The sequence below is a fragment of the Carassius carassius genome, chromosome 25, assembly GCF_963082965.1.
Source record: "Carassius carassius chromosome 25, fCarCar2.1, whole genome shotgun sequence".
In the NCBI taxonomy this organism is placed as follows: domain Eukaryota; kingdom Metazoa; phylum Chordata; class Actinopteri; order Cypriniformes; family Cyprinidae; genus Carassius; species Carassius carassius.
Genome location: NC_081779.1, coordinates 3,099,396 through 3,243,574, shown reverse-complemented (window position 1 = coordinate 3,243,574; position 144,179 = coordinate 3,099,396). Strand labels below are relative to the sequence as shown.

Here is a 144,179-nt window from a genome sequence, read left to right as displayed (position 1 = left end):
GTAAAGTCTATTTTGTCTCAAATTCAACCAAACGACTGGTTTGTCACGATCGATCTGAAGGATGCATACTTTCATATTCAGATCATCAAGAGACACAGGAAGTTCCTCAGATTCGCTTTAGAGGGCAAAGCGTATTAGTACCACGTTCTTCCCTTTGGCTTAGCTCTGGCTCCCTGCACTTTCTCAAAATGCATGGACGCAGCTCTGGCCACGTTGCGGCTCCAGGGCGTTCGTGTTTTAAACTACCTGGACGATTGGCTGGTGTTAGCGCAATCGCAGACTCAAGCACACTCTCATCGGGATCTTGTGCTGAATCATTTAAGCAGCCTGGGCTTACGCACAAATTTCCAGAAAAGTGTTTTAATCCCCTCTCAACGGATAACCTTTCTGGGAATAGACTTGGATTTTCGCGCGATGACAGCAAAGCTTTCTCTCCTGCGCGCTCAGTTGATTGCGTCATGCGTGCGGCACTTCAAAGCGGGTCGCACAGTGAGATTGTGCCTCAGACTTTTAGGTCTAATTGAAGCGGCATTTCCCGTAATTTGTCTGGGATTACTTCACATGCGCCCTTTTCAGTGGTGGATGAAAAAATGAAATATTTCACCCCGTTGTCTTCCGCATCGGACGATTTCGGTGACACGGAGGTGTGTGATGTCGTTAAAACTATGGATGTCAACCGAGTTTCTCCTGACCGGAGTTCGGCTGGGGATTTGTGCTTCCCGAGAGACTGTCACGACGGATGCGTCTTTGACCGGCTGGGGAGCTGTTTGTCAAGCGCGCCCAGCCCACGGAGTGTGGACAGCAGCGCAACGCAGTTGGCACATAAACAGGTTGGAATTACTGGCGGTTTTTCTGGCTCTCCAGTATTTCTCGAACCTGCTGATCGGTCGTCGTGTGCTGCTCAGGTCAGAGAACACGGCGGTTGTGTCATACCTGAATCATCAAGGAGGATTGCGCTCTCGCCCCCTGAGCAGGCTGGCGAGACATGTTATTCTTTGGTCTCAGAACAAATTTCTGTCGATCTGAGCTGTTCATGTCCCCGGACGATTGAACTTCGGAGCGGATTTGCTATCCAGACAGACTCTGGAGCAAGGGGAATGGAGATTGCACCCCCAAACGGTGAATCTCTTATGGCAGATTGTCGGAGAAGCGAGAGTGGATTTATTCGCGTCGAACATGACTACGCATTGCCTGCTATGGTTCTCCCTATGCCCTCCATCGCCCCTGGGCTTGGATGCGTTAGCTCACAGCTGGCCCAGGACCAGCTTGTATGCTTTCGTTTGATCCCAGCAGTATTATGCAGAGTACGGCTGGACAAAGTGAAACAGCTGCTGCTGGTGGCTCCGCGGTGGCACACACAGCCGTGGTTTGCGGAGCTGATCAATCTGTTAGCGGGCTCTCCATGGGAGATTCCCCTCAGACAGGATTTATTATCGCAAGCACAGGGACTGATTTGGCACCCGAGGCCAGATCTGTGGAAACTGTGGGCATGGCCTCTGAGCGGAGTGAGTTAGTATGTCCCGGTCTTTCTGTTGATACTACCGAGACTATACTGAATTCTCGAGCAGCTTCTACGAGACGCTTATATGCTTTCAAGTGGAGACTGTTTACTACCTGGTGTGAAACTCATAATGTGGATCCAGTTTACTGCCCAGTGGCTTCAGTACTGGAGTTCCTTCAGGACCGTTTTTCGAATTGAGTGACACCAGCCACTCTAATGGTTTACGTGGCAGCCATTTCAGCTTACCACGAGTATATAGATGGTGCCTCGGTGGGCCGTCATCCACTGGTTTCTCGTTTCATACAGGGTCCGCGACGGCTGAGGTCTTTCCGCCCCGTGTGAGTCTTCTTTCCTGGGATTTATCCATTGTGTTGCACGGTTTATCAGGGCATCCGTTTGAGCCCTTGGAAACTGTACCGGATAAAATTCTGACTCTGAAGACGATTCTTCTTATGGCTTTATCCTCCCTCAAGAGATTTGGGGATTTACAGGCTCTCTCTGTTTCACCTTCATGCATGGAATTTGCACCGGGCTCTGTGAAGGTGTTGTTGCGACCGAGGCCTAATTGTGTCCCTAAGGTCGCGTCTAATCCCTTTCGCTTTCAGCAGGTGGTCCTGGAGGCTTTATCCCCTGCTGAGGCGGGGTCTGGAGATCTAAGTCTTTGCCCTGTGAGAGCTTTAAAGACTTATGTGGATCATACTGCCCCATGGCGTGAGTCTGACCAGCTGTTTGTCTGTTTTGGACATAAGAATAAAGGCCATGCGGTTACAAAACAGCGCATTTCACATTGGCTGATGGAGGCAATATCTTTAGCCTATGAGGCGCGCGGGCTCGCTTCGCCCTTAGGAGTTAAAGCTCATTCCACGAGAGCAGTGGCTTCTTCTCGAGTTTTTCTCAGTGGATCTTCCTTGGATGATATCTGTACTGCCGCAGGTTGGTCCTCACCGAGCACTTTTATCAAGTCTTACAGTCTGGATGTGAGGATCGCTCCTGGCTCCCGGGTTCTCTTCGCTTGAGCAGATGCTTCCTTGGATCCCAGCTATCTGGTAAGTCAGGCGTTATGGTATAGCGTTCCCATAGTGGTGACGTCACCGCAGCATCGAAGTGACCTATGAAAGGGAACATCTCGCTTACGTATGTAACCATGGTTCCCTGAATAGGGAACGAGATGCTGCGGTCCTGGCCGTGCCGTACCTTGATAGCATTCTTCTTCTTCAGTCATGAAATCTGAGCGAAATGGCGCGCGGCACCCAGGTATACGATGCGTACGCATGCGTGGGGCGGTGCCAAGCACTAGTTGGCCAATAGGATTGGCGGGATGGTATAGGGCTTCAGACATCCGTCACACCGAAGGTGTTCCCATAGTGGTGACGTCACCGCAGCATCTCGTTCCCTATTCAGGGAACCATGGTTACATACGTAACTGAGATGTTTTCTGCGTTACACATGCCGTGTTTGCCTGTGTGTAAAGTTCTGGGCCGGGTTTCCCAATAACAATTGATTTTAGCGCTTAACCCTCAAAGACCAAGACAGCCGCGGCAAAAAATAACTGTTATTCTTTAATGTTTAATAACTTTTGAACCACTAATCCAATCTGAATGCTTTAAAAGGTGATGTAAAGCAGAGATTCTCCACGTCTCGGAGGTATCCTATTTATCTCAGTATGGATATTAAGAGGCACCATAATGACGTGATTACGTCATCGCATTTTGACAACATTGATTCGTCAGAAGAAACCAATACTTTCGTTCTTCTGAGCCAAACAGAAATGATTGTTGGCGCTTAGTTCCACCCCGTGCCCAGATTGGTTCAAACTGTCCCGTATTAAACCAATAAGTAGTATTTTGAACTTCTACTTAACATAGCCTATTGCTTTGGAAAATGAACGAAAACAAAGTGAAAGTAAAGTCTGTCGTGAGTGCATGAATACAAACACACAATAACACATTTGCTTGAGAAAACTCTCAGAAAAAGCACAAAAAACACTCGACAGAGTACTTTGACAAAACAAATCAAAAACAAGGATGAAACAGTGGTACATATCTGATAAAGCACTGGGATTTATGTCTTGGGTCGTTAGGCGATGTCCCGGTAAAATCGATTCTGACACAGATTACAGCCAACGGATCGATCATTTATATTATGTATATTATGTATACTAAGTAAATCATTATATAATTATACAGTTCATAAAGATAGTTGCACTATTTTTTTTCTGTTGCACTCTGAATATTTCTCACTCATTTTGTGTTTAGTTTGTGAATCATTTGCACTGTTTTTGCACTGTATTGTTAAAGACAATTTGTGCAATTGTTTTTATTATATGCTGCATAGTTTGTGTTTATTGTTCATACTCCGATTGAAAGTATATTTCTCAGAAGAAGAAAAAAGAAATGCAATTTACCTTTAAAAGAAAATATAAATGAATGTTTTTTGCCTTGATTTGATAACCAGAAAAATGTAAATACACAACATCTGAGGGGAAAAAAAACATTTCATAAGGCTAATTTAAGAAAAATGTAATAAATGAAGTTTATTTTTATGCATTTAAATAATTACACATGCTAAAAAAATAAAACATATGGTGAAGAAAAAATAAAACATTTCATAGGGCCCTAAACATGTAATTTTTGTTAAACTTTTAATAAATTGCTGTGAAAATGTATAAATTTTATGAATTAAATTAATTAGACATGCTTTTTGATGAATACAATTAAATTTAACCATTAAAAAGGAGTTGAGAAAAAATAAAACAGATTTTATAGGGCCCTAAAAAAAGTAAAGTAAAGTAATAAGTAGTGAAGTTACTTTTCAAATGCAGTAACTAGTAAAGTAATCTCATTACAATTTACAGAAGTAACTAGTAACTAGTAACTAATTACAGTTTTTGAGTAACTACCCCAACACTGAGTCCGGACTGCTGAGCGACTCATCGGTACAACCCTCCCTTCTATTCAAGAACTGTACTTATCCAGAGTGAGCAAAAGGGCTGGCAAAATCACTCTGGACCCCTCACATCCAGCATATTCCCTCTTTGAACTGTTGCCATCTGGTCGATGCTACAGAGCTCTGAACACCAGAACGACCAGACACAGGAACAGTTTCTTCCCTCAGGCAATCCATCTTATGAACAGCTGATAATAACTGTGGAACACACCACACTATTTATATTTATATACACTACACTTATTTATCTAACATACATACTTAGCGTACACCTAAATTTTGTACATACATAAATGCTCATTGTAATATACCTGCCATACATTCTCAATTTGTATATTGTCATTCCTTACCCACCTATTTGTATTTTTTTGTATTTTTTATTCCTATTGTGTTTTTTGTTCTGTCGCTGTTATGTTGCACTGCGGAGCTTCTGTCACAAAAATAAATTCCTCGTATGTGTGAACATACCTGGCAATAAAGCTCATTCTGATTCTGATTCTGAAAACATTAATTTCATAATATTTCTACAATATTATTTCCTGTGTACTGTACAATAAATGCATTTTTCACTTCCATACATTGCACATACAAGTGCACTTTTTTATTCTGTTTATGAAACTTCTTACACCTTTGCAGTGTAAAGTATATTTAAGATGTATTCTCTCAAAATAAGTCTTGATATCACAAGGTAATTTAGCTTTTACTGAAACAAAAGCCACAATGTACATTAGTGATTGTGAATCATCAGTGCATGATTTATTATTGTGTGTGTGTGTGTGTGTGTGTGTGTGTGTGTGTTCAGTCAGGTTACACTCCTCTGCACCTGGCGGCTCAGTCCGGTCATGAAAACATGGTTCGCTTGTTGCTGAATTCTCCTGGTGTTCAGGCCGATGCTGAGACAAACATTCAGGCAAGAGATCAGAAGGACTGCTGCAGTCTGAAGAATGACGTTTGAGTGCGGTTCTGACCGTCCATCGTGTGTTTCAGGGCGCCAGTCCTCTGCACCTGGCGGCTCAGAGCGGACACACGGCTTTGGTTGGGCTGCTGCTCAGCCGCTCTGGATCTCTGCTGCACCTGACCGACAAACGCGGATGTACCTGTCTGCATCTGGCCTCTGCACATGGACACGTGGCCATGGTGAGAGTCCTGTTGGGACAGGGAGCGGAGATCAACCACAAGGACACGGTGAGAAGAAACCTGCCATGCAAAGAAAAATCACACAGAAATATCTCCATTATTTCTCATAGACAGCTGTTACGTTCCTCGTATGTTTTGTATTTTTGTTTGCTCCTTGCTTTTTCCCCGTCTTTAGTGACTGCTAATCTGCACCTCTTAAAATAAATTTATTTCATATTGAATGTCATTGTCTGTTGCCGGATCTTTAAATATCAAGCATGTAACATTTATTGGAGGCAGCAGTGGGATACTCCTTTTTGAGTATTTAATAATTTAGGGGATGCAAATGGTCAGATACACTGTTGCTGGAGTAACCAGTGATCGTGGAGCAGGTGATTTGTTGAAAGAGAGAGAAAAAAATAAATAAATTTAATGGTGATTGACTTTGAGCTTGCTTATTGTTTAATGTATCAATTAGAATGGCTGATTTTGATTTGAATAGCAATTGAATAAGTGTAGAAAGGATGATTTGATTCATGTTGCTGAACATTTTAAAACTAAGGTTAATAGGCAGCAGCTGAAGAAGGAGATTAAGCATGTCATGGTGAATGGACTAGAGGAGCTAGAATTGTGTAGAGCAATAATTGCTCAGTGCTGATGCCCATCCTTTTGTGCTTTTGTAAGGAAGAAGCGAGCAACGCGGCTGAGGTTAAAGAGTGGAAAACCATGGCTATATGGCACTTAAGAGGATTTTTTATCTGAACTCTTCATATTTAGAATAACCTAAATAACTGCATCAAACAGAGGGGCGTGTTTTACTAATAATTTGTTTATTTTTGCACAAGGCACTACATCGTTTTAATTATTTTGGTGTTATCAGAATACATAACACTTTAAAATTAAACCTACCAAAATAATTGAGTAAAAATTCAATAAAAGCCAATGTCATGTATGTATTTGTGGTGGTATGGAATACTATTTTATAAAGGTTTCGAGGAAATAAAAAAAGTTAAATTACTAAAAAAGTTAAATAGTTAATTTATAAATATTGTTATTTTTAAAGTTTAATGTTAACTTATTTCTACTCAGTTTTATTTATTAATGTACCTGATGCAGTTACTCAGATTTACTAAATTTTTTAGAGTGTATCCTCCATCTGTTTGCATCTGTAGATTTCTTCTAAATTCACCAATTTAGATTTCTACATTTCAGGGGGAAAGACTCTTGATGTAAGTCAATAACTGGGGACGTTCTGTATGCAAATTAGGCGTCAACTAGTTAAAATGCGTACATTTGCATCTAATTGACAGGGAAATGCCGGTAAATAGGATAAACAAAATAACTAAAGCATATCACCTGGTGGTGATATATGCTTATTTTATTAACTTATTTTATTACATGGCTTGGTTGAATTCCAATGTAGAATGCGGTCTGTTATAACCAACAGACCGCTATGCGGAGTATAACAGACTGTTGCCATCAGTGTTGCCAGATTGTAAATGTCCAAGTATCGTACCAGAAGTTCAAAATTATCGTATTTGGAAGAAAATTATCGTACACGAGTCAAAAGAGTTATTTATCTATTCTAAACCAACTAGATTTTAACACGACCTGCAAATTACCACAATAGATAAGCTGTATGGTTGGATGGAAGCAGTACAACAAAATACTATCCCATTATTTTCAGTGACTGTCTGCGTCGTGGCGCATATTAAAACATATTAAAATTATTTTAACACTTGCTTTGTCGCGTCCAGTGTAGGCGGAATTTAGCTGTTGCGGTGTGGCGCAGTTAACTCATAACTACACATCTGAGCCGCTTTCATTTGAAGACTGCGTGTTGCCAAATGTTGAAGGATTTCTTGCTGTCATGGACCGCAACATAGTGCTCGTTGGCTTTAAAGCAGGGCACCCACCCTCCCTGAGGTGCACACGAATGCATTTAGAGTGTCTGTAATGAGCCGATTAAGTGTATGAGTAAAGAAGCCCTATGACTGCAACTGTCATCATTTAACTTTTCATAAAATTCTGAAATTATCGTACATTACGGGATTTTTTTCATTTTTGATCGTACATCGTACAGAGGTAAAGATTATCGTACAAATACGATAATTATCGTACGTCTGGCAACACTGGTTGCCATGAAAAACAGAGCGTTGCTATGGACTCACAGGATTCTAACCGTAGAGACGGAGCGGACTATTTTCTTTAGAGGAAGCAATACAATCGGGTTTAACAATCGGGGGAGAGGGAGAGGGAGCGCTTCAGAACTCCTGACCTGATATTTAGATACTATATTTCAATAAATATATTTGCTTGACAGGGAAGCTGTGTGCAAACAGAAATATATATTATTTTTCAAAAAAAAGCATCCCAGAAAAAAGGGCACTTTCTCTCCAGGAATAAAAAGGGCAGGTGCTCAAGCCCCCTTTCATGTCTATGTGTGCACGTGCCTGGTCCAGATGGAGGAGTGCGTGAGGATAGCTGAGAGCGTCAGGTTGAGCTGGAGTTTCAGCTTGAAATCCACCATCTGGAAATTAACGCGGATACACAGATCAAGTTGCGGTAGCTCGAATTGGGAGTTGCCAGAGATGCAACAGGTCTTCCTGTTCCAGTAGCCCCCACCTCATTACAAATTTCTCCTCCCGTGCCATTGGTTCCTCCAGTGTCATCGGGTCTGTCTGTTCAGCCTGCACCTGCAGTAGGTGCTGATGATGCGATAAGAGTAGGATTATCAGGTAGTGCATTAGATGTGAGTAAACATTGCTCTTGTGCCCTCTCACCCCTCACAGTTTAGAGAGATTGAGGTGGACTGGTATTTTAATGTTTTTGAGTGAATTACTTCAGCTTTGAATTGGTCATGAGATGTCATGGATGTCATGGTCATGTCTTTGTTACTACAGTGTAAGCTAATGGGAAAAACCCAGGACAGGTGTGCTGTCTTGTCTTTGAAGGACAGTTTGAACTATGATGTTGTTAAAGCGACAATTTTGAGAGCTTGTGAACCTGTATCTGAAGCTTATAGGCAGCGATTCCGATATTATATAAAAACATTTTGACATACGATCATTGAATTTGCTAGGGAAAAGTCTATGCTGTTTGACAAATGGTGCATAGCAAGTAAAGTTACAGATTTCCAGGCACTTCGTGAATTAATTTTGCTCGAAGAATTTAAGGGTTGTATTCCTGATCGTACTGCAGTTTACTTAAATGAATAAAGTAAAATCATTGTCAAATGTGTCTGTTCTTGCTGATGAGTTTGCTCTGACTCACAAAACTATTTTTATTGCCTGTACTGAAAAAGTTTCTACCATTTCTCCCATTTCGAAGGACCAGTCACATTATAAGTCTACTGATACAAAAGTTAGGGAAGAGACAGAATGTTTTTATTGTCACAAAACTGGCCATGTGATTGCTGATTGCCTTGCTTCAAAACGCAAACAGCAACCTTATCCTTATCAAGTGTTGGTATTGTAAAGCCTGTTGACGTGATTGACAATAAAAATCATGAGAAAATAGATGTGGGCTATCAACCTTTTTTGGATGGAAGGATTAGTTTCTGCTGATGTTCAGTCTACAAATCAGGTTAAGGTGACAATATTGTGTGATACAGGTGCAATGCAGTTGATTGCAGCTAAGGATGTATGGCATCTGCTTTTGAGCATGGTATTCTGGTAGCTGATGAAGGTGAGGCAGATGGAAAACCGGATTCCATTTTGAATTATGTAAAATTACCAGTGACTCGTGATAATATTGTTGCAGCCGAAGGAGCCGATGTTACCCTGCATAAATGTTGTACCTTTTGGAGTTAGCATGTGAGAGGAAAGCTGCTTACTACGTGGATAATGGATTGCTAATGCGTAGATGGGGAACAAATGTCTCTGATTGTTTAATGGTCTACTGTTCATCAGATTGTTGTACCGGTATGTTACAGACAAGTTATACTTTTTTTGGCCCATGATCATGCTTTGTCTTGACACCTGGGAATTAAGATGTATAAACGAATTTTGAAGCACTTTGTTTGGACCACATTAAAGTCTGATGTAGTGAAATATTGCAGGACTTGTGGTACGTGCCAATTTTCAGGGAAGCCAAAACCCAGTAATTCCCCGTGCACCACTTGTTCCTACACCTGTGATGGGGTAACCTTTCGAGCATGTCATTGTCGGTTGCGTTGGTCCTTTGCCTAAGACCAGAGCTGGTAACCAGCACTAGTTAATGGTAATGCTTGCGGCTACACATTTTCCGAAGGCGATCCCGCTGCGGAAAATAACTGCTCCTGTAATCGCTCGTGAAATTCTTTTCAACATTTGGGTTACTGAGAAATATACAAACTGATCGGGGTACAAATTTTGCCAAAATTTGTCTCAAGTGTTAAAGACTTTCAGAATTTCCCATAGAGTCGCAAGTACGTACCATCCATAAAGTCAAGGGGCATTAGAATGACTTCACCAGACGCTGAAATCTATGCTTCTAAATACTGTATATTATTTTTTAATTGTTTCGATGACTGACTTATTCGTTAGTTTTTGAGGGTTTTCTAGTCCTGTGGGTAGGTTTACTAAACTTGGGTCATTGATCGTTAGAACTTGGAAACACCTGTTTCTGAATGATTGAAGCTTTAAATGCTGGTTTGACACTACCCTAGAAAATTAGTTAACATGAACCAATGTGGTTTTTGTCATGTGAGTCCTGTTAGAATAATTTCAGGAAAAGGAGGTTGGCAAGTTTTTGTATTTAATGGGGGGGGGGGCAGGGAGCAAACAAAAATAAAAAACTATACGAGGAACGTAACATAGCAATGAAATTAAATGGTCGAATGGATGCTTGTGTTGGTCTCATGTTTCTCAGATGTTTCTTGAGAAAAAGACCCTTGTAATCTCATGCGTCTCCTCTAGAGTATAAAAAGAGATCTAAATAGTGTCTCAAACTGTGCGCAGATTTCCGGAGATACCAAAGAAAAAACAAAACCCAATTAAACTCCGCAGCTCGTGACGATACATTGTGTAAAGAGACAAAACAATCAGTCTGTGCAAGAAACAGTATTTATGTTACTTTTTTACCTCTAATTCATACAATGTCCAAACTGCTCTGACTGTCCTGAGCATTTTCTCAACAGTTGGCACGTGACGTGTCATCGTGGTCTTTTTTCTTTACGATGGATCACAGAATAATAAGTGCATTATCACCACCTATTTCTCAAATGGACCATTGACACTCCAAATTGAGATTGTAGATTGTGTCAATGGTCAATTTCAGGGATAGGTGGCGGTAGTGCACTTATAAGTCTGCGATCCGCCGAAAAGCAAGAAGACATGTCAGGTGCCAGCTGTTTGGAACTCAGGACATTATGGACATTGTGGTGAATCAGAGGTAAAAAACAATATACATACTGTTCAGTTCCTTGCACAGACCGATATTTGTGTTCTACTGAAGAAACAAAGTCACTTACATCTTGGTTGCCCTGGGGGTAAGCAGATAAAGTTCATAATAATAAAGAACTATCCCTTTAACTTAACCTCAATTTATCAATGTATTTAAATAAAGCTGAAATAAAATATTAAATGGAAAAAAAAAACTTTAGAGATGTTGTATTAAGTAAAAGAGAAATAAAATATTAAATAAAACTAATAAAAATTACGAAAGCTCATAAATTACTAAACTAAAAAACTGAATATATAAAAATAAAAGCTAAATAAATAAATAAATTAATTAATTAATTTTAATACATATTATACTTGCATATATACAAAAAAATACATTTTCTACAATAGTAATAGTACTATGTACAGCAAATTAATTGAATTTTCCCAGTCATCTCTCAAACTGTGCTCCGATATGCCGAAATACCAAAGCAGTGTGTTACTGTTATATAAAGTGAAATGTATTAAAATATAGACTAAATTAAATATAAATATTAGACGAAACGTAAAAAAAAAAAAAAAAGTAAGAAAAAAAATGTTGCCTTGGTAACTAACTGAAACCATAAGTAAATTCTTAAAATTAAACTGAAATAAATATAAAGATAAATATACATTTTTAACTTTTATTTTATTTTATTTTTTTTCAAATTACAATAAAAAAACACATAAGAAAATACCATTTATAATACTAAAAACTATTAAATAATTTGAATATGAATAAGTCATAGTGTATTAATAAATACACTTCTGTTCAGGACTCCTATGTTCAGTAAGGCTGCTTAAAATTTAGGTGTGAATCATATTTTTTTAAAACAGTCACATAGAAAACATAATATTTCACATTATTACTGTTCTTACTATATTATAGATTAAAAAAAATGCAGCCTTGGTGAGCAGAAGAGAGACTTCTTTCAAAACAATTGAACTGAATTATTCCAAACCTATGACTGGAAATGTAAAACTAAAATATCAGCATTCAGAGCAGTAAAGCTGCATTCTTGTGAGCAGTAAAGCTGCTGTGTCTTTCAGAGTGGCTTGACACCGCTGCATTACGCGGCTAAAGCCGGCTTTCTGGAGGTGGTGTCAATCCTGGTTGAGAGTGGAGCGTCAGTGTGTGTCGAATGTCATGTCGGATGGACGCCGCTGCAGTATGCTGCTCAGGAGAACCATGAGAAAACGGTCATCTTCCTGCTCAGACAAGAGAAGAACATACTCCAATTGCTGGACGACAAGAAGGTCATACTCACTGATACCCTGTTCGTTCTCTGTGTGTGTGTGTGTGTGTGTGTGTGTTTATTTGTTTGTTTTTTTCCAAATGTTATAACTACCAGTTGTTTATTTGTTGTGAAAATGAATGCAATTAAAAACTTGAACAAAATGAACTGATGGCTCTCATTCAGACAGAGAGCTGGTACTGACGGAGACTGAAACGTCACTACATTACTATTCATCATACACAACACACTGTATTAAAAGCACATTTATTAAAATTTATTTATGTGAAGATTGTTTTAAGTTCACCTAAATTAAAAGTTATAATATTTTTAAAGTTCTGTAACCATTTAGCCGAAGATGATGGCCCAAATTTAACTGTAATAATGAATGGCTTCAATTTTATCCTCCAAAATTTATTTTAAAAAATCCATAATACTGGCCTTCATTCATATTACTTAGTTGAAAGAGTAAATACACTTTTTATAAGTAAAAATAAATGATAACTCTTTTTCGCTTTTATTTAGATTAATACTAATATTAGATAAATTATGTAACTGATATCAAATAAATTATAAATAAAATTGTGTGTTATTGTTGTTGCTGATTTAATTGTATGAATCTTTATTGAAGAATTCTAAATGTGTTTTTTTCACAATGGTTAATTAGATGATTTTATATCACTGATTTTTTCTGTAAAATGGCACGATTGATTCTTTCATTTCATTCTTAATGAGCAGAAAGGAACATCTTCACAGGTTTAAATGGATAAAAATTATTGAAACAATGAAAATTAAAATTACACCATGATTTTCTCACCCTCAAGCCATCCTAGGTGTATACGACTTTCTTCTTTCAGACAAATAAAATCTGGGTTATATAAAAAAAATGTCCTGGCTTTTCCAAGCATTATAATGGTCATAAATGGGTGTTGAGATTTTGAAGCCAAAAAATAGAATGACGTCCAGCAGATGATGTAGGACATACAGTCATGGTAAATATAATCAAAAAAGGCTGTAAAAATTAATCTGCATTGTTAATCCTTTTGATCTTTTATTTTAAAACAATCACAAAAATCTAACCTTTCATTGGATAATAATAATTTTAAATGGGGAGAAATATCAATAAATGTTTTTCTCTAATACACATTGGCCACAATTAACGGCACCCTTTTATTCAATACTTTTTGAAACCTTCCTTTGACAGTTTAACAGCTCTAAATGTTCATTTTGAGTGTTTGCTGCTAAAAAGCTCATTTTCTGTTTTCTGTCATGATGACATGCCAATCAGCTAATCAACTCAAAACACCTGAAAAAGGTTTCCTTAGCCTTCAAAATGGTCTCTGACACTCGTTGACACCATTCACAGGGAGTGTAAGTCAGAAAAATTAATTGCCAATAAGCTGTCTGTTCACAGAGTGCTGTATCCTAGCATGTTAACAGAAAACTGAGTGGAACAAAAAAGTGGGGAAGAAAAAGATGCACAACCCGAGAGAACCTCAGCCTTATGAGGATCGTCAAGCAAACTGGATACAAGAATTTTAGAGAACTTCACAAGGAATGCACTGAGGCTGGGGTCAAGGCATCAAGAGCCGCCACACACAGAAGTGTCAAGGAATTTGGCTACAGTTGTCATATTCCCTTTCGTTAAGCCACTCCTGTACCACAGACAGCGTCAGAGGCGTCTTACCTGGGCGAAGGAGAAGAAGAAATGGATTGTTGCCATTGGTCCAAAGTCCTTTTTTCAGATGATAGCAAGTTTTGTATTTCCTTTGGAAACCAAGGTCCTAGAGTCTGGAGGAAGGGTGGAGAAGCTCATAGCCCAAGTTGCTTGAAGTCCAGTGTTAAGTTTCCACAGTCTGTGATGACTTGGGGTGCAATGTCATCTGCTGGTGTTGGTCCATTGTGTTTTTTTGAAAACCAAATTCACTGTACCCCTTTACCAAGAAATCTTGGAGCACTTCATGCTTCCTTCTGCTGACCAGCATTTTGAAGATGCTGATTTAATTTTCCAGTAGGATTTGGCACCTACCCACACTTCCAAAAGCACCAAAAGTTGGTTAAATGACCATGGTGTTGGTGTGCTTGACTGGCCCGCAAACTCACCAGACCTGAACCCCAGACAGAATCTATGGGGTATTGTCAAGAGGAAGCTGAGAAACAAGAGACCAAAAAATGCAGATGAGCTGAAGGTCACTGTCAAAGAAACCTGGGCTTCCAGACCACCTCAGCAGTGCCACAAACTGATCACCTCCATGCCACGCCGAATTGAGGCAGTAATTAAAGCAAAAGGAGCCCCTACCAAATATTGAGTACATGTATAGTAAATGAGCATACCTTCCAGAAGGCCAACAATTCACTAAATGTTTTTATTTGTATTATTATTATTGGTTTTATGAAGTATTGTAATTTGAGTTTTTGTTAAATGTGAGGTAAAATCATAACAATTAAAAGTACCAAAGACTTAAACTATTTCAGTCTGTGTGCACTGGATTTAACTTTTCATCGACATTCTAATTTATTGAGAAGCACCTGTATATACCTTGGTTTTTCTCATTGTGATGGATGATTAAGGGAATTTGGGCTTTGTTATCCCTCCTATTTATATTTCTGTGAAACAGGAAGCCATGGCTGTATAATTTCATGTTCATAATCACCCTGGAGTGCTCAAAATTGTGAATATGAATGGGAATATACTTCAGAAATATTTTACTATGAATAATTTCTAGGGGTGCCAATAATTGTGTCCAACGTGTATTTCAGAAAAACATTCATTTCATAATGATATTTCCCCCCATTTTAAATTCTTAATATCCAATGGAAGTTTATATTTTTGTGATTTTTTTTTTTAAATAAAAGATCAAAAGAATTAACAATGCAGATTAATTTTCACAGCCTCCTTTGATCATATTTACCAATGGTGCTAATATTTTTGGCCATGACTGTAGGTGTAAGCGCCGGTAAGGAAGCTCAGAGGAGAAAGCAATACAAAATACCAGTCACAAACTAGAAGTAAAATGAGGATTTGTAATGGAAAATGTCAGGATTTTGATATAAGCCAAGAGTAGACTGGTTTTCCTTTGCTGTAAACAAAACTTGGTTCTATGTCCTACTTCTGCTAACTGGTATGTGTGTTCATGAGAAAGTGGCATCAAGTGGATAACTTTATCATGAATGCAGTTACTGTAGCAGAAGCTAGAGATTACGGTTTATACAATTTTAAATATGGATATTTGTCTTTCACAAAAGCATCGATTCACTTCAGAAGGCATTTATTAACCCATAGAGCTGTGTGGAGGTTAAAGGTTAAAAAACACATTATTTTCTATATAATGTACATAATTTTTGCATTTAGTGGGGACATAATTACTGAATATAATGACTTATACTGTCTTTTTATGTGTTGCGTATTGCGCTGTGTAAAGATAAAACCATGTGTGCATTTACTATAACTAAGATTGTATTCATCTGCAAGAAGAAAGTCATATACAATACATTGAGGGTGAGTAAATAATAGGATAATTTTCCATTTTTGGGTAAACTATCCCTTCAAGTGCATTGTTCTGCAAAAAAAATAAACCAATTCAAATGGCATCATTTAGCATGTTCTGTTTTGTGTGTTGACTGTAGTTTGTGTTCAATCTGATGGTGTGCGGCCGGATGAATGATAATCTGGCTCTGGAGGAGTTGGTTCTTCATTCCCCTGCTCCTCTGGACACGTGCGTTCGTCTGTCGCGAGCTCTGACTCTAGCCGCGCTCAGAGAGAAAGTGCGCTCCATCGACCTGCACGCCGCTGCGCTCCACTGTGAGCTCATGGCCTCTGACCTCCTGACACTTGCTGCCTCAACCGGGGGTCATGGCGCGGGTCTCATCCTCAGGGCTGTGGATCACCGGGGTGCCAGCATGCTGGACTGCTTGATCGAGGGCCAGCAGAAGGCCGTGGTGTCCCATCCGGCGGTGCAGATGTACCTGACAGACGTGTGGTGCGGAGGCCTGCAGTGGAATTCATGGAAGATCCTGCTGCTGTTCTTCTGTTTGCTGCTCTTCCCTCCGCTGTGGCTGGCGCTCTCACTGCCACTCAGACACAGGTACAGTCTTTCACAGTAAACTTCACCAAGGCAGCATTTATTTGATCAAAAATACAGGAAAGACAGTAATATTGTGAAAGATCAGTACAGTTTTCAGCAATGATTACTCTAGTCTTCAGTGTCATATGATCCTTCAGAAATCATTGTAATGTTCTGAGTTGCTGCTCAAGAAACATATAATTGATTAATAGAAAGTTCAAAAGAAAGGCATTTAGTTAAAAATATAACTATTTTGTAACATTATAAATGTCTTCACTGTCACTTTTGATCAATTTAATGTGTCCTTTTTATTAAAAGTATTTATTTATTTAAAAAAACTAAATCATACCGCAAAACCTTGAAAAGGGTTATTTTAGTATTATTTGTGTACTTTTATATTATATACTACATTTTCATTTTACATTGTATACATTTTCATTTCATATGTTTTCATTTAAATTTTAGTATAAATAATTTCTTAACGCGCTTTCGTCTTTTGTGTTACTTTTGTTTTTTTTAATATTTCCATTTAGCTTAAAATTATTTTTTTTTTTCAGATTTAGTTTTAGTAATTTTAGTGGCAGAGGCGACATTTATAATTTAGTATATATATTTAATTTTATCCTTATTTCAATCAATGAAAACCATTTCAAAAGTTGTAGTTAACAATAACAGCACTGGCTTTTAGATAAATTTTTCTAATTTATAAACAATTCAATTTATGCATTTAGCAGACACTTTTATCCAAAGCAACATTTTTTTTTTACCAAATATGTTCCCCAGGGAATTGAACCTACAACCTTTTGCATCGCTAACGCAATGCGCTACCACTGAGCCATAGGAACAGTATTATAGTATTTATTAATATTTTATTAAATTAGCTTTTGTTTTATGATATATTTTTATGTTTAATAAAAAAAATTGTTTTATTTCAATTTTAGTTTTTTTTTTGTTAGTTTCCAAGGCGACATTTATAATTTTAGTTTAAGTTTGTTTTTAATCTAATATTTGCATTTTATTGTATTATATCTTTATTTGAATTAACAAAAATCATTGTAATAGGCCTTTAGATCAAAAGGTTCTTAAGAAACATAAATTCAATAATATGTATCCAAACTTACTTACTTACTGCCAGTGTTTCTCGGTTGAGGAGAAATGTGTGTAAATGATTGTTTTAATCTCCACTCAGCTTCAACACCATCCCAGTCATGAAGTTAATGAGTCATCTGGTGTCGCACGTCTTCCTGTTGGTCCTGTTCATCTTAACAATCGTGTATCCGCCCATGAGTCCTCTGTCTGAGGGCCGTCTGGTGCCGGGCTGGTCGGAGTGTCTGTTGCTGATCTGGCTTTGTGGGATGCTGGTATCCGAGTTGACCTTCCCAGGTGAGCGTGCTGGATTAGCGTGGATTGGTCTTCTTCTACTGGGTTTTTCCGCCTTGGCCTTGCTGTGCCACCTGCTGGCGGTCTTCACCCAATGGTGGCCACCAGTGCACCTGCACTGCCTGTTTGCTAGAAACGTCCTGCTGGCCGTGGCGATGACACTGGGATTCATCCAGCTGCTGGAGTTCCTCACGTTCCATCACTTATTTGGCCCATGGGCTATAATCATCCGAGACTTGATGAAGGATCTGTGCCGGTTCGCTGTGATCCTCATGTTGTTCCACACTGCCTTCACACTGAGTCTCACTGCTTTATGTCAGCCGTATCCACATGATTGGAACAACAGCACTGGTGATTGGAACAACAGCACTGGTAACGCCACACAAGTGACCATTCTGGGTCCTTTAAACATGTCTGTGCCACTCTTCTTCGCTTTGTTCGGTTTAACCGAACCAGATAAAATTCCCATGGTGGAGCATTCACCTGCTGCCATGGAGTTTTTGGCAAAAATGGTATTTAGTGTGTATCTGGTGGTGACCTCCATCGTGTTGATCAATCTCCTCATCGCCATGATGAGCGACACGTACCAGCGCATCCAGGCTCAGTCTGACATGGAGTGGAAGTTCGGCCGCGCCATTCTAATCCGCGATATGAGCCGCAAGTCTGGAATTCCATCTCCGTTCAACCTCTTCTACTCCATCAATCTTCTCTGCAAACGTGCAGGTAGGAGTTGCTTTTCATTAGAGATCATTTGCATGTTACTGGGGAAGCTTGTGTCTGGCAAAGAATAAAGTGGCAACTCTTTTTATATCTTGTATATGCCAGTGTTGGGAAAGTTCACTTTCTACATGAACTAGTTCAAAGTTCAATTCACAAATTTTAAAATGAACTAGTTCAGTTCATAGTTCAAACTACAAAATTTTGAACTAAAGTTCACAGTTCCAAAAAAAATTTTTCCAGAAATTTTTTTTCCATATGTTGCTGCGAGCTATTATTTTTCAAAATTATTGCCACAGCCCATATAGAATCACAGACAGCAATTATTTTATCAGTTTTAACAATGAAGCTATGCGTCAGATTTCATCTTCATATCCAATTTTGAATCCTTATCCAACCAGGGTTTACATTAGCATTGAGGGGACAGCATTTCCCCATTGTTGCTTTAATGCTTTGTCTCCCATTCTCACCGACCTTGTCATAAACATCACAAATTTCTTTTAAATGATCATACGCCTTCTTGCTACATGCTGCTGTCGTTTGCTGTTTTTTTTTTTTTTGATGACATGTCACGCATGCGGCGGACGGTGGCTGGTGTTGCCAGATTGGGTGTTTTTCCGCTACATATTAAGACCCGTTTACGGTGTGTTTTAGCCGGGTTTTCGCCTGGAAGGCTCTATAGAAATCTGGCACCCTATTGAACGAAGTTAACCTGAGAGAGCGTGCCGTTCACAGACACCAGAATGAACGAGTTCACAATAACGTTCATCAGGCATTAAAACAGCACGTTCAGTTCACGTTCGCCCAAAATATGAACGAGTTCATGAACTATCGTTCAATGAACGCGTTCAGGCACAACACTGGTATATGCAAGTTATAAACTCGTAACTGCGATATCTGTGAATCTCAGAATTCTGACTTTTTTGAGATGTTAACTTTTCTCGAGTTTACATCTCACATTTTTTATTAGTTTTTTTCTTCAGAACTCTATACTTGCATCTGACAATTTAAACTTTTTTTCAGAATTCTGAGTTTACATCTGTCAATTTGAATTTCTTTCTTAGAATTTTAATTTTACATCTAACAATTTGAACAATTTAAAAAAAAAAATCTTGCAGTTTTGACTTTTCTCTTGGAATTCTGAGTTTACATTTCAAAATTCAGTTTTTTTCTGCCTTGGAATAGTCGTGTTGGGGAAGTCGTGGCCTAATGGTTAGAGAGTTGGACTCCCAATCGAAAGGTTGTGAGTTCGAGTCCCGGGCTGGCAGGAATTGTGGGTGGGGGGAGTGCATGTACAGTTCTCTCTCCACCTTCAATACCATGACTTAGGTGCCCTTGAGCAAGGTATCGAACCCCCAACTGCTCCCCGGGCGCCGCAGCATAAATGGCTGCCCACTGCTCCGGGTGTGTGCTCACAGTGTGTGTGTGTGTTCACTGCTCTGTGTGTGTGCATTTCGGATGGGTTAAATGCAGAGCACAAATTCTGAGTATGGGTCACCATACTTGGCTGAATGTCACGTCACTTTCAAAATGAAAAAAGGTAATTCTGACTTTATTTTGAGCAATTGCGATTTTACAATATATCTCACAATTCAGAGTTTGTTTTGCAATTCTGAATTGTTTTCTTTTTGAATTGTGTGAAAAAAGTCAGAATTGTGAGAGAACCCTTATTTTATATCCTGTGGTGGAAACAAGCTTTCATATATTTCTAATGTGTGCAACTTATAGTCAAGTCAAGTCAAGTCACCTTTATTTATAAAAAAAAAGATTGTGTCAAAGCAACTGAACAACATTAATTAGGAAAACAGTGTGTCAATAAAGCAAAATGACAGTTAAAGGCAGTTCATCATTGAATTGAGTGATGTCATCATTCATCTCAGTTCAGTTTAAATAGTATCTGTGCAATCATTTGCAATCAAGTACTGGATCCAGGTGACTGCAGTGACCCTATGATCTGGATACAGATTGGATCTGGTGGCTACGGTGACCTTGGAATAAGAGAGAAACAGACTAATATTAGCGTAGATGCCATTCTTCTAGCGATGTAGCAAGTAGATCGGGTGTTATGGGAAGTGTTCCCGGTTCTGGTTTACCTAATTAATGCATCCTAAAAATCCTTTAACGTATTTGTATATTAGAAGCGTGTTATGTGTAAGCCAGGTTAAAGAGATAGGTCTTTAATCTAGATTTAAACTGCAAGAGTGTGTCTGCCTCCCCGAACAATGTGAGGTAGGTTATTCCAGAGTTTAGGCGCCAAATAGGAAAAGGACAGCCATCCAATAAAGCATTACAATAATCTAACCTTCAGGTTTTAAACGCATGGATTGACATTTCTGCATTTGACATTGAGGGCATAGGCCGTAATTTAGATATATTTTTGAGATGGAAAAATGCAGTTTTACAAATGCTAGAAATCTGGCTTTCTAAGGAAAGATTGCTACCAAATAGCACCCCTAGGTTCCTAACTGATGACAAAGAATTGACAGAGCAACCATCAAGTCTTAGACAGCATTCTAGCTTATTACATGCAGAGTTTTTAGGTCATATAATTAACACCTCCGTTTTTTTTTTTTTCTCAAAATTTAACAGTAAGAAATTACTTCTCATCCAGTTTTTTATATCGACTATGCATTCCGTTATTTTTTCAAATTTGTATGTTTCGCCTAAACATGAAGGAATATAGAGCAGAACATCAGCATAACGGTGAAAGCTAACACCGTGTTTCTTGATGATATCTCTCAAGGATAACATGTAAAGCATGAAGAGTAATGGCCCTAGTACTGAGCCTTGAGGTACTCCATACTGCACTTATAAATAACTTTGTCTTCTAAAGTTGCAAATAAGATCAATTATGCAATTTGTTATAGTACATTGTCAAAAAATTGTTTATTGTGATTATCAATAATAATAAATTTACTTATTTATTGAAATTATTTTATTTATTGAATATTTTAGCATATTAGTTTATACTGGCTCCATCTTAAAATGCAAGGTTTGACAAAAGGGATGCTTAATGCTGCAAACAAAAGTTTAACTTTAGCTGTAGCACACTACTGTAGGCATTTGCTGTCTAAGGAATGTTTGACAGATCATTCAGACATTTGGGGTTGTGCATCTCACACTTCCTGTACATCTTCACTCCATCTGAGCTTTCTATAGTGTGTGTTGCTGACTCTATTGCCATCTTATGTGTGTATGTGCAGTGTTGAGTGACTTTCCCATGTCTGTGTCCTCCATTGTGTTCAGGGAAGAGCTGCTCTGTGGAGTGTCCTAATGTGATGAATGAGGATGAAGACACTGAAGGTTTGACAGACGCGCGTTCTCCAGAGCTGCTGGGTCAAGCATCTGTCAGCTTCAGAGGAAACAAGACGACACAGATCCTCCCAGAGGGCAAGTATACAATTTCACAGCTCCTCTTCTTTGGTCGGAGATTTATTTATATGGTCAATTTGAAACAAATTTAAGTTTTTCTATGAAATATCAAACAGAAAAAACTATGTAACTGTTGTATTACTATTCTGCATCACAATAAATACATAAATTACTTATTATATTATATGAAATTATATAAAAAAATAATAGGTTTTATAAAATAAAGGTTATCAGAATACATTTTACAAGAAAGTACAATTTCAGTCTTTCTACTTCAAAATTTCATGTTGAATTCATTGTTACTTGCTGTTTATTTGTAAACAGTGTATATAATTCATTTTTTTATATAAATTCCTATATTTTTTATTTTATATATTGTTATATTGTTTTTATACTGTTGTAAGAAAAATATTGTTAACTTATTCTATTTATTTTAGTTTTGTTGATGATTGTATGATTATTTTAATTTCTACTACTGAGTTTGCCATGAAAATAGCCTTTGCTTTATTGAATGAATGAATGAATGAATGAATACATGAATACATAGATATTATATTATATTAGATATTCATATTGTAATTCATCAATTCATGATTAAAGTTCACAGGTGTATTAATATTTATCAATATTATATATTTATAAGTAAATACTTGGAAAAAACTATTTCATAATTTTATTTCTACAGCAGTAATTCCAGTGTACAGTAATTACATTTATTTTAATTTAAGCAAAAGCAAGAAATAATAGGATTTGTCATGAGTCGATCTAAAGCAATCTTGTGTTACTGTGCAGGCGGTCAGATTGTGATGTCCATGTCTGGAGGACAGGAGCGCGTGGAGAATGTTGTGGATTGGCCGTCTGTGGTCCAGCAGTTTTTAGCCCAGCGCAGACAGAGGGACAGATCACAGCTGGAGAGAGATGAATGAATGACCGACCGTTTCACCATGACAGATGAATTTGTACTGCCTATTAACATCAGTCCAACCACCTGAGCCCACATCACTTCAGCTTACTGAAGAACAACGTTAGCATTAGCATATCACAGCATGTGCCTTTAGCTGATATCCATTCCTCACTAGTCACTTTAATGAAGATGTCATTTACACCAGGGGTTCAAATTTTGGGGTCAGTAAGATTTGTGTGTGTGTGTGTTTGAAAGAAGTCTCTTCTGCTCACCAAGGTTGCATTCCTTTGATCAAAAATAATACAGCAGTAATATTGTGAAATATTAAAATTGAAAATAACTGTTTTCTAGTATTCAGTGTCAAATGATTCTTCAGAAATTTTGCTGCTCAACTATAGACATGTGCCAGTATTCAGTAATGCGATATATCATGGTAATGAATATGCACGGTATTGTTATCGTGGGCACTTCTAAATACTGTGAATAATTATATATTACAAATTATTCATAATTTCGAATGCATTAAGAATAATATTCCTATCAACTGTTCAAAATGCACAAAACCTGCTGTATGCTCCTTGAAAGAGCATGTGTGCTCTGATGTACTGTAAACAAGCACGCATGAGAAGCACATGGGGAAACACGTGAGAGATGCGCAGAATGAAAGCACATTCTCTCTCTGACAGTTTAACTTTTTATACTTTTCTGTATTGCTTTAATGTATTTAAATGTTCAGATATTTTTGTTATAAGAAAAAAGTTGTTATACTGTACTATGACCACTTTTTTAAAGTTAAATTTCAATTAAATTAAATACCGTGATAATACCATATACCGTGATAAAAGCATGAGAAATTAATAGCAACAGGAAAATTTGATACTGGCATATCCCTACTCAACAAACATTTCTTATTATCATCTATGTTGAATACAGTTTTTGTGGAAACTGTGATACATTTTATTTTTTCAGGATTCTTTGATGAATAGAAAGTTCAAAAGAAGAGAATTTGTTTGAAATAGAAATCTTTGGAACATTATAAATGCCTTTACTGTCACTTTTGATCAATTAAATGCATCCTTGCTGAATAGACGTATTGATTTGCTTAAGAAATCGTACAGACCCCAATCTTTTGAATGAACATTCTTATTATTAGATTTGAAGTATTTCTACTTAATATCTCAGACTTATGATCATATCTGTTTTATGGGCTGATGCTAGAAAGATGACAGAAGGAAACCAATTGCAATGCTTGGTTTTGTTTTTTGGAAGTTGAAAAAAAATATATATATATATATATATATATATATATATATATATATATATATATATATATATATATATATATATATATATATATATATATATATATATATATATATATATATATAAATATATATATATATATATATATACAGGCACGTGCACACATAGACATGAAAGGGGGCTTGAGCACCTGCCCTTTTTATTCCTGGAGAGAAAGTGCCCTTTTTTCTGGGATGCTTTTTTTTATTTTTGAAAAATAATATATATTTCTGTTTGCACACAGCTTCCCTGTCAAACAAATATATTTATTGAAATATAGTATCTAAATATCAGGTCAGGAGTTCTAAAGCGCTCCCTCTCCCCCGATTGTTAAACTCGATTATATTGCTTCCTCTAAAGAAAATAGTCCGCTCCGTCTCTACGGTTAGAATCCTGTGAGTCCATAGCAACGCTCTGTTTTTCATGGCAACGGTCTGTTATACTGTTGGTTATAACAGACCGCATTCTACATTGGAATTCAACCAAGCCATGTAATAAAATAAGTTAATAAAATAAGCATATATCACCACCAGGTGATATGCTTTAGTTATTTTGTTTATCCTATTTACCTGCGTTTCCCTGTCAATTAGATGCAAATGTACGCATTTTAACTAGTTGACGCCTAATTTGCATACAGAACGTCCCCAGTTATTGACTTACATCAAGAGTCTTTCCCCCTGAAATGTAGAAATCTAAATTGGTGAATTTAGAAGAAATCTACAGATGCAAACAGATGGAGGATACACTCTAAAAAATTTAGTAAATCTGAGTAACTGCATCTGGTACATTAATAAATAAAACTGAGTAGAAATAAGTTAACATTAAACTTTAAAAATAACAATATTTATAAATTAACTATTTAAGTAATTTAACTTTTTTTATTTCCTCGAAACCTTTATAAAATAGTATTCCATACCACCACAAATACATACATGACATTGGCTTTTATTGAATTTTTACTCAATTATTTTGGTAAGTTTAATTTTAAAGTGTTATGTATTCTGATAACACCAAAATAATGAAAACGATGTAGTGCCTTGTGCAAAAATAAACAAATTATTAGTAAAACACGCCCCTCTGTTTGATGCAGTTATTTAGGTTATTCTAAATATGAAGAGTTCAGATAAAAAATCCTCTTAAGTGCCATCTGAAATTTCCTTCAATAATGATCATTTTTATCAAGCTTGTATGTTTATGTTCACTTATTTCACATTACTGGCAATGAAAATTACCTATTAATTGTCATTTAAGTTAAATTACTGAACTTAAATACGAGCTTGAAAAAAATTTCAGATGGCACTTAGAGGCTTTTGCATCTGAACTCTTCATATATACTTGAAACTAGTAGCATAGAAAATGTTTTCAAAACATGCACATTGTGGAATGGTTTCCTTTGCTGCTCTATAAACCTAGTGAATACTAAGGAGACCATGGTTTCTGTGAACTGATTATTTTGTAGACATCTTTTGAAAATGAAACAATTGCGTGAGTTTGAGGAAGATAAAATTAATTAACTTTTAAAATTATTTTTTTTAAAAGGAAGTCAGAGTTGCGTTAATATATATATATATATATATATATATATACTTTTTTGTTTAAAAAAAAAAAAAAAAAAAAACTAATTATGAGAAGTGCCCTTTATTTCACTTGAGCCCCTGCCCCTCAAAATGTCTGTGCACGTCCCTGTATATATATATATATAAAACACTGCCAGGACGATGTTTTAAAGTATTATGTCGTGTTTTTGTTTTATTGACATCATTTTTTTCAACAACACCAACAAAAAAAAATGTATTGACAATTGTTTTTGTTTTATTTAGAAATTAAATGAAATTCATATGTAAATGACACTTGCTAAATATAGGAACATGCTACATATAGCTTTATAATCACTGTGCACCATTATAGAAATTTTACAAATGTAATTTAGGGCTCACAACTTGTTTTTGTTGAAGCTGCATTTATCTCATGTAAGAATCACGATAGTTTAATTACAAGATCACAATTAGAACATTATGCTCAGAGCTATTCATTGCTGGAAACACTAATTAATGCTCATATTGCCAAAACATATCCAAATATTTCACTACTAACTTCATGTGCCTGATGCTGCCTGACTGTTTAACTGTTGAAGACGCTGCCATTGAGGCTGTATTTCCATGATATCACATCAAGCTAAAATCTGAGCTTTCATATGATTCAAATTTTAAGTTTTAATTATACTGTATCTGACATGATCTTGGCAAACATCATACTGTTGTTTTTTAACTACTGTTGTTAACAAACTTAAATCAATGTTTGCTAGTTCTGCACTTTGACTGTCCTGAAAACCGGACCAAATTGTAAAGGCTACCGTACAGTTAATATTCGCACATGTTTAACTCTATAAAATCTACTGTATTCATGAATTTCTAAGGCCTCTAAATCATCAAGGTGATCAACACTTTGTTGAACACTATTCCATGCCTTCTGTCTTTTAGTCAAAATGTACAACATCCACCTTCAGCTCGTTCACGCGTCTTTTTGCTGTCAAATCTTTACTCATTTTAAAAAGTAAACGTAAGAACTTTCATATTGTTAGCAATATTTCAAGATGAACACTTACAAGACTAAAGCAACGTTGGTTTGCTTGATTATCCATATATCATTTATTAGAAAAAAAAACATACGAGTCAAATAGGATCATCAGGCTTTAAAGCGACATTTATTTGTTAATCTCTCTATCATCATTGTACTGTACCTAACTAAGCATTTAAATCTCATCTTATTAGACAAAGAGATGTAGAGTGACAACTGATATTTATATCATTTTATAAACTCATTAATTTACATTTCAAGCAGAATTTCACCTTACTTTTTGACACAAATGTCAGCAAACCTAATGTATCAAATAAGACACAAAAAATAAATATATTCCAATATAATTTGTATAATGGTCAGATAAATGTTCCAAAAATTTCCATTTCCAAAAATGGTTAATCATATTAGCTGCTGAAAAGCTGCTCATTTGCATAATGTATGATAATATAAGTTAATAAAATATAGTATAGTAATAAAAGTTTGAGGTGAGACAGTTAATGTCCATATCTTCCCCTCTGAGACAAAATTTACCAGGTGTACAGTCAGATATATGATGATGATTTCCACTCTCAAAGGAAGTGTCTTTGCTGAGCTGCTTTACTTTTGGTTGGTGATTAATGGGTTTTTCGTTTAAAACAGTTCATACATTCATGCGTCTGAAGTCTCCATCAGATTTAACTTTGGACAGAGTGATGAGTGGAAAAATAAACATCTGTAACTTGGGACGGTTTTTCACTTTTATTGATGTTCATTTTTGGCTGTGTGTTTATGCTGAGAGACAGTAACTCATTTGTCTTGCTTTAGGGAAAGTGTTTTTCTTAAAATAGAGCCACATCAGGAAACTACATCACTGCCTACATAATAAAACTACATAATATTTAATATTCCTTTAAGTTCTGTAATGCCTGTTAACAAACAATGTTATATATGATTTCTGTTATGTTGCAATAAAAAAAGTATTTCAAAAAGTTACAAAAATGTGTTTATTTGTATACTAATAAGTGCCCGTAAGGGCTGTATGACATTATTTAATTCTGTACATTTCTGTAAAAGTCTCTTTAACTTTTTAAGTATTTGACCAGTTTTTTTATCTTTTGATAAACTATTCTATAATGCTGAATTTTTTTTTCAAGGTAAAACTGGACATCACTCATTTAATTTAAATACATTTTTTAATACTTAATTTTATAGTAAAATGTTAGTACATATTAAAGAAAATTAAATGTAATAGAAAATGTGGTGGTTTTAACATTTTTATTAATGTCATGCTGTCTAGTCTCTGTTTCCCTGGGTGTCCACTAGTGTGCTCACTTCCCCTTAGGCACTTCACCGCACAAGTACTCCACGCTGCAGACTGTAGCGCGGCGACGTCACGTATGTACATCACGTATGTACGTGACGTGAGTTTATCGCGCATGCGCAGTAACGTATATGTATTTACCGTAAATACGATTGTGCGCCGTACTGTAATGCGCATATCCAGGTTCATTCACTTCCGGATGTTTGTAAGGTATGGTGGATATGAGATATTACTTTTGTTTTCTTAAAATTTTGCGTTTAAATTGCTTTTAATTGTAAGAATGCTTTGGTCATAATCATAGAGAGTGTCATTGCAAATGTGTGCGATTTCAAACACTTATGACATGTTTTATGATATAGTATTCGAATGCTGGTCTTTCAAAGTCTTATTTAGCCTAAAATGAACCATTAAAGATGTATTAAAATAGAGCATAAATACTTTATTATTGTTAGTAATGCCATTCCCTTATGAAACAAAAATATATTGGAAGATATCATGTAATATATTAGGCATATTTTCTTATATATGGGATTTAATAATTATTTTTTCCAATATATTGCAATATATTGAAAGCGGCAATCATTTGTATATTTTGCAATATATTATATGTATATAATGATGATATGTATCATCAATATATTATTCAATGTATTCAAATATATAATATATTAGAAAATAAAAAGGGAAAATAATATATTACAATATATCACAATATATTTTAAGAAATATATTGGTAAATATATTTTCCTTTCGTAAGGGTTAATGGTTGCAAGCATTGCAAAAAAATAATAATATTTGTAATCTTTTTCATTAACATTATCAAAGATTAATAGATACTGTAACACATGTATTGTTCATTGTTAGTTCATGTTAATTAATGCATTAACTAGTGTTTACCAATGACACCTTATTGTAAAGTGTTACCTCTTAAATTGACCTTCATATTTCTTAATATGACTTTTTGGGGACATTGTCAGTGAGAAGAAATTCAGAGAAGAGACCCCACTTCATGTGGCTAGAGTACTGTAATTATCTGTTTTTCTTTCTCTGACAGACTGTATAGCCCTAAACTGTACAATTTTCAAATTGAAAAAAACTTCAAACTTTCAGGCCATGCTTTCTCAAGCCAAGCCAACCTAAATTTTGACTTGAGAAAATTTATTAATTTAGTTGATGTTAATGCTGGTTATAAATTAAATCTCTTAGGTAGTTTACAGACAAAGCAAATAAATTTTTTTCTAACACCATGCTATAATATATTTAAAAATACATTAAAAATATTTTCCTTGTATGGCTCTTCTGCCTTTCTTCAAAATGATTTAATATTGCTTTAGTATTGTTTGTTCTTTTATGTAAATTAGGTGTCGTGAACTGGAGTGCATTGTCTGAACAATACAACCTGAGTTCTGGGCGTCATGTTCTCTGACCCAGTGTCTCCGGTGCAGTGAGATATTTAAAGACTGTCCACCTGGCTGTGTGAGGAGTCGCAGGAGGAGAGTCCTGTGTGGGTTTTATCCATTCAAAGAATTTGAGGGCTACTGCTTGACTTATTGTTTTATCAGTGATGGAGGTGAATTTCAGATTTTTTTTTCTTGTGTCATGTCTATAGTCTTAATCTATATTTGTATATACAATTATATTTTCTGTTTTGTTCTTTGAAATAAATAAAAAAAGATCACTGTTATCAGTTTGGTTTTTTTGGAGGCACCTTGCATAAAATGGGATGCAGACACTGAAAATATACTGCATGTAGTAAACTGAACTTAAAACTACTTTATTGGCTTAAATGTTTCACATGCAGAATTGCCAAAGCAAAAGAAAAATGTCCAAATGTATAGTTACAAAATAGATAAACAAGAACCATAGCAAAAGAAAGATTAAAATAAGAAAGGCAGTGACTATTTACACTTAGAGCAAATGGCTATAGATTCTATTTATACTATGTTAAAATAGCAGGATTTTCTGCTATTTATATTACTTATTGCAAATAGTGGCAATTATTTGCACCTCAGTATTGTAGTACATTATAAAACAGTATGCAATAATGAGTGTTTTTTTCTCATTATTTTTCTTTTCTGATGTGATTTGAAATTTGAAAAGGTAGGGGGAAAAAAGGCAGATTCGGACCGGATCGATTGCATCACATTGTGAACAACACACGTTTTACCATCTGCACTATTAGAGCCGACGACTGTACTTTATCTGTTGTAATTTTGACTAGCTCAATAAGAAATATAAGGTGCCATTAAAGTGTAATATTACAATATACACAGTGAAGTAAAGTGCAACAGAATGTTAATATATTGTAAGATACTACACAGATATTACAGAATAAACTTTAATTCCGTATAATATTCCCTCAGATGAAACATGGTTAAACATGGTTGTTTTTCCCGTCTTTTTACACCTTAATGTTCTTTAATACTTTAACATTTTATTAGAGTTTACTTTTAAGTATGCGCATCGTTTTAATGCACGCACGACCCGAAAACAACTAACATCATCACGCTATGCAAATTACAAGCGCATGTGCGGTAAACACGTACATACGTGACGTCACCGCGCTACAGTCTGCAGCGAAGGGTGTCTCCTTCACCGTAGGCACTAGAATTCCTCTAGTCTCATCCTGTCATCACAGTAATTGCACTCCTGTTAATTGCACCAGGTGCAGTCACTTTATTGCCATTAGCCTCCCTATAAATACAAGTCTTTTCCTGTTGTTTGTATGGAGTCCTTACCCTTCATGTATCCAGCCTTCTCGTTCCCCGAGATTCATCCCAGTCTGCTCGTCCTCCGAGTCCTCTCGTTTCCCGAGTTCCCTTTACTGTTCCTTCCCTTTTGTTTGTTTATTTTGGACTGTCTTTTTGGTTTTGACCTTGGCTTGTTCGACCACGATTTGGATTATCCCAATAAAGACATCTGCTATTGGATCTTGCTATCTCCCTGTGTCTCTCTGGGTACACGATCGTCACAATTAATGATAAATCATCTTGCACAGTAAATTTTTTCAAAAACATACAATGTACATCTTTGAACACTTTTTTTCATGTTCTTTATCGTCTGTCATCATTGTAAGTTTAGTGTCATTGATGCCTAATTATATTTTTTCTTAATATACTGAATTAGATGTAATGTTTTTTGTTGTTTTTTGGAATTTTATTGATTTTACCATTTTTTTTTTTGCCTATATCTGTCTATATAGTATCTATTAATTCTTATTTAGTAGTGTTAGTTTATTTACTCTTAGTTATTTTAGTACTTTAACTGAAACTTTAAAATAAAAAGTTAAAGTTAAAATTATATTTGATATCAGTTTCCATTTGTCTTATTTCAAGTAACAAAAATCTATTTTTATTGTTCCTTTTTTAGTTAATTAATTTTTTAGTTAATTTAGTTAGTTAAAGTCTGTCTGTCTTCAGATAAAGTTGAACATAATTCCTGTTGTGTTGTGATGCAATCAAAATAGCGTAGTGTTTATTTGTATGCCACTGGGTAAATCAGTATTACCGAAAGGCTCCGTCTTCATCTGCGGTTGGAGCCGGTTGGTCTCCAGAGAGTCCACATCCCAGCACCTCAGCATACACCCATGCACCTCTCTGCTTGGCATGTCCATATTCCTCTTAAACGAGCACAGCTGCCCCTTCTCCCATCACAAACCCGTCTCTCTGTATGAAATGGGCGCAAGGCGAGTCTGGGCTCTTGGTTCCAGTTGGTGCTGAGGGCCCGAACACGAGCGAGCCTGGCAATGGATAGCAGACTGACACAGGCCTCCGTCCCATCGGCGAGCATCACCTCGGCATCACCGTGAGCGATGAAACGGGCAGCGTCGCCAACAGAATGTTACAGTCTTCCTTACTTCTCAAGCCAATGTAAAACCCTATCTAGGATTAACCCACGCAAGGCTGTGGGTCCTGACGACATACCTGGACATGTACTGAGAGACTGTGCTGAACAGCTGACAGATGACCGAACAGATATCTTCAATATCCTCGCTGAGCCAGGGAGTTGTCCCCACATGTCTCAAATCCACAACAATCATACCGGTACCAAAAAAATAACCTGTGTCCTGTCTAAACGACAACCGTCCCATAGCACTGACTCCAATCATGATGAAGTGCTTTGAGAGGTTAGTCATAGACAACATCAAAACCAGCCTCCCCAAAACACTCGATATGCTTCAGTTTGCATACAGTCCAAACCACTCTACAGATGAAGCAATTTCCTCCAGCCTCCACTTGGCTCTCACCCATCTAAAGAATAAAAACTCCTAAGTTAGAATGCTGTTCATCGACTTCATCTCATTATTCAACACAATAATTCCACAACAGCTCATCAACAAACTAAACCTGCTGGGCCTTAACAGTTCCCTCTGTAATTGGATCCTGGACTTTTTAACTGGAAGACCTCAGGCAGTCCGTGTCGGCCACAACACCTTAAGTACCACACTACCACACTGAGCACAGGTGTCCCACATGGGTGTGTGCTCAGCCCACTGCTCTTTACACAGCTGACCGACGACTGCACAGCCAAATTCAGCTCCAACCACATCATCAAGTTTGTGGATGACACAGCTGTGGTAGGTCTCATCAGCAACAATGATGAAATGCACTACAAAGAGAAAGTGGCACAGCTTGCTGAATGGTTTGGCACTTACAACCTGTCCCTCAATGTGGAGAAGACAAAGGAGGTTGTGATGGACTGCAGGAGAAACTCTGTTGACCACCCCCCACTGACCATCGACAGCTTGACTGTGGAGAATGTCAGCAGCACTATATTCCTGGCGGTGCACATCACATCACAGTCACTCTCCAAGAAGGCACAACAGTGCCTACACTTTCTCTACCGACTGAAAAAAGCAAGTCTCTCTCCAACCATCCTCACCACTTTCTACAGAGGAACCATAGAGAGTGTGCTGACCAGCTGCATCACTGTCTGGCACAGGAACTGTAGTGCAGCAGACCGCAAGACCCTCCAGCAGACAGTGAATACAGCTGCAAAGATCATTGGTGCCCCTCTGCCCTCTATCCTCGAGAGTTTCCTCACACGCAAAGCAAACAGTATCGTGAAGGACCCCTCCTATCCCTCCCACAGTCTTTTCCAGCTCTTTCCATCATGAGGATGGTCCCGGAGCATCAGATCCTGCTCCAAACTGCTCAACAGCTTTTTCCCTCAGGCTGTGAGAGCCCTGAAATCCCACACAAACCTCCTACCTACTGTAACATGGACCATCCCACCTTCTTCACCCCCAAGCATCCCCCAACCTTACCACATCACAGAAAAAACTTGAACTTGAACTTGAAATAATATCTAGAAGAATAAAACTGAAACTAAAACTTCAACAAATCTCTAAATGTTGTTTTGTATCATGAAGAATTGATCAAAAAGTAGAACATTATAGATGTATAGATTTAAGCTCATTAAATAGTTATATATTTATTTATTTATTTTATTTAAATTTACATATATAAAAAAGAAATTATGCTAAGACAATAGAATTCACATTAAATAAATAAAATGATCACATCTTAAATATCTAACACTTTTAAACTTTATATATATCAAATATCAAATGTAACTTTATATATATCAAATTAATCATTTTATATGAATAACATTTTATGTATATAAAAAACTTAAATAGGTTTAGATAATATATGACAATATAATAGCATGTCATATTGGCTTAGATTTTCATGCACAAATTTCCATCTGCTTACTTCATTAACTTAAATAACTTACATTTCACACAGAATTATAACTAAAAAGTAATTGAACTCAAAGACGTACTTGTATTGACGTGGATTCAGCTGCAACTGTAGTAAACAGACCAGATACAGACAGTGGCTGACTTCGGAGCGGGTTCGTGAATCTTTTGTTCATGTGTGTGACATTGAGCTAGCAGGAAACAACAAATTAATTAAGTTTATGTTAAAAAAAAAAAACGTGTTGTTTACTGTACCCAATATCTGGACAATGGATCGCTTGTTGGGTTATTCTTAACATTTGGGTTATTTCTATATTTTGGGTAAAAAAATATATATATATAATAATAATAATTTCAATGGACAGAAGATGCAATAACAATATAGGCTACATATAGCACAATATACATTTATAGTTATATAGGCTATGTCAGAAAACACGCGATACTACACCAAACAAACATGATGTGCTCAAACGGAAACACCTTTTCATACAGAAAAATCGAGATTAACTAATTATATTTTACCATTTCAAAGCTGACGATGATTCTGAGGTAAATGACAACAACAGCAGTAAAACGAGGATTGAAAGTAGCCTACAGCTGAATCCCTGATTTCAGCAGCGTGAGTCTCTTCTCTGTTGGATTTTTTCAATGGTCTTTTTTTTTTTTTTTTTTGGAATCCAGGGTAAACAGGAGGAACTCAAGGCGGAGTTTGCAAACTTTAACCCGCCGCAGACAGTCGGAGAAATGTGCGCTTTATATCTCTTAACAAGAGGAAGGAACCGCTAGATCCGCCCCTGCTGCAGATCCGCCTGGGTCTTGTCTTTTAAATAATGGTGCTTTTGTTATGATGCTTACAGACCCGTGTGGTTTGATTTCTGAGAGGTTATTTTGTGGTCTTATATGATGTCAGAGAGCTCTTGTGTGTCCGGGAGCCCTCAGCCCCTGATGTCTCTGGCCCTCAGGGGAGAATGGAATGCACTGGAACAGAAACTCAAGACACTGGAGAAAGAAGATCCAGAGATCTTCCAGTTTGACGAGGTGAGATGCACTGCAGGTGCTTTTTATTGCATGTTTAAAAAATAGACTTATATAGAAAAATATATAGAGATTTATGTTTGAATTCATAATAATGTATTATGACTGTGCCATAGAAAAGTTTAGAGTACGGTATTAGGAACTAGCATTATACTTGGAGTAAAAAGTAAATAAATATAAATAATTCAAATGAACTATATATTAATTAAAATACATTAAATAATAATGCATTTTGTTATTTTAATAAATGTTTATTGTGCATATAAAATGAAACTAGACTAATTGAACTATATTAAATTAATAAAGTTTATTCTATGTGTATGTTTATTTATATTTGTGTGTATTAATAAAAATGTGTATTAATAAAATGAACGTTATTAATTTATTTAATATATTTTAACTAGTTTATATATTAGTCTTGTATTGAAATTCAAATAGAGAAAAAGTACTGTTATTAACTGAATTATTAACATGTATTAAATACATTATATATGAATAATTAAAATTAAACAAATTAAAATATATTAAATTCATAAGTGTTTATTGTGTTTATGTGTATATTTACATACACGCATAAGTTTAGTAATTTATTTAATGTTTTAATTGTTTGTTTGTTTACTTCGTCAAATTAATGTTTAATCAATAAATTAAAGTTTAGTTATTTATTTAATGTTTTAATTGTTTGTTTGTTTACTTCGTCAAATTAATGTTTAATCAATAAATTATTGTGTGTAGTATTATAAAACTGCTCTAATAATTTAATTAAAAAGAATGTGTACTTTCTCTACTTTGTAACTTGTCACAAATATAATGGATCTGTTATGTGTTTTTAGCAAATAATAAAAATAATAATTATTATTTTTTCTTATTTTATGTTCTTAAAATCATCACAGTTCTGTGCTCATGCAGTGTTCAAGATGCTATATTAAAAAATATATATATATTGTATCTGTATGTTCAAGATGTTTAAACTGATTTCCCTCTTGTGTAATCCAAACACTTCAGCTCTGAATATAAGCACAATTCTGTATAATTTCTCTCTGCAGTGAAATAATGTTCCCTTGTTCTCCCGCAGGAGTCTGGATTGAGCCTCCTGATGGTCGCGGTGCGAGAGAGCCATATGTCTATCGTTGAAAGGTTGCTGGAACTGGGGGTCAATCCAAGTGACAAAACAAAGGTAGGAGTTTGCCATCGTCTGGAATCATGTCTCAACTTAAATAACTCCCACTCCTCTGAAACAAAACCAGCACTCGCCGCTCAATGCAGATGATGTTCATTAGTAGCAGGCAATCAAGCTTTTAATGAAAATGGTTCAGTTGTTTAAATAAGACTAGATTTTCTGAATCAAAGCTGCTAGGTTGTTTGCTAAAATCACCCTCAAAAATGCAAATTGTGCAAAAAAAAGTGTCCTTACCCTTAGGTCGTCTAAGATATAGAATAGTTTCTTTCTTTTTCTGGACAGATTTGGAGAAATGTTGCATTCCATCACTTGCTCATCAATGGATGCTCTGCAGTGAATGGGTGCCATCAGAATGAGAGTCCAAATAGCTGATAAAAACATCACAATAATCCACAAGTAATCCACATCACTCCAGTCCATCAGTTAACATCTGGATAAGCAAAAAACTGCATGTTTGTAAGAAACAACTCATTAACTTTAAACTGTGGCTTCTGGCTAAAATGCGAGTCAACTATCTAGAATCTTGATTTCTCCAGTGAAATAGTCCTCTTGTCTGAATCAGGAGAAAGATCTGCACAGATAAATCATTGTTTACCAGGAAAACAGTCCAAAATAGTTCTAAACAAATATGTTGATGGATTTTGATGAGAGACAACAGGAGATTTACTTTTTTTAAATTGGAGGAAGCAGGGCCGCATTAAGACTATAAGGGGCCCCTGGGCTTTACCTCTTGAGGGGCCCTTCAAGGGCTCGACAATAAGGACTGCCCGATTTCCCGAGGCTAGTGTGAATGACGCTCGGGACAGTAGACGGAATGGTCACTTACCCGATTGGGCCAGTGCTGTAGGGTGTGCGTTATATGTAGTTATTGTTGATTTAACGATCTGATATTATCGAGTATGCATCTCACTTTACAAAAAAACTAAGAAAAAAACACCCATTCTGTGCACGCATGCACTACGTGACGTAGTCTAGTAGGTTAGACTTGAACACGTGATTTAATCTTAATGCCTCAGAATTCCAATATGCCCCTGTATATATTTCATAGCAGTTGAGTATACTTAGATGTTCTGAAGATTATTGTAGGAAGTACTAAAGAAGAATTTTAGTATATAAAGAAAGTAAAGAGTATAAAGTGCACAAAAATATAGAACTTTAAGTACATGGAAGTGTACTTTTTCACTTGGGTATCACTATCAAGGAGTTCATTATTTTGATAGACTATCATATAGCCTACTGCTGCCAGCCTGCTAGTATATAACAACCAACCTGTAAATGGCGGTGATTCGGATGATGTTAGTTTCGGATTTTTTTTTAACAAACTGTTCTGACGTTCTACTTTATCTTGTGCTGTTTTCTTTTTTGCTAACCACTTTCATACGAGACTTTGCCGTTACATTAGATTAGCTTTTAGATTAGTTATTTTCATCATTAGAATAGGCGGCAATTATCTTATAAAGAATTCAACGTATGTAACGTGAGTTCGATACAGGCCAATAATAATGCAGGATTCATTGAGTGAGAGGGTTTCATTGACACTTCTCGAGCAGGACTTGCAACAAGACCAGCGCGGGAGGGATTTTTCCGTACCGCTCCCGCAAAAATATATATTAGCCTATTTCGTCCCGCTCCCGCCCGTGAAATCCCGCGGGTAAACGTATAGTAGTTTTTTTTTTAAAATACATTGCATATTCTTCCTGCTACTCTGAAATTTTTTCACTAGCTCCCCTGTTGAATATACATTTTAAAAAGAAACGGAAATGTAAATAAAAAATATGCCTATAATAATTAGGCTATATAGCCTATAAATTATATAATAATAATAAACCTGGATTTATTTCATGTTCAAAGGAAAAGTATGGAGCCTGAGCAAATCCTTCAAACATTTAACAAAAAATATCCCTATTCCTCAATAACAAAATAGACCAATATTAAATATTTAGCTAAATAAATAAATAAATAATAATAAACTGAATTGACAAAAAAAAAAAAATAAAATAACAAAAAAAAAACTGTACGACTACTTAATGTGCTCATGCAGGAATAGCATGTCGTTCACTGATGAGAGCTTCAGATTAATCCGTCTCTGCTCCAGTATGCGCAAATACTGATGGTGCGCTAGCTGGAATGCAAAGTAGCCTACATGGCATGTTACTTTGCTTAATCTCGGAAATTCGTCTTCTCCACCACTGGAGGACATTATCCGGTCTGTGTGCTTCTAATCCATCCAACTTGACCTTTAAATATCTCGCTATTTCGGAATCGAATTACACGTCCCTGTCTATGGTATCATCACCATCCTCCCATTACGCAAAGTCTATTTTACTTTATTTTATAATAAATAAAGGTTTATTTGTTTATAGTTATTTTATTTTGTTAGATGTTTCCACTTTGCGGGAATCCCGCAAATAATTTTATTTTCCCTCAACCCGCACACAATAATATCTTGTAGCTAATATCTTCACAATAATAACTCCCGCGGGAGTCACGTCGGTCTCTACTTGCAACGCCCGCACGTGCATTCAAAGCAAAGCGATAAAGCGTAATTTTAAAGGGACAGCAATGAATTATAAAATCCGATTACAATATTTTCCGGCATCATCGGAAGCCCGTGCATTAATGCGGCCCAGGGAGGAGGTGTTATTATGGATTATGGACTGGTATTTTAGCCGGACGCAACAGTTTGAAGTTAAAAACATCTTAATGGTGGATTTGTTTCTTACTTGTTTCTTAGCTTTTTGCTTCTTCAGATGTTAACTGATGGACTGGAGTGGTGTGGAATACTTGTGGATTATTGTGATGTTTTATCCACTGTTTGGACTCTGATTCTGATGGCACCCATTCACTGCAGAGGATCCATTGATGAGGGAGTGATGCAATGCTACATTTCCCCAAATATGTACTGATGAACAAACATCTACATCTTGGATGGCTTGAGGGTGATGAAAATTTCAGCAATTATTAATTTTATGGGTGAACTTTTCCTATTTCTCATTTTAGGTCTTTGCTCAAATCACAGTATATGATCTTATTAACTTTTTTATGCAGTCTTGAAATCTGACACATAAAGCATGTAATATTTTAGCGGTATTACAGTACGTAGGTGTCAATATCTGAGTTTGCTGAGCACTGGATGCCTGAGAGAGTAATTGCCACTCTGTGGGTGTTTAAAAGTGTAGCTCGGATCAACTGTGAGCAATAGGTTGAATCAGACAGGAAAAATAAAGAGGTGACCAAACTTGTTAGTGAGTGGGCGAGAGAGTTTTACAGGAAATCTGTCCGCTCGTTCAACATTTGCTGCTCTTCCAAAAACATCAGCTTTTTCATATATGTGACCCTGGAGCACAAACCCAGTCTTAAGTTACTGGGGTATATTTTTAGAAACAGCCAAAAAAAAAAAATAAAATTGTATGGGTCAAAATTACAGATTTTTCTTTTATGCCAAAATTTATGGATCCATGGAGATATTTTGTACATTTCCTACCATAAATATATCAAAACTTAATTTTTGATTGGTAATATGCATTGCTAAGAATTTATTTGGACAACTTTAAAGGTGATTTTCTCAATATTTTGATTTTTTTTTTGCACCCTCAGATTCCAGATATTCAAATAGCTGTATCTCAACTAAATATTGTCCGATCCTAACAAACCATACATCAATGACAAGCTTATTTAAAAATTTACTTAAGACTGGTTTTGTGGTCCAATGTTCATATTGAAATGAATACTTTTATTCAGCAAGGATGCATTCAATTGATAAAAAGCAACAGTAACGACATTTATGAACGCTGTTCTTTTGAACTTTCTCATCAAAGAATCCTGGACAAAATAGAATACATCAGGGTTTTCTCAAAAATATGAAGAAGCACAACTGTTTTCAACATTGATGATAATCAGAAATGTTTTTTGAGCAGCGAATCACCATATTAGAATGATTTCAGAAGGATCGTTTGACACTGAAGACTGGAGGAATAAATTACATTTTACAACATATCCACATACAGTAGAAACAACTATTTTAAATGATAATAATATTTCACAATATTACAGTTTGTACTGTACTTTTTTAATCAAAACAAAGCAGTCTGGGTGAGCAGAAGAGACTTATTTTAAAATATATCAATAAACTTTCCAATCCCAAACCAGTGTATTTGCTTAGTCCCTTTATTAGCATATTTCCTTGTCTTATTGTAAGCAAAAGCTATACGATTTATTTAAAACCCCATGTGCTTTGCAGCTTAGATAATTTGGCCTTGGGAGAATTTGATGAGAAATGTTTAAGGTCGACTGATATCACAGTTTGAGACATTTCAATTTTTTTCTGAAACTCCTGAGGAGATGCTCAAGAAGAGAGCTTGAGCAAATTTCCATTTGTTTCATTGAATTTTTATTCTGTCTAGGAGAAACAATTGGTAACTTTTGAATTAATCTAATTTCCTAATGAGATAAGAACGTTTCAGTTCAGAAGAAAATGTAACGAAGGAATGTCTGTCTTTTGAACTCTCAAACTGACTCAAATGATTTGCGATCCCCAAACTGACTCAAATGATTTGCGATCCCCAAACTGACTCAAATGATTTGCGATCCCGCTCCGAGCTCCCAAAATGACTAAAATGATTTGCAAACCCGCTTTGAACTCCCAAACTGACTCAAATGATTCACAATCCGAAGTTCCCATCCAAATCAAATGACACCGCCAGCGCTACTATTGGCTTAGTTCTCTAATTGCATAACATTTACTGATTTTAAGGTACGAAAAGTATACTGTTAACAAATAAAATATCAATATTTCCACGTCGAAACATCCACGAACATAACCAGGTGAGCAGATCACTCTCTCACTATTTGATTGCTCTAGTCTTTATCCACTCATCATCATCATCCACCAATCAGAACACACGAGAACTCTTTGACCACAGCTGCTGTGCTTCAAAAGCTCTTGCAGCAGCTCAACACTGGTTTTCTCTGAGGTGGTCGGATCACATCAGATTGTGGTTAATCTTACAGATCATGACTTATATCTACTCTTCCTCTCCCTGCAGTCTGGTAATATAAAGATTCCTCCTTTGAACTCCCACCTCTTCTGCGGGTTTATTGTTCTGGGTGTGAATTTGGGCTCCTGGGGTCTCAAAGAAACATTTTCAATCTCCAAGGTGAACGTTATGACAACACACTCTTAGAAAAAAAGGGTTCATTGAGGTTCTATTTAGAACCATATAGGGTTCTTTACTCAACTCCAAAGAACCTTTTATGCTAAAAAGGTTCTATAATGACAAGAAAGAACCCTTTTGGCACAAAGGTTCTTTAGGCTATTATTCATTCATATATTACATTATTCTGCAACATTTTGTATTTGTAATTAAATTATTGTTTGTAGTAACTTAATATCACATTTTAATCATGCTGATTTTTGGAGAAAAACTGAAATGGCACTCTTCGTGTGATATTGATTAACTACATAAAATGATAAATTTTCTAACCCCCGTATCTTGAATTTTGTGATCATTCACATGCATTCATAAATGCATTTGAATAGACCGAATAATGCAGTGAAAGAACGCACTCAAAATGCACACGCGCACTAGTATGACTTCATCATGTAACTTTACTTTAGCCTAGATGCGTGCACTTTTTAGGCACGATTTGTTTAGTTTTTGAATATACTTGATACTGTTAAAAGGCACATTAAAACAAAAAAATACGAGTTCACATATCACACCTCAACACGCTTGGAAAACGTAATTAGAACTAGCTACTAAATTAGTTAAAAATGCCCATCCATATACAGCTATGATTCGTGAACCCCAAACTGACTCAAATGATTTGCGAACCCGCTTTGAACTCCCGAACTGATTCAAATTATTTGCGATCCCCAAACTGACTCAAATGATTCGGGAACCCGCTCCGAACTCCTGAACTGACTCAAATCATTCGTGATCCCGTATCGAACTCCCGAACTGATTCAAATGATTCGCGATCCCCAAACTGACTCAAATGATTCGCGAACCCGCTGTGAACTCCCGAACTGACTCAAATGATTCGAGAACCCGCTCCGAGCTCCCGAACTGATTCAAATGATTCGCGATCCCCAAACTGACTCAAATGATTCGCGAACCCGCTGTGAACTCCCGAACTGACTCAAATGATTCGCGAACCCGCTCCGAACTCCCGAACTGATTCAAATGATTCGCGATCCCCAAACGGACTCAAATGATTCGCGAACCCGCTTTGAACTCCCGAACTGACTCAAATGATTCGCGAACCCGCTCCGAACTCCCGAACTGATTCAAATGATATGTGATCCCCAAACTGACTCAAATGATTCGCGAACCCGCTCCGAGCTCCCGAACTGATTCAAATGATTCGCGATCCCCAAACTGACTCAAATGATTCGCGAACCCGCTCCGAACTCCCGAACTGACTCAAATGTGATGATGAATCAGAGTGCAGAATCTGTGAGATATTACTGTAAAGTATTGCAGTGCTGTGAATGTGAGTGTCACAGTGAGAACTCGGAGGTTAGTTTCATTCTTGTTGGGTGTCTTTACGTGTTGCTCCTCATCTGTGGTGCCTTTTGCAAGCTGTATTTACAAAGGGAACATGCAGTGAAGAAAATGTGGTGTTGGATTTACTTTGAAACATTTTTCACTCAGAAATTGCTAGTAAATTTCACAAAAAAAAATACAAAGAAATGGAAAGTAATACATTTAATTAAATATAATTTTTTATATTTTTATATATTTTCTTGCCAAATGTATTTCAGTAATCTTTGTTTATTTACAACTTTTTAAAAAAGTACAGTGTAGGACAATAATAATTAGCTTTTTTAAGTTTAATCAAATGAAGTCATAAAACAGTCATGTAATTAGTCTTAAAATTTAATCAATTGAAAAAAGCTTTTTTTTTTTTTTTTGGCAAACAGAGTGACCAACAACAGAGGTTAGCTGTTATATTAAAACATGGAAAAAAAATAACTGTGCATATTTCAAAAAAATTTTTTTTGGATATGCATAATAATAATAATAATAATAATAATAAAATTATTATTATTGTTATGCATATCCAAAAAGTATCGTGCACTGACGAAAATTTGGTGTAGCATTTAATTTAAATACATTTTTTACTCAGGAATTGCTAGTTTCACAAATAATTATAAAGAAATGGTAAGTTTTAACTAAATGTTCAACACATTTAATTAAATTTTAAATTTTGAAGTAAGAAAGCTGAAATATTATTATTAAAAAAAACAATTTCACCATATAATCAATAATTAATAAATGTTTTAATTATATTTCTGTGTAAAGTTGCTATAATGTCGTGGGTGAATAGTGAGGGATTTCTAGGTGTTTTTGTAGCATTGTTTGGCTGAAATGTTGTTTCCACTCAGCATCTTTTTTGTATTTGTGTTTTGACGCTTCACTGAGCTGCATTTTAATTTTATGTTGTTTTGTTTCGTAGCTCATTGGTACCTTTTAGTGTCCATAACTTTTGTTTCAGGGGACAAGTCTGTACTCAAGGTTCTCCAAAACCCTTTTCACTAAAAGATCCTCTGCATTGTATCCAGATTAGGGATAAATCGGCTGTAATAATTTAGAAATCCCAGAATTGAATGAAGTTGTGTGAGGTTCTTTGGTGCAGGTGCATGCATGATTGCCCTGACCTTTCCATGTGAATTATGAAGACCCTGAGCATCAATGATATGCCACAAGTACTTCATTGAGTCTTTAAAGAACTAACACTTCTCACGCAGGACACATAGCCCAAATTCATCCGGATGAGTAAGGACTGCATCCACATTTTTGAGATGTTGCTCATCATGTGACCCGGTCACTAGTATATTGTCTAGGTAGCAGTGCACGTAAGAGAGGCCTTGTCAAATCTGATCCATTGCCCTTTGGAAAATTGCAGGTGCCGATGCAATCCCAAAAGGTAATTTATAGGCACTTACGTGAGCTTTCCGTCACGGGCATTTGTAGGTATGCATTTGAAAAATCTAACTTAGTGAAGTGCTGGCCCCCTGCTAATGATGTGAATAAATCATCTATTTGTGGAATGGGGTAATGCTCCACACAGAGGGCAGTATTCACTGTTAGCTTAAAATCTCCACAAATCCTCACATCCCTGTACCTTTTAACTATGGGCACAATCAATGTGGCCCAATCACTGCATGTCACAGGGGAGATGACCCCCAGCTCCAATAGTCGATTTATATTGGCCTCTACTTTTGGCTTCATAGTATAGGGGATATTGCACACTTGGCAAAATCGTGGCTGAGACTGTGGCCTGAGGGACATTGTGGCTTCAATACCTTTTAATAAGCCCAATCCTTTCCTAAATTTTTTTTGTGTTTTGATAGCACTGTCTCAAGTGCATCCTTTTACACACTCTTAATTTCACTCCAGTTCAACCTGATTTTCTTGAGCCACTCTCTGCCGAATAGAGGTGGGGCACTTCCTTCCACTACATAAAGTGGTAATTTAGCTTTTTCTATGTTAATTTTCACTTAAACTTCGATAACCCCTACTGAAGACAACACTTATCCTGTATATGTTTTCAGGATCACATCAGTTGTGCACAGCGGTTCATGAGCTAATTGTGCATTGTAAAGTTTGCTTGAAATTAGAGAGGCAGCCGCTCCCTTGTCTAATTCCATTTCAATAATTTCTCCTTCTACCTTTGTTTTAAGAAGAATGTGGGACAATTCCTCCTTTTTAGTCATCGAATGCAGTGCAAGCTCCGTATCTGTAGTGTCATCACTAGATGAGTCCTTCACATCCATCTGATGCACTTTCTTTTTCTGCTGGAAATATTTCAACCTCTTTGACTTGGCCTTACTACATTCAGTCATGTGTTTCCCTTTAATTCTGCATACTCTGGAAATGTGTCCTTTTTTACCACAATTGTGGCACTGTTGCTCTTTGAAATAACAGTCTTTCTCATTATGGTCTGTTCTTCCACAACGGTAGCATTTATTTCCTCCTTTCTCTTTCAAGGACAGTGTATGCACTTTCAAAGAGCTACTTAACTGTTGAGATTCCCTCACAGCTGTTTCCACAGACACTGCAATCTCCACTGCCTTTTGAAACATGAGAGCTGCTTTTGTCAATAGCCACTTCTGTACAGACTCCGTTATCAGCCCAAACACAAAGCGATCACGCAGTGCATTTTGCAAATGCATCCCAAATTCACTGTGTTCACTCATACTGTGCTACTATCTCTGTTTCATGCTGACAGCGGTTATAAAATCTAAATCACCAGTTTCGGTGAGAAATGGTCTTTCAAAACAGTCACAGTATCATCACATGTCTTCGCACCGGCTTATCGGTGGTTATCAAGCTCTGCAGCAGTCCGTATGTAGATGAACCCGTTACACTAAGCAACACCATGACTCATTTCTCATCTGCAATATCGCTTGCAAAAACGAATTTGTCAAACCTTTCTTTATATGTAGCCCGCTGTTCAGCAGACTCATCAAAGACATCCATATGACCAATAAACACAGCCATTTCGTTGGGTATTGTTCTACGAGTTCACTACATACATCCAATCAAATAATACAGTAGCCAGACAAATCAGGCGTTCGGAAAAAGAAAAAAACAATCCTCATCACCAATATGTTATATTTGGCAGATGCTTTTATCCAAAGCAACTTACAGTGCATTCAGGTTATACATTTTTTTTTTTTACCTAACATGTGTTCTCTGGGAATCAAACCCACAACCTTTTGCACTGCTAATACAATGCTTTACCACTGACCCACAGGAACACAGATCTTATCTGTTATATAACATGAAATACACTTAGACGAGTGCGGTGTCAACTCACTTCTAATTTACTTAAAACTCTGAAGTCTTTTTTTTCATTGATAACATAACATAGACACACAGGAGTGATCTTAAGAGCCTCCTATGCGCTGAAACATTAAGTGCATACATCACATTTCTCTCACATCCAAAAACACACTTAGTTGGTGACATTGTTGATTTCGTGGTCTAAAATCAAAATTATAATTTCTTCTCAAGCAAGTCCTGTGCAGTGCTGCCGATTGAAGCACATTGATGGGTTTTATGTGTGCGTGTGCTCTTCCTGGAGAAATGCCCATACAAGGAATGCCACCCTTCATGAAGAGACGTACTGGCACAGAAATACATCCAACTCATTTTTATTTAACTTTGGCCGGAACTTTTTAACTCTGTAAATTAATCAGAATGCATAAAATAGCATTTGACCCCCCCTCCCCCTTTAAAAATATATTTAAATATAATGCATCACTGGTAAATAAAAGTATACATTTCTGTAAAAAAAAAGCTTCTGCAAAAGCTTCTGCAACAGCTAACAGTAGCATTAGCATGTTCCCTACTGTAAACAGCTGAAATTGCAGTCCTGGTTAACATTTCTCTCTTGACAGGATGGCTATCCCGCTGGAATGTGGCTAACACTTGGCTATCCCGCTGGAATGTCTGTCTAGCTGCGCATGTGTGTAAAGGCAATTCACTGAACCATTGGAGTCATTTTGTGTCAGTGACTCTAAGCTTGGTTAACCTCTACAAGCATTATAGTTTTACCCTTGACAGTCTGAGACACAAACTCTTTTGGTAACAGACAATGAGGTCAATAGGGCACAGGACAAAAATGTCTTCCTTGACATTATTACAACATTTATCAGAAATGATCACAACGTACCATTGCATTTGATTTACTCTTCCTTTTATCAAAAGCACTCATAACCCTCAAACACTCCTAACATTTGATAGATTAAATATATAAACTACAGGTCAAAAGTTTGGGATCGATAAGATTTTAAAATGTTGTTTGAAAGTCTCTTCTGCTCACCAAGGCAGCAGTTATTTGATCCATAATACAGTAAAAAATTTTAAGTATTATTTACAATTAAATAAAATAAATATATGTGGAATTTTGTAAAATGTAAACCTTTGATCAAATCTGAAAGTTCAGCATCATTTCTACAGAAAAAAAAGAAGTAGCGTTAAAAGGAATACATCTTGACTGATATTTTGAGCTCAGTATACAACTAATGACAACTCACACTAAAACAAATATTACACTTTTTTTTGTTTTAATAATATGTAATGTATGAATTTATAATGTTTTTATTTATCAGGATGGTAGATCAGCATTACACATCGCTGCAGCTCACTCCAAAGAAGAGATCGTCAAACTACTGGCGAGTAAAACTGATCCCAATTTACCAGCGGGGGTAAGATGTTCAGTTTACTTTTATTTTCACTCAATCACATTCAGCTCATATTGAGATGTGTTTTTGTGTGGGGGAAAAAACAAACAAACTGGTACAAATGTTCCTAATAGTTTTTTTTTTTTTACCTGCATAGGTTATTTAATTGCATTAAACATTTAACTAAAAGTTTGTCAAATGTCTGTTTCGTAGCCTTCAGGCACACATTTCTTGCACATTTTTAATCATGTAAATCACATTATATTATCGTAAAACAGTCTTTTAATGTGATTATTTAGTGACCTCTGAATGCATGATCGTGACCAATAACTTGGGTCTCAGAAAACATTTCCTGTCTTTACTGGAAATAGGCACAACTATGCAGTTGATTATGTTAACAGTCTTCACTTGAGTTTATCTTACTGAGTGTCTTTTCCCATGAATTATAACAATTGTCCAGTTGTTGTCCACAGGGAGAAAAACATTTACAACAGTTAAAACATTTTGTGTGTGAATCTCATGAGGTTAACATTGTACTCACTGTATGTCAAATAATACCTCAGTATTATTGTGTCCAAAAACACATGAATTACATCACACTTTTTTATAGTATTTAATTCTCACACTGATTTAATTGAATTCCCATTCATGTTTAGCCCAATGATCAGTTGCCCCTGCACTATGCAGTGTCTCGACCGACCGGAGGTCTCAGAGTCACGCAAACGCTGCTCCAGTTCAGCAGCAAAGATGCCCGTCTTACACCAGACAAGGTACAAAAGCACTGATCTCCCTTATTGATTCATATATGAGAAAAATATGCCCTTCAGAAGCTTGCAAGTGAACGGTGCATTGTAGTGCCATCCCAAAGAGGCACAAAATCCTGCTGGTGGATTGACCTGCCCAACTTGATCAGAGCACCTGAGTCTTTAACCATCTTCAAGAAACGGCTGAAGACACATCTCATCCATCTACACTTGACCCTCTAAAACTAACACTCTCTATTCTATTTCTATTCTATAAATTCTAACATATAAATACACACACACCCATACACACACACACACATATATATATACACGCTTTGCAGTACTTGAAGTGGGTGTTGTTTTGCCCATTTTTGACCCCCTGAAAAAAGTATTTCCCCATTGTTGAAGCCTTGAAGAATTGATTGCCTAATCCTAACAACCCCCCCCCCTTAATCCTAACCCTTCCCCCACACCTAATCCTAACCCACCAATACTAGGGGGTAATAATCTGGCAGGGAGGAAGAATTGGGCACAACACCGGCACTTCAATATTTTAATCTTTGACATATTGCCGGTACTGAGATTAGAAATGACACTATATAGCACACTACCCAGGAGGTGGTCATTTAAAATCGGTAAACTTATGGAAAGTTCAAGGATCCAGTAAGGTAATGCATTAGTAATAAGTTTAAAACAATGCTAATGCAGAGAAAACATGGCCAATTTCATCAGAAATGGCGGAGAGAATAGTGACTCACGTCCAGATTGCAGTAAACTATTATTTTCAGCCTGTATTTGGCATAAAAGCACAAGTGTTTTATAATGAATGCTTGCTGAATGTGTTTTAGGTAATGTGCTGGTCATCGTTTTAGTGTTTCTGAATGGATCTGTATTAGGGTTGGGAGATGTCTACCAAATCTACCATTATGAGTAAGTACTAGATCTTCTTAACTACGAGATCAAATGTTCTTTGTCGTTCTCCTCTCTGTCCAGGACGGCTGCCTTCCACTACTGCTGGCTGTTGAAGCGGGGAATGTTGTGATTGTTCGGGAACTCCTCTCCAACCAATCAGAGCCACAGCTCAGAGCCGTGAAGGTGGTAAGCGTCACATGACATTCCAAACCAGGATGCATTCATGCGATCGAATCAAGTTCTTTATTTAATTTTTTTTTTACTATTTAACCACTTCAGCTGTTATTTTGATTTTTTGAGAATTAGGCATATGCAATATTGGACCCACCGGTGGGTCCCCAGAGTTGATGTGGTTAATGACTTACTGTAATGCAAAACGCCTTTTCATATTATTTCCAAACTCCATTTGTGAAGTTAGCAAAATACATGCACAAGGAATAATCAGATAAAAAGCTCTGAATGCTATGATTTAGCTGGTTTTAAGTGTCATTAGTGGACATTTACTCATCTGTTACTCAAAACGAAGCGCTTTAGTTCTTAAATACTCACTTTTTTCTTTTAGATCTTTTAAGCCCATACTCAGAATTTGTGCTCTGCATTTATCCCATCCAAGTGCACACACACACACACACACACACACACACACACAGTCAGCTGTGGCCTAATGGTTAGAGAGTCGGACTTCAAGTCTCAATGCTGACAGGAGTGAATGAACAAGCTCTCTTCCACCCTCAATACCCATGGCTGAAGTGCCCTTGAGCAAGGCACTGAATCCCAGGTGCTGGAAAAAATAGCTGCCCACTGCTCTGGGTGTGTGTTCATAGTGTGTGTATGTTCCCTACTCACTGCTGTGTGTGCACTTGGATGGGTTAATTGCTGTGCACCAATCTTGAGTATGGGTTACCATACTTGGCAAACATCACAACTTTTTTTCTCACAGCAGTAAATAGTGAACAAATGCAGTAAATAGCGCGCACACACACACACACACACACACACAGTCACACTTTATAAAGAAATAAAGATCGCATTTCAAAAAGTTTGGCATGTGTGTTTTTAAACTAGATTTTTTTTAAAGATTTTGGAGATCCTCATTTGCCTTTTACACATAATATTTAACCAGTGTTATTTTAGTGTCACAAATACAGTATTATAGTTTTTGTTCATTTAAATTCATTTTTTATTAGATTTTTTTTGTTCTCACATTTCACTTTATGCTGTCTATTTTCATTGATGTTTATTTTTTATTTTTAGTTTATTTAGTTTTATTTATATTAGTACTTAAAGGTAAATCAATAAAAAGTAAAATAAGATTTAATTTATTTTATTTCAGTTAACATTTAAATATATAATATATATTATATATAATATATATTATATTAAAAAATATATATAATTATTATTTTTGTTGTTTGTTTGTTTTTTTACCCTGCATCAAACCAAGAATCAAGACCACTATAGTCTCAAATCTGTGATTGACTATTGTTTTGAAATCATATGACCCAATTTTGCATCTCAGCATGAATATATCTGGTTTGCATTCTGATGGTTGAGTTATGTTTCCAGGCGAATGGCGACACGGCACTTCACATCTGCTGCAGACAGAAAGATGTTGAGATGGCCAAAGTCCTGGTGGAGTTTGGAGTGAATCCGGACTCTCAGAATGTAAGAAACTCTCACACACGAACACACATACATACACACACACACACACACCAACACACACACACACACACACAAACATTTTATTTAAGTCCACTTAAAACAATTTACAGGGACATAAACATTATAGATGCAGTTAAATACATGTACAGAATCATGGACCAGTGGCATGCAACAGGTCTTCACAATATTAAGCATATCGCTCAGTTGTTATGCGTATAAACACAGCGTCTCTGAAATTTTATTTTAGAGTTTTTGATATTTAAAGACTTTAGTCATAAAAACTTCCTCCATACTACACTAAAAGATGCATGCAACTTCCGAAACGAACACCTCTACACTCCTCAATGATCACAAGAACATCTGGTGTATTAGCAGACAAACATGAAAAGATTTCAGAGTTACTACTGCAATACTGAATCATGGATGAATTTACACAAGAATGTTTGCATACTCTTGCTAAAGGTGATAAATGGTTTGATATGTCTTTCACTATAAGGTTCAACCATCAACCATTCTGTTGTGGCATGCTATGTGCATTCCCTTGTAAACATGACAGCCATTCAGGATATGTGGCAGTGTTTCAGTGATCTGTTCTGTAGTATGATGCCAACAATGAGTAACATGAGTTGTAGGACACCAGATAGAAAGGATGAGTCTGCTAGGAAAACTTGTAATCTGGTTTTACAGTGAAAATGGCAGTGTCCTCACTGAGTGCAGTAGTCTTAAGAAATGAGTGAGAAACAGAGTGATCAGCGAATGGAAGACATGCAAGTTTTCCCTGTGAAGGCTCAGTACAGTCCGGTGTTGTTTTTGTTGATACTGATGTAAATCCATGAGAGTTTGCGAATTATCTGAACTGCCAATATATATCCGTACCTGTACGATTGCTAGAAGAATTGCATGCAAGTTTTCCAAGAAAGATGCAAGTTTTCCAAAACCATGGAAAGAATGAAAGGAAAGAGTAAAGATATAAGGTAGCAAGTACCCAATGCAAACCTTATTCCAAAAAAGTTGGGACACTGTACAAATTGTGAATAAAAACAGAATGCCATGATATGGAATTTTCAAATTTCAATATTTTATTCAGAATTCAACATAGATGACATATCAAATGTTTAAACTGAGAAATGCATCATTAATGCAACACTTTTTCGAAAGACATCCTGGGATTTTTAATGACCACAGAGAGTCAGGTTTAACATCTCATCCGAAGGACAGTGCTTGTTGACAGTATAGTGTCCCCATCACTATACTGGGGCGCTAAGACCCACACAGACCACAGGGTGAGCACCCCCTGCTGGCCTCACTAGTACCTCTTCCAGCAGCAACCTAGTTTTTCCAAGAAGGTCTCCCATCCAGGTACTGACCAGGCTCAGCCCTGCTTAGCTTCAGTGGGAAACCGGTCTCGGGCTCCAGGGTGATATGGCTGCCGGCTATGTGGTCTGGCATTGTCATGTTGGAAAATGCAAGGTCTTCCCTGAAAGAGACGACATCTGGATGGGAGCATATGTTGTTCTAGAACTTGGATATACATTTCAGTATCGATGGTGCCTTTCCAGATGTGTAAGCTGCCCATGCCACACACACTCATGCAACCCCATACCATCAGAGATGCAGACTTCTGAACTGAGCGGTGATAACAACTTGGGTTGTCCTTGTCCTCTTTAGTCCGAATGACATGGCGTCCCAGTTTTCCAAAAAGAACTTCAAATTTTGATTTGTCTGATCACAGAACAGTTTTCCACTTTGCCACAGTCCATTTTAAATGAGCCTTGGCGCAGAGAAAACACCTGCGCTTCTGGATCATGTTTAGATATGGCTTTAGCCAGCAATGGCGAATGGCACGGTGGATTTTGATTTCCATTACAGCAGCATTCCTGTATGTGATGCAGTGCCGTCTAAGGGCTGAAGATCACGGGCATCCAATATGGTTTTCCATCCTTGACCCTTACGCACAGAGATTGTTCCAGATTCTCTCAGTCTTTGGATGATATTATGCACTGTAGATGATGATAACTTCAAACTCTATAAATGCAATTTTTCTCTGAGATACTCCTTTCTGATATTGCCCCACTATTTTTCGCCACAGCATTGGGGGAATTGGTGATCCTCTGCCCATCTTGACTTCTGATAGACACTGTCACTCTGAAAGTCTGTTTTTACACCCAATCATGTTGCCAATTGACCTAATAAGTTGCAAATTGGTCCTCCAGCTGTTTCTTATATTTTAATTTTCCGGCCTCTTATTTCTACCTGTCCCAACTTTTTTGGAATGTGTAGCTCTCATTAAATCCAACATGAGCAAATATTTGGCATGACATTTCAAAATGTCTCACTTTCGACATTTGATATGTTATCTATATTCTATTGTGAATAAAATATACGTTTATGAGATTTGTAAATTGTTATTATTTAACTCACAATTTGTACAGTGTCCCAACTGTTTTGAAATCGGTTTGTACATGTGTTTCAAGTAAATGTTACATAGCCTGTTCAAACTTTTTTTCCCCCAAATGAAGAATGAAAATGAACTTCATTTGAAGTATATCAGGGCCTTAAATGAAAAGATTTGATCTTACTTAGGGCTTCGATAAGAAAAGACACAAGACAGTGAGTAGAGAAAAAAGGCTGATTTTGTACCCAAGGGACTTGTTCACATTTTTGGCCCCTTTTGATTGCTTTATGTCTCTATGTTAATGGTCACCCAGCATCCCCCCCCCCCCCCACAACCAGGGAAAGGAAAGAGAAGGGCAAGACAGTCTCAAAAACATCCGGGACAATTAACCCTGTATAAATAGAGACAAACATTGTGAATGCTGATCACTTTAGCCACATCCTGTGTAAATGACCTACTACTATTCTGTTATAGTTATTTATTTTAATTTAATTTAGCCTTTATTTTTACACTTTCATTTTTAATTGTAATTTAATTTATTTTTTGTATTTTTATGGGCTTTATAGTGTTATTAAAGTTAACTACTTTAATAATAAAAAAAAAAAAGAAAAAAATAAAATAAAACTTTCAGCTAGTTGCCCATGAGACATTTAATTTAGTTTAACTTAATATACTAAAATAACTCAAATTTTTTTTATAAAAAAATAATTAATTAATTATTAAAATAAATACATATTAAACATAATAAACACATAAAAAATAAAAATGACAAAAACATAAACAAAATTACTATTACATTAACTAAAATTAAAATCAAAATGGAAAATATAAAAATAAAAACTAATTCAAAATATTAATAATAATATAAAAAAACAGTATCTCAACAATTTGTCATTTTTATTGGCTTTCATTATTCTTTTATTTTTTTAAAAACTGTTTATGTTTGATTTATTTCTATTTCAGTTTTAGCTTTTAATTATTTGCAGCAATTTTAGTGCTTAAATTTAAACTAGATGAAAATTTGAAATGTTGCCTTGGTAACTAACTAAGTTACGTTCTTCATCTAATATTAATATTTTATTTCACTCAATTCAGATGTGAATCTGCCCAGAGGAAAAATGTCATTGCTTAGATGCTGCACTTTTGTAGTTAAGGAGAATAATAACGTTCATATTTTAGTCATTTTGTGGGCGAGCAAGAATCTGCCAAGAATATTCTGCATCTTTGTCACTGGTGTTTGTTATTAATTCCACATTGTTTGGTTTGTGATGTCATAACTGAACTGTGACCTGCTCAGTACATATTGAGTGTATGATGAGAAAATGTTTCTTTTCTCCCTGGGGACATGTTTGAATTGTAGCATTTAACTAAGTGGTCCAGATTTTGATTACTGATACTAGTAATAGCAATGCACAGTTTGAGACATTAGTCAGATCTTATCTGAAGCTCCGGAGGAGATTGATTTGCTCCATTTCATCTCATTGTTGTCTTGGAGAAAGAACTTTGTATGTTACAGTGATCTTTTTAAAGGAGATTTCTGTTCTCATCCAAGCAGTTGTACGTTTTCCTGTTTTAAAACTTTGTGATCCAGACTGCTGTTCACATCACTCTGGTCTCTCTTTACTTATAACACATGACAAGCAATATTTCATTTCTTTTCACATTTTTTTCTGTGTGTGTGTGTGTGCATTTCAATAGTAGAAAATTAAGATTTGTTGAAATGACCAAATCTATTTTTTACTTTATTTACTTTTGTTTAACAGAAATTATCAGTTTTTATTGCATTGCTTTGATGCCAAAATAAATCAATTTATGTCTTGTTGTTGATGACATGAATAATTAATCTCTACATTAATTCACCTTTAATTTTATTATAGCCTACTACAGTGAATTACAGTAATTTTGAATGATTTTATTAATTACATAGAATTACTGTAAAACCCAGGATTTGTTTTAAATTATTTGTAATTGATATTTTATTTTTTATTTAAATAATGATTTATTATATATATTTTTTTCGGTTAACGCTTATTTTGTTTAATTTCAAAATGAAATTACAAACATTACAAAAATGTTTTAATGGTTTTAGTTTTACTTAATGATAATAACCCGGGTAGGAACTGAATTGGAAGTTGCTTTTGATCCAAACTGAAGAAGCACTCAGATTGTGTTTCAGATTCACATTTAAGTGCTTTCTGATCAGTTATTCATCATACATTAGAGTATCTGAGTGCTTCATCTTCATAGACACACACACAGAGAGACACACACACACACACACACACACACACACACAGTGTGTCAGATTAATTGCAACATAGAGACCAATAGGGAGAAACTGAGTTTTGCAAATTTACAGATCATACGAGTCAATATTGTGCTGCTGTTTCTGTTTGATTTCTCTAAATGGAGTGGACAGAGTGAGCTAATTACCCAGCATGCCTTGTTTGTTGACAGAATGAATGGCAGACTCCTCTGCACATCGCCGCTCTGGAAGGAGACGAGAACATGCTGAAGTTTTTATACCACTGCAAGTCCAGTCCCAACATCTTAGACAAGGTGAGACAGAATACACAAAGAGAGGAAATATGCACGAGAAACAAGTATTATTGAACAGTTGATTCAATTATAAAGATGGCCCGTTTATCTACAAGATTCCCAAATGTTTTTATCAGTTGAAGCCCTTTGATGTGTATATTAATATTGTATAATACTATATACAGCTCTGGAAAACAATAGGTTTCTCAGGATTAGACGAGAGTTTGTGTAAAATGTTTATTTTTGTTTTATTCTATAAATATCTGATAACATTTTTCCAAATTTCAAATAAAGATTATGTCTTTTAGAGCATTTTTTATTGCATAAATGACAGCTGGTCAAAATAACAAATGTTTTCATTTACTGTGATTGAAAAAAATCGAGATTTCTTAACTCCTCTGAAGTTAAATCATTGGTAAACGTGTGAAAATATGGCATGCTTTTTGTTATTTTGACCAAGAATGCTCTAAATGACAACATTTTAGTTTCAGATTTTGAAGAGAGGTCATCAGTAGTGTACAGAATAAAACAAATTAAATTTCACTCAAACACATAACTATAAATCATTGACTGAGAATTGTCAAGTGGTCTTTTAATTCATTGATGTCAACATGCAGGTAAACGTATAAAATACTTCATCTTTTTCTTTTAAAGTGTTATTTATTTATTTAAAAATATATTTTTTTTAACTATTACATTTTTAGTAGCATTTTACTTTTATTTAAAATTTATTTTTATTTTATTTTAATTATCAATGTTTTATTATTTTTTCATGTTAAATCTTTGTGATTGAACAAGTTTTATTTAATTATTGTTTTATTTATTGTTTATTTAAAATTTGTATGAATTTTCAGATTTTTTTACAATTATTTTAATTTGACATTTTTATGATTGAATTCATTTTCAGTAAGCATTTAATTGTTTTTTAATTGTATTGCATTTTTGTTGCTTTTTTTGTTTTGTTTCATGTCTCTCTTTCTCTTCTGTTTCAGATGGACAGATCACCTCTGCTCATCGCCGCAGAGCAGGGACACACCAACGCAGTCGAGATCCTCACTGAGAAGTTCAAGTCATCTGTGTTAGCAAGAACAAAGGTGATCCACTTTTTAAATGGATAAAAAAAAAATCAATCAATCAATTAAGTATAAACTTCATCAACTGAACCTATGAGCTGAACCAAATGAGCTGTCCTTCACTAAGCATATTGAGGTACAAAATGAATGAGGAGCAGCTCAGATCATTTGATATTAAAAAAAATATTAAGATCTCTGACTTGTGATTGCAGATTTTTTGTGTGCAAATGTGAGCACAGTTTGAGACGTTGCTGTGAAACACATGTGAGATTACTAGAGTCTGTTTCCCAGGAGATTTTCAGAAAACGTTTCCATTTGTTTTCAAATGAATATCATTGTCTGGAATGAAAGCAACTGAAGAGATCTTGTTAGAGATGGCCCAGTGGTCAGAGGAAATAATTACAATCAAGCTGGTCAGAGTGAATCCCAAAAAGTTGGTTTCATACCGCGAATTGGGGACAAATTCCATGGACACATAGTGGACTACAAACAAAAACTGTACAAAACAAACTGCAACAATGTGCAAAGGAAGGCTGCACCAAATAAATACATTGGTTCAATTTGCAACAAGATCTCTCCTTTAGTTTTCAACAGACTGGGCTGATAAGCTCCTTATTTATAAAGGCTAGTTCCCCCTTCAGACTGTACCATATGAACAAACAGGGTCCATACATACAATACTTTACAAAGGAGAAAATAAAATAATAAAACATTACATGTACACAGAAATAACAATCTCCATAAACCCTTGAATACTTAAACACTCCATAAAAAATGAAAAAGAAAATAAAAGTAAAGAATTGTTCAGCTGTTATTCACCCTATCCCCAGACAAAACTACTAATGGTTCAGTCCAATAAGGGCATGCTAATTCTATAAAAATAAGTTTTGCTGCATGAGACTGGAAGGCTGACAGTCAAAACAAAAAGTTTGGGGGAAATTCCCACCTAAAATAAAAGGAAATTCTGACTGAAATGAAAGTATATTGTGACATTCTTTAAAAAGAACAACGGATTGAACAAAATGTTGGCCAATAATAACAACAACAACAAAACATATTATCACACTCATTTGGTACAGCCACAACAATTACACAACACCATGATGATTTAAAAGATGGTAAATGCCGGCATAATCAAATAATGATGTGTGCACACAAATGTTATGTCAGCGTGTTGCAATCTGTGAAGATGTTTCTAATGAATCTCTCCCGGATGATCCTGTACAGGATGGCAACACACTTTTGCATATCGCATCTCAGTGTGGTCACCCTGCGACCGCTCTCACAATACTGAAGAAAGGCGTCTTGCTGCACATGCCCAACAAGGTACTGGACACATCAGTGAAATTTATCTATTTTAGTTCACTGATTATCTGAAGCTTGAATGCTTGCACCCAGTTGTTCAAAATAATTGTATTTCAGCTATCAAATTGGCTTAGATGATCAAACGAAGAGAAATCAGATGTCGGATTAGCTCACATAATCACATAGCTTTTGATTCTGGATCAGACCTTTAGTATTTGTTGTTCAAAACGTTTTAATAAGTTTAAAATAAGAAATCAGATTACTGGAGTAAGAAAACACGATTGCAGTCCTTCTGCTTCAATATTCATGTTTAATTCAAAGTTACTTGCAATTTCTTTGTAGTTATTTGTAAATTTACCTGCTTGAGTTTCTGAATGAAAATAGTTTCAAAGTAAATCCTACCGTTGTGGTCTAAATTTTACATACAGTACACTTTGTAGTATCTTCAAAATGCATATGTTAACTTTTGAACGGGGTCCTTTTTATAAATTAAACGTCTCGGTTACGTATGGTAACCCTGGTTCCCTGAAGGAGGGAACGGAGACGCCACGTCGGTGACCGACGAATATGGGATATCGCTTCGATAGACCAATCTACTTCGAGTGTAAACTAAACGAGCCAATGCACATTGGCATGCAATTATTGCATCCAGCTGTCGCTGATCACTGCGTGAGTATAAGAGGGCAGCAGGTGCAATGCATACCAGTTTTTCGCTGAGGAGCCGAGCTGGGGACCCGGCAGCTCAGCGGCGGTACAGTAACCATGGCGACGGGACGTGGCGTCTCCGTTCCCTCCTTCAGGGAACGAGGGGTTACCATACGTAGCCGAGACGTTCCCTTTCAGTCGGTCACTCTCGACGCCACGTCGGTGACCGACGAATATGGGATCCCTATCAAAGCGCCATGGGTGCTGCCCCTTCCAGTGCCCTGTGCGAGCCGCCTGCACCGCTATTAGGTGTAGGCCGGGGCTCAGAACAAGTAGCTCCACTCACCGTTGTCAAAGCACTACCTCACTGGGTGAGATTGGATAACACTGGGAAAACGTACCCGGTCCGCTTGGAGCCGGGACGCTGCGGAAGCCCCATCCTTCCTGAAGGAGGTCTCGGAGACAAATACACATATAGCATCCGTTTAGGAGTATAAGGAGAAATTTGAAGTTATTAAAACCCTCTTGGGAAGGCAGAAGTCTGCCGGGGAAACACAGGCTCTTAGGCTATACTGTGGACTATACACATATGAGTACCGCTTAGGTCTCAATATGGAACCCACCCTTCCATGGTTCTCACGGATTCATCATGAAGGCCTGGCGCCAGACGTTCCGCTGCGTCCAGCTGCTTAGGGTGATGGAGGATCTCAACAGGGTCTACAGTACGGACACTCTGGAGTGGTTTAAGCAAGCCGACACTAACCGGGGCCTCTCAGTGCCACTACCCGTTTGAGGTGAGAACACAGGAGGAAACCGGCTCTACACGAATGCAATAGAACCTAGCAAACGTGTTAGGGGTCGCCCAACCCGCAGCTCTACAAATATCTGTCAGCGAGGCGCCACGAGCCAGCGCCCAGGAGGATGCAACACTTCTAGTTGAGTGAACTCGTAACCTGAATGGGCAGGGCACACCCTGAGCCTGATAAGCCAGGGTTATGGCATCCACAATCCAGTGGGCCATCCTCTGCTTAGAGACGGCACTCCCCTTCTGCCGGCCTCCGTAACAGACAAAGAGCTGGTCTGAGGTCCTGAAGCTTTGTGTCCGGTCTACGTAGCACCTTAATGCTCGGACGGGACAAAGCAAAGCCAGGGCTGGGTCTGCCTCCTCCAGGGGCAGCGCTTGCAGGTTCACCACTTGGTCTTTGAAGGGTGTAGTGGGAACCTTGGGCACGTAGCCCGGCCGGGGCCTCAGGATTACCTGGGAGTCAGCCGGCCCGAACTGTACGAATCGTCGACCGAAAATGCATGCAGGTCCCCTACCCTCTTGATGGAGGCCAGTGCAAGCAGGAGCAGAGTTTTTTAATGAAAGAAAATTTAGCTCAACTGAATGCAAAGGCTCGAATGGGCCCTGCTGTAGTAATTTAAGCACTAGAGACAGGTCCCAAGAGGGTATACAGGGGGGCCGGGAAGGATTTAACCTCCTGTTCCCTCTAAGGAACCTGACGATGAGATCATGCTTACCCAGAGACTTCCCATTCACGGGGTCATGGTACGCAACAATAGAGGCAACCTGGACTTTGAGGATGGAGGGAGACAGCCTTCGCTCCAACCCTTGCTGCAGAAAGGATAGCACGACCGCAATCGGGCATCTTCGGGGGTCTTCTCAGCGAGAAGAACACCACTCAACGAACAGGTTCCACTTCAAGGCATAAGCGTGTCTCGTAGACGGTGCTCTCGCCGAAGTGATGGTGTTCACTACCTCTTGAGGTAGGTGACCTAGAACCTCCGCGTCCCATCCAGGGACCAGACATGGAGTTTCCAAAGGTCTGGAAGCGGGTGCCAAATGGTGCCCCATCTCTGAGTCAGTAGATCCTTCGTCAGAGGAATTGGCCAAGGAGGTGCTGTCGCAAGGAGCACTAGTTCGGGGAACCAGGTCCACGTGGGCCAATACGGCGCCAAGACTTGCTCCTTGTCCTCCTGGACTTTGCACAGTGTCTGTGCGAGAAGGCTCACTTGGGGAAACACATACTTGCATAGGTCCCGTGGCCAGCTGTGTGCCAGTGCGTCCGTGCCGAGAGTTCCCTCGGTCAGGGAGTAGAACAACTGGCAGTGAGTGGTCTCTGGAGAAGCAAACAGGTCTACCTGAGCGGCTCCGAACGTCTCCAAATCAGCTGGACCGTCAAGGGATGGAGTCGCCATTCTCCCGGGAGCATTGCTCGAGACAGCTCGTCGGCTGTACGATTGAGCAGGCCTGAAATGTGAACGGCACGAAGTGACCTCAGAACCTTCTGACTCCAAAGGAGGAGGTGGCGAGCGAGTTGCGACATGCGACGGGAGCGCAGACCACCTTGTCAGTTGATGTACGCAATGGTCGCAGTGTTGTCCGTTCGGACCAGCACATGCTTGCCTCATAAGAGACCTTTGAGACGGTTCAAGGCAAGGTGTACTGCTAGCAACTCTAGGCAATTGATGTGCCACTGCAGCTGCGGGCCAGTCCAAACCCCTGAGACTGCATGCCCGTTGTACGTGGCCCCTCAGTCGGTGGTGGAGGCATCCGTGTAAACCACAGCATGCCTGGAGATCTGCTCTAAGGGCACCCATGCCCGGAGAAATGCAAGATCTGACCACGGAGTGAGGGTTTGGCGACAGGCCGGTGTAACTTGGACCCGGTGAGTGCCACGCTTCCACGCCCACCTCGGGACTCGGCCATAAAGCCAGTGCTGGAGCGGTCTCATATGTAATAGGCCAAGCGGTGTAAGTGCCGCCGCGGCCGCCATATGCCCCAGGAGCCTCTGAAAGAGTTTCAGTGGGTCTGCTGTCCTGCTCTTGAACGTATTCAAGCAGGCTAGCACTGACCGCGCACGTTCCTCTGTGAGGTGTGCTGTCTGATCGACCGAATCCAACTCCATATCGAGAAAAGAGATCCTCTGCCACGGGAGTTTGCTCTTTTCCAAGCTGATCTGAAGGCCCAACAGGCTCAGGTGCCGGAGCACCACATCCCTGTGCTCGCACAACTGATCTCGAGACTGTGCTAGTATCAGCCAATCGTCTAAGTAGTCGAGAATGCGAACACCCTGCTCTCTGAGAGGAACGAGAGCTGCCTCTGTGACTTTCGTAAAGACACGGGGAGACCGGGACAGCCCGCAGGGCAGGACCTTGTACTGATATGCCAGTCCTTCGAACGCAAACTGCAGAAAAGGTCTGTGGCGCGGAAGGATGGACACCTGAAAGTACATGTCCTTCAGGTTGATCGCTGCAAACCAATCTTGGGGACGGACGCACCCGAAAATGCGTTTCTGTGTCAACATTTTGAATGGTAGCCGATGGAGGGCCTGATTCAAAACTCGCAGATCCAAGATCGGTCGTTACCCACCGCCTTTCTTGGGTACAATGAAGTATGGGCTGTAAAACCCCGTCCTCATATCGGCTGGAGGGACCGGCTCTATCGCGCCCTTCGCTAGTAGGACTGCGATCTCCGCGACAGGGGCATCGGACGCTTTCACTGTAGTGAAGCGGACACCGCAGAGCTTGGGGGGATGTCGGGCGATCTGAATCGCATAGCCGAGGCTGATGGTTCGCAGAGGCCAGCGAGACGGGCTGGGTAGCGCTGACCAGGCGCTTAAAAACCGTACAAGCGGGACCAGCAGAACCACAGCCGTACCCGTAACATGACTCATCCACGAAAGCCACCTCAGCGTGCTCGACGCCCAGACATGTGAGGCAGCGATCGTGACCATCACCCGTTGCCAGGTAACGACCGCACCCAGAAACGCACGGGTGAAACGGCATCCTTAGAAGGACGATCCGTCGTCTTTACAAAGACGCACCCGTGAAGCTCTTTTAGAGAAATTTGCTCTTTAGGAAATGCTCTTTTAGTGCTGAGGCGCACAGGGGAATTGGCCGTTTGTAACACGACAGGGGTAGTGCAGCCTGAAGTGTGCAATCCGCTCGACACAGGAACGACCGCCGCTGAAGCGCCGTCTCGCCAACACACGAAGCTTCCGAGAGCGTGCTGAACTCGTAGTTCACAGCAGACACAGTTGAGCAGAGCGATACTAACGCTCGGCTCCGAAGCGAAAAGCTGGTATGCATTGCACCTGCTGCCCTCTTATACTCACGCAGTGATCAGCGGCAGCTAGATGCAATAATTGCATGCCAATGTGCATTGGCTCGTTTAGTTTACACTCGAAGTAGATTGGTCTATCGAATCGATATCCCATATTCGTCGGTCACCGACGTGGCTTCGAGAGTGACCGACTGAAAGGGAACCATTATTTTGTCTTCTGGACTATGTGTAACCATCTTTAATGTGAAATATCTTATTCAGGTCGGTACTAAATAAAAAATAACATGCATTTTGTTCGATCCCTCTTATTTTGGTAAAATAACTAAAATTTTGCAGATACTTGTCACGCTACTCTGCTCACAAACAAATGATGAAGAAGAATAGTGATGGGACGGTTGATACAGTGGTTACAATGCAGTTTTCAAAGCACTATTGTATCACACAGAGTGCCGATGCTTGTATCGAAATGTGATTGATGGCGTTTGAAGCTTCGAATGGAAGATCAGGACAGATGTTTTGAAAAAAGACCCAATAGACCTCAGAGACCCCAAGCAGACCATAAAGGTTAAACAGCTCACCTAAAATATTGTTTTCAGCTACCTACCTTAATTATTAACTATGATCACATGCTTGCATGTTTTATATTATTGATCAAGGAAGTTGGAAGTTCAAAGGAATCTACTCTTCTGTCTGGTTTGTTTGTTGGACAAAACGGCAGATTCAATGATATGGTTGGTGCAATTGCCTGCCAGTCAAACTCCCTGTGAAAAGTCAGTTGCATCCTTATTGCATGTATATTTGTCATTTTTATTTATTCGTTGTGGGTCCGATGAGAAATAGAAAATAGAAAGTGATGGTTTTATTATTTATTGTGGTGTTTCTGTCTCTTATAAAAACATTTAAAGTGATCTAATGCTGACTGTTCTGCCTGTTGTTCATTATATAGCTAGTAATTTGTAATTTGATATGTGGACCCATGATATGTGAGCTCTTATAGTCCAGATTTTGTCATTTGATAAAAGTGTTTATGGATCAGAGTGATCCAATCCGATGCTGCTTTGAAAAATTCTCATTATCTGTCACTTTAGTTGCATTACATATTTTTGCATTATATTTTTGCACTATAAGAATCAAATTCAATGCATGATGTATTTTGCAGTAAACTGAATTCCTTGCATTATAGGACTTCAGATAATTTTGATCCAGATGAAACTATTTTGAACAAACTATTTTGTGCACTGTTGGATGTTGTGTGATGTTATGCAGTCAGGGGCATTATGTCTTCACGCCGCGGCTAAGAGAGGCCACACGGCTGTAGTGCATGCTCTGATCCAGAAGGGAGCACCTGTGGATGGCATGGCTAAAGACGGACAGACGGCACTTCACATCGCGGTGGAAAACTGCAAGCCGGAGGTGGTGCAGATGCTGCTGGGTTTCGGAGCAAATGTGCAGCTCAGAGGAGGAAAGGTAAGAAAATCTGATTTATCATGAAGACATTTCCATCAGACTTCAGTGAGGTGTTATTTAAAAGCATCATCTTAACTAGCTTTAAAGAAATAGAAGTAATGCTTTACAATATTGTTAGTTTGCATTAGCTCAGATCTATTAAAAAAATATTAACAAAAAAAAACCTTTTAATTTTAAGAATGTATTATTCATGCCAATACAGCATTTCTCAGGTTAATTTTGTTTAACTACTAAAATAACTGAAACTGAAACCAAAATAACTTTTAAATATATTTACAATCTATATTGTAATTAATTATATGTAATTTTGTATAGCGACATGAAGAAAATATATGAAACCGAAAAACAAAACCATAAAAACTATTATTGTTACATTAAATAAAATAAACATTGACTGAAATAAAATATAATTAAAAAATTAATAATACTAATTATTTTATTTCAGATAGTTAACAAAGCAACATTTCTTATTGATTTTACTAAAATAACTACAACTGAAATTGAAAAAATTATAAACACATACATTCATAAACTAATATGTTTAATACTAAATTAAATTTTTTAATACTAATTACTAAAACTAAACTGAAAATTGAATAATAATAAAAATAAAATAACAAGCATAAAACAAAATGACTAAAACAATACAAAATTTAAATTAAAACAGAAAATATAAAAATAAAAGCTAATTAAAAATATTAATAAAACCATTATAGTATATCAATGATACTAAAATAATACTGTTATTAGTAAATATTGAAATTAACATTAACTGAAATTAATATACACTTTAGAACAGTCGTTCATTATTAACAGATAGAAGCTTATTATAAAATGTTATATAATAATTATTTTCGCCCATGCATGTTTTTATATATTCTATGGAACACAAAAGGAAAACGTTTGAAAGTTTTTTGCAGTAAGAAGCTTTGATTTCAGGTCCAGTATAGTGTAAAAAGACTCCAGGATGATTTATGAGTTTATAAAATTTTACAACGAATGAAAGGAAACCATTGGTTCATGTGTGTATCTTTTATAAAGGCGAGGGAAACCCCTCTGCACATCGCAGCCAGAGTGAAGGAAGGTGAACAGGTGGCTGAATTGCTTCTGAAGAGCGGAGCCGATGTGAACGCAGAGCAGGAGGTCAGTCAGAAGAGGAGTGTCACAGCTTCACTGTGTTAACAGAGACATTTAAGGGTTACTCCACCCCAAAATGAAAATTTTGTAATTAATTACTGTAATGAGTGGGGCGGGGCCAGTGGAGTAATTGGAAATGAGCGACACCTGCACCTCTCACCAGTCTTGAGTCCCATGGAGGAGCTCTGTAAGGATAAAAAGAGGAGTTACGACAGTAAAGGACGAGAGACAACCAAGCCTGGGTTTTATTTTGTGTTTTGGTTTTGTTTGTGCGCGGCAGTCGTCCGCAAGGGGATGTCACTCTGTTTTGTGTTTATTCTGTTATTAAAGTTTGATTTAAATGTTTGCCGGTTCCCGCCTCTTCTTCCCGTACTACAAACGTTTTATATTGTTACATTCGAGTCCGGTGAGTGGCGCAGGTTTCGCTCATTTCCAATTACTCGACCAGCCTCGACCTTGTGTCTGGGCTTGTGTCTATCCCATTGACTGCCAAGTAACTTATACTGTCAAGGTCCAGAAAAGTATGAAAGACATCATCAGAACAGTCCATTTGTCATCAGTGGTTCAATCTGAATTTTATGAAGTGACAAGAATACTTTTTGTATATTAAAAAAAAGACTTTATTCAACAATTTATCTCCTCTGACACAGAAGAGTGTACACTGCTTGTATTCAGCTCAGATTATAATTATCCAGAGGAGACAAATTGTTGAATAAATTTTTGTTATAATTTTAAAAAATTATTTTTGTTTTCTTTATGTACAAAAAGTATTCTTGTCGCTTCATAAAATTCAGATTGAACCACTGATGGCAGAAGGACTATACTGACTACTTTGTGGAACCTAACAGTGTAAGTTACTTGGCAGTCAAAGGGCCAGACACAAGCCTCCCGGTTTTCATCCAAAATATCTTAAATTGTGTTCCAAGATGAACAAAGCTTTTATGGGTTTGGAACATTATGGGAGTAAGTGACTGATGACAAAATTTTCATCTTGGGGTGGAGTATCCCTTCAAAACAGAATTTTCCTCTCTGCTCAGAATGGAGAGAGCGCTATGCATGTAGCCGCACGTCACGGTGCTCTGCAGATGATACGAGCGCTGATTCAGGAGGGCGGAGACGTGACCTGGAAATCTAAGGTACTTTATTAAACATTAGCCCTGGAGAAATACTGTATTTTAAAGTGAAAGAAATTATACGATTTTATTATTATTTATTATTTATTTTGTATTATTTTATGCATGAACTAATGTTAACTTTTGCAGTTTTTAATGTTAAAAATGTGTTAGAATATGTAAAAAAAAGTAACATTAAACAAGATTAATAAATGCTGGAAAAGTGCTGTCCAAATTTGTTTATGTTAACAATTGCATTAACTAATGTTATAACACACATGTTCCTTAAAAACTAAAAACTGTAATCAAACAGTTGATGGTTACCATTGACTTCCATAGTAGGAAAATAAATACTATGGAACTCACTGGGAACTACCAACTGATTGATTACTAGAAATCTTCAAAATATTTTATTTTATGTTAAGAAAGCAAATCATACAGGTTTGAAATGACATGAGGGTGAGTAAATGATGACTATATAAAAATATGTATGAATTTAAAAATGTACTGTATTTTGTTTTTTGTAATTCATTCTTTGTATTTTGTTTATATTTATTAAGTTAACCCCAACTTTAAAAAAGACATACTAAAATGTATTTATATATTTATTTAAAAAAATTCCGTTTTTTTTATTGTATTCTTTAATATTGATTAATTATGCTCCCAACTTTGATATTTTAGATGTTTTATTGTATCCTGTATATTTTGTTTATATTCATATGTATTAATTCAACCCCCACTTTAAAAAAAAGGCATACTAAAATTTATATTTTTATTTGTTTATATATTTATTTTATAAAATGTCCTCGTCAAAAGTTTTTGATATTTAGATTTTTTTTTTATTATTATTATTTATGTATTTTTTTTTGTTCAAACCCCAACTTTAAAAATTTACATACAAAGATTCATTATTTTTTTATTTAATCATTTATTTATTTAAAATGTCCTGTTTGAAAGCTATTTAGATATTTTATAAGATATTTTAGTTTTGTGTGTGTGTGTGTGTGTGTGTGTGTGTTCTATTCTGTATGTTTTGCTTTTTATTTTTAATTTGACCCCCAATTTTTTAAGCCCTACTATAAGTTCTCTTACGAGAGCTCTCTCGTACTGCATCTTAGCTAAGACGCTACGGGAAAAGTCTCTTTTCACGAAATACTGAAGCAAAAAATTCTCCTTAATTTTGTATTTTTGTAAAGCGCATTTGCAGCAGTACACAGCCATAGGCGAGACGGCTCGTTCGCTCATTGGCTTGTTCTGCGGCAACTGCACAGCCTATCGAGCGCAGGCTGATGCAACATCAGACCAATAAAAACTTCGGCTTCCCGCCGAAACGGGTGTGGCCCAACCTATAAAAGGAGCTCGAAAAGGCTGACTCACCTGATTTTTCATCTCTTCAGCGAAGCTCACGCATCGCTGGATCACGGAGGAAGCAAGCGCCGTCTGAGAAGCATATCAGCGGGACGAGCCATTCTGAAGCTGCTGGCTTCGCCGCCTTCCACTGCCGTTCCTGCTGCGCTGTCCGGCGCCTATATCCTTTGTATCCTTACATCTTTATATCCTGTGTGTGTTCACCCTGCGACGCACACTCACAAAAAGAGCTGCGTCTTTTTAAAGATGCCCTCGTGCGGCTCGTGCAGAGCCCCGCTCAGCGAAGCTCCGCTCCGCTTCGCCGGCCTCCCCTGCATCGCTTCCCGATGGTCAGCGTCCGCTGTCTGCCGACGCGTCATCTGAGGAAGTGGATCTCAGGCCCCCGTCGGAGGAAGAGGACACCTGCTCTCTGCTTGCTTCGGGCAGTGAGGGTTGGGCGAGCTCCATGGATCTCACGCCCTCTGCTCAGAGGCCCAGCAGACGGGCGGATATCGATAAGGAGCTGATGCGAGTGCTCGCGCTGGCCGCGGCGAGCCTTGGCCTCGAGTGGTCTGCACCAGCGCCCCCCTTGTCGTTCCCGGCTGGATGGTAGCTTTCTCCCGGATGAGCGTTTTTCTCCAAGCTCAAAGCACGCCCCCTTTCTTCCTGAGCTACACGAAGAAGTGGCAAAAGCTTGGAACGCTCCATTTTCGGCGAGAGTCCGTTCATCTGTTTCACCAGCATTCTCCACACTGGACAGTGCTAAAAACAGAGGCTACCTGTCACTTCCGCCGGTGGAACAGGATATAGCAGCGCACCTTTGCCCGCCCTCTGCTGGACGGCGGACTAAGGCGGCGTTGCCATCCAAAGCCTGCCGCATGACGTCATCGCTGCTCGCACGGATCTTCTCTGCTGCTGGGCAGGCTGCGTCTGCGCTGCACACCATGGCCACGCTGCAGATTTTCCAGGGCGATCTCCTCCGCAAGCTCGATGAGATGGGACCTGAAGCAATCTGTCTCGCAGATCTGAGGAGTGCTTCGGTTCTCTCCCTCCGCGCTGCTAAGTCCGCTGCACAGGCCATGGGACGGGTTTTTGTTTTTGGGGATAGTTCTGAACTCGTGTTCCATGACGGCGCGGCTGTCACCACAGCGCGTGTTGGGCATTCAGCGCGCAGCGAGTTCTTTCCGCTGCGGCGCGACCGTGTCGCTCAAGCACTGTCAGAAGATGTTGGGCCTCATGGCCTCAGCATCTCCGGCTCTGCAGCTGGGCCTGCTCCGCATGCGCCCCCTGCAGCTCTGGCTGAAGGCGCGGGTGCCGCGCAGAGCGTGGGTGTCTGGCCGGCTGCGTCTCAAGGTCAATCAGAGCTGTGTCACAGCCCTGACACCCTGGACAGCAAATGGCTGGTACCGATCAGGTGTAAGCCTGGGGACTTCCCCGAATGTGAAGATGGTGTCGACGGACGCCTCCACTTTGGGATGGGGAGCGCTGCTCGAGGGCAGACCGTCTTTTGGCCTGTGGTCAGAACGGGAAAAGCTCCATCATATCAACTGTCTGGAAATGCTGGCAGTGGAGAACGCGCTGAGGCGCTTTTGTCCCCAAATCAAGGACCACCACGTCTTGGTCCGTTCGGACAACATGTCTGTGGTGTCCTATATAAATCGCCAGGGTGGTCTCGGGTCCCGAAACCTGTACAGGCTGGCAGAACGCCTCCTGGTTTGGGCTCAGCGCAACGTGAGTTCGCTGAGGGCAGTGCATGTGCCTGGGCTACAGAATCTGGGTCCAGACAGGCTGTCCAGAGGCAATGTTCCTACGGGCGAATGGTCTCTACACCCGCAAACAGTCCGGCTGTTGTGGGAGAGATTTGGCAGGCCGGAGGTGGACCTCTTCGCGTCCCACGAAAACGCTCACTGCCCCGCGTTCTTTTCCAAGAACGAAAGCGCGCTGTCACGGAAATGGCCGTGCTGCCCGCTTTATGCTTTCCCTCCCGTCTCCCTCCTTCCGCAGGTGATGGAACGGGTGAGAGAAACGAGATGTTCAATACTGCTTGTAGCACCTCTTTGGAAGAACCAACCATGGTTCCCAGATTTGATGCAGTTAGCAGATGTCGCCCCATGGCCAGTACCGTTGAGGAGGGATCTCCTCTCGCAGGCCAGGGGTTCGATTTGGCACCCTCAACCGGAGTTGTGGTCCCTCCATGTGTGGGCGCTCAACGGTTACCCGCTGATCTCGCAGTTGGAGTGCTAAATACCATCACTCAGGCTAGAGCTCCGTCGACACGACGTCTGTATGCCTCGAAGTGGTCGGTGTTCTCCAGCTGGTGCACAGCTCGAGGATGTTCACCCCTTAGTTGTGAGGTGACGGAGGTTCTCTCCTTCCTACAGGAGCTGTTGGATAAGGGCAGAGCCCCATCCACGCTCAAAGTTTATGTGGCGGCCATCGCAGCGTTTTCTGAAACAGCGCTCGGTCAGTCAATAGGAAGGAATGATTTGGTCATCCGGTTCCTTAGAGGAGCTAGGAGGCTGAATCCTCCCAGACCTCCGTCAGTCCCTATGTGGGACCTCGCGGCGGTTTTGGAGGCCATGAAGGGTCCCCCTTTTGAGCCTATCCAATCAGTTAGCCTTCAGCATCTGTCGTTCAAGACAGTATTCTTGTTGGCTCTCGCTTCAGTGAAGCATGTGGGTGATCTGCACGCGCTCTCGGTGAGCCAGTCGTGCTTGGAGTTTGGGCCTAATGACTCAAAGGTCATACTCAAACCTAGGCACGGTTATGTGCCGAAATCCCTCAACACGCCGTTTCGGGCTCAGGTTATTGCCCTGTCTGCCCTGCCGGTGTCAGGAGAGGATAGAGACTCGAGTCTTCTTTGCCCTGTCAGGGTTTTAAGAGCTTATGTGTCTCGCTCTGCTGCCTTTCGGCAGACGGAGCAGCTGTTTGTCTCATTCGGTGGACGTTCCAAGGGAATGGCTGTTTCGAGACAGACTCTATCCAGATGGATAGTTGATGCCATAACGTTAGCTTACGCTTCCAGGGGCCTTCAGTGCCCGCTGGGCGTCAGAGCACACTCCACAAGGAGCGTCGCCTCGTCGTGGGCGTGGTCTACTGGGATCTCCTTGCAGGATATATGTATGGCGGCAGGTTGGGCCTCGCCGTCTACATTTATCAGGTTCTATAACCTGGAGGTTCCCGCCTTGCAAGCAAGGCTGCTGTCGGTATAGTCGAATCAGGGCCCTGAGGGGAATTCTGAGTTCGTGAGCGTTATGTGCTGCTGACTGTTATATGGGCAGTATTGCGTAAGACCCGCATTGCCACATTGGTCAGGCCTTGCCTCGGCTGTGTGATGTCATATTGTCGCATCTACGGATGTTGCTAGATATGGGACGGAGGGCTTCCCCCCTTCCTGTCCTGGACTCTCTGTGAGTCCCTCAAGTGACTGTGCACTGTAAATCCTGGGCGTTGCTTCAGGTTTATTGGTGTGTGATCCCTGCACGCACAGCGTTTTACATTGGGTTCCCGTAGCGTCTTAGCTAAGACGCAGTACGAGAGAGCTCTCGTAAGAGAACGTACTCGGTAACCAAACGTAACCTCGGTTCTCTCTAGAAGAGCGAACGAGTACTGCGTTCTCTGCCGTGTGTACGATTCACTCTGGTTCGCTTCGGCGATGAAATAAATCAGGTGAGTCAGCCTTTTCGAGCTCCTTTTATAGGTTGGGCCACACGCGTTTCGGCGGGAAGTGGCAAGAAGGGCACGAAGCGCCCTTATTGGTCTGATGTTGCATCAGCCTGCGCTCGATAGGCTGTGCAGTTGCCGCAGAACAAGCCAATGAGCGAACGAGCCGTCTCGCCTATGGCTGTGTACTGCTGCAAATGCGCTTTACAAAAATACAAAATTAAGGATAATTTTTTGCTTCAGTATTTCGTGAAAAGAGACTTTTCCCGTAGCGTCTTAGCTAAGACGCAGTACTCGTTCGCTCTTCTAGAGAGAACCTAGGTTACGTTTAGTAACCGAGTACGATTTATTTATTTATTTGGATTTTCACAATTTTTGTCTTCTCTTGTAGGTGATCTAATTTAGTTTGACTTTGCAGTCACTTGGATTAACTTTTTGGAATTCTATATCTATATTATCTAAGTCTGAATCTGTAGTATTATTTTTGTGAAGGTTGGTGAAAACCCTCTCCACGTTGCGGTGCGTCACTGTCACGCTCACGTGGTGGAGGAGATTTTAAACTCTCTGAGCAATGAAAGAAGCAGTCAGGAGGCAGAGCTCTGTGTGCGTGAAGGGAACCAGGTTAGACTCACAGATCAAAGAGAACGACATGATTAACTACAAAAGCACTAGAGACAAATTAAGCCCAGCATGATTTTGTTGTGTTTGGTGCCCCCTGCAGAAGGGCGAGACGTCACTGCACCTGGCAGCCGAGCTCAGGAGCGACGCTGTGCATCAGGTGGACGAGGACACCTGCATCATTAAGATCCTGATGGAGCATCATGCTGACGTCACCGCTGTCACCCGACAGGTGGGTCTTATGCTGTTTAACCACAGACATTTTCACTTAAAACTGGTATTGTGAACCTGTTGTTTGTTCAGAGTGAAGAGACACCTCTTCATTACAACGCCAGGGTGGGAAACACTGCCGTTCTTCAGGAGATGCTCAGTAACGTCCCCTCCAACCAGCTCCAGACCGCCATCAACAAACACGCCAAGGTACAAATCAACAATGAATCTGGCTCACATCTCAGAAAGATCTCGGAGTGATCTGACACTGAATAGACTCAAATGTTTTCTTTCCCCCAAACAGGGTTTCATTTTGTAATATAGTTTTAAACTATTATAGTTATTATTATTTTTTAATTAGGTTTTATCTTAGATTTTCATGTTACATTTTAGTTTTCTTATGTGCTTTTGTCAAAAAAAAATTTATGAAAAAAATAAAAAATATTTTTAAATGTATTTTTAGGTTTTTATTATGTTTTTATTAAATTTTTATATTTTAGTTTTATTTCCATTTTAGTCATTTATTTCCAGTTAGTAATTGTAGTGCTTCAACTTAACATTATTTCAGTTAGTTACCAAGGCAACACATCTAATTTATTTAGTTTTCATCTAATATTAGTATTCTATTTTATTTAGTTTTACCAAAAATGTTTTTAATAGTTTTATGTTGTTTTTTTTAATGTATTTTTTAAAATACTATTTAAGTTTAAATCATTTTTATTTTATCTATTTTTAGGTTTCGTTTTATTTTTGCTTTACTCATAGTTAAGTTTATTTCCAGTTAGTCATTTTAGTGCTTAACTTTTAAGTTATTTCAGTTAGTTGCCAGGGCAACACATCTAATTTTATTTACGATATATTTCATCCAATATTTTTATTTTATTTTAAATATGATGCATACATATTATATTACAGCTCCACTGTAAGCAGTTTGGACCATTAGTGTGTAAGTGTGTGTCTGTGTGTGTGTTTAATTGTTGGTCTGTGTTCATATGTGTCGTACAGAACGGCTGGTCACCGCTGCTGTTGGCTGCAGAGCAGGGTCACACAGAGGTCGTGAAGATCCTGCTGCAGAACAATGCCAGAGTGGATGTGTTTGATGAGGTTAGAGAGACGATTAATTACTGAAGCAGATTATTTCTGATGCGTTTGGATCAGTGCTATTTATTTACTGTTATGAATTAGTTTTTATGAATTAACTTTACCTTACGTTTTTTACATTTCTGTTTAGCTTTTATTTATTTTTTCTCATTTATTTGATTATATGTCTTTTTTTTATTTATACATTTCTTATTTTAACATGCTTAAAGCATTTATTAATCTATTTAATGTGAATTAAACTTTTTACATTGTTTTTACATACTTTTTTTTCTGTTAACGTTGGTTAATGTACTGTTAAATAACATGGAGGGGAAAAAAACATGAACAGCTGTATTTTTTACTAAAATGAAAATAATTTTTTTTAAATATTTTAGTTAGAACTAATTCTTTGTAGCTGACAGTACCCCGATACTACTAATAATAATATACCATATTAATTTAATTATAATAAAAATATTATAAGATTTTAATGCTATAATAAATTAATAAAGTTTCATATAAAATATGTAATTATTGTAATACTGTAATATGGAATAGAGTTATTTTATAGTAATTGCTGTATTTACCATGGCATATACATGCTACTCCAAGTAACTTGTAACATAGTAACAGTATTAATTTGCTAGAAACATTTTCAAGAGTCAAGAGTTTCGTTACAAAACGTTATAAATGTTAAAAAACTTTGAATTTACGCCAAGATCAGTATTGTATCTGGTCAGTATTGAAAAGTAATTTTTTTATTTTACGCAAAATGCAATATTCGCAGAGTTATTAGGTCATGTTTGGAAAAAAAGGGAGTAAACGGCGACAAACGCCAGTCTCCCTTCTCTGCAGAATGTGATATATCCGCTCAACCAATCACAGTGCAGCATTCCCTGCACTCTAGACAGTAATGGCAGCTCTTTAAATAAACTTGGCATCCTAGTTTTCCTCATCTACTTTGTACTTTGTGATCAATAAACAAGGGCTTCACGATAAATCGCATGTGATTGTCATGTCATGTCATCAGTAAACCCGATTCTGAGATTAAAAGTAAATTTTAAAGACATCCTTTGCTCTAACCCTTGCTGCAAAAAGGAAAGCACAACCCTGATTGTGCTTCTCCAGCGGTCTTCTGGACAAGAAGAAAACCACTCGATGATGAGGTTCCACTTCAAGGCATAAGCGTGTCTCATAGACAGTGCTCTCGCCGAATTGATGCCGTCAACTACCTCTTGGAGTAGGTCACCTAGAACCTCCGCGTCCTGTCTAGGGACCAGACATGAAGTTTCCAGAGGTCAGGACGTGGGTGCCATAGAGTGCCCCATCTCTGAATCAGTAGATTCCTCAGAGGAATCTGCCAGGGAGGGGGTGTCACAAGGAGCACTAGTTCAGGGAACCAGGTCTGAGTGGGCCAATACGGCCACATACTTGTGCAGGCCCCGTGGCCAGCTGTGTGCCAGTGCATCCATACCGAATGTTCACTCGGTCAGGGAGTAGAACAACTGGCAGTGAGAGGTCTCTGGAGAACAAACAGGTCTACCTGAGCAGCTTCAAAATGTCTCCAAATCAGCTGGACCACCTGGGGATGGAGCCACCACTCTCCAGAATGTGAATGGCACGGAATGTGAAAGGCACGAACTGACCTCAGAACTTTCCGTCTCCAAAGGAGGAGGTGGCGGGCGAGTTGTGACACACGACAGGAGCACAGACCACCTAGCTGGTTGATGTACACAACAGTTGCTGTGTTGTCCTTTCGGACCATCATGTGTTTGCCTCATAAGCGCCCTTTGAGATGGTCCAAGGCAAGGCGTACTGCTAACAACTCTAGGCAACTGATATGCCAATGAAGATGGGGGCCTGTCCATTCCCCCAACACTGTGTGCCCATTGTACGTGGCCCCCCAGCTGTTGGTGGAGTCATCTGTGTAAACCACAGAATGCCTGGAGACCTGTTCCTGGGGCACACCTGTCCAGAGGTGAAGGTCTGGCGAGAGGCCAGTGTAACTTAGGCCTGGTGAGTGCTGTACTTCCACACCACCTCAGGACTCGGCCATGAAGCCAGTGCTGAAGCGGTCCCATATGGTGATCCAGAAACATCCAGAAACACGCAGGTGAATTTCATCCTTATAAGGACGATCCGTCATCTTTATAAAGACCCACCGGTGAAGTTCGTTTAGAGAAAATGCTCTTTTAGGGAAATGCTTTTTTAGTGCTGAGGCGCACAGGGGAACTGGCTGCTTTCAGCACAACAAAGGGGTAGTGCAGCCAGAAGTGCGCAACCCACTCGACACAGAATTGCCGCCACTGAAGCGCCGTACCGCCAATACCAGAAGCTTCCAAGAGTGCATTGAACTCGTAGCTCACTTGAAGACACTGGAGCAGAACGATGTTGTCGCTCAGCTCCGAAGCCAAAATCTGGCATGCATTGCCCCTGCTACCTTCTTATGCTCACGCTGTGATCAGTTGCAGCTTGATGCAATAACTGCATGCCAATGTGCATTGGCTTGTTTAGTTTACACTCGAAGTAGATTGGTCTATCGAAGACGACGTTACATTGAGAGTGACCAACTGAAAGGGAACACATTTTTACTCAAATTAATCAAAATGGATTTATAGCTTTTTGGAACCAAACTTATCCCTTATATATATATTCAAACCCAATTCCAAAAAAGTTGGGACACTGTTCAAATTGTGAGTAAAAAAGGAATGGAATAATTTACAGATCTCATAAACATATTTTATTCACAATAGAATATAGATAACGTATGAAATGTTGAAAGTGAGACATTTTGAAATGTCATGCAAAATATTGGCTCATTTTGGATTTCATGAAAGCTACACATTCCAAAAAAGTTGGGACAGGTAGAAATAAGAGGCCGGAAAAGTTAAATGTACATATAAGGAACAGCTAGAGGACCAATTTGCAACATATTAGGTCAATTGGCAACATGATTGGGTGTAAAAAGAGCCTCTCAGAGTGGCATTGTCTCTCAGAAGTCAAGATGGGCAGAGGATCACCAATTCCCCCAATGCTGCGGCGAGTTTGAAGTTATCATAATCTACAGTGCATAATATCATTGAAAGATTCAGAGAATCTGGAACAATCTTTATGTGTAAGGGTCAAGGAGGGAAAACCATACTGGATGCCCGTGATCTTTGGGCCCTTAGATGGCACTGCATCACATACAGGAATGCTACCGTTATGGAAATCACAACATGGGCTCAGGAATACTTCCAGAAAACATTGTCGGTGAACACAATCCACCGTGCCATTCGGTCAAAAAAGAAGCCATATGTAAACATGATCCAAAAGCGCAGGCGTTTTCTTTGGACCAAGGCTCATTTAAAATTGACTGTGGTAAAGTGGAAAGCTGTTCTGTGGTCAGATGAATCAAAATTTGAAGTTCATTTTGGAAAACTGGATCCGGACTAAAGAGGACAATGACAACCCAAGTTGTTGTTGTTGTTATCAGCGCTCAGTTCAGAAGCCTGCATCTCTGATGGTATGGGGTTGCATGAGTGTGTGTGGCATGGGCAGCTTACACATCTGGAAAGGCACCATTGATGCTGCTGAAAAGTATATCCAAGTTCTAGAACAACATATGCTCCCATCCAGACGTCGTCTCTTTCAGGGAAGACCTTGCATTTTCCAACATGACAATGCCAGACCACATACTGTATCAGTTACAACATAATGGCTGCGTAGAAGAAGGATTGGGGTACTGAAATGGCCAGCATGCAGTCCAGATCTTTCACCCATAGAAAACATTTGGCTCATCATAAAGAGGAAGATGCGACAAAGAAGACCTAAGACAATTGAGCAACTAGAAGCCTGTATTAGACAAAAATGGGACAACAATCCTATTCCTAAACTTGAGCGGCTTGTCTCCTCCGTCCCCAGACGTTTGCAGACTGTTATAAAAAGAAGAGGGGATGCCTCACAGTGGTTAACATGGCCTTGTCCCAACTTTTTTGAGATGTGTTGATGCCATGAAATGTAAAAATTATACATTTTCTCAGTTTAAACATTTGATTTGTCATCTGTGTTGTATTCTGAATAAAATAATGAAATTTGAAACTTCCACATCATTGCATTCTATTTTTATTCACAATTTGTACAGTGTCCCAAATTTTTTGAATTTCTGTATATATATATATATATATATATATATATATATATATAATTTTGTGATTTTGAGACTTTCAGTTGTAGGTTTTTTGTGTCCTGAAGAACTGCTTCAAAAATAATGTATTGAGGATTTATATGAAATCTCATCAGGAGGGGAAGGCCGCTATTCATCTTGCTGCAGAGCAAGGTCATCAAGACATCGTGGACATCCTGCTGGCCCATAACGCCTTTGTAAACACCAAAACCAAACTGGGCCTAACGCCTCTGCACCTCAGTGCTCAGAGCGGCTCTGCGCAACTCGTCAGGTTACTGGTGGAGACCCATCAGGCCAGTGTTGATGCTCTCTCTCTGGTAAGAACTGAAAGCTCTGTGCAGATAAAATATGATCTTAAACCCAGAGATATTAAACTGAACAGCTCATTTTCACAGAGAAAGCAGACACCGCTGCATTTGGCAGCCTTCAGCGGACAGCTGGATGTTTGCAGCAGCCTGTTAAACCTGAAAGCTGACATCACTGCTACAGATATTGTGAGTGCAATGAGATGCATTATAATGCTTTAACTAATATGAATAAATGAAAAATTCATGTAAAGTGTTACCAAAATAAACCTTAAAATGTTAAAACAATCTATCTTAAAATATAAATCTTTTTATATCTTAAAATATAAACCTTAAGTTATGATAAAACCTGTTTATATAACGTTTGATGTAAAACATGATCAGTTATTTTCAATATTTTCTTTATAAGTCGGAGATATCTTTGTAGCTGTTTAGCTGACAGAACTTCAATAATTATAATTATAATAATAATAATAATCCTACTATTTTGTGTTATTGAACTAAAATACTGAACTCGAAATAAGTAATCTAAATAAATGACAAATAATAATTTAATAATAAATCTTTACACAGGCAAGTTTATTCTATAACTGCTCAAAATTCTGCATAAAGACAGTAGAATATAAACAAAAAATATTTATATAACTTTAATTCAGAATTATTCATGTTTTAATCAATACATGATTGTATAGTCATAATTTCATATTTAAATCATTTAGTATCTTTTCTTATTATAGTAATGTAAATGCACCTTTTTGTGGTGTCAATCCTGATAATAATGACAGTAATCCTGTCATCATGGGTCATGTAGTGGTGTTTGCTGTGTGTTGTTTTAGCACAATCAGACTCCTCTTCATCTAGCGGTGGAGAACGATCACTCAGAGGTGGTGAAGCTGTTTCTGAGGCACCAGCCTAAATTAGCCCAGCAAGCTAACATGGAGGGAGCGACCTGCACACACATCGCTGCAGCTAAAGGCAGTGTGGCCGTCATTAAAGAGCTGCTCCTGTTTACTCAAGGACCGGCTACACTCAACAACAAGGTCAGGATGTCAAAAGCCATTTTATGTTTATTTAGTTTAGTATCATTGAAATACCATTGTAAATATTTTGAAGATTACTTTTATGTTGTCCATTACATTATTATATTATCTATTTTAGTTGAATTTAGTTTAATTCATTTAAGAACAAAACTTTTGAGTAATTTGGCCATGTAAATTTTTGTAAATCAAATTAAACTCAATAAAAACATATAAGGTTACGTATGTAACCCTGGTTCCTCGAAGGAACGAGACGCTGCGTCGAGAACGTTTGGGGTACGTGTCCAGCGTGACATCTCTGAATAATGTGTATAATCAGTCCAAAGGAAGGGCGAGACGTCATAGGCGGGTGACGTCAGAGACCAGGAAGCATAAAAGCATGAGCGGCGAAGCCGGTATCAGCCTCAAAGGATGAAGCAAGCGCCGGCCAGAGATGCCGGAAGTGTGGCACTGCGACGCAGCGTCTCGTTCTTTCGAGGAACCAGGGTTACATACGTAACCTTATACGTTCCTCTTCAGGAACTCGAGCTGCGTTGAGAACGTTTGGGGAACGAGAATGCCCATGCCGTCAGACTTTCAAATCTCTGCCTAGTGTGGAAGAGCACAGCTAAAGCAAGAGAAGGAGCCTGACAGAACTCGGGGACAACCTGTCCAATGGCCAAACTTCAGAAGGAGTGAGTCTTGACCCCCAGGAGAGGGGAGATCAGAGGACTCGAGGCTTAGGATAACATCCTGATCACCGCTTAGCATAAGCTTCTTCTGGCCGGAGGCCTCAGTCTCAGCGCACCATGGAGGAAACATGTAACCAGAGGGTTTCTGCCCACTGACAGGCCACCGAGAGGGGCGCGGTAGGCCACCATGGCCGCCACGTAGACCTTCAGGGTGGAGTGGGCCAACCCTGCGGAGAGCCTGCAGGAACTCCAGCACTGTACCATACGGGCAGTTAACTGGGTCGAGCTGGCGGTCTCCGCACCAAGAGGTGAAAAGCTTCCACTTCAAGGCATACAGTTTCCTCATTGAGGGAGCTCTGGATTGGAGAACGGTCTTACAACCTCGGTTGAGAGACCGGAAGCTAAGAGTTGTGCCTCCTCAGAGACAGCACCTACAGCCTCTAAGCTCCATGCGGGGGCGCACCCCCGCCTGCGAGAGGAGATCTCTTCTGACGGGAACCTCCCATGGAGTGCCGTCAAAAAGAGAAATCAGGCCCAGGAACCATACCCGGCCCGTCCAGAACGGGGCTACTAACAGCAGCTGGACTCCGTCCCGGCGCACTCTCTCCAGAACTCCCGAGAGCAGAGCAATCAGGGGAAAAATGTACAGATGAAGCCTCGGCCATGTCTGTACCATGGCGTCCAGCCCCAGTGGAGCTGGATGAGTCAGAGGAAGCCAGAGGGGACAGTGCGATGTCTCTCGAGTCGCAAACAGATCCACCCGAGTCTGGCCAACATCTTTAACTCTGCTTCATCACCTCAGTGTGAAGCCGCCATTCCCCGGGCCTCGACCCCTGCCTCAACAGGATGTCTGCTCCCATATTAAGATGCCCAGGAATGTGAACTGCTCTGAGCGAGAGGAATTCGTCCTGGGCCCAAACAAGGATCTGGTACGCTAGTTGTATAAACGGCGTGAGTGCAGACCTCCTTGGTGGTTGATGTAAGAGACCACCGCTGTTGCTGTCGGTGCGCACGAACACATGGTGACCTCTTAGGTCTGGGAGAAAATAACGAAGTGCACGAAGCACGGCCAGCATCTTCAGGCAGTTGAAGTGCCATGTCAGATGGCGACCACTCCACAGACCACGGGCAGGGTGGCCACTCATGATCACACCCCAGCCGGTGAGGGACGCGTCCGTCGCTAGCATCATGCGGCGACAAGGAGCTCCCAGCACCGGGCCCTGGGACAAGAACCAAGGCTTCCTTCACATATCCAAGGCACGTAGGCAGCGCAGCGTGACCTTTAGCATGTGAAGTGGGTTTGCCCTCAGGGAGAACCCCTTGGTCTTGAGCCACCACTGTAGGGGTCTCATGTACAGCAGGCCAATAGTATTCACGTTGGACGCAGCTGACATCAGACCCAGCAATCTCCGTGACTGATTGACAGTGAGTGACCGGCCTTCTCTCACTCTCGCGACTGCAGTGAGGATCGACTCAATCCGAGCAGGTGACATACGTGCCTGCATCGTGGTCGAATCCCACACCATGCCCAGATAAGTGGTTCTCTGAACTGGAGAAAGCACACTTTCCTTGGCGTTAAGTCTTAACCCCAGCTCTTTCATGTGAGCGAGAACTACACCTCGGTGCCGAACCATCATCTGCTCAGATTGAGCGTATATCAACCAATCGTCAATGTGGTTGAGTCGTGAAAGTGTGGGGTGAGAGTGCAAGGCCAGTGGAAGATCCATATTGGTAGGCTTTTGCCCCCAAAAGCAAACCTCAGGAACTTCCAATGAAGAAGGATGGAGATAAGTGCATCTTTTGATAGATCGTGACACACCAGTCCTTGGACTTGGCCTGTGCAGGCGTGCTAAACTTTAGTCCCCTGACTGAGAGGTTCAAAAGCACAGATCTAGAAAAGGACACAACACCTCATCCTTCCTCAGAACAGTGAAGTACCGGCTGTAGGACCCGGACTCTGCAACCCAAGGAGGGACCACCTCGATGGTCTCCGTCCTCAGAGAGAGTCTACTTCTGTTCCATTACCAGAGCCTGCTTGGGGCCCACCAGAACTGGATTCTGTGGCCTCTCACTACAGTGTGCAGGACCCACTGAGACGCATTTGGCAGTAGTTTTCACGCTGCAATATAGTCTACTAAGGGAATCAGCCTCTCAAGACTGATCTCTGGTTGCATCAGAGCAATTAGCCCTGAAGCGGCGCACCGGCAGGAGACGGCCGAACTAGCTGCTCTGGAAACCTCCCAGGAGGTCGTGAGCCTCTTAGCACCGCTATGTTTCCGGGCGGTAACTGAGAGAAGCGCTCGCTGGAGACCGCTGCGCCCTGGAACATCGGCAGGGTTGGCAGATCGATCTCCTGAGGGCACTGAGGAGAGACGGGCACCGTGTAATGCGGTGTACACCGCTCTTCCCCAGAGGGCCTGCCCTCCGAGGTCCTGAGCCGCAGCATCAGGACTCTCGTAGCTGAAGTCTCCTAAAAACGACGGTCCTCAGACCCACATCGTCTGCTAGGAAGACTAGATCAGAGCCTGCTTGGGGCAGGACCCCGTGAAGCACATTGGCAGGGGCTCCCACACCGCCATGTGACCTCCTAAGAGAAGCAGTCTCGCGAGACTGGCCTCTGGTGCGCCTAGAGCCACTAGCTCGGTGCCCTGAAGCGGTGGACTGGCAGGGGACGACCGTACTAGCTGCTCTAGAGACCCCCGTAGAGGTAGCGAGCCTCTCAGCACCGCTACGTTTCCGGGCGGTAACTGATAGAAGCGCTCGCCGGAGATCGCTGCTCCCTAGAACACCGGCAGGTTTGGCAGAACGATCTCCTGAGGGCACTGAGGAGAGATGGGCACCGTGTAATGCGGTGTACACCACTCTTCCACAGAGGGAGCTGGCCCTCAAAACGTCCTAGGTCTAGGCGTCAGGATGTTATGATGAAGGCTATCCAGCGAAAACAACGGCTTTCCACTAGAAGCCTTTGGCCTGGGAGCGCCACTTTGACTCTAGCGTCTGCGGAGTACAAAAGTGACACCCACGGCACGTGGGGCTGGAACACGGTTGGGACTGCTCCGTCCAGCAGCCCCTGACCACCTCAACCTCCTCAGAGGAAGAGCGGTACACACGTGTTCTCACACAAGAAATCACATCCCTAGAGCCCCTGTACATCTAACTTCACATAGTCAGATAAATATGTCATTTTATTCCTTAGAATTAAATGTAGTCAGCAACCAGACTAGTCAACACGGTCTGGTGTAGAAAAAAAAACTCACATAAAAATAAAACAATGTAATACACGCGTTGCCTCGGCAGCGCTCATGTCTTTTTATATATATAATATTTTTATTTTATGCTACTCAGTCACACAAACAACATCAATCTCCTCAGAGAAAGATGGATGCTGCAGCGAGCTGTCTCAGAGGGCGAAGAAACCGCAGCGCTGGTTTCCAAGCCTCGAGAACGAGGTCTAGATCTAGTGAACACGGGTGGAGATAGGACGAGCCGTCTCCAACCCTGTTCGCCAGATCATGTGCGATTCCCGCTATCGCGGTCGCCGCCGTGCCTCAGCAACAGCGTGACCGCAACTGCAAGATCGCATGCACGGACACACTCCTCGGAGCGTGCCCGGCGAGAGAGCATGCAGCAGCAGCGAGCTGTCTCAGATGGCGAAGAAACCGCTGCGCTGGTTTCCAAGCCTCGAGAACGAGCTCTAGATCTAGTGAACGTGGGTGGAGATAGGACGAGCCGTCTCCAACCCGTTCGCCAGATCATGTGCGATTCCCGCTATCGCGGTCGTTGCCGTGCCTCAGCACCAACGAAACCGTGACCGCAAGATCGCATGCACGGACACACTCCTCGGAGCGTGCCCGGCGAGAGCGGAGCGCTTAACAGCGAGAAAAGCACAATCAGCCCCCGAGAGCTGACTGCGCGAGCTCCACTCTTCATTGCTGCTTATGTTAATATTAATATGCTTGTGTGACTGGTGCTTGTGCAACTGGCGAGCTCATCGACGCCTTTCCACATCAATCTCCTCAGAGAAAGACAGGCAGCGCGTCGCGCCCTCTCATCGGGGAGAAAGTTCTTGCAAACGCGGGCTTCCGACCACCGAGAGCGGGCGCCGGATCTGGTGGCTAAGAAAGAAGATAGGGACTTGCCCGTCTTACATTCCTTCCAGCAGATCCGAAAGCGAATCCCGCGAGCACAACCACCGTTCCGCCTCGGTGAAAGCGGGGCTGGCACCGCGAGAAACGCCAGAGAAAGCTCTCTCCTCAAAGAGAGCCTTCAGAGAGTGAAGCAAAGGCTCGCATCGCAGCCGTCAACTCCCTCGAGAGCTGACACTGCGCGCTTCACTCTCAAGCAGACAACACACGAGCTGCGTGTGTCCCCACCTTTTTTTTTTTTTTAGGCAGGGAAAACGCACAGCCTGAACGCTGCCTGCTCTCGCCCAAAACTTCTCTTGATTGAAGCTTTGACAATGGAGTTTATCAGTGGACAAACGACACTAAATAAGACTCACAAACAGAAAGCGACTGACACACACACAGAGCGCTTGCTGAAGACACAAGGCTGATACCGGCTTCGTCGCTCATGCTTTTATGCTTCCTGGTCTCTGACGTCACCCACCTATGACGTCACGCCCTTCCTTTGGACTGATTATACACATTATTCAGAGACGTCACGCTGGACGCGTTCCCCAAACGTTCTCGACGCAGCTCGAGTTCCTGAAGAGGAACCTATATATGTTGCCCAGTATAAATTTTGACAGGCATTTTTGATTTAGTCTTAGTCTTTATCTTGAAATGAAGATGCTTAATACACGGGTCCTTGAAATCCTTGTGAACGCCACTTAGCCGATTGCAATCCAATGACAGGGACGCAAATTTATAAGGACAATACAGTAGCCTATAGCCTATTTATTTATTTCAAAAATAAATAAATAAACATTTTTATATATATATATATATATATATATATATATATATATATATATATATATATATATATATATATATGTATATATATATGTATATATGTATATATATATATGTATATATATATATATATATATATATGTATATATATATATATATATATAAATGTTTATTTATATATATTTGTCATGGCCAAAAATATCGGCACCCTTGGTAAATATAATCAAAGAAGGCTGTGAAAATTAATCTGGATTGTTAATCCTTTTGATCTTTTATTTTAAAAAATCACAAAAATCTAACCTTTCATTGGATAATAATAATTTAAAATGGGGAGAAATATCTTTATGAAATAAATGTTTTTCTCTAATATACATTGGCCACAATTAACGGCACCCTTTTATTCAATACTTTTTGACAGTTAAACAGGTCTAAATTTTCTCCTATAATGCCTGATGAGGTTAGAGAACACCTGACAAGAGATCAGAGACCATTCCTTCATCCAGAATCACTCCAGACCCTTTAGATTCCCAGCTTCTCTTCTTCAGTTCACTCCTCTCATTTTCTGTAGGGTTCAGGTCAGAGGACTGGAATAGCCATAGCAGAAGCTTGGTTTTGTGCCCAGTGACCTATTTTTGTGTTGTTTTTGAGGCTTGTGTTTGGATTATTGTATGGTTGGAAGATCTAAACTTGGCCCATTTTAAGATTTCTAACAGACTCAGTCACTTACTGATTTTTGATCTGTTGGTATTTGATAGAATCAAAGATGCCATTTGTCTGAACAAGATGTCCAGGACCTCCAGCAGAAATATAGGCCCACGATATACAGCTGTATATTTCATTGTACACATGGGGTACTTTTTATCTCTGTGTTCACCAAACTTATCTTGCGTGTTTGCAGCTAAAAAGCTCATCTTTTAGTTTCATCTGACCATAGAAGCCAGTCCCATTTAAAGATCCAGTCGTGTCTAATAACTGAATATGCTTTAGTTCGTTTTTGCATGAGCTAGGATAATTTTTCTTGAAACCCTCCCAAACAACATATGGTGATGTAGGGTTAATTTAAGGTTTTCTGACCCCAAGACTCAACTATTTTCTGCAGTTCTCCAGCTGTGGTCCTTGGAGAGTCTTTAGTCACTCAAACTCTCCTCCTCACCGTGCATTAGGACGATATAGACACATTGTCACGATCATTAGATGGAGTGCCCATGAACCTCAGTAGAGGGCACTCCACTCAGGACCATTCCACCCATCAACCACCAGATGTCACTTGGAAACTAGCACCTCTCATACTGTTGCACCACACCGAACTACATTCCCCATGAGTCACTGCATCACAATCACCCTGCCACACCTGCACCTCATTCATCAGCCAATTTCCTTGCCACACCTGCACCTCATTTACACACACATAAAAGCAGCACACTCACTCGCACTCACTGCGAAGTCTTGTTTAGCCTGTCTAACATTTCTGAGCGTTTCTCCCTGTGTTTGTCATTCCCATGTTTGATCTTTGGACTGATTACTCCGGCTCTGATTCTCTGCTGCCTGCCCTGATCTCTGTTTGTTTCTGGTTTCGATTCTGGTTATCCCTGACACACCTGACGACCATTCCTGATTTCTGCCTGTTTGACCATTCTTTAATAAAGCGTTGCATTTGGATCCAATGCCAAAAATTGTGTCCAACTTGTATTTGAGAAAAACATTCATTTCATAATTATATTTCCCCCCATTTTAAATTCTTAATATCCAATGGAAATTTAGATTTCAGTGATTTAAAAATAAATAAATAAACAATGCAGATTAATTTTTACAGCCTCCTTTGATAATTTTTACCAAAGGTGCCGATATTTTTGGTCATGACTGTATTTTGTTATATATATATATATATATTTTTTTTTTTTTTTTTTTCCAAAAGTAATTATCATGTTTTTATGGTCATATATTTTTTAAATATCTATATAGTGTTATTTATTTTTATTTATATTTTGTTTAATGAATTTTATGAAGTTAGATTAAAATAAGAAAAGTTTTTTTTTATACAGCATAAACTTTATTTTATTTCAGGTAATTTTTAAGCATAGAAGCATATCTTCTGCTCTTTCTAATTTGGCAGGCTAAAGGTTTGTGTCCACTGCATTTGGCTGCTGCTGGTGGTCATACGGAGGTAGTGAAAGTTCTTCTGGATGCTGGAGCATCAGTGACAGAGGAGGACGCCGTGAGTTAGAAAGACAAAATGTGACAAAGGACATTTTAACATGATGAAGAACAATGATAATTTCGTAATAGTGCAACTTTACTTTGACCTTTGACCCTTTCAGGAGGGCATGACGGCCATAAATTTGGCTGCCAAGAATGGACACACTCATATTCTGGAGGTGCTGAAAGACAGCGTTTCACTGAAGATCCAGAGCTCCAAGGTGCTTCATGTGAACACATGACCTCTGCTTATAAAGGTTAAGCAGAACAAAAATCTGCTGTAATGTTTCAGTATTAGTGAAACATCTGTGGGTGTGTGTGTGTGTGTGTGTGTGTGTGTGTGTGTTTAGACGGGTTTGACAGCTCTGCATGTGGCAGCCTGTTTCGGACAGGTGGACTTTGTGAGAGAAATCCTGACTAAAGTTCCAGCTACAATACGCAGTGAATTTCCCACTAACAGCGACAGTGCCAGCAACAAAGACGATGTGAAGAAACAACAGCTTTTAGCTGAGGTGACGTGACACAATGAGATACACTGCAGAACATGAGTGTTAGAAAACAAGGCATTTTTTATTTGATTTCTTCATTTGGGGGATGCTCGCTTTGCATTGCAGTTTTACATTTTGTTTATGTGTTTTGTTTTCACTGGGAATCAAACCCACGAGCATTGTTATTGTCATTCTTATAACACAGATTAATTTGTACAGGTTTTTTTAATAAAGAAAAAGGTAAAAAGTTATTGAACTCACTGAAATTTAACAACCAAATTTAAATAAATAAATAAATGTCTACACATTTCCAAATCCTGTATAACATAAAATAATAAAAACAAATTATTGTAAAAGAGTATATTTTCTTATATGTTTGTTATATATTTTTATATTTTTATTAATCAGTTCATAATTATATATTTATCATTTAAGGTTTAAAATTTTAAAAAAAAAAATTTAATTATTTTTTGAGTGTGTGTGTGTGTTCAGTACATTTACACCTTTTACAAAAAAAGTAAAAATAGAAATATAACTCATATCATGAGCTATACAGCTAACTTTTTACAAACTGAATGTCATAGTTTATTCTAAATAAATTGTATAACTGCTTTCAGTTTGGTAAAAAGAACCAGTGCAGCAGTAAAATATTATAAAATGTGTATAATAATTTTTATTTTATACTTATATTGTTTATTTGTTATATTATCATACATATTAATGTAGTCTGTAGTTTAATTTCTAATTAAATATATAATACGTGTAATATAAATAATATATTATATATTTATACATTTATATTTAAAATATTAAAACATTAATTTCATAATATTTCTACAATATTATTTCCTGTTTACTGTACAATAAATGCATTTGTCACCTCCATACATTGCACATAAAAGTGCACTTTTTTTATTCTGTTTATGAAACTTCTTACACCTTTGCAGTGTAAAGTATATTTAAGATGTATTCTCTCAAAATAAGTCTTGATATCTTAAGGTAATTTAGCTTTTACTGAAACAAAAGCCACAATGTACATTAGTGATTGTGAATCATCAGTGCATGATTTATTATTGTGTGTGTGTGTGTGTGTTCAGTCAGGTTACACTCCTCTGCACCTGGCGGCTCAGTCCGGTCATGAAAACATGGTTCGCTTGTTGCTGAATTCTCCTGGTGTTCAGGCCAATGCTGAGACAAACATTCAGGCAAGAGATCAGAAGGACTGCTGCAGTCTGAAGAATGACGTTTGAGTGCGGTTCTGACCGTCCATCGTGTGTTTCAGGGCGCCAGTCCTCTGCACCTGGCGGCTCAGAGCGGACACACGGCTTTGGTTGGGCTGCTGCTCAGCCGCTCTGGATCTCTGCTGCACCTGACCGACAAACGCGGATGTACCTGTCTGCATCTGGCCTCTGCACATGGACACGTGGCCATGGTGAGAGTCCTGTTGGGACAGGGAGCGGAGATCAACCACAAGGACACGGTGAGAAGAAACCTGCCATGCAAAGAAAAATCACACAGAAACATCTCCATTGTTTCTCATAGACAGCAATGAGTTGAATGGATGGATGCTTGTGTTGGTCTCATGTTTCTCAGATGTTTCTTGAGAAAAAGACCCTTGTAATCTCACATGTGTCTCCTCTAGAGTATAAGAAGAGATCTAGATAGTGTCTCAAACTGTGCGCAGATTTCCTGAGATACCAAAGCAGTGCTGTTATTGTTAAAGGGATAGTTTACCAAGAAATTTAAATTTGATGTGTATCTGCTTACCCAGACTTTGTAGTCTGACAGTCATATAATCGAAGTATATATAATATAATCGATGAGAATCACGGCTCTGAGAGTCCAAAAAACATGCACAAACAAAACCAAATTAAACCCTGCTGCTCGTGACGATACATTGATGTGTGAAGACACAAAAGGATTGGTCTGTACAAGAAACTGAACAGTTTTTATATTACTTTATTACCTCTGAATCACCACAATGTCTGAACTGTTCGAACTGTCCTGTCCGCCAACTATTTTTGAACTTATTTGTGAACCTTCACAGAAACCAGTGACACAAGTCGGCAGCACAACTTTCAAACAAAATGAGAAAGAAGCGTTTTTTTTTTTTTTTGCTTTTTTTTTATTGGTGATTTTCGTTTTTTTGCAGAATCTGTTAGTTGAGATCACGAAGAAGCCTCTCCATGTTTTAGATAGCAGTATTGGTATATTTAAAAGCATACATTTTGAGGTTGAAATCGGCTTGTTTTTCTGAGGTTCTAGCACGCAGTAGGGGCGTGTCATTGTGTGTATTTCCTGGATAAACCGGCTTTTGTTTCTTTTGTTATTGCCTCCGCCCTCCAAGGGAAGCGTGGCTACTTATTATGCAGCGCTCTGGCCAGTTCTAGCTGATATCAAAATTCAATGAAGATGGACGCCGCAAAGATTATCGCAGATTAGCTGAACCGTGGCCGTTACACCAAAAATGTTTTGAAGTACTTCTTCGACAAGCCGCATGCTTATGAACAAGCGCTCACTGATTCTGAAGACGATCTGAGTGACGATGAAAGCGGCATAATAAGACTGAATAATATCCCTAATCTACAACTGAGCGAAGATGAAGACGAGGAAGAATGTATTGGACTGGCGTCAGACGAGTTGGACCTTAAGATATCAGAGGCTATATCGCTAGTAACATTTGATGGGGATAAAGACAGAGAAATGGGGGAAATCCGTGACTTTGACTGTAAATCCTACACAAGGAGAAAAGAGAACTCTCTGCATGGGAGACAGTCCTGTAGTCAGAAGCTTTCTCCAGACATTATGTACAACATACGGCTGGATTCTTTAGCTGCGGAAAAAGAGTGGCAGGACATGCAAATTATTGGGCATTTAGAGGCAAACAGACGCACAGTGCAAACTTCGGAGATGGTTACATCTACAAAGAAGACCCCGACAAAGAGAAAGTGTGCCCGAATGACTTATTTCATTGGAGGCAACGAGATCTGCAAGAATACTTTTCTGTTTCTTATGGGGTGAGTTTCCATAAACATCCTTAGTTAATAAAAGCTAATAAGATATGCATCAATATGTACTTTTGTTTACATAAACATTAAAATAATAACATAAAAAATGATGGCCAGATTTTAAAGGAGTGTCTTGCAATGTTATCTACAATGCACTAGTTCAAATAGAGTTTTGAAAAAAAAGGTTTTATAAAAAGATAAAACTCACATATTTCAGCCTGTAAATCATTTTTATAAAATTCAAAAAATATAAATTTCTGACATTTACAATGCACATTATCCTTTATTATTAATAGTATGCGGTCCGATTTTTCCCGTTGCGTCTGTCGTTGCTATGCATCCATGCAGCTTTACAGGGTGGGGAGCTTTACAGGGGGTATGGCTTATCTAAATGAGATGTAAATGAGCCCTATTGTCACTCCCAGCAGGTGAGAACAGGTGAGAACTGGACAATCTTTAGAGGCCATTTTCTCCCTTTTGAGCTTGTTTGAGGGCCTACCTTCAAATGGCCACAACTTCTCCAGATATTATCAGATTTCCATGTGTTACACATCGTTGGAAAGCTTGGAGACTACACTTTGAGAATCTGTGAATAACTCAAAATGCCCCAGAACCGACTTGTGTCCCTACTTTCCATGATTGGTCACATTTCTCAAGTGGACTATTGACACTTCTAAAGCCCCTTTCACACTGCCATTCCGGCAAATATACGGGTAAAATGTTCCGGCAATTGTTCCCGGGTCGCTAGATTTTGCACTTTCACACTGCCAACTATTACCCTGGATATGTGCGTGCCTTCACACACCCGGTAAAAGAGTCGCGCGAAAACGCGCGTCATCACTTCGACACGCCATTAGATCTGGCTTTTGTTCACACAGCGCTCGTCCCGGGTTGAACCCGGCCATGTTACTAGGTCCCCGACCCGGGTTCAATGCCAGAATCAATCCCGGGACGTGTTTGCTTTCACATAGAAGGTGACCCGGCAATGTTCCGGCAATATGCCGGGTCTGACGTGCAGTGTGAAAGGGGCTTAACTGAGATTGTAGATAGAGTGTCAATAGCCATTTTCCCACTATGGGCCCAGTGCTAGCCAGTGCTGTAAATGGGCCCGGCTTTAAAGCTGCGTTTCCACCGTCGGGCCAGAAGCTCTGCTGCGCTTCACTAAAACCCACCCTTTACACGCCTCTCAGGAACAACATCAAGCAACCCCATCATTTCACCAACAAAGAGAAGTTATCAGAGAAACTAATAAGAAATAAGTCACGAGACGAGACTTATGACAGATAAAATGTTACTAAAAAAATGCACGATTGTAATGGAGGATAAGAATCTGACGTCTGATTTCTTCAAGTAGTCGCATTTATCATGTTTAGTCTACTATGGTAATGTTAATGCCTAGCGTGCAAAGTCTTTTGAATCGCTTATAAATATTTCTGCCTTGTATGGTGATTATAATCCACATCGGATCAAGATATTTCAAACACTCCCTGCTGACTGAAAGTGAGTTTTGAGTTCAACTTATTTTTAAAAGTTTTTAATGCTGGTGTTATAGCTGTTAGCTTTCTGAAATGATCTGCGGTGCTGACACTAGAGCTGTAACTGTGCCTTGAAAGTTAGACCCGACATGACCTGAGCCCGACAGATTTCAGCCCGAGCCCACAAGTACATTTTGATTGACAGGTTTTTAAAATCCCGAACCCGTTTACAGTCCGACATTATTCAAATGTGCACACACACACAGCTCTTTTGCCTTTTGTCAAGAATGAGTCATTTATACATGTTTTAACATAATTTATTCATGACTAACGTAGGCTATAGGCCACTTGGAAGTTGGAACAAAGAAATAAAATAAGTCCTCTGTGACATCGTAACATCTCAGCACTCTAAATAGGCCTAGGCATACACTTAGTTAGTCCAACCCGCCAATAAAATTAGTCTTTCATAACAAATTCAATTAAGATAAATTATAAATTAAGATAACAAAATTAAAGGGTTAGTTCAGCCAAATATTAAAATTTTGTCATTAATGACTCACCCTCATGTTGTTCTAAACCCGTAAGACCTCCGTTTATCTTTGGAACACAGTTTAAGATATTTTAGATTTAGTCCGAGAGCTCTCAGTCCCTCCATTGAAGCTGTGTGAACGGTATACTGTCCATGTCCAGAAAGGTAAGAAAAACATCATCAAAGTAGTCCATGTGACATGAGAGGGTCGGTTAGAATTTTTTGAAGCATCAAAAATACATTTTGGTCCAAAAATAGCAAAAACTACAACTTTATTCAGCATTGTCTTCTCTTCCGTGTCTGTTGTGAGAGAGTTCAAAACAAAGCAGTTTTTGATATCCGGTTAGCGAACGAATCATTCGATGTAACCGGATCTTTTTGAACCAGTTCACCAAATCGAACTGAATCGTTTTAAACGGTTCGCATCTCCAATATGCATTAATCCACAAATGACTTAAGCTGTTAACTTTTTTAATGTGGCTGACACTCCCTCTGAGTTCAAACAAACCAATATCCCGGAGTAATTCATTTACTCAAACAGTACACTGACCGATCTGCTGTGAAGAGAGAACTGAAGATGAACACCGAGCCGAGCCAGATAACAAACAATAAACTGACTCGCTCACGAGTCAAGAACCGGTTGCATCAGTTTTCGGATCACCAGTACTTCTATCGGACAGTTTGATTCAATAAACCGGTTGAAGAAAACAGTTCACCGGTTCTTTTGCGCTCGACGTAATGGCGTCATTGGCAATGATTGCCCTTCATTCAAGCCTTCGGTTTACCTGCGCTCATAACATTAGCACAGAATCAGTTCAGAATCAATCACCAAAAGAATCAGTTCGGTTCAGACACTCTGTGTGTCAGTCTGCTTCACGCTGAATCACACATGCGCAGTATCATCAGCTCCTCAGTTCTCGAATCGGACGCGTCTGACAGAAATGGTTCTTGATTCGAGAACGAGTCAATCTGTTGTTCATTATCTGGCTCGGCTCGTATTCATCTTCATTTCTCTCTTCACAGCAGTTCAGTAAGTGTACTGTTTCAGTAAATGAATTACTCCAGGATATTGGTTTGTTTTAACTCAGAGGGAGTGCCAGCCACGTTAAAAAAAAATTACATCTTAAGTCATTTGTGGATTAATGCATACTGGAGACGTGAACAGTTTAAAATGATTCAGTTCGATTTGGTGAACTGGTTCAAAAAGATCCGGTTTCATCAAAGTGATTCGTTCTCGAACCGGATATCACAAACTGCTTTGTTTTGAACTCTCTCACAACAGACACAGAAGAGAAGACAATGCTGAATAAAGTCGTAGTTTTTGTATATACAAAATGTATTTTCGATGCTTCAAAAAATTCTAACTGACCCTCTGATGTCACATGGACTACTTTGAAGATGTTTTTCTTACCTTTCTGGACATGGACAGTATACCGTACACACAGCTTCAATGGAGGGACTGAGAACTCTCGGACTAAATCTAAAATATCTTAAACTGTGTTCCGAAGATAAACGTCTTACGGGTTTGGAACAACATGAGGGTAAGTTATTAATGACATAATTTTGATTTTTGGGTGAACTATCCCTTTAAGATAAAGACTCCACCAGATTTGCTTCGCCAATAGCAGCTGTAATTTAATTAAAAAAATAATGCCAACATTAGCCTATATACTCTGTCTACATTATGCATTTAAGACTCAATTGATATTTAGTTATAATTTGAAAATCCTTTACTCACCAAGGTTAGGCTACATGTTTTTATGGAGGAAAATTATTGAATCCAATGTCGATGGTCTCAGCACGTTCCTGCGCTCACTGATGGTGCGTCCAGCAATATAACCCACTGGCTTATTATGGCACCCACTGGCAGGGTTTAATTTGGTTTGGTTTGTGTATGTTTTTTTTTTTTGACTCTCAAACCCGTGATTCCCATCTGATTCCATTATATGACTGACAGACTGCAACAGTTTGACTTAAAAATCTTTGTTTGTGTTCTACTGAAGAAACAAAGTCACCTACATTTGAATGCCCTGGGGGTAAGCAGATAAACATAAAAAAAATATTTTTGGGTGAACTATCCCTTTGACTTAACCTAAATGTATCAATGGATTCAAATAAAGCTGAAATAAAATATTAAATGGAAATTTTTTTAGAGACGTTGTCTTAAATAAAAGATAAAATATTAAATAAAACTAATAAAAATTACAAAAGCACATAAATTACTAAAACTAAATAAAAACTGAAAATATAAAAATAAATACTAATTTTAATAAATTAATTCTAATTTTGATACATATTATAATTGACTAACTGAAACAAAATAAGTAAATTCTTAAAATTACTAAACTGAAATAAGTATAAAGATAAATGTAAATATTAAAAAAAATTACTGATTATAATAAAAAAACACATTAGAAAATGAATAACTGTAAAATGAAAATTACAACTTTTAAATCATTTGAAAATGAATAAACCCTAGTGTATATATAAATACACTTCTGGTCTGGACTACTATGCTCAGTAAGGCTGCTGAGAGTTCAGGAATAAATCATATTTTTAAAAAATATTCACTTAGAAAAGTTATTTTAAAATTTAATAATATTTCACATTATAACTGTTTTTACTATATTGTTAAACAAATAAATTCTGCATTTAAAAACATTGAACTGAATTATTCCAAAACTATGACTGGAAGTGTAAAAGTAAATTATCATTATTCAGAGAGCCTCCTGTGAGCAGTAAAGCTGCTGTGTCTTTCAGAGTGGCTTGACACCGCTGCATTACGCGGCTAAAGCCGGTTGTCTGGAGGTGGTGTCAATCCTGGTTGAGAGTGGAGCGTCAGTGTGTGTCGAATGTCATGTCGGATGGACGCCGCTGCAGTATGCTGCTCAGGAGAACCATGAGAAAACGGTCATCTTCCTGCTCAGACAAGAGAAGAACATACTCCAATTGCTGGACGACAAGAAGGTCATACTCACTGATACCCTGTTCGTTCTCTGTGTGTGTGTTTTTTATTTGTTTGTTTTTTCCAAATGTTCTAACTACCAGTTGTTTATTTGTTGTGAAAATGAATGCAATTAAAAACTTGAACAAAATGAACAAATGGCTCTTATTCAGACAGAGAGCTGATACTGACAGAGATTAAACGTCACTACATTACTATTCATCATACACAACACACTGTATTAAAAACACATTTATTAAAATTGGTTTATGTGAAGATTGTTTTAATTTCACCTAAATTATAAGATGATTTGATTGTAAGAATCTTTATTGACGAATTCTAAATGTTTTTATTTTCACAATGGTTAATTTAATTTTTTACATCACTGTGTTTTTCTGTAATATGATGGCAGGGTTGATTCTTTCATTTCATTCTTAATGAGCAGAAAGAAACTTCCTCACAGGTTTAAATTGATAAATTATGAAAACAATGAAAATGAAAATTCCACCATGATTTTCTCACCCTCAAGCCATCCTAGGTGTATATGACTTTCTTCTTTCAGACAAATACAGTCTGATTTATATGAAAAAAATGTCCTAGCTTTTCCAAGCTTTATAATGGCAATGAATGGTGTTGAGATTTTGAAGCCAAAAAAATAGTACTCCACACGGCTCCGGGGGTGTTAATAAAGGCCTTCTGAAGTGAAGTGATACATTTATGTAAGAAAAATATCCATATTTAAAACTTTGTAAACCATAATCTCTAGCTTCCGCTTATTGTCATATGTGCTTTCACGAGAAAATGGCATCCAGCTAATGATGTAGGACGTAGGCGTAAGCGCCGGTGAGAAGTGATGAACGCGGAAGCTCAGAGGAAAAAAAAAATACAAAACACTGGTCACAAATTACAAGTAAAACGAGGATTTGTAAAGGAAAATGTCAGAATTTCGATATAAGCCAAGAATAGACTGGTTTTCCTTTGCTGTAAACAAAACTTGGTTCTCACAACCTCACTACCTTTCACTACACTACGTCCTATGTCATCCACTGCACGCCACTTTATCATGAATGCACATACCAGTTGGCAGAAGCTAGAGATTACGGTTTATAAAGTTTTAAATATGGATATTTTTCTTACACAAAAGCATCGATTTGCTTCAGAAGGCCTTTTATTAACCCCCAGATCCGTGTGGAGTACTCTTCATGATTAATGGATGCACTTTTTTGGGCTTCAAAATCTGGACCCCCATTCACTGCCATTATAAAGCTTGGAAGAGCCAGGACATTTTTTTAAGGGATCATATTACATTGCTAAAAAAAGAACATTATTATGTGTATTTGGTGTACTGCAATGTATTTATACATTTACATTTAGTCATTTACAAATGACTTACAAATGAGGGCATTGGAAGCAATCAAAAACAACAAAAGAGCAATGATATACTGTATAAGTGCTATAACAAGTCTCAGTTAGCTTAAACGCAGTGCACGTAGCAAGGGCTTTTAAATAATATAATAAATAAAAATAAAAGGTCATTCCACCAAGAGAGAACATTTAATTTTAAGGTCCATAAAAGTGACTTTGTGCTTTTTCGGGATGGCACAATCAAGTGATGTTCACTTGCAGAACGCAAGCTTCTAGAGGGCACATAAGTCTGAAGTAATGAATTTAGGTAAAGCGGGCAGCTATTGGTAGCCAGTGCAAATTGATAAACAGAGGTGTGACGTGTATTCTTTTCAAATTTAACTCTTGTCGAATGCTTTAATTTAAAAATTAATCTTGCTGCTGTGTTCTGGATTAATTGTAAAGGTTTGATAGAACTGGCTGGAAGACCTGCCAAGAGGGCATTGCAATAGTCCAGCCTGGAGAGAACAAGAGCTTGAACAAGGAGTTGTGCAGCATGTTCCGAAAGAAAGGGCCTGATCTTCTTAATGTTGAATAAAGCAAATCTGCAGGACCGTACAGTTTTAGCAAAGTTAGCTGATCATCAATCATAACTCCAAGGTTTCTGGCTGTTTTGAATAAGTAATGGTTGATGTGCCTAACTTGATGGTGAAGTTGTAATGAAACGATGGGTTTGCTGGAACCACAAGCAGTTCTGTCTTGGCTAGGTTGAGTTGAAGGTGATGGTCCTTCATCCAGTAATAAATGTCTGTTACACAAGCTGAGATGCGAGCAACTACTGTCGGATCATCAGGATGGAATGAGATGTAGAGTTGAGTGTCATCATCATAGCAGTGGTATGAAAAGCCATGTTTCTGAATGACAGAACCTAATGATGCCATGTAGACAGAGAAGAGAAGTGGTCCAAGAACTGAGCCCTGAGGCACCTCAGTATTGAGATGTTGCGACTTGGACACCTCACCTCTCCAAGATACTTTAAAGGACCTATCTAATAGGTAAGACTCAAACCACTGGAGTGCGGTTCCTGATATGGCATTTGTCAGTAGTGTTGACGGGAGGATTTGGTGGTTAACCGTGTCAAAAGCAGCGGACAGATCAAGCAAGATAAGTATTGAAGATTTGGATTCCGCTCTTGCCAGTCTTAGGGCTTCAACAACTGAGAGCAAGGCAGTCTCAGTTGAATGTCCACTTCTGAAACCAGATTGGTTGCTGTCAAGGAGGCTGTTCTGTGTGAGAAAGGCAGAGACTTGGTTGAACACAGCTCATTCAAGTGTTTTTGCAATGAAAGGAAGAAGGGCAACTGGTCTGTAGTTCTCTAAGAGAGATGGGTTGAGGGTGGGTTTCTTAAGTAGTGGAGTTTAAAAGCCTGTCTAAATGATGAGGGGAAAACACCAGTGTGGAGGGATATGATAATGATGTGAGTGAGTGCAGGTACAGCTGCAGGAGAAATAGCTTGAAGGAGATGAGATGGAATAGGATCAAGCAGACAAGTAGTAGGATGATTAGAAAGGATGTGTTTTGAGACTTCTGCCTCAGAGAGTGAAGAGAAGGATGTGAATGAGTGTATGTTTACTGGTGAGATGTGCTTGACGGATTGTGGTGTGGAAAATTGTGCACAGATGTCTTTAATTTTTTTAATGAAAAACGTGGCAAAGTCGTCAGCTATTAGAGATTAAGCAGGGGGGGGGGAGAAGGAGGACAAAGGAGCGAGGACATTTTTTTTAAAAGCATGCAAGAGTTACACGAATTGTTATTTTTGTTATGGTAGTATGTCCTTTTAGCAGTGGAGACATTAGCAGAGAACGAAGATAGGAGTGACTGATACACATTAAGGTCAGTAGTATTTTTGGATTTGCGCCACACCCTTTCAGCAGCTCTAAGCTTAGAACGATGTTGCCGTAGAGCATCAGATAACCAAGTGGCAGAAGGGGTGGTATGGGCTGGCCTGGAAGACAAGGGGCAATCAGTGTCTAAACAAGATTTAAGAGTGGAGCAGAATGTATCAGTAGCACTGTTAGCATCAAAAGATGTTAACAGTTAAGGGGAAGGAAGCGAAGATGAAAGCATTGCAGATAGCCGTGAGAGTGAGCGTAGGTTACATCAAAAGATGACATGTGGAGGGGTAAGTGATGTGTCAGAGACCTTGTTGAGGTTAAGAGTGAGGAGGAAGTGAACCGAGGTGTGCAGTGGAGTAACCAGTACATGATCAGTGGAGCAGTGTCTTGTGTAAATAAGGTCCAGTTGGTTGCCTGATTTGTAGCAGTAGCAGTAGTTGACACTCGGGTGAGATCAAAAGAGGCAAGCAGTGTGTGGAAGTCCGCAGATAGAGGTTTATTTAGGTGGATGTTGAAATCTCCAAGCATAACTAGGGGAGCACCATCCTGAGGAAAGGTTGAGAGCAGCACTTCTAATTCATCCAAAAAGTTGCCTAGGGGTCCTGGGGGTCGATAGACAACGACAAAATGTATTTTAAGAGGGTAGGTAACAGCAACTGAATGAGATTCAAAGGAGCTGTTGATACCCAAAGATGGTAAAGGATTAAATTTCCAAACATTAGAGATGAGCAGACCAGTACCTCCACCTCTTCCAGTCAAACGGGGGGAGTGGGAAAATGAGAAATTATTGGAGAGTGCTGTAGGTGTAGCAGTGTCCTCTGGTTTGATCCATGTCTCTGTCATGGCCATGAGATTAAGCTTTGAATAACTAATAATAGAAGTAATGAAATCGGCTTTGTTTACAGCAGACTGGCAATTCCAGAGACCAATAGAAAAAGAAAGTAGTGTATTAGCAGACATAGGCAAAGTGTGCAGGTTAAGATTGCGCTGCCTGCATTGTGTGATGCATGGTTTGCGAGTGGTAGTGATAGTAGGGATCTGGAAACACATAGTAAGGATTGGTTCTAAAAATGGAAACTGAAGTGAAACAAGTAGATGGAAAAAAGGATTAATCAAAACAACACTTATATCCCTTGCCGGTGTCCCTGCCCGGTGGAATCGAACAGTAGAGTAGATGGTCTTTACACTCTTCGTTCTTCACATGAGGAGGGCTTAACAGGAGGGCTACCATGGTATACTAACCTTTTTAATACCCGTCAGATAAAACAGAAATTGACATGTCTTAAAAGGACTTTGGCCATACTGTTATGCTGTGTCCCGGCACGACCAGACAAAAGCAATAAAATCCATTACAAACAAGGTATTTGTTGCAGCCAGTGGGGACATAATTACTGATTATAATGACTTATTCTGCCTTTTTACTCGTTGTGTATTGCACTACATAAACATAAAACCATGTCTGCATTTCTGAAGGGAGAAACGACAAACAAGTCTACTCTACATTGCTCAAAACTCGCGTTTGAATCATCAGTGGTAAATTCTCTTAAATATAAAAAACGTGCAGGCTGTGAGTCAGAAGCACCAGACTGTCCTTGCAAAGTTGGAATTAACCCACTTGATTAAAAATGTAAATTAAATTTATGCATTTAGCAGACGCTTTTATCCAAAGCGACTTACAGTGCATTCAGCCTATCAATTTTTACCTACCACTTTATAGAAACAGCTTTGTGCACAGCCTTCAGAATATCAAGAAACAGTCCTCCATATAAAGCGCTGCATACATCTGAATATTTGGGTTGAACTGTTCTGGAACAGTGTTGTAAATACAAATTAATTAACCACTGATTTCTAGTCATGTCCTCTTTTGGAAGGCTAAACTAATTAGTTTTCGCTTACACGAAGCACACAGCGTCTCCACGACATGGCAGCAGCAGCAACAGAGAGAAGTTACTCCTTCTTTCTTTGTGTAAACATTTGGGTGGTGTTATGCAAATCTTCCCACATAGTGACGTAGAGATGTGGGATGTGTTAGAACAAGCTGTTTAGGAGGGCTTGGTTGACTCGTAACTTTTATAAAGAATATCCCTTTGGATTTGAGACTTTAGTCTTTGCAACTTTACAGATCTTCTTCATGCACCAAGAGATTTTAAAAATCCAAAGAAAAAGGAAAAATTGAAATCGCATCATATTACCCCTTTAATATAACTCTAAGATTGTATTAGTCTGCAATTAGAAAGTCATATACAGTACACTTAGGATGGTTTGAAATCATGGGGTCATTTTCACTTTTGGGTAAACTATCCCTTTAAGTGCCTTGTTCTGCTGAAAATAAACCAATTCAAATTTCATCCTTTAGCATGTTTTTGTTTTGTGTGTTGACTGTAGTTTGTGTTCAATCTGATGGTGTGCGGCCGGATGAATGATAATCTGGCTCTGGAGGAGTTGGTTCTTCATTCCCATGCTCCTCTGGACACGTGCCTCCGTCTGTCGCGAGCTCTGACTCTAGCCGCGCTCAGAGAGAAGGTGCGCTCCATCGACCTGCACGCCGCTGCGCTCCACTGTGAGCTCATGGCCTCTGACCTCCTGACACTTGCCGCCTCAACCGGGGGTCATGGCGTGGGTCTGATCCTCAGGGCTGTGGATCACCGGGGTGCCAGCATGCTGGACTGCTTGATCGAGGGCCAGCAGAAGGCCGTGGTGTCCCATCCGGCGGTGCAGATGTACCTGACAGACGTGTGGCGCGGAGGCCTGCAGTGGAATTCATGGAAGATCCTGCTGCTGTTCTTCTGTTTGCTGCTCTTCCCTCCGCTGTGGCTGGCGCTCTCACTGCCACTCAGACACAGGTACAGTCTTTCACAGTAAACTTCACCAAGGCAGCATTTATTTGATCAAAAATACAGGAAAGACAGTAATATTGTGAAAGATCAGTACAATTTTCAACAACAATTACTCTAGTCTACAGTGTCACATGATCCTTCAGATATCATTCTAATATTCTGATTTGCTGCATAAGAAATATTTCATTGATTAACAGAAATATTAAAAAGAACAGCATTTAGCTAAAAATATAAATTTTTTGTAACATTATAAATGTCTTCACTGTTACTTTTGATCAATTTAATGTGTCCTTTTTATTAAAAGTATTTATTTATTTAAAAAAAAAAGATCATACCACAAAACCTTGAAAAGTGTTATTTTAGTATTATTTGTGTACTTTTATATTATCATTGTTTACATTTTCATTTCATTGGTTTTCATTTTAATTTTAGTAAATCACTTCTTAATGTGCTTTTGTCCTTTTAGTTTTTGTATATATCCATTTAGCTTAAAAATTATTCTTTTCATTTCAGATTTAGTTTCAGTAATTTTAGTGGCTGAGGCATCATTTCTAATTTTGAATCTAGTATTTATATTTTATTTTAATCCTTATTTCAATCAGTGAAAACCATTTTAAGAGTTTTAGTTAACAATAACAGCACTGGCTTTTAGAACAATTTGTCTAATTTACAAACTATTATAATATTTATTAATATTTTATTAAATTAGCTTTTGTTTTATATTGTCAGGTTTCATTTGTTGTGTGTTTTTGTCATTTTATTTCAATTCAGCTTCAATTTATTTTAAATTTTAGTTGTTGTTATTTTCAGTTAGTTTCCATGGCAATTTTTATTTTTTTTGTTTAAATTTGTTTCTTAATCTAATATTTGCATTTTATTTTATTATATCTTTATTTCAATTAACGCAAACAATTCTAATAGGCCTTCAGATCAAAAGGTTTTTAAAGAAACATAAATTCAGTAACGTATGCTGTATCCAAACTTTTTACTGCCAGTGTTTCTCGGTTGAGGAGAAATGTGTGTAACTGATTGTTTTAATCTCCACTCAGCTTCAACACCATCCCAGTCATGAAGTTAATGAGTCATCTGGTGTCGCACGTCTTCCTGTTGGTCCTGTTCATCTTAACAATCGTGTATCCGCCCATGAGTCCTCTGTCTGAGGGCCGTCTGGTGCCGGGCTGGTCGGAGTGTCTGTTGCTGATCTGGCTTTGTGGGATGCTGGTATCCGAGTTGACCTTCCCAGGTGAGCGTGCTGGATTAGCGTGGATTGGTCTTCTTCTACTGGGTTTTTCCGCCTTGGCCTTGCTGTGCCACCTGCTGGCGGTCTTCACCCAATGGTGGCCACCAGTGCACCTGCACTGCCTGTTTGCTAGAAACGTCCTGCTGGCCGTGGCGATGACACTGGGATTCATCCAGCTGCTGGAGTTCCTCACGTTCCATCACTTATTTGGCCCATGGGCTATAATCATCCGAGACTTGATGAAGGATCTGTGCCGGTTCGCTGTGATCCTCATGTTGTTCCAAACTGCCTTCACACTGAGTATTACAGCTTTGTGTCAGCCGTATCCACATGATTGGAACAACACCACTGGTAACACCACGCAAGTGACCATTCCAGGTCCTTTAAATGTGTCTGTGCTCCTCTTCTTCGCTTTGTTTGGTTTAACCGAGCCGAAAGAAATTCCCCCCGTGGAGCATCCGCCTGCTGCCATGGAGTTTTTGGCTAAAATGGTATTTAGTGTGTATCTGGTGGTGACCTCCATCGTGTTGATCAACCTCCTCATCGCCATGATGAGCGACACGTACCAGCGCATCCAGGCTCAGTCTGACATGGAGTGGAAGTTCGGCCGCGCCATTCTAATCCGCGATATGAGCCGCAAGTCTGGAATTCCATCTCCATTCAACCTCTTCTACTCCATCAATCTTCTCTGCAAACGTGCAGGTAGGAGTTGCTTTTCATTAGAGATCATTTGCATGTTACTGGGGAAGCTTGTGTCTGGCAAAGAATAAAATGGCAATTCCTTTTTTCTTGCAAGTGTGAGTTTATATCTTGTATTTGCAAGTTATAAACTCGTAAATGCAATATCTGCGAATCTCACAATTCTTAACGTTTTTTTCCATCAGAATCCTACATTTACATCTTGCGATTTTCTTTTTTCTCAGAATTTCAGAGTTTACATCTAAAATTGTTTCCATTTTCTTCAGAATCAGAATCAGAATCAGAATCAGAATGAGCTTTATTGCCAGGTATGTTCACACATACGAGGAATTTGTTTTCGTGACAGAGCTCCGCAGTGCAACATAACAGCGACAGAACAAAAAACACAATAAGGAATAAAAAATACAAAAAAATACAAATAGGTGGGTAAGGATTGACAGTATACAAATTGACAATGTATGGCAGGTATATTAAAAAGAGCATTTATGTATGTACATGTATATTATGTGGAAAAATTTTAACTGTACGCTAAGTATGTGTGTTGGATAAATAAGTGTATGTGTATATAAATATAAATATAAGTAGTATAGTGTGTTCCATGTATGTACATGTATATTATGTGCAAAAGATTTACGTGTACGCTAAGTATGTGTGTTGGATAAAAAGTGTAGTGTATATAAATATAAATAGTGTAGTGTGTCCCACAGTTATTATCAGCTGTTCATAAGATGGATTGCCTGAGGGAAGAAACTGTTCCTGTGTCTGGTCGTTCTGGCGCTCAGTGCTCTGTAGCGTCGACCAGATGGCAACAGTTCAAAGAGGGAGTGTGCTGGATGTGAGGGGTCCAGAGTGATTTTAACAGCCCTTTTGCTCACTCTGGATAAGTACAGTTCTTGAATAGATGGGAGGGTTGTACCGATAATTCGCTCAGCAGTCCGGACTACCCTCTGTAGTCTTCTGAGGTCCGATTTAGAAGCTGAGCTGAACCAGACAGTTACTGAAGTGCAGAGGATGGATTCGATGATGGTGGAGTAGAACTGTTTCAGCAGATCCTGTGGCAGGTTAAACTTCCTCAGCTGGCGAAGGAAGTACAACCTCTGCTGGGCCTTTTTCACAATGGAGTCAATGTGAATGTCCCACTTCAGGTCCTGAGAGATAGTGGTGCCCAGGAACCTGAATGACTCCACTGCAGTCACAGTGCTGTTCATGATGGTGAGTGGGGGGAGTGCAGGGGGGTTTCTCCTGAAGTCCACGATCATCTCCACTGTTTTGAGCGTGTTAAGCTCCAGGTTGTTGAGACTGCACCAGACAGCCAGCTCTTTAACCTCCTGTCTGTAAGCAGACTCGTCACCGTCCTGAATGAGGCCGATGAGTGTGGTGTCATCTGCAAACTTCAGGAGCTTGACAGAGGGGTCCTTAGATGTGCAGAAATCAATATTTGCAGAAATCTATATTTGCATCTAACAATTTAAACTTTTTTTCAGAATTCTGAGTTTTCATCTCACAATTTGACTTTATTTCTCATAATTTTAAGTTTACATCTCACAATTTCAACTTTTTTCTTAGAATTCTAAATTTGCATCTGTAATATTTAAAATTTTTTAAATATCTTGCAGTTTTGACTTTTCTCTTGGAATTCTGAGTTTTTGCATTTCACAATTCAGTTTTTTTTTTTTTTTTTGCCTTGGAATAAAAAAAATAAAAAAGGTACAATAATTCTGATTTTATTTCGCGCAATTGCGATTTTTTTCTTAGAATTCTAAGTTTACAGCAAAATTTTTAAATTTTTCCTCAGAATTCTAAATTTATATCTCACAGTTTTTAGTTTTCTCTTGGAATTCTGAGTTTACATTTCACAATTCAGTTTTTTTCTGCCTTGGAATTAAAAATGCAAAAATTAATTTTGACTTTATTTCATGCAATTCGAATTTTTTCTTAGAATTCTAAATTTACATCTTGCAGTTTTGACTTTTATCTTAGAATAAGAGAAGAGTATACATTTCACAAATTGCAAATTTAGAAGACAACGTTATTTATAAGTTGCATACTATGCATTAGAAATATATGAAGGCTTGTTTCCACCACAGGATGAAAAATACGGGATCTCTCACAATTCTGAATTTTTTTTTTTTTTTTTCTTGCAATTCTGAATGTTTTTTTTTTTCGAATTGTGTGAAAAAAATCTGAATTGTGAGAGATCCCGTATTTTTAATCCTGTGGTGGAAACTAGCTTTCATATATTTCTAATGCATAGTGTGCAACTTATACTGTAACTTTGTCTTCTAAATTTGCAAATAAGAACAATTATGCAATTTGTTATTTATACCTTGTTAAATAATTATTTATTGTGATTATCAATAATAATAAATTGACTTATTTAAATTATTTTATTTATTTATTGAATATTTTATCATATTAGTTTATGCTGGCTCCATCTTAAAATGTGAGATTTGACAAAAGTGATGCTTAATGCTGCAAAGCTTTCTCTAGTGTGTGTTGCTGACTCTATTGCCATCTTATGTGTGTATGTGCAGTGTTGAGTGACTTTCCCATGTCTGTGTCCTCCATTGTGTTCAGGGAAGAGCTGCTCTGTGGAGTGTCCTAATGTGATGAATGAGGATGAAGACACTGAAGGTTTGACAGACGCGCGTTCTCCAGAGCTGCTGGGTCAAGCATCTGTCAGCTTCAGAGGAAACAAGACGACACAGATCCTCCCAGAGGGCAAGTATACAATTTCACAGCTCCTCTTCTTTGGTCGGAGATTCATTTATATGGTCAATTTGAAACAAATTTTAGATTTTCTCTAAAATATACAACAGAAAAACTATATAATTGTTGTATTTTGTATATTGTTTTAAGAATTTTTTTTTTGTGTAATTAAGATTATTTTGATTTCTACTACTCTTTGAGTTTAACACGAAAATAGCCTTTGCTGCATTAAAATAAATACATAATAAATAAATTATTATTTTATATTTTCAAAGTTGTAAATAAAGGTTATTGGAGTACATTTTACAAGAAAGTACAATTTCAGTCTTACTACTTAAAAATGTCATGTTTATTTCAGTATGTTACTTGCTGTTTCTTTGTAATTGTGAAATTTACTAGCAATTTCTGAGTGAAAATTGTTTCTACACCAATTTATTTCAGTGATAATTCCTATATTTTCTTTATAAATTCCTATATTATTTTTAATTTTATATTTTTTTATACTGTTGCAAATTTTTTTTTACAATTTTCTTTTCTATTTTATTTATTTAAGTTTTATTGTTGATTTGTATGATTATTTTAATTTCTAATACTATGAATTTGTGTTGAAATTAGCCTTTGCTTTATTGAATCAATGAATGTATAAATAAATAAATAATTAAATACATAGATATTATATAATGTTATATATTCATATTGTAATTCATCAATCCATGATTAAATGGGTAATTAATATTTATCAATATTATATATATATAATTACATACTTGAAAAAAACTATTTCATAATTTTATTTCTACAGCAGTAATTCCAGTGTACAGTAATTACATTTATTTTAATTTAAGCAAAAGCAAGAAATAATAGGATTTGTCATGAGTCGATCTAAAGCAATCTTGTGTTACTGTGCAGGCGGTCAGATTGTGATGTCCATGTCTGGAGGACAGGAGCGCGTGGAGAATGTTGTGGATTGGCCGTCTGTGGTCCAGCAGTTTTTAGCCCAGCGCAGACAGAGGGACAGATCACAGCTGGAGAGAGATGAATGAATGACCGACCGTTTCACCATGACAGATGAATTTGTACTGCCTATTAACATCAGTCCAACCACCTGAGCCCACATCACTTCAGCTTACTGAAGAACAACGTTAGCATTAGCATATCACAGCATGTGCCTTTAGCTGATATCCATTCCTCACTAGTCACTTTAATGAAGATGTCATTTACACCAGGGGTTCAAATTTTGGGGTCAGTAAGATTTTTGTGTTTGTTTTTGAAAGAAGTCTCTTCTGCTCACCAAGGTTGCATTCCTTTGATCAAAAATAATACAGCAAAAACAGTCATGTGAAATATTATTAAAACTGAAAATAACTTTTCTAGACTAGTCAGAAATTTTCCTGCTCAACAAACATTTCTTATTATCATCAGTGTTGAATACAGTTTTTATGAAAACATGATAAATGCTTTTACTGTCACTTTTGATCAATTAAATGCATCCTGGCTGAATAGAAGTATTAATTTCTTTAAAAAATCTTACATACCCCCAAACCTTTGAATGAACATACTTGTTATTAGATTTTAGGTATTTCTACTTGATATTTCAGACTTAGGATCATAAATGTGTTTTATGGGCTGATGCTAGAAAGATAACAGAAGGAAACCAATTGCAATACTTGCTTTTGTTTTTTGGAAGTTGAAAACACTGAAAAAAAAAAATCAATTTTTTGAAATTGACATTTTTTTTTAAAGTATTATGTTGTGTTTTTGTTTTATTGACAATAAAAAAAAATCATTTATTTTAATATAAATGACACATGCTAAATATAGGAACATGCTACATATAGCTGTATAATCACTGTGCACCATTATAGAAATTATACAAATGTGATTTTAGGGCTCACAACTTGTTAAAGTTGCATTTCTGTCATGTCAGAATCACCATAGTTTATTTCCAAGATCACAATAAGAACATCATGCTCAGAGCTGTTCATTTCTGGAAACTGGAATTAATGCTCATATTGCCAAAACATATCCAAATACAGCTGCTGGTCATATAGTTAGAATATCATCAAAAAGTTTATTTATTTAACTAATTCACTCAAAAGTGACACATGTATATTATATTCATTCATTACACACATACTGATACATTACTGATACGTTTTTTTCTTTTAATTTTGATGATTATAACTGACAACTGAGGAAAATCCCACATTCAGTATCTCAGTAAATTAGAATATTACTGAAGACCAATACAAAGAAAGGATTTTTAGAAATCTTGGCCAAATGAAAAGTATGAGCATGTACAGCACTCAATACTCAGTTGGGGCTCCTTTTTCCTGAATTACTGCAGCAATGCAGCGTGGCATGGAGTCGATCAGTCTGTGGCACTGCTCAGGTGTTATGAGAGCCCAGGTTGCTCTGATAGTGGCCTACAGCTCTTCTGCATTGTTGGGTCTGGCATATCGCATCTTCCAGGGATACTGTGACGAGTGGGGCGGGGCCGAAGGACATGGGAGCGAGGCCGGTGGAGTGATTGGAGATGAGCTACACCTGTTCGACCCGCCGGTCTCGAGGCCCACGGAGGAGATGGAAGGATATAAAACTGGAGCGACGACAGTGAAGGACGAGAGAGGACCAGGCCTGGGCTTTTAGTTGTGTTTTGGTTTTTATTTGCGCGCACCAGTCGTCCATGAGGGGCTGGTGCGCTGTTTTGTGTTTATTTTGCTTTATTAAAATGTTGTTGATTGTCCGCCGGTTCCCGCCTCCTTTTCCCGACGATTAGGAAGTCTTTTATCATTACAATGGTGCCGAAGCCCGGGAGAAGGAGGGACGCGCTGCTGAAGATCCCTCGCCGCTGTGGTGAATCCGCGGAGCCAACGAGCAGGCGAGGAGTGTGCCGCCATGGACGCTCGAGGCGGTGGGCTGGAGCGAGTTGCCGGGGACGGGCGAGCTCGCTACCGGCCGCCCACGATAGGGAGGGGCGGCTGCCGTCCGTGAGGGAGCGGAGGAGTCGGCGCCGTTCGCCAGGTGGCCGGAGCCTGCTGCCATCCGCCGGAACGGGGAGGAGCAGGGAACGGGGGACTCCTGCCGGCTGCCCAAAACCGGAGGAGCCGTCGCCGTCCACCGGGCGGCGGAGGAGTGTCGTGCCGTCCGCCGAGGGCCGTCCAGTGCCACCGCCAGGCACCGCGGAGGAGATCACCCAGCTGGTGGAGGGCCGAGCAGCAGTGCGTCTGGGAACCGGAATTTTTTTTTTCTCTCTCTCCCCTCTCTCGTCTCTGTCGCTCCTCCTTCCATCTCCTTTTCTCTCGCCTCGCCTGTCCTACCCCCAGGTTCCCGCAGGTCCCCGTGAGGGTCCCCCCCGGAGGGAAATCCCGACGATTAGGAAGTCTTTTATCATTACAGATACAATGGTCCTTAAACCAGGTACTGTTAGCTTTGGCACTGTGTGCAGGTGCCAAGTACTGTTGGAAAATGAAATCTGCATCTCCATAAAGTTGGTCAGCAGCAGGAAGCATGAATTGCTCTAAAACTTCCTGGTATACGGTTGTGTTGACCTTGGACCTCAGAAGAAACAGTGGACCAACACCAGCAGATGACATGGCACCGCAAACCATCACAGACTGTGGAAACTTTACACTGGACCTCAAGCAACATGGATTGTGTTGCTTCTGACATCTGTTGTTCAAGAGTGGCTTGAGACAAGGAATGCGACAGCTGAAACCCATGTCTTGCATATGTCTGTGTGTAGTGGTTCTTGAAGCACTGACTCCAGCTGTAGTCCACTCTTTGTGAATCTCCCCCACATTTTTGAATTTTATTTTATTTATTTTCAGGTTTATTTAACAGGGACAATGCACACTAATAAATAATACATAATTAAATGTACAGTGTGCCAGAATTAGCCCAAAGGCTATCTACATCTGCTGTCCCTGGACAGATCTTAAGATGTCACACCTAAAAAAAAATGGGTTGGGTTTTGTTTCACAATCCTCTCCAGGGTGCAGTTATACCTATTGCTTGTACACTTTTTTCTACCACATCTTGTCCTTCCCTTCACCACTCTTTTAATGTGCTTGGACACAGAGCTCTGTGAACAGCCAGCCTCTTTTGCAATGACCTTTTGTGTCTTGCCCTCCTTGTGCAAGGTGTCAATGGTCGTCTTTTGGACAACTGTCAAGTCAGCAGTCTTCCCCATGATTGTGTAGCATACAGAACTAGACTGAGAGAACATTTAAAGGTTTTGCAGGTGTTTTGAGTTAATTAACTGATAAGAGCGTAGCACCAGGTGTCTTCAATATTGAACCTTTTCACAATATTCTAATTTTCTAGATATTTTCGAGATACAGAATTTTGGATTTTCCTTAGTTGTCAGTTATAATCATAAAAATTAAAAGAAATAAACATTTGAAATATATCAGTCTGTGTGTAATGAATGAATATAATATACAAATTTCACTTTTTGAATGGAATTAGTGAAATAAACTTTTTGATGATATTCTAATTATATGACCAGCACCTGTGCTTTACTGCTAACTTCATAACTGTGCCTGATGCTGCCTGACTGCCTTTAACTGCTGAAGACGTTGCCATCAAGGCTGTTTTTCCATGATATCACATCAAGGAAAAATCTGAGCTTTCATATGATTTGAATTTTACACATTTTAATTGTGCTGTATCTGACATGATCTTGGCAAACATCATACAGCTGTATTTTGTATTTTAACTACTGTTGTTAACAACCTTAAATCATGTTTGCTAGTCCTGAAAACAGAAATAAAAACAATGTGGACCAAATTGTAAAGGTTACCGTACAGTTAATATTCTCACATATTTAACTCTATAAAACCTACTGTATTCATGAATTTCTAAGGCCTCTAAATCATCAAGGTGATCAACACTTTGTTGAACACTATTTATTACACGCCTTCTGTTTCTGATTGATAGTTTAGACCTTTTTAGCAAATGGCTTTTTAGTCATAAAGAGATATAGAGTGACAACTGGTATTTATATAATTTTATAAAGAACTTCTTGATTTACATTTCAAGCTGAATTCAGAATCAGCAGAATCAGAATTTCACCTTACTTTTTGACACAAATGTCAGCATTGGCACCAAATTGGGCATTTTTGCTCATTTTGGGCCTTTGAACGGAAAAACTGAGCTGTTTTTCCTCCATATTTACACTATTCCATACTATAAAGGGCCATAAAAACCTCATGTATCAAATAAGATACAAAACATGTTTAATGGTTCAATAACTGTTCCAAAAATTGATTTTTCCATTTCCAAAATTGTAAATCAAAAGCTGCTCATTTGCATAATGATACAAGTTAATAAAATATAGTATAGTAATAAATGTTTGAGGTGAGACATCTTCACCTCAGAGACAAAATTAACCAGGTGTACAGTCAGATATATGATGATGATTTCCACTCTCACAGGAAGTTCCTTTGCTGAGCTGCTTTACTCCTACTTATGGTTGGTGATTGATGGGTTTTTCGTTTAAATAAGTTCATACATTTATGCGTCTGAAGTCTCCGTCAGGTTTAACTTTGGACAGAGTGATGAGTGGAAAAATAAACATCTGTAACGTGGGGCGGTTTTTCACTTTTATGGATGTTCATTTTTGGCTGTGTGTTTATGCTGAGACTGAGACTGAGACAGTAACTCATATGTCTTGTGTTAGGAGGGAAAGTGTTTTTCTGAAAATAAGAAGATTTGTTTTCTAGGAACATCCTGAAATTAAATATGTTTGAGTAAAATAACAGCAAATCCACTCTTTCATGTGATGGAGTCGATCGTATTTATGAGACATGCAGACCAAACACACAACATTTATGTTTCCTGTTTTGAGCTTCTCATGTTGCTAATTTTACAACCATAAAGGCACTTGAGTTTTCTATATTCATCTTCCTGTTTAAATATTAGAAAACCAAAGCAAAAGAATCCAAAAACACTACAAATCTTCCAAAACAATTTACTCTTGAGTAATATAGTGCATACTTAAGCAGGCACACTGTACTGAAGACATATCTGTTTGTACTAAAGAGCTTTTCCTTAAAACTCAATTTATATGACAAAACTTTTAGATATTTTCTATTAATTAACAAATAACAGATTCGCCTTATTTTCTAAAGCGTACCTAGTGCAAAGTTTTTACCGTTGAACTTACTGCACTCAGTCTAGTTGATGAATAACCATTTGCACAGACTTTGAGCTACTAACCAGTCCAGTTTGTGAAACCAGTTTATGATTACGAAATACATGTATAAATAATATAATGCAATATTAAGCAGCATAACAGACGGTTTTGTAGAGGTAAAATAACTGGAAAATGACGTAAAATGTCCCGATCTGAATCAAACCGTTCATGATTTGTGCTCTGAAGTCCAGATCTGAATCAAACCATTAATGATTTGCACTCCAAAGTCCCGATCTGAATCAAACCATTCATGATTCGCACTCCGAAGTCCCGATCTGAATCAAACCATTCATGATTCGCACTCCGAAGTCCCGATCTGAATCAAATCTTTCATGATTCACGCTCAGAAGTCCCGATCTGAATCAAACTACAGTATTTAATGATTCACACTCTGAAGTCCTGATCTGAATCAAAGGATTTGTGATTCAAGCTCCGTACTCCCGATTTGAATACAAAAATTAGCTAGTCTTGATTGAAATCAAACGATTCTCGATATGTGCTCTGAAGTCCCGATCTGAATCAAACGGTTTAATAATTTGCATTCCTAAGTCCCAGTGTCTCTTTCGCGGCTCATTATGCTTTCAACTTCATTTTTTTTGTCTCCAGCAAGACTGTACGACTTTCACATGGCATGATTTGATTTGATTTTTACATAGAACGGGCGACAACACACCGCATTAAAATGAATGATCATTAATTTTTTCATAACCGCTCGCCAAATTCAAAAACGAAACTAAAATGACATCATCTTTGAGAGCAAGGGGGCCCCCTGATATTCGGGGGCCCTACGCAGCTTGCGTATTTTGTGGATAGGATCGGCTCTGATATGTAATAATAACAATAAGAAAGTCATACATGAGTTCACTGATCTTTATTTAGACAGATAGATAGATATATAGATGGGTCTCAATCCAAAACCTTTTTCCAGGCAATCCATGTTTTTAACAGGTAAACCACCCAGTAACTTTATCTTGTTTTACAGTGTTCGTAATCTCACACACCTGTCTCTGTCGCTCGCAGTAACAGAGTTTTATTAGTTGTTGAAGGACTGAGGTGATTTACAGTCTCTGGTTTTTGTCAAGTTGACAGATGTTTAGACAGTGACCCCATCAGATCTGGACAGTGGTCCTGCACGACAGGTTTAGTCTAAAGACACATCAGCTTTACATCAGCGTTTCCTCACGAATTACTGCATGCTAATTTGCCTTTATCTGCTATTTAAAGTTTGTCACCTTGTAAAAATCTGCCCTCTACATGTCTATGATCTTATATAATTTACTCAATTCATTCAAACCTGAAAAGTTTTATAAAAATATTTGATCTAATTAAAATTATATTTTGTTTACAGTGTATTGCGGGTTTATTAGTTTTGCAGAGTTAGCTCAGCAAGATAAAACCAAACTTTTAAGTTTGTAAGTGGAAGAAAATGAACATTTGCATAAAAAAATCTTGGACTTTCTTTTAGGTTTATAATTTGCATTGTGACATTATTTTCATAAGCAAATTCACTTACACTTCAATTCTATGTGAAAATGCTAGTATTTCATAGATTAAGATTAAATATTTAGGCAATAAAATAATTATGCATCACGGTTGCATTTGTTTTACTGAATTATGTTCTGAAGTATAATTTATACTATTTAATTAAGTTTCTGTGGCTCAAGTGGTCGAGCATTGTGTTAGCAGCGCAAGTTGTGGGTTCGATTCCCAGGGAACACATGTTAGATAAAAATTGTTAGTCTGAATGCACTGTAAGTCGCTTTGGATAAAAGCGTCTGCTAAATGCGTAAATGTTATTTTATATATATGTGTGTATATATATATATATATATATATATATATATATATATATATATATATATGTGTGTGTGTGTGTGTGTGTGTGTGTGTCTGTGTGTGTTGTCTTGCAATTTTCATTATATTTAGAGTTTAAAAAGGTGCTTTTTTACCATTACATATCAAAGATATTCAAATTCAGTATATGATAAATAAGACATTGTAAAGTTTATCAAGATGCACAGTGTCCTGTATGAAGGTACATCATGTTCAGTACATAATCCCGTAGTCATGGAGTTTCAGCACACATTTCTTTATGTCCTTTACATCATATACTCTTTCTATAAACAGCTCGATCTCCCATCATCCCCTGGGGCACATTTGAGAGAGTCTTCAGACAGAGTTCTGTTCTGAGAGACCTCAGGGTAAATCAGTGATGAGATTTACATTGATTGATTGATTGATGCTTTACATGGTGTTTTTTCAGGCCTGTTTATGTAGTGTTTCGATAGAGATACAATACAATAAGGCTTTTTTTTTCAGTTTTCAAACTGATTCAAAGTTGCTGTTTTGTTTGAATAATTTCAATTGTTACACCTGCCATAGTGTTTTTCTGTCAAATGAATCCCACATTTCCATTCAACAGTTATTAAGGCCGTTTCATCATTCTTGTTATTACAGTATGTAACATTTGTCTTTGATCTCATTCGATTCTCTGTTTTTGGTATCTGATCTGTCAGTTCAGATGTGTGGCTTTTGTTTCAGAGTGTTTATTCTGAGGAATAACAAATCCTGATACTGTAATATGGCTGGATCTGGGTAGTGGTTTGTGATGAAGGATGAGGTGCAGGACGTCTCTAATGCAGCGTTTCTCTTATGAGCTCCAGCTGTTTCACCGATGGCTTTGATGGTCAGTGTTTGCTCATGTTTGTGTCTGTGAGGTAACGCAGAGGGGGGTCACGACGACACTCTCAGGGGTGGTCCACCATCACTTACTCCCTTTTAATGGATAAACCTGTTTAAAAAGATATTTTCAGGTATGCTTCATCTATTTTTCATCTTGAAAAAAATAAAAAAGGGCCTAATGAAAATAAATGCCACAATGCAAATATGTAATTTATTATTAGAATTTGTATTAGTTAAAAATAAAAGTTTTCACGCCAAACATAGTTCAAACCTTTATAAAATATTATTTATTTTTTTTTTAAAAAAAATATATATATATATACACACACACACATACACACACACACACATTGTCACATTATCATAAAAATAACAATAATCACAATTCAAATATATTTTATAAATTTATATGAAATTAAAAATATTGAAAAAACATTAATTAAAAAAATAAGATTTAAAAAATGAAAAGATTTAAAATGTCTAATCATTAATAACTTAATATTTAAATCTCTATAATTACATGTATACAGCATATATGTGTGTATGTGTATATATACATATTTGTGTGTGTGTGTGTTTACTCTACACGCATGTGGTACATTTTTTACACAGAGATGTTTCATATAATCCACAAAAACTCAGGAGGAAGGGACATTCAGAACTGAATTTATCTAAATATGGACTATGGATGTGCGTTTTGCTATGGCTGATGTCCCAGAGGCCTGTTTACCGGGTGAGCTTTACGGCATTCGTCCCACAAGACGGATTGCTCTGCTTCTGCCCAGAGTTTGGAGGGACTTTTGAGAAGATGAGAACGAGAGGGGAGGGTAAACAACCAGAGAAAACCAGCAGGAATGAAAGTCTGTCATTCTTAAGCGAGACTCACTTCACATGAGAGCAACTTCTTAAAAGAGAGCGTCCACTTATGCTTGAGAGGAAAAGAGACACTTCAGACTGCAAGAGGAAAAAATGGACATTACATCATTTAGAGATGCGTTTTTTCTTTGTCTGCAAGAGTGATGAAGATTGTTGAGATTTCGGCGAAACTTCATTTGATTTAAAAACAGAAAGAAACCGATATCCACTTGGATCAGCACCGGTGAGCATCTTTTCTTTATTTCATTATAAATATACATTGTGTTTAAGATGTATTTATAGTTGAATGTTTAACCTCAAGCCATTGGATGTTAATTTTATATTTTCCATGGGAAATTACAGTCAGATCCCCCTGCTGACTGAACCATGTGGGGAATACTGAACATAACATGATGTTACACAAGACAGAATCAAATGAACAAACTCATCGTATGTAAAGATCAGACGGAGTTAAATGGCTAAAGTCTTGAGCTGATGAAAGAGAATTTGAGATTCTTTTACATATTTCATCAAAGCTCTGAAACGCGCACTGACGTTCAGAGAGAGTCTCAGAGCAGAGAGACGTCAGCGAACAGGAGCACAAACTCTCTCACAAAATCAAACACAGAAAAATGTTCCATTTTTAGAAAGCTATGGAAAGCTTCATGTGGTGCCCGCTGATGGGACGGCTCTGTCGCGCTTCTTTAGGACTTCATCTGAGAAATACAGCAACAGATTACAAATGGACTTTTCACACTTAAAATTGTTAACAGCTTAATGTATACACTGTTCAAAAATGTGTCACATGAAATCATTAAATTGGAACAATTATAATAATAATAACAAGCAAAATAAATGAATAATTACATTTTAAAATATATTACAATTATTTTAAATTGTAATAATATTTCTCAATATTACAACCCGAATTCCGGAAAAGTTGGGACGTTTTTTAAATTTTAATAAAATGAAAACTAAAAGACTTTCAAATCACATGAGCCAATATTTTATTCACAATAGAACATAGATAACATAGCAAATGTTTAAACTGAGAAAGTTTTCAAATTTATGCACAAAATGAGCTCATTTCAATTTTGATTTCTGCTACAGGTCTCAAAATAGTTAGGACGGGGCATGTTTACCATGGTGTAGCATCTCCTTTTCTTTTCAAAACAGTTTGAAGACGTCTGGGCATTGAGGCTATGAGTTGCTGGAGTTTTGCTGTTGGAATTTGGTCCCATTCTTGCCTTATATAGATTTCCAGCTGCTGAAGAGTTCGTGGTCGTCTTTGACGTATTTTTCGTTTAATGATGCGCCAAATGTTCTCTATAGGTGAAAGATCTGGACTGCAGGCAGGCCAGGTTAGCACCCGGACTCTTCTACGACGAAGCCATGCTGTTGTTATAGCTGCAGTATGTGGTTTTGCATTGTCCTGCTGAAATAAACAAGGCCTTCCCTGAAATAGACGTTGTTTGGAGGGAAGCATATGTTGCTCTAAAACCTTTATATACCTTTCAGCATTCACAGAGCCTTCCAAAACATGCAAGCTGCCCATACCGTATGCACTTATGCACCCCCATACTATCAGAGATGCTGGCTTTTGAACTGAACGCTGATAACATGCTGGAAGGTCTCCCTCCTCTTTAGCCCGGAGGACACGGCGTCCGTGATTTCCAACAAGAATGTCAAATTTGGACTCGTCTGACCATAAAACACTATTCCACTTTGGAATAGTCCATTTTAAATGAGCCTTGGCCCACAGGACACGACGGCGCTTCTGGACCATGTTCACATATGGCTTCCTTTTTGCATGATAGAGCTTTAGTTGGCATCTGCTGATGGCACGGCGGATTGTGTTTACCGACAGTGGTTTCTGAAAGTATTCCTGGGCCCATTTAGTAATGTCATTGACACAATCATGCCGATGAGTGATGCAGTGTCGTCTGAGAGCCCGAAGACCACGGGCATTCAATAAAGGTCTCCGGCCTTGTCCCTTACGCACAGAGATTTCATCAGTTTCTCTGAATCTTTTGATGATGTTATGCACTGTAGATGATGAGATTTGCAAAGCCTTTGCAATTTGACGTTGAGGAACATTGTTTTTAAAGTTTTCCACAATTTTTTTACGCAGTCTTTCACAGATTGGAGAGCCTCTGCCCATCTTTACTTCTGAGAGACTCTGCTTCTCTAAGACAAAGCTTTTATAGCTAATCATGTTACAGATCTGATATCAATTAATTTAATTAATCACTAGATGTTCTCCCAGCTGAATCTTTTCAAAACTGCTTGCTTTTTTAGCCATTTGTTGCCCCCGTGCCAACTTTTTTGAGACCTGTAGCAGGCATTAAATTTTAAATGAGCTAATTAAGTGGATAAAAGTGTAAAATTTCTCAGTTTAAACATTTGCTACGTTATCTATGTTCTATTGTGAATAAAATATTGGCTCATGTGATTTGAAATTCCTTTAGTTTTCATTTTATTAAAATCTAAAAAACGTCCCAACTTTTCCAGAATTCGGGTTGTAGTATTTATTTATTTTTTATTTTATTTTTTTGATGTATTTCTGATCAATTAAATGCAGCCTTGGTGAGAATAAGATACTTCTTTTAAAAACATAAAAGTAATAAAAATAATCTTTCCAACAACAAATGTTTGCAAACTGGATTTCATGTTGACTTTAACTCTATATGTTAATTACATTTGTAACAACAAATGTTTTCTTTCAACAGTGATAATTAAATAATTTACCAATTATACGATTTTTATTTGTAAGCCTGAGTATGCTTAGGTAATGTAGTTTTTATTATTATTATTATTATTATTATTATTATTATTATTATTATTATTGTTGTTATATAAAAAATTGACAAATAAAAAAAGAAATAATAAATTATTTGGAAAAAATTACTTTTATGTTTTTAATGTAGTTTCAAAGTGCAATAATATTTATTGTTTATAATCCTAACCTAATAAATTATCATATTTATATTGTAAATAATGTATAATTATTGTACTTAAGTGGATAATTGTTATATTAATTATAATTTTTACTGTAATTTTGATTATGAAAATATAGTGTGTGTGTGTGTATGTGCATTTATATTCTAAATAAATTTTTTAAATTATTATGCGTTTTAAACAAATTTGGTAAATTATTATGTTTCTTTATAATTATTATATTAATTATTTAATTACAAATCTATTTTCTATGTTCTAGCCATGGAGTCCGTCCTCGATGGACATTCAAACATCACATCTGAGTCTCCCGTCAATACCAGCCTCCACCTGCTGGGGGTGCCGTACCTGAAGAGAATGGCGCACTTGGACGAGTCACTGTACCAGGAGTTCTACGTGCTGTGGATCATGATGATGGTGGTGAACACGCTCATGTTTGTAGTCGGCGTGGTCCTGAACAGCCTGGCTTTGTACGTATTCTGTCATCGCAGCCGCTCTAGGACCACGCCGGCCATTTACACCATAAACTTAGCAGTGGCTGACCTGCTGGTGGCGCTGTCACTCCCGGCCCGTATCGCGCTTTACCATAGCGGTGGTGACTGCGTGGCTTGTTTGTACATGCACACGTTCAGCTACTTCGTGAACATGTACTGCAGTATTTTGTTTCTCACGAGCATCTGCGTGGATCGCTATATGGCGGTGGTGCGTTCGGCGGGAAGCCGTTGGCGGAGCCCCATGGTTGCGAAAAGCGTGAGCATTTGCATCTGGCTGTTCGCCATCGTGGTCACTTACTCCCTTCAGACATCTGCACTGGAGTTTAATGGAGCATCTTGCTGTCGTGCCACCGTGCTTTTCACCCTCACTGTTCTGGAGTTCGTCCTGCCACTGCTAGTAATCGTAACGTTTACGATCTGCGTCGCCTGTGCGCTCGCAGACGGTCGGCTCATGCCACAGAGCTTGGGTCGGCGTGCGCGTGCCGTTCGGCTTCTTGTGGCTGTGCTGCTGGTGTTCACCGTGTGCTTCACGCCATATCACGTGCGCGAGGCCGTGGTGTATTTCCAGCTAGGAGGCAGCAGAGAGCAGCATGTGGTGGCGTATCATGTGACCATCACGCTCAGCAGTTTGAACAGCTGTCTAGATCCTGTGGTTTACTGCTTCGTTCCTGATAGTTTCCGTTCTGCATTGCGTAGAGAACAGAAGAAGAGATTTGGAGAGCATCAGATGGCCATAAAGGGAAAAAGGAGCAGCAAAGCTGCAGGAACACCGACGGCCATTGCGTACAGCGTCGCAACGCTCACGCTCACACCCTCCATACTGCCGGCAAGAGACATTCCCGCCTGAAATAAAACAATCACAACCATGGATATCTTTAACAATTAGAAATTAGTTTCATCCTTTAAAGTGCCCCTATAATGCAATTTTCACGGTTCTTAATATTGTTTAGGAGTCTCCTACAATAGCTTTACATGCATGCAAGGTCAAAAAACGGTTCTGTTTTCTCAAAATATGCATTTAATATCACCTCATTTTCCATCGATTCTACTAGCAGTACTAAGATTCAGTCACTCTGAACCTCTCCTTTCTGTTAGCTTACTCTGCTCTGATTGGTCAGATGTTCCAGTCTGTTGTGATTGGTCTACCATGTACAGCACGTATCGGAAACGATACGCCCATTACCACAGTTCACTAGAAAATGTACACATCTATTATTGATCATACTTACAGGTTGTCATTTAGTGGAGACTGCTGGTCCAAATAACATGGGGACTGAGCCATCTTTCAGGAGCAAGTGTTTTGTGAAACCCGCATTGAACTCCCTGAGATTAGAGAAGCAGTCGACCGTAAAATGACGTGAACACAAAAAAACATTGGGCTTGTACTGCTGTGGTATAGTGGAAAAATTAATCTTACAGTATCACTGGATCAGCGCCGATTCTAATTATGACATCTTAGTAAAGAAGCCAATCATCAGGTGGAAACCCTGTGATGTCATTTAATGGGTGGAGCAACTGGGTGCCTCGGCCAATCAGTACAGAGAAATGTTTTTAAAGCATTTTCTTTCACAATGGAGGACACAGCATCTTCTCAACATGATGTTAACTACATGAACAAGCTACATTTGTTTCAGTGCGGGTCAAGTTGTTCACGGCCGGCCAACGTAGAACAAATGTGTTACCCTGTGATGTGTAGTCATCACAGAAGTGGGATTTTGAACTACTGACGACTCCTTTAGGCTGTTCAGAGTCGATTATTTCTTTTGAGAGATACAGTAGTAACTTTAACTATTGTGAACTTTTGTCTTTAAAACTTTGCAGATTGTTTACAGCAAAACTACAGACTGTACGAAAGTATATATTCGAAATGGCATAATGGCAAATGGAGACTCTAGATCAATGTTTCTGAACCATGGACCTGGACCCATTAAATATGATTTAAAATAAGACACAACAAACTATATTTTAATTTGTTCCCTCAAAAATTGGTATTTTATTTTAAAATCTGTCTTTGAAAACCTCTGTATATTTTTTTTAATTTACCATTTTAAAAGTTTTTTTTTTTTAAATGTATATTTTTATTTATTAATTTTTAAGACCCACACACACATACAAAAAAAAAGTGGAAAAGCGATGGAAATTTATTAAATCTAAAAAAGTCATGGAAATACATAGAGCTTAAATGTCAGTTGTCTGTTGTATGCTGGGCTCTCATACCGTACACGGGGCTCTCATAAAGGTGGTTTATTTTGCTCCGCACATGATTTAATGGAGGTGCTGGCTCCTGTGTTTATGTGTGAAGACCACACTGAGCCCATGACACACTTATAGAGACCTGCCGTGCTGGAAACCACTTTTACACACAAACATCTTTAAAACTGAAGTTAAACCGCTTTTTATGATCTGTTTAAACCACCTGTGGATTTCTGTCAAAACAAATGGAACCAATGTCTGTCCAGAATCTCTGCAGAAACTGTTTATTCTCCTAATTTAATTATTTTAAATATAATTATTCTCCTTAAGAAAAAAAAAACACATATATAAAAAAGGAGTTATTGAATTCTTTTGTTTTGTTTTTCCTTTCAGGAGAATAAACGGTTGTAGAGATAAATAAAATAATTGTTATTACAAAATTATATAAAATAATATTACAATATATATATATATATATATACACACACACACACACACAATACAATATATACAATTATATACATCCTGCTTTTACATATGTTTTAACTGTTTAATTTCTATAATTCCATTATATCATGATAACTATTATTCTAAATTGTGGAAAATATTGTAAATAAAATAATAATAAAGAATATTAAATATAAAGAATGTAAGTATTTTATAAATATAAATATTTTCAAACTATATAAATTGAAATAATAAATGATGTTTACGGTATATACATTTTTTAAAACATATACATGTATCATTAGAATTTTTCCAACAATTTTTTATATTAAAGAATTTGTTTTTCTTTTTTTTTTTTGTAGTTTTAATATATATTTGTCTTCAGTTCTTAAAAAGTGGATATTTGCTGACTGTGAGACACTACATTTACCACAAGAGGGCCACATTTCTTTCAAAATGTAAATAATGTAAAAATGATTTGTAGATGAAGGGTGGCTATAAAGATGTTGCTTTCTAAATAATGTACATACTGTCTTGATGTCAAATAACAAACAAATAAACAATAATAATAATACTAGTCTGTCACTATCTGTCACCTATTTAATGTGTAGTTTATAACTATATAGTCTGCTTTTTATTTGTTGTTTGTTTTTAAAGTTAAACCCATTAATATGCAGTGTTGGGAAGGTCACTTCGGAGTCATCCTATTTAGAATTTAATAAGTAGTGTAACTATTTCAGTTAATGTAGCGGATTACATTTTTGAATACTTTTCTTAATGTCTAAGGAATGTTTTCAGCTGTTCATCAGGTTGTGGCCTAAAGCTCTCTTTTTACAGAAAATATTTATAAGTAATTTATTAATCTTAGTTAATGTTAATTTCAACATTTACTACATCATAAAAACAAAAGTTGTGTCAATCAATATTATGTAAATATCTATTTTGATTTAAAATATTTTTCTATTACTGATTTTAAATTGATTTATTGTTTATATTATTTAATGCGCCTGAGCTAACATGACTTAGCAATGAAAATTTTATTTTTACTATTGTTAATAAAGATGAATGAATAATGTAACAGATGTATTGCTCACTGTTAGATAAAGCACTGACTAACACCAACTAATGGGACCTTATTGTAAACTATTACCAAAATCTTTAATATTTAATGCATAAAGAAGATGAGTCTTCCTTGTTGAAGGTTTTCAGACACTCTTTTGTGAGTCACTGTGTCACAGGTGAGCCATTTAAAGTGTACTAGTAATACTGATATGTCTAGTAATGGTTAAACTGGTTTCACACTCTGTGACCTTTAACACACTTGTTTTCACATGCTAATATGCTTTCTTTGCACAGGCTCCACTCACAGTTTACCTTTATTGTTGTTCTGTCATTTCAAATATGAAATAATATTTATCAGACTTGATAGAAAACACTTTATATGTTATGAAATATCATATTGTCAGGCCTGACTCCAGGTGGAAGTTTTTCTCCCCTCATGAACTGTTTTGCACATGTCGAATGCTTCATGAATCATATTCTGTCTGTTTACAGCAATTATGCATATGGTCATATATTCCATAATATGTCATTTGTCTTGTTATTCCATAAAAGAAAACCTTGGAGCAAACACAAGCTCTTTTTCATCGATCACAGTTTATAATATGTCCAGCACTAATTTGCTGGCAAATAAAGTGTGCAAAAACTCTCTTATTCCAAAATGCATCTGTCAAAGTCGGTGGAAATGCTGACGTGAACAAATGTCAAGGTGCCAGAAAATGTTTTCTGTTTTATGCAGCTCAGTAGTTTCATTGAAGGGCCCATTGAAGAATGTCTGTGGTTGTTTTCAGATTGAGGTTTGAAGTAACAACACAATCAGATGTTCCCCTGCAGAGGACCGGGTAGTGAAAAAAAATACTAATGATTCATGCAAAAACAGAAAACCTCAACCTAAAAATATAAAATGTGTGAGAAATGCAATAATTCCGTTTTTTTATGGTCTTATTTATATTGTTTTCCATGCACACACAAACTTGTGGTGACTATCCGCATACTGAGGTGCAAATAATTGTCATAATAGTATCTAACATTAATTGCACTTACTGTAAGAACTGTTTATTTACTTCTGCCTTTTTGTTGTCTTTTTCTCAAAACCTTGAGAGTGTAAAATAGGTTTCTCACAACATTTTTCAGTCTAGAAACAGTCTTGAGATCAAAAGGCAAATAAACCAAAACCGACCTTTGACAGATGTTATGACTGTGAAACTCAGCTAGATGATGAAACTATGAATTTTCCTTGGATGATTCAGAAGACAAGACAAAATGGTCTTGAGTCTTACATTTTATAAGTTCTCATGTATTTCATATTTTAGTCTTCAACGAGCCACAATAAAGTTTTTTGTTTTGTTTTGTTTGTTTGTTTTTTGACACTTTATTGATGTTTTTTGGAAACTGCATGGAAATCATTGAGGGTCAATGGGGGTCGCAATATGACACCAATTTTGTAAAGCCTTACAAAAAATACATTCATGTGTTGAAATTTTGCATGCACATTTATAACTCTAAACAAGAAAAAGTCACCAAATTTCAATAAGAGCATAAACAGTATTTCAAGTATGAGTTAATTAACATATTATGAATTATTTAAGTCAAATTGACTCCAACACAAAGGGAGGGCAAAGCATATCTGCATTGTGAAGTGAAGTGAAGTGACATTCAGCCAAGTATGGTGACCCATACTCAGAATTTGTGCTCTGCATTTAACCCATCCGAAATGCACACACACAGAGCAGTGAACACACACACACACACTGTAAGCACACACCCAGAGCAGTGGGCAGCCATTTATGCTGCGGCGCCCGGGGAGCAGTTGGGGGTTCGGTGCCTTGCTCAAGGGCACCTATGTCGTGGTATTGAAGGTGGAGAGAGAACTGTACATGCACTCCCCCCACCCACAATTCCTGCCAGCCCAGGACTCGAACTCACAACCTTTCGATTGGGAGTCCGACTCTCTAACCATTAGGCCACGACTTCCCAACTTTGTGTAAAGTTGAATTGCTTGTAAAACAAACTTTGTAATGTCTAACAGTTAATTTTATGAGCAAAATTAGAAATATTATTTTGCAAACAACTGGATAAACTGTGTTACATAAACTTTGAAGTATTCAATAGTCACCTTAGTCTCTTAGAAGAAAAGGTACAAAAGCTGTCACTGGGGCAGTTCCTTTTCAAAAGGTTTTCACAAAGGTGTGCCTTTTGAAAAGGTACTGCCCTAGTAACAGATTTTGTACCTTTTGTTCTGAGAGCGTACAAACCTGTTTGTTTAAATGTTATTCCTGAAGCGTTTCCTTCCTTTATTTTGATTGTTTGTGTTGCGTTTTGTTCTCCTGAGCTCATTTTGAGCCTTTTTAATAAAGTAAGAATAATGCCACAGTCTCAGATTTACTCTACATTTATCAAAGTTATGCTCAGGGGACAAAACGTTTCCTTCGTGTTTTTTCTTGGAACTGAATCAGAAGGGTTCTTATCTCGGTTAAAGCAGACAATGTGAACAGAATTGTCTTAATACAGTTTCAAAAGAGCAATCATTCACTAATTCAAAAGGTTTTTTTTTTCTTTGAAGTTTTAGGCAAATGTGTGAAGAAAAACAACTGTGTCCAAAAAGTTCAATAGAGATCTTCTTTGAAAACCTTGAAAAATTCAGTAGCTGCATAAAAGTTTTTTAATCTTTATTCACAGTTTATTCCCATTTGCAGCTGCTCTCAAATCTCATTCTGACACATTCAAGTACGACACACATTCGATTTGGTTTGATGTCAATAACAGCTGGTTACAAGCATGGTGCAATTTTGGTTAAATGCCTGAAATACACAGAAACAGAAACAAAAATATCAAGAAATGTCCACGTTTTGTTCTAAAGCAATAAAATAGATCTGTTTTTAAAGCTTTTGTTTGTCTATAGTTTCTTGGGGGGGGGGGGGGGGGGGGGTAATCATGTTTCCACTTCATGTCAGTATCAGGGAAAACATTTTTTCTTTGGTTAAGATCTTTCCAATATAAAATGTATTTAATTTTTTATCCCTGCTTGAAAGGCCACCAACAAAAAGATCTAGAAAAAACAAGGTACAGGTTTATCTTTTCATTTTTAATAGTTTCATTTTTTTATCATGTGAAGTTGTTTTGGGGAAGTACAACCAGTGAGTTTTAGGGTTTTAGTTTTAGGATTGTTCTTATGAATTTCTGAAAAGTTTCTGTCTGTTTTTAATATGCCATTGAACATGGATGTTTACTATTGCTATGAGTGATCCTAAGCATCATAGGTTTCTGTGTGCTGGCTATTTCATGTTTTCATTATTTATTTTTATGAATTAAAATGTTTCAAAACACCCCCCCCCCCCTGTTATTTTCACAAATCTCACCCTGAGTGTAGGCTATAGAATACAACGTTGTCAAAACGATAAACATTCTCACTTATCTGCGAAAATGACTAAAATCGCCGTGTTATGCATGCCAGGCTGCTGCGTCCGAAATATACGTATTTTTGAAGATGCATTCATTCCAAGAATATTAACAAATTCAGTGTAATTTTACGCTCTGAGGTTAAAAAATAAGCTGAACATGGGAGCTCCAGCGAGAGCATGCTCTGTGATTGGCCGAGGTGTGAAAGTGAAGGAAGAGAAACGGAGACTCCAGATAATCACACACTTCACACGGATGAACAATAGCGTCTGGAGCTCTGCCAGGATCGACTGCTCTCCGCCTCTCAGAGTTCATCAACACAATGACTTCCTGTCGCGACGGTGTGTAGTCTGCGCGCGGGCCTCGATCCCAGCGAGCGCAGCGGAACACGCGGACCTGTTTGTGTCGCGCTGCTGGGTGACCCGTCTTCCTCCAGACATTCACCAGCGCAGAAAGACCGATGACTGCACAACATCTCCCCCGAGTCTCTATCACAACAGCTTGATTTATTCCTCTCACTCGGACAATAAAAGCAACAAAAAATCCTCAGGACGAATCCTGACGTGCGTCATGACCTGAGAATATATAACGGTCTGAGCTTTCTGTTTCTGAATAGATTTTCTGTTAATTTAGAACGAGATTAGGGTCAAATCGAGAAATTACTCAACTAAACGAGATCAATTCGAAGTCAAACAGATGTCTTCTAGAAAGCAATCAACATACAGTCGTGGCCAAAAGTTTTGAGAATTACATAAATATTAGTTTTCAAAAAGTTTGCTGATAAACTGCTTTTAGATCATTGTTTCAGTTGTTTCTGTGATGTACTGAAATATAATTACAAGCACTTCATACGTTTCAAAGGCTTTTATCGACAATGACATGACATTTATGCAAAGAGTCAGTATTTGCAGTGTTGGCCCTTCTTTTTCAGGACCTCTGCAATTCGACTGGGCATGCTCTCAATCAACTTCTGGGCCAAATCCTGACTGATAGCAACCCATTCTTTCATAATCATATCTTGGAGTTTGTCAGAATTAGTGGGTTTTTGTTTGTCCACCCGCCTCTTGAGGATTGACCACAAGTTCTCAATGGGATTAAGATCTGGGGAGTTTCCAGGCCATGGACCCAAAATTTCAACATTCTGGTCCCCGAGCCACTTAGTTATCACTTTTGCCTTATGGCACGGTGCTCCATCGTGCTGGAAAATGCATTGATCTTCACCAAACTGTTGTTGGATTGTTGGAAGAAGTTGCTGTTGGAGGGTGTTTTGGTACCATTCTTTATTCATGGCTGTGTTTTTGGGCAGAATTGTGAGTGAGCCCACTCCCTTGGATGAGAAGCAACCCCACACATGAATGGTGTCAGGATGCTTTACTGTTGGCATGACACAGGACTGATGGTAGCGCTCAACTTTTCTTCTCCGGACAAGCCTTTTTCCAGATGCCCCAAACAATCGGAAAGGGGCTTCATCGGAGAATATGACTTTGCCCCAGTCCTCAGCAGTCCATTCACGATACTTTCTGCAGAAGATCAATCTGTCCCTGATGTTTTTTTTGGAGAGAAGTGGCTTCTTTGCTGCCCTTCTTGACACCAGGCCATCTTCCAAAAGTCTTGGCCTCACTGTGCGTGTAGATGCGCTCACACCTGCCTGCTGCCATTCCTGAGCAAGCTCTGCACTGGTGGCACTCCGATCCTGCAGCTGAATCCTCTTTAGGAGACCATCCTGGCGCTTGCTGGACTTTCTTGGACACCCTGAAGCCTTCTTTACAAGAATTGAACCTCTTTCCTTGAAGTACTTGATGATCCTATAAATTGTTGATTTAGGTGCAATCTTAGTAGCCACAATATCCTTGCCTGTGAAGCCATTTTTATGCAACGCAATGATGGCTGCACGCGTTTCTTTGCAGGTCACCATGGTTAACAATGGAAGAACAATGATTTCAAGCATCACCCTCCTTTTAACATGTCAAGTCTGCCATTCTAACCCAATCAGCCTGACATAATGATCTCCAGCCTTGTGCTCGTCATCATTCTCACCTGAGTTAACAAGACGATTACTGAAATGATCTCAGCAGGTCCTTTAATAACAGCAATAAAATGCAGTGGAAAGGTTTTTTTGGGATTAAGTTAATTTTCATGGCAAAGAAGGACTATGCATTTCATCTGATCACTCTTCATAACATTCTGGAGTATATGCAAATTGCTATTATAAAAACTTAAGCAGCAACTTTTCCAATTTCCAATATTTATGTAATTCTCAAAACTTTTGGCCACTACTGTATATTAAGAGAAAATATAAACGATTGCTTAAATTATATATATATATATATATATATATATATATATATATATATATATATACACAGTCGTGTGTGTGTGTGTGTGTTTAAGTTTATTTTATTTATAAAGCACATTTAAAATCGACCTTGGCTGGCCAAAGTTCTGTACAGTAAAATAAGAAAAACAAACAAAACAAGACAAAAAAACAAGTACAAGTTATGTTACATTAAACGCATTAGAGAAAAAAAAATGTTTTCAGCAAAGATTTGAATTCAGCTAGTGTGGAGGCTGATTTAACATTTAACATGTGTGTGTGTGTGTGTGTGTGTGTGTGTGTGTGTGTGAGAGAGAGAGAGAGAGAATGTGTGTGTGTGTGTGTGTGTGAAGCATTAAAACATAAAAATAATAATAACAATAACAAAAATATAATGCAATGCAAAATGGTATGATATAATCATATTCCCAGATGTTACCATATTTTCCCAGGCATAATGTTTTTTAGTTTTGAGTATATATTTATACTATTATACTTTTTATTATTATAATATTATGATCTATCATTTATTTATCTTTAAAGAAATTATTAATATTTAGATCTTTTATTGAATATTTTTTTGATTTTATGTCATAATTTTTTAAGCTGTTTTTTTTTATTTATTTAAGTTTATTTATTTTTTATAAATTTTTTCATGTGCTTTTGGAAATTGTTTTTATTATTTGTTGGACATTTAGGGTGAATAATGATTTAAACCAGGTTGAATTACACTAAAATAAGAACTTTGATTCTTCTGACTTGAGTTTTTCCTGTGTGTTTGACCTCTGCGAAGCTATTCAGCAGTTTCATGTTGACTTCAGCGTGTGAAACGCACACAGTTGTGATCAGAACCTGTTTCCAGACCTCTAGGAGACGGTGGATTTAAACAGGAGCTTTGTTTTCTGACTGATATGTTGATGTATATGTGATCTGTCAGAGGTCACAGGCAGCAGAATGGTCTGCGAGAGACTTTGACGTGCTGTTCTCAGTAGAAATGGCGTGATTGAATTAGCGATACGCTCAAACAGGAAGTGTTTTGTGAGATTTCCCACTGCTTGTTATTCTTATGTATTATACCCAGCACTTCCACATGGTGCTGTCAGCTTCCCTTCTGTGTCCCAGCACTGACTCACACTGAGACGTGCTATTTAACCTGAACTCTCCACAGATTCTGAGCTGAATATCAGTTAAAATCATGTTCATTTCGTAAGAAATTATGTATTCACAGATCAATAAATTTTCACTGACTTTTTAGAATCAAAATCGAGACTGAATTTTTAATTCATATTGAACAGTACATGTAAAAAATATGTCAACTAAGTAGTAGTAGTTTACTCTAACACATTATTAACCTGTGTAATGACATATATACATATACAGGCCATACTAACATACAACCCTCAAATGCACACACACACACGTTGGTGCACTGGGTAATGTTATTGATAATTTTGACACAGCATCACATCCTGTGTTTGATTGACAGCTGATGGGGTGGCACACACAGGCCATGCCCACAGGCCCGTCAGAAGAAATTAGGACAGAGTTTTACTGAAGGCAATATATTGATCATATTTATTAATTATTCTGCGCTGTATGAAATGTGTAGTGAGTAAAACAGAAATAAATTCAAATAAATTATTACATTTTGTCTATTTTATATTATGTATTTATTTTAGTCACTTTGATATGTGCTTGTCTAATTTTTATTTTTTTATATTACTGTTTAGGTGTAGTTTATATACATTTTATAATATATATATATATATATATATATATATATATATATATATATATATATATATATATATATATATATATATATATATATATATATTTAATTTTACTTTAAGCATTTTTAATCAATAATTTTGATATATGAATAAAAATATATTTCACATATTTAAAATAATGTTTCGATTTAGTTATGATTTTTTTTTAATAATATTAGCAGATTTTCTTTTAAATTTTATTTTATGTTCTTTATTAGTGCTTTATCTTAAACCTTTTTCAGCTAGTTGCCAAGGCGTCATTTAAGGTTTTCATACATAATTACATATTCATACAGTACTCAGTAGTCTCTCGGTCCATTGCACTTCAGCAGCAGTCAGGTGGCGGTTGACGTCGTTACCTTTTAATTTCTAAACCCCGCCCCATATGCAAATGAAGCTCCATATCAGTCGGAGGAAGCGGCTCGCGTTTGTCAGACAGATTTCGCCTTTAAAGGCGCATTAAAACAGCGGCTGAAGTGCAGAACCCGAGCAAAGCAGCAAGAGCAGCAGCACAACATCACCACAAACAACAACAACAACATCTCTGACAGAGAGAAATAAACACAGAAACGCGCGCGCCAGGGTGAGTGAGTGTGTTTACAGTGTTTACAATGTTACAGTGTTGTGTTTGCGCAGCGGCGGCTTCTTTGATCGCATGATTGATGTTCTGCGTTCTGTGGGTGTCATCATTTACAAACGATTCTTCACGCATCTGCAGCTCTTTTTGATATTAGTAGCTGATTTATGATTTTGATTTATATCTACGCTCTTCATAAATGTTCACGGATGCATTAGTTTCCATCAGCAGGTATAGAGGCTCCATTAGGGGTTTGAATAAATGCTGTACGTCTGTCACCGCTATTAAATGTTAGTGGTTGGCTCGTCCCTGGTGCATATGATGTTGACAGTTGGTGGTGTATGATCCATAAGTTGTTTATAATAGATTTGTATGTGCAGATGAGTGTAGTTTGTGAGGTTTCCCCACGTCAGTGTTGAATACGTGTGTACTGTACATGTGAACCTGCTGGTGGGCAGAGAGCTGATGGATGTCTGTTACACAACTGTGAGCTTCCTGGTGTCCCGTTCACTTATACTGGGGGTCGTGTGCACCAAATCTCACCATGAGCTTCACAAACTCTCTCTTTATCCCTGAATTTCAGGAGGGAGATAATTACTGTCCCTGCTAACATATTTAAGTGTCAAAAGCACCACAGTATTACCACGTTTTTGACAAGATGTCATGGGAATACCATGTTTTTGAACAATAATCTATATGTATCCTTCAACAAACTATCATTAGACCTTAGTGCATGTGATGCATAAATTACCTATTTCCATTTCACATATTCTTAGCATCACACAAATAATAATTCTGCTTTTCAACCCATTTTTTATGATCTTAATTCTGGAGAAACATAATGAGATGCAATACAGCATGTCTGAGCTTGTTTTCCATGTAACAAAATGAGATCTATATTTCCATGTGTGCTTCAAAACAGACCAAAAACACAATGAAAGTGAAATTCAATGGCAAGCTATTCCTTTAAAGAGGTTGTTGCCTTTGCATATGTTTGTTTGAATATGCAAACTCAATATAAAAGGCAGTGTTCAGTTGAAACTAGGGTGACAAGGTGTTTTTTTTATTTGGTGAGTTTTATGCCAGCTTGTATGTCAAGCACAATTTTCTCTCCTCTCATTGAGAATGCATTGAAGCGGCACGTAAACTGACTCCTGCCAGCGTGCGATGCAAAGCATGTGTTTGTGGCTGGTTTACTGCAGACTGCTGGTTGGTGTGCTTTACTAACCCGTGTCTGGACTCTCTCTGCAGGTTCTCAGCCAGCTGTGTGTCCGGACGGAAGAAACAACGCTGCTCTCGTATGTGGTCCGACTAGATATTTATGAAGCTTTCAAGGCCTTTTGGTGAGTCACACTGGCTTTGCGCTGCTCCTGTTCTCTCTGCTGGACTGCGTTCAAACCAATATCATGTTATACAAGAATAATACATTGTGTCCTAGAAGTGAATAGTGCTTCTAAATGTCATACATTTATTTATTTGCTTTTTTTTTAATTATTATTGTTGTCATTGTTTTCTTTTTTTCTCCATTTAAATGTATTAATCATGTTAAACAATCAAATTATATATATATATATATATATATATATATATATATATATATATATATATATATATATATATATATATATATATATATATATATATATATATATATATATATATATATATATATATATATATATATATATATATAAATAAATAAATAATTAAATAAACACATACATATATGTATGTATGTGTTTATTTAATTATATATATATATATATGTATGTGTTTAAACTTAGGATAGGGTTAAACTTGTATATGGCTTTCGTGATCCGTATGGGATATGCAGTGTAATTGGCCGGGCCACAGTGACGTGTGCTTCAGGCTAGAGACCTGCATTCCCACGGGACCTGATGCAACAGAGTGCTGCGCAGGACAAGACTTGATGGGAGAGTGCGGGCAGATAGACCCTTATGCGGAAGAATAAAATGACCCTAACCTAAATTGAAAATATCTTAACATAAAATATCTAATAATAAAAAATTTTTTACTCCGCTATTTCACAAAAGCAACAAGAAAAACAAAATAAAAACAATTTACAGGTGCAAGCATAGGCAGAGTCATTATAACACATGAAGTGTAGACATTATGAAAGATTCATTGTGCATATATTTACTATGGTATGACTGAGGTTTGTGAGATCACGATGAACTGAGATGTCAGCTTTTTAGATATTATAAAGGGCCATGCCAAACCATGCACGCCACAGCGTATGCTTGCTTTTCTGTTCGAGAAATCTTGCACTCCTGAAGTGGTAATGCAGCCAACAACTCTGGAGCCTATTAATGGAACAGTCTGTCTCTGTTTTCAAATGAATTAAGAACTACATTTGATCTTCAGTGACTAAACGCAAGCCGAACCACTTCATGCGTATTGCAATAGAGAACACTGTAATGGTTTCCACTGATTCTGAAATATGTTTTTGTTTGCTGGGGTGGTAATATTCATTAATAGAAAAGAGGTGCCCAAAAATATATTTTGCCTATATCACAATGATAAGAGGTAAATCCGGCCTTGCCCATATAGAGTTAGTTTTTGCTTTCAAAACTTATATTAACTTATTAATTTATATTGACATTCAGGCGATAATACACACCAGGAAACTCCTTTTTAGCACAGTTTGACTGGTTTCCCCAAAGCGTTTACCACTGGTCATAAAAACTTAGCGGAATCAACTTGAATGGTATGCTTATATTTGGGATACAAATAAGACTTACACATATCCTCTATAAACGATTAGGTCACAGGAGGTTGTGTTATATTGTGACCATATTAAGTTTATTAAAATCTTGTTTTATGAATGACTGTTTTTGTGTGTCAGCACCACAACCAATGGCATGTTGATCAGTCAGCATCCAGAATGTGTTTTAATGCATTTTGTTTTTTAATGATCATTTGTATTTCTTCGAGGCCGCCTGGTGTTCTAAGTGATGCAGATGAATGCAGTGTGTGATCCTTTTATCAGCAGGAACTGTTGCATAAGATCTTTATTTAGTAAAAGCCTCTCAACACTGAGGAGTTTCAGTATGGGACAGACACTGTAAAGCTCTGCGCTTTCACTTCTATTTGAAGTGCTCTTCAATGAGGCATTTTAAAGTCACATAATGCCACTTGCTTTCCATCACTTCATTTCTTTTTCTGATTAAAATTAATTTCATAATGATTTACACAGTATTTTTAGAATGTTGTTTGTATCTAGGGTGTTCTGGGAGTCATTATCTGGCTCGGTGTTCATCTTCAGTTCTCTCTTCACAGCAGTCAGTCAGTGTACTGTTTGAGTACAAGAATTACTCCGGGATATTGGTTTGTTTGAACTCAGAGGAAGTGTCAGCCACATTAAAAAAGTTAACAGCTTAAGTCATTTGTGGATTAATGCATATTGGAGATGCGAACCGTTTAAAACAATTCAGTTCAATTTGGTGGTCCCTCTGAGTTCAAACAAACCAATATCCCGGAGTAATTCTTGTACTCAAACAGTACACTGACTGAACTGCTTTGAAGAGAGAATTGAAGATGAACACCAAGCCGAGCCAGATAACGAACAACAGATTGACTCGTTCATGTTAAAGTTAACGACTTAAGTCATTTGTGGATTAATGCGTATTGGAGACCATTTAAAATGATTCAGTTCGATTTGGTGAACTGGTTCAAGAAGATCGGGTTACATCGAATGATTCGTTCTCGAACCGGATATCAAAAACTGCTTTGTTTTGAACTCTCTCTCACAACAGACACGGAAGAGAAGACAATGCTGAATAAAGTCATAGTTTTTGCTATTTTTGGACCAAAATGTATTTTCGATGCTTAAAAAAATTCTAACTGACCCTCTCATGTCACATGGACTACTTTGAAGATGTTTTTCTTACCTTTCTGGACATGGACAGTATACCGTACACACAGCTTCAATGGAGGGACTGAGAGCTCTCGGACTAAATCTAAAATATCTTAAACTGTGTTCCGAAGATAAACAGAGGTCTCACAGGTTTGGAAAGACATGAGGGAGAGTTATTAATGACATAATTTAAATTTTTGGGTGAACTATCCCTTTAAGTAAAAAAAAAAATAATCCAGATAGTCCTGTTTATGACTCACTGTTAAACATTTGTGATTGAATCTCCATTAGGGGCCGTTCACATATATGCGGTATGCGCGCTCATAATGGAAGCAACGCGGTCGCAACACGCACACGGTGGGACACGCTCGTTTTTCCAGACGCATCCGCACCGCATCGAGTTAAAAACATCTCAACTTATCAGAGAGCCGCAAGCGCACCGCGGGTCATGTGACATGAACTAAACATTCAGCTTCATCCTTTCTCATAACAACGTTGAAAGCTCAGCCAAGATGAAGGAACAGCTGATCATAGCTGTATATGGATTGCCATTTTGAAATAAATTTAGTAGCAGAGCTACTGCAAGCGATTTTCAGTGCTGCAAATCCATTTATCCTTTGCTGAAATTTCCACGTCTTCATGGAGAGAGCAGGTCATGGTGGCTTAGAAACAGCAGACGCCTCGGGAGTGCAACTGCCCGAGTGCTTTGGAGGAGAAAGCGCTTTTAGGCGCGATATGTGAATGGCCCTTTAGGCTACGGTGTTTTTTTTTTAATGCGCGGGGTTGGTTGGGGCACTTAGATATTCGAATACATTGCATGATATTCGATATCCGTTCAAATTTGATTTATCTCAAAAGTGACAGCCCTATGAACCGGTTCAATTCAATTCCAATCTTGAATAGCCCGAGGGTGTGAAAATTAACAGAAAATGTTTAATTTGGGTGAACTATTGCTTTAAGTGTTTTCTAAGTACGTTAACCTGCAAAGCACATTATAACCAGTGATATACTTACAATTTTACTGGACATTCTGATGCTTGCTGACTCATAGCCTCCAACATTGTTCCTCCCAGGACCGGTTGGTGATAAAACACATTGTTTTATTTGTGGTGAGGTTGTATAAGTCAGAACTGGTTGCATGTTGACTTGGATAACTGGTTTCTCGAGGTTAAGTAGGTAACTTAAATGCATATGTCTTGTTGTTCATTTCCTGAAGGTTGTTGAGATGTTGTGAATCTCTGACTCTCAGGTGTTGGTCTTATCGGACTGGTTTTTGTGCACTCAGTTAGATGTATGGTGTTTCAGCTCTTCCTGTTGTGTTTGTGTGTGGTCGTGTCTCCACCGTCTTTGTGTTGTTCACATCTCCAGGTGAGTTTACCATCATTATGGGGAGAAAGTTGGCTTTTGCTCAAGAATAACATTAACATGAGTCCCTGAGATCTACACTGATTGTTCTGTTTGTGTTTGCACTAGTGTGTGTATATCTGTCCAGGACAGTCTCAGGATGCTTGGATCACTGCTGGGTACAGTGTGTGTGTGTGTGTGTGTGTGTGTGTGTGTGTGTGTGTGTGTGTGTGTGTGTTAAATTCAATTAAAAAAACTGAAAGTTGAAATAAATATTAGAACGTAGAAAAACTTAAATTACAAAATATTGCCTTGGCAACTAATGGCATCTGCCCATCAGTGGTTCAACCGTAACGTTATGAAGCGACAAGCATACTTGTGTGGCTCGGCTGACACAGAAGAGCGTAAGCAGCCTGCTCTACATTGATGTGGGGAGAGACAGAGAAGACGAATTGCTGAAAGTTGTTATTTTTGTTTCCTTCTCGTACAAAAATCGTATTCTTGTCCCTTCATATCATTACGGTTGAACAAATGTTGGCAGATGGACTATTCTGACGATGCTTTTCATTCTTTTCTGGACCTTGACACTGTTATTTACTTGGCAGTCTATGGGACAGTCACAAGCATCCCGGTTTTCAACCAAAATATCGTAAATTGTGTTCTGAAGACGAACAAAGCTTTTATGGGTTTGGAACAACATGGGGGTAAGTTATTAATAACAAAATTTTCATTTTGGGGTGGAGTATCCCTTCAATGTGATATTTGTCTGCTGTCAGCTAGATCTAAAGTATGAGTTACGTAATCTGCATTAGAAAGCTGTGAGTAAAAGTTTTCTTAAACAGAACAGACTGCATAAATTGCGATTTTTATTTTAACTGGTGAGGATTTTTTTCGCTCATATTCATTCTTGCACACAACATGTGTCAGCGCTCCCTGAGGCTGGCACTCGCATAACCTTAGACAAACAGAGTTAACTAATTATGTGACGAGGTAATTTTGGGAGCTGCTGAACCTTCCAAAAAGAGTATTTAAATTAACATAAATAATTCAAGTCGTATCGATGCATAATTAATGCAGCTGAAAGTATACTGTGTTTGTGTGCATGTGCGTGTGTATGCAGGGCTAGAGATGAATAGTTAACAAACGAATGGCTCTTGTAACTGCATAACAAATAATGTACATAAAGAGTTCTTTGTGAGTTCTGAATATCTAAGAGTTGAGCTGCCTAATAAGCACACAACATGAAGCCTTTTAAGGTCAATAGGCATGCATTATTCTGCTTACTAAAATGCCTTCCTTCTGGCCAACAACTAAGCCAGCTTCTCATATATTCTGTGCAGTGCATGCAAAATAATAGTTGGTTGCTTGGTGGAGACATTAAACAAAAAATATACACAAAAACAAAACAAACAAAAACATTTGACCTATATCGATCTAAAATTAAAACTAAAACAATACAAATACTTTGACAAAAAAAACCCTTAGCTTGTGTTTAGCTGAAATTAGCTGAATTTTTAGGATCATTATCACATGATCCTTTAGAAATCATTCTAATATGATGATTCATTATCAAACTTGGAAACAATTCTGCTGCTTAATATTTTTTCAGAACATGTGATACTTTTTTAGGATACTTTGATGAATTAAAAAAAAACGATTTTATTTTGAATAAATGCAGTTCTTTTTAACCTTTTATTCATCAAATATATTAGACAGCAGAACTGTTTCCAACACTCATAATAAATCAGAATATTAGAATGATTTCTAAATGATCATGTGATAGACTGATGTTACATGTGACACTGAAGGCTGGAGGAATGATGCTGAAAATTCAGCTTTGCATCACAGGAATAAATTATTTTTTTTAAAGTATATTCAGATAGAAAAACTATTATTTTAAGTGGTAATAATATTTCACAATATTACTGTTTTTTCTGTATTTTTGATCAAATAAATGCAGGCTTGATGAGCAGAAGAAACTTCTTTCAAAACCATTAAAAATAGTAATGTTTCCAAACTTTTGGTCTGTACTGTACATATACACAAAACTTTAATCAAAATTAAATTGATATGAAATTAAACTGTATGTCGAGTGTAAGCTCCTGCTCTAATTTCAGTTTGAATGCGGATCAGATTGCTTATGTTTGTTGCAGTTCACCACAGAGCTGTGGTGTTTGTGATCAACTCGGTCTAGTTTTTGACTTCAGTCTTCAGCTAGAACTATATTTCTTAGCTTGGGCTTATCAGACACTGAAGCGTGTGTATCATAAGAGGTCGATGGTGCCAAAGGCCTTGCTTTCTCAGACCGGAATTTTCCATCCAGGTCCATGTGCTGTGGGAGGAGCCCGATGTGGTATTTTTGCAATTCTTAGTTTGGGAGTTTTAAGCTGTTCTTGTGTTTTAACAAGTGTTGTTTCTACTGCACTGGGAACCAGGGAGGTTTGGATTAAGAACGATGAGAAAACATCCTCCTACTTGTTTTTCAATGTGTTTGGAATTGCATGCTAGCACTTCACTCATACTATTTCTGTACTTTACGTATATTGTACACTGTATGCATAATATGCATGCAGTATCAGAATATTGTACGCCACTAACTAGATGCCATTTACTGAATTAAAAGTTCAATTTAATTTTGAAAAATTAAGTTAGAAAAATTATTAATATAATTTGCATGGTATTTTTAAATACTTGTAAGTAGGGAGTATGATGTTGTTAAACAGCCTAACCAAGGCATATTACCCATGCAAATGTTTTCAGAGAAGGTCACTGCTGTCAGCAAGAGTTTGATTTATGAGTCCTTGTGAGCATGTCACATTTCTGACCTGGCTGTTTGTCTTTGGTTGCAATATTACATACAAGAATATAAATTCTTGTAATTAAGTTCATTTCCCATTATAATCACTTGTCTTGATAATCATGACTATAACACATCAGATTTTATTAAAACCAAATTAATAGTAGGCCTATAGATAGTTTTTTAAAAAGTATAATTGTTTTAGATTAGATTTATGCTGTAAAATACTAAATTAAATGTCTAATACTTAATAGGGTTGAGTGAGTAAGATTAGCCACTTTTTACTTATGTGGTCCAAAAGATAAGGGAAAATGACGCAGAAGTACAATGAAAGTATCTATCCTATCCTAATGAAAGTATTCCTATAATTTTAAATGATCAGAATGTATCTATGACAAAGGGTTCTAAAAATATGGCTTCTTAAAGGTTTCCCGTGGCTCAGTTTGCCCCAGGATTGTCTCAAGTCAGTGGGTAAGATGCACCATTTGGGTGTAAAATGACCATCTGACCGAATCTGATTCAAACCCATGTGAAAAAAAATTACAAAATAATAATTTAATAATTTACTTTTTCAAACAGTCGTATTTTCATTTGGGTTAACTGTAACAACATAAAACCAACCAAATGACTTTCAAATTTCAATATTTAATTGTTTGCATTTCTGAAACAATATGTTGAACAGTAAAGTTGTAGCCTTCCTAAAAAACAGACCATTAGTGATTGCAGGTGGAAAGATATATCTGATTATAATGTGATGAAAAGCATCTTCTAGTTCTTATCAGAGAAAGATTTGGTGCACTTGGACACTGTACTTGGCACAATATTGTGCAACCCTAAAACCTGGAATTTCTCTCAGGAAAATAGTAGATTTTTTTTCTGGATTATTTTGTTATCATGAGTTAAAAATGTATGTTTTTGTGCATTTCAACCTGTAGTCTAGGAACAGCATCAGCATCCGGGCCTGGTCACTGTTGCTAAGCAACACGTTTTATTACGGATTCTCTGGAAACTCAGTTTCCAAAATGTATGCTGTGCCACAAAATTAATCAGCACCGTTAATTCCCTTTTTATCAGTGCGAGTAAGAGAAGAAGCCAATGTTTGCTAATGCTGGGAATCATGTTCATGCACGGCCCAACCTGAGCACGCCTCTACAGGCAACATCAACATCCTCCTGTCCCACACCGCCCCGTATGAGGTGGTGCCATGTCATTGTGAATCAACAACAATGTCTGGGTCTCCTCAAAAAACACTCTGCACTTTGCCGTGCCCTAAAATGTAATCAGTCAGGAATGGAGTGTGTCAGTGGTGGGCGGAAAACGATAAATAAAGCTCTGTCTTGTAATGTTATTTACTTGTCTTAGCTTTGTGTCACGCTGATGATACACCGGGCAACTTTTTGAGCAATGTTTCTGGGCAACTTTGGTTAATGTTGGCGTCAGTGGGCAACCAGGTGATACACCGGGCCCACGACTGATCGAAAGTATCTAGATGGAAATGGGTTACCTATTCTCAGTGGGAAAGTTCCCAAACCACATTGCTAAAAAAAAAAAGTTGCCCGGCTAAATTGCTCAAAAAGTTGCTCCATGTATCATCAGCCTCAGAGTCGTTTGAGCTTTTCAGGTAGATAACGCTCCACTATTAGTTCATGTTGGGACGTCCGGTAAGGGATGATGGGCTTATTTTAGTGCTGTAAGGCACCTCACATCTTTCTGGGAGAGCGGAGGGCTCATCATTAAATTGCTGTCTTGTGTTTGGGATGTTTATGTGCGTCTGCCCGTTTGGCTCTGACTGCGCTGGCAGGCGTAATGAGGAAAGTCTGATGCTCGTGTACGACAGCCTGTCTTCCTTTAGGTACTCTTTTCTCCTCTGTTGGACTGCAGGTTGTGGGAATGTTCTGCATTTTGTGTGAGTTATGTTGTATTGGCACTGTTTGCAGGTTGATTAGCACAGAAAAACTTTTTAAAAAGACTAAAGTAGCAATTTACAATTGTGAAAATATATAGTTTGGATGTTTAAGACAAGTAAGAAACATTTATTCTGTAGCCTCTTTGAGATGAATCACCTGTATGTGCATAAATTTGGAATAAAGCATCTGCTGTATGAATGATTTGCACAAATGCATTGGGACGCTGAAACTGATGAAGGCATGCACAAGATCCCACAGCATTCCTGTACAGGTTATTCACAGTGGTAATTAATGAGTAGAGATTGTGCTAATTGTGAAAGAGAGAGTCCAAGCATTGTTTGTGAATGACTGGAATTCAGATTTGTGGGTTATGAAGTGTTTGTGAAGCTGCTGGAGTGTTTTCAGGAAGGTTCTTGTATATGTACAAGTTACTCCTGAATTTATTGACCGTTTTAAGCAGACCCATTGTGTTTTTTGTGTTCTTAGTGCATTGTTCCAGTTTACTTCAATTGTAAGTGCATCAGTTTGTGTTTGCGTCTATGTTGTTGTTGTTTTAACCGAAAATTGAAGTGTTTTATGAGCTTGTTTGCTTATAGTTGGGATCGTGATTCTCCTGAGATGCTTAAAATCCAAACAGTTGCATTACACTGAAAAAAATATTAGTGTGCTACATTTTCACTCAATTTCTAGTATATTTAAAAATTACTTGCATAGAAACATTAAGCAACGTCCATTTAAACGTGACATTTTTTTTGTAAAATGTACACCAATGATTTGTTTATTTTCAGTTTTGAAAAATCATTGATAACACTTCAGTTATAGGGACCAATTCTCACTATTAACTAGTTGCTTATTAACATGCATATTACTAGCATTTTAGCTGTTTATTAGTACCTTTTTAAAGCACATATTAATGTCTTATTCAGAATGACCATATTTTAGATCCCTTAATCCAACCCCATACCTAAACATAAAAAAACACCTTATTAACTAGGGATAGTTCACCCCAAAATAAAAATTGTGTCATTTACTCACCCTCATGTTGTTCCAAACTTGTATGAGTTTCTTTCTTCTTTTTAACACCATAGAAAAGATTTTGAACAAAGTGTTTAACCAAACTATTGATGGTAGCCATTGACTTCCATAGTATGGTAAAAAAAAAAATAGCATGGAAGTTAATGGGAACCAGACACTGTTTGGTTACCAACATTCTTCAAAATATCTTATTTTGTGTTCAACAGAAAAAAGAAACTCATACATGTTTTGGAATGACATAAGGGTAAGTAAATGATGACACAATATTCATTTTTGTATGAACTGTCCCTTAAATAAGCAGCCAATGATGAGTTTATTGAAGCAGAAGTCATAGCTACTAGTGCAATCAAATCATTTAAAAAAAAATTAAGTGCAGAAAATATTGTTGTTGCTGCTGCTGTTGTTGTTTTTCTTTGCCTATTGAACAGATATTATGTTTCCAGTTAAAGTGCAGGGTTACCAACATCATCATCACCTACTAATCATCACAGTCATTGTTAGTCGTTAGTTTTTAGATTAGAACTATTTTAACTGCATTTAGGTTTGCTTTAGGTTTGACGCAGGACGTTTACCGCACATGCAGGAACCCACTAACACAGCGCTTCACCGGCCCTTTAAATCCTTTCTGTGTATCTGTATGCGTGTGAGATGAGCTACATGATGGGTTACAGAAGCTGACCTGGCAGAGAGTGTGTGTGTGTGTGTGTGTGTGTGTGCTGCTGGTGTTCATGGAGGAGATCCATCACACATGTGGCTCCTCCTCCTGCGCTGCAGCACTGCAGTCACTCGCACATCCGCAGACTTGCTTTACATTCCTACTGCAGCACTTCAGTCTCATGAATTAAGCAGAACAAAATGAGTGAGGTTTAGGCTTCCATTTAGTTCAAGGTACAAGTTATCTTCCATGATTTTGCACAAGTTAATTTATCTTGTTTTAAAGTCCCCATTAAATCAAAATGGAAGGTTTTTTTTGGCTTTTAGTATGAATATGTTAACCTTGAGGTTATCTATGAACTAGAGTGCTCCAAAACAATGACAAAAATAACATTTAAAAGATTTAAAAATGTACAACCTCTTACTTCCACCAATATGGATCAATGGTTTTGATGACATCACCCTGCACTTCATCTTCTCATCAAACTTTCTGTCCAATCAAATGCTCTCTAGAATCTGAAACATCCCGCCCCCTACACTATAAATAGACACTGAAGCTGTGGCTGAAATCGATTACTCGTCACAGAATTCGTATTTTCTGTATGGTGATTGACACGTAGTGCACTATATAGGGGATATGATTCAGACATTGTTGTTAATTAGGAGGAGAAATTGTTAGACAGACTCTGTTTTAGAAACAGTCCTGATGAGTAGAAGAGATAACAATGATGCCAGATAGATTGCACACTTTTATTATCACTGTTTTGCTTTAGTAATCTTTTCATATTGAATCTAAAGGGGTTATCTTTTAGACTGTGACTGTCATACGCTGTGAGCTTTAACGAGTTCAGTGGCTCTGACCCAAGCCGTGATTTAAACGAATCGCTATTGTCCTGCCTTGTCTTCCTGTTTCAGTTGAAATTATATCAACACATATAGAATAACGTGTTTCGAGGCTCTTAAGTGGACCTTTTATGTTTAGATATTACACCACTGAAAATGAAGAATGTTTTTTTTTTTATGAATAGTGTATAGGGTCATAGAAATCAATTGGTTTTCACTTTTAGGCTACAAAAATCTTTGCAGTGACTCCTCTCAGCGCGGACTAATGACAAATGTTGATGTAGAATGTAAAAGTTGTTGATGAGATGAACCGATGCAAAACATCTGACCTGAATTAGATTTAGATCAACATATGGAAGTAGCACAAATCAGGAACAAAAAGATAAGATCCATGTAGTTTGTCTGGTCCACACTGTCATGAAAGTCACATACTGTATGAGCAAAACAAAAAAATATTTTTTTGTGCATTTCTGTTTGGAATCCAATCATATTTAGCATGTGTAAACGGCCAAAAAAATGACATGAAATCCAAATGCATTGAAAGCTACATTCGTATGTGGTTTTAAAACCTATTCAAATCGCATTTTTGGAAATCTCTTTCAGTCTGGCCGGTCAGATCAGATTTCGTTTAGCTTTTTTTGCCTGTGTCACTTTCTCATTCCACGTAAAACGTAAAAACGTCATATGTGTATAGTGCTGGTTTTGAGACCAGCGGTAATGGCAGCATTAAAAAAGGGCATGCATTCCAGCTTCCTACGTTTCTGCCACTGCCTCATATGGTGTAATATAATCCAGCGCGACAGCAGTATGCTGATACTTACCTGGCAGGGGAGACACCATGATCAAGAAGGCGGTTCACCCAGGGCGAGGCTTGCCCATTGCACTCCGGCCATGCTGACCCCTGCGAATTCCCCAAATGCGGGAATCTCGACTGCATAATTTATGGTAGTGGGGGACTGCGTTCGCGCTCTCCCCTGAATATTGGGGGGAAGTCGTGGCCTAATGGTTAGAGAGTCGGACTCCCAATCGAAAGGTTGTGAGTTCGAGTCCGGGGCCGGCAGGAATTGTGGGTGGGGGGAGTGCATGTACAGTTCTCTCTCCACCTTCAATACCATGACTTAGGTGCCCTTGAGCAAGGCATCGAACCCCCAACTGCTCCCCGGGCGCCGCAGCATAAATGGCTGCCCACTGCTCCGGGTGTGTGCTCACAGTGTGTGTGTGTGTGTGTTCACTGCTCTGTGTGTGTGCATTTCGGATGGGTTAAATGCAGAGCACAAATTCTGAGTATGGGTCACCATACTTGGCTGAATGTCACGTCACTTTCACTTTCACTTTCATGTTGTAAGACAACATCTGTTTTGTAAAATGTATTGCTGTTATTGTTATTTTTAGGACAGTCAT

The 144,179-nt window shown here is 38.3% G+C and overlaps 4 protein-coding genes and 1 non-coding gene across 5 annotated transcripts in view; all 5 read left to right on the top strand.

The window, feature by feature from the left end:
* The window catches only part of LOC132104838 (serine/threonine-protein phosphatase 6 regulatory ankyrin repeat subunit B-like), an 86,722-nt gene extending 63,403 nt beyond the window's left edge, over positions 1-23,319 (top strand). Inside the window, exons 22-28 of the mRNA XM_059510369.1 lie at positions 5,250-5,357; positions 5,435-5,632; positions 12,016-12,222; positions 15,828-16,285; positions 17,454-18,367; positions 21,608-21,751; positions 22,526-23,319. Coding sequence (XP_059366352.1) covers positions 5,250-5,357; positions 5,435-5,632; positions 12,016-12,222; positions 15,828-16,285; positions 17,454-18,367; positions 21,608-21,751; positions 22,526-22,659 — 2,163 coding nt within the window. The 3' untranslated portion in view covers positions 22,660-23,319. The remainder of the gene's footprint in view (positions 1-5,249; positions 5,358-5,434; positions 5,633-12,015; positions 12,223-15,827; positions 16,286-17,453; positions 18,368-21,607; positions 21,752-22,525) is intronic.
* Positions 23,320-34,365: 11,046 nt separating this feature from the next.
* LOC132103914 (serine/threonine-protein phosphatase 6 regulatory ankyrin repeat subunit B-like) lies at positions 34,366-107,077 on the top strand. The gene is made up of 29 exons (XM_059508992.1): positions 34,366-34,564; positions 35,637-35,738; positions 46,867-46,962; positions 47,595-47,708; positions 48,678-48,782; positions 50,163-50,261; positions 55,114-55,215; positions 56,187-56,288; positions 57,495-57,593; positions 63,550-63,750; positions 64,792-64,893; positions 65,925-66,023; positions 71,502-71,630; positions 71,731-71,859; positions 71,931-72,047; positions 72,843-72,941; positions 77,199-77,399; positions 77,478-77,576; positions 78,224-78,427; positions 86,125-86,226; positions 86,330-86,428; positions 86,558-86,719; positions 87,793-87,900; positions 87,978-88,175; positions 94,468-94,674; positions 100,276-100,733; positions 101,777-102,669; positions 105,244-105,387; positions 106,285-107,077. The coding sequence occupies exons 1-29, from the start codon at positions 34,427-34,429 to the stop codon at positions 106,416-106,418; spliced, it is 4,842 nt and encodes a 1,613-aa protein (XP_059364975.1). The 5' UTR covers positions 34,366-34,426; the 3' UTR covers positions 106,419-107,077.
* An 11,173-nt stretch (positions 107,078-118,250) lies between these two features.
* Positions 118,251-120,433, top strand: LOC132104619 (G-protein coupled receptor 20). Its single transcript, XM_059510178.1, has one exon. It carries the CDS (start codon positions 118,331-118,333, stop codon positions 119,405-119,407), a length of 1,077 nt encoding a protein of 358 aa, XP_059366161.1. The 5' UTR covers positions 118,251-118,330; the 3' UTR covers positions 119,408-120,433.
* Positions 120,434-130,159: 9,726 nt separating this feature from the next.
* LOC132103912 (solute carrier family 45 member 4-like) overlaps positions 130,160-144,179 on the top strand; it is a 50,176-nt gene continuing 36,156 nt past the window's right edge. Inside the window, exons 1-2 of the mRNA XM_059508988.1 lie at positions 130,160-130,327; positions 131,573-131,664. The gene's annotated coding sequence lies outside the window, so the exon portion shown is untranslated. The remainder of the gene's footprint in view (positions 130,328-131,572; positions 131,665-144,179) is intronic.
* LOC132104902 (U1 spliceosomal RNA) lies at positions 143,592-143,755 on the top strand. Its single transcript, XR_009423621.1, has one exon. It is a non-coding gene; the product is annotated as a U1 spliceosomal RNA (small nuclear RNA).

What these genes read in the sequence shown, in the direction of transcription:
- LOC132103914 (XM_059508992.1), top strand. Translation starts at nt 34,427, where the DNA reads ATGATGTCAGAGAGCTCTTGTGTGTCCGGGAGCCCTCAGCCCCTGATG. An exon ending in ATCCCAATTTACCAGCGGGG is followed by an intron (nt 46,963 to 47,594) that starts GTAAGATGTTCA and finishes ATTCATGTTTAG; the next exon opens with CCCAATGATCAGTTGCCCCT. An exon ending in GTCCCAACATCTTAGACAAG is followed by an intron (nt 55,216 to 56,186) that starts GTGAGACAGAAT and finishes CTTCTGTTTCAG; the next exon opens with ATGGACAGATCACCTCTGCT.
- LOC132104619 (XM_059510178.1), top strand. Translation starts at nt 118,331, where the DNA reads ATGGAGTCCGTCCTCGATGGACATTCAAACATCACATCTGAGTCTCCC.